This window comes from Ptychodera flava, chromosome 22, assembly GCF_041260155.1.
Source record: "Ptychodera flava strain L36383 chromosome 22, AS_Pfla_20210202, whole genome shotgun sequence".
Lineage (NCBI taxonomy): Eukaryota > Metazoa > Hemichordata > Enteropneusta > Ptychoderidae > Ptychodera > Ptychodera flava.
In genome coordinates, this window is record NC_091949.1 from 15598554 (window position 1) to 15742732 (window position 144179).

Genomic DNA, 144179 nt, shown 5'->3' on the forward strand with positions numbered 1-144179 from the left:
AATTTCATTCACAGATTGCAGTTTCTTATGTATCAAATTATTGGACGAAATCATTCGATATTTATTTAAATTTACATCGAGGTTACTCACAATCACACACATTTCTTGTTGCTCCACAACGATCTTTACAGTTTTCATTCATTAAATTTATAATAGCAGGGCACGCTATCAGCACATAAAGGGAAGTGTATGCAATATATCTATTGAAGATAGATGTTTGGATCTTTGGAACAATGAGCCACCATGAAGAAGTGCTGTTTTCCATATGCAAAGATTGAACATTTTTTTCTTCATTGGCAAGGTTCACAAGCTTTATTTAGAATATAATTCAACACTTTTTCAGTTTCAAGTCACATGAGCGGCAGAAAGGCTGAGTTTTTTAATGATTTTCCCAAACCTTTTCAGACAATTTTTCACAAGCAATGAAGAACCTACCAAGTAACGGTCACATCCCTGAACATACGAAATTACTAAGTAATTCAGTTGGTGATAAAATTGTTTTAATTTTTTTCTTTCATTTTGTAGAAGTGACACATTTTTTACTGCGACATTACTGACAACTTATTATAAGGTGCCATAAGATCACCAGTTTCCACCATTGACCAGGGCACACTCTTCAACAAAGCTTTGTAACTCTGAATGCAGCAACTGTGTTTTCCATTTTGTACAAAAAAATAGTGTCATTTCATCCAAGAAGGTTGTCTAAGCCAGTGTTTCTAAAGTCTTCATTTGATTTTCCACTCGCACTCGTGTTGAAATTGGTTACAATCCATGCACTGTGACCAATACAACATTGAGGAAGACCATGTGTTTTAAAACTGTACAGGGTCTACAAACATACTATATGTTGTCCAAAATAGATGGGGTTCAGACGTACATGAACTTATCAACAACATGAATGCATATATCAGAGATATTAGTAATGCTAGCATACAAAATTCCAAGATTGATTCTATGTTTTGGGGTTTATACATGAGCGAATGTCTGAAAATAAAATACAACAATATTACTATCTACGAGTAGAATGTTGATGCATAGAACATGACACACACTAGAATATGCTGAGATTGACAAAAAACTGTAATCAAAACAGGAATGAAGACAAACACATCATTCAACAGTATCAGTTGGCTGTAATGGATTAGGTCGCAAAACAATGCTGATGTACATGAATTTGTCATGTATAGGCTTTGAATATGAGAGAAATATTACATTTCAGATGATCATAGCATAAATTGTAAAAAGCTGGGTTGACGGGACATTTACTTTGTTCAGCAGTTTATAAGTAATCTCTGTGGTTTTTGACGAAATTAACCTTGGTGTGAATATATGAGCAGAAGTAGATGATCAGGGATTTAATACTGAAAAACATATACAGGATTTGTATTTCTGAAAAGTACACAGTTCAATCTTACTGTGTATCAAACACAAACAAAAAGTTCCTGAGATACGAGTGATTTTTAAGATTACACTGTGAAACAACACTGAAAATACTGTTACTTGCCTAACTTTCTGTTATTGTAAGAAAGGTTGGGAGGACTGCAATCAGGGTGTCTTTGATGCAAATCAATGAGTAGAAAAGGCATTTTCCGTATTTCAGCCTTTATGAAAGCATCATCAATCATGATTGAGCAATTTCTTGGAGGCAAATTTCAGATGATAATCGTGATTGGATAGTTCGAAATCAGTATGTGAACTTGACAATGACTTGACAATACATGGAAACCAATTTGTAATGGTACACTTATACTTGAATGACAACAAGATTTCTATGTGCATAAAATTTGGTGTAAAGCTTATACTTTGTACAAAAATCCCTTCATTGATATGTTTTGATCAGCAGCTCTCATCCACTAGACTACATTGATGTGATAGCCCTACAGTATTTGGCTAGATCTGATATTTTCACACATAACTTGCAATTAATTTAACTCCATCGGCAAAAGAAACTTGGAGAATTTGTACTACACATACTGTTAGCCATGAGAAATTGGCCGTTGGTGGCGCTATTTCAAATGAGTACCTGTAGCCACACCTGCATACCCTTGATAGTTTCAGGCAAGGAGACACTGGTGAAGGAAATACGTTAAGTGTACCCATCTCATTTTGCAAACTTTTTACTTTTTTTTGCTTCGTAATTTGTTTTAACATAGAAAACAAGACTGAGTCATTATTCACTTTTACGGGCAAGAATTTTAGGATAAGAGGCTTTAAAAATCCTCTCTCTAAAAACAGCATCATTTCTGAGAAAGGTTTACAGGACTTTAGAAACTGAAATACAATAAACGATAACATATGAGAAAATTTTAATGCTTGGTTGAGGAAAATGAAAGCTAGACATGATTATGACATATTCATACCACTATATTAATAATTTTAAATTACATCTAATTTGCCAACATTTTTCCGCAATTAATCTACTCTGAACGAAGGACAATGCAGACAATTGACAATAATTGACAATTATTTTACTAATATTTACAAATCTGAACTGAATGGAAGACTGAAAATGTTACGTCCCTGTGTTGAAACTACTCAGAAGGAATTTGTGAAAAAAACAGCTATAAAAACCCTGCAATTTGGCAGATCTGGCCTCTTCCAAATGCTACATCAGGGTTGATGGAACATTCCATTGCAGGGAAGTGAGGAAAACAGTTAAAATGGTGGCTCAACTGTGCTAATCTAGGCAAATTCACTAGGTCAAAAACCAGTAACAAAATTAAGACAAAATGCTGAATATACACATTCACATGATTAATATTTGGCAATGAAAAGGACGAAGAGAATTGCAGTGAATCTAATTTTTGTTTTGAGATGGTATTTAGCAAGCCACTCACGTTTATTTTAAGGTAGTACGCGCCTAAAAAATTGAAAGATATAAGCTTTTGCTAAAACTTTCCTCAAGGCAACTTTAAATCACCTTCTTTCAAAATCAAGAGTAAAAATCTGGGGTCACCATGCAACTTTGGAAACAAATCAAATTGAACATACCGAAATTTGAAATTCAACATGGCTGCCATCTCTGTGCAATCTCTACGGAGTAAAATTAAAAATTTGGATTTTCACAAAAATAATCAGGTAGAAAGTTTAGTTACTACTCCATGAGCTTCATACTGGGCCCCTACAAGTGGTAGAAAATTCGTAAATTTTGAGAGTCCAAATTTCTGTCCCTGAGGCACATCTTTCAAGTTGATGTCAGTATCATGTGTATATTATGTACTTTCAATAAGCCCTGTCAATAGTGTTATGGAGGAACTGACATTGAATTTATTGTTTCGCAATATAAATGTATATCAGGGCTGTATTTGCCAAATAAGGAGTTCTTGAAATAATGGACTTCCATTTGTACGTATTAATTTTGTTGACACTTAAAAACAAATACAAATTTTGCTGTCATTCAAATAGTAGCAGTTTCAGCAACTTTTTTATCAAATGGTAGTTCAATTTCCCATTTTCTGAGAAATAAAATTACTCACATGACATTTTTCCATCTGTTGATTTCAAAAAATAAACATTTTCATCTATGAAAGTGTACTGATGTGCATTCTTTGACTAAACAAGTCATTGTCAATGACACAGTCCCTATTTGGTTACTGAATTTGGAAACCGTTGATGGAAATGATGGTCATATTGGATTGTATCATAAAACAAATCAACGTACATATGTATGACACTGGCAGTTATCCTTATACCAAGTTTGAAAGAAATCGCTTCAGGCATCTCTTAGAAATTTGCGTGAATGGACGGACACAGACACGCACACACGCATGGATACGACAAATTATATAAGTCAACTGGACTTTGTCCATTGGGACTAGTAAAACAACTGGTCATGACTTATTATCAATGGAGAATATTCATGGCCCAGATGCATGCATTATCTTCATTTTCAAAATAAACGGCAAGCACCAGTGTGCGTATAGGGTACGATTAAATAAAAATTACTGGCTAGGCAGTGTTCTTGGCTTGTTTAAAAATAGCTAGCAGCAGCAGTTGCTGCATCAATATAGTCCTGTTCATGTTCTACGTGGTAGAGTATGTCAGCCAGGGTGTGTTCCACCATTGCCTGAGCTGCAGTGTTCTGTATAGGTTGATAGTCAACAGAGACCTCTTTAGGGGGATACTTGAACTCTGGGCCAAAGTTTACTGATACCTGTCAAATATAAGGAAACAGTATCAGTTGGCTGTATTGGATCAGGTTGCAAAACAAATTTGATATATTATGCATACATTTTAAAGTAGGCATTCAAACCTTTCCCTTATATCTCACTTTTTAAACCTGCCTCTTTTTTGTCAGTCTCCTTGTCTGTCATTTTCTGTATGTCGTAATGCTGTCTGTCTGCCTACCCGTCTGTGTGATGGACGTGTATGGATGTCTCTGTCTCTCTCCCCTCAAGTTACACTACTTTGAGCTCACACACTTGATCATGGTTTAGCCGAAATCTACATACCGTTGCATTTTTGTACAGTGATATGGAAGGATAGTAGGTTCCCTCAAAGACGTTTTCATATGCCACTCCCTGGCAGACGCCATTCTTGAAAAACATTACCTGAAAATAAAGATTGCCCTGTCATTGAACACAGAACACATAAATTACTTCATGTCATAAAGATTGGATATACACTGAATGTACGTACATTCAATGTATGGTAAAGTGAGGGTAAGAAGTCGTCTTGCCAAAAGCTCCTGGTAATGTTAATATACACTTACTACAGCAGTGAGTTAACAGTGAATATTGATCATATAAAAGTTGATACCACCTCAGTATTGCTATCCCACTAAAGTAGATATAATTAATTTGATTCAGCATGGATTATATTCTGTCTAACCATTCTGAGTCAAGCACTCGATGAAATTGGTTGATTCCAATGGCTTAAATGATATGAAATCCTCCAGGATATGATTTGGAGTAATAAAATCTACTCAGTGGTCGAAGGTTGTGATCCATGCATCCTTGCAAAATCCACTCATCCTGAATGCTACATTCAGGATGTCATTATCCTTAAAAGCAATACAACACTATAGAAGTGGATCCAAATTCAGCTATAAAAGGGTGAAGCACTCACCTTACTCTTGTCTGTTTGCTGTAAACCCTTTTCTGTTTCTTGAACAAAATCCTTAACTTCAAAGTAAAGATGACTTTTAAATTTAATTAAAGCCTGCAAAAGATAAATTGTGTGAGTTGTATATGAGGCAAAAAGCATTCATGCTCACTTTATTTCACTTTATTTGTATGATGCTTGAAACATAAACAACTTTTCCCAGCAAATTTTTAAATGTGTAAGTCACTTCTAAATTCCAACTGCAAATTTATGCGTGTTACTTAATAGCATTATTGAAACCAAGTTGATGATTACAAATTTGTGTGGTATTACTGTAGTGTCCACAATGACATTTCATGCCAAAAGCACAACATAATCAGAAACTACTTATGCAAAGTGTATTGTGAGCATTGTTTGAGTGGATAAACCCAGAGAGATTAACTCAATGTCAATGGCGATTATTGATTTATCTTGGATCAAGGACTACAGAGATAATGACGTGAAATGTTGTAATTTCTAAAAACTGTGACCATATAATTAACAAGTCATTGTCAATGACATAGTCCCCACTTGTAATAGGAGTATTAGTCTTGATGGGGCAGGGAAATGTGGTCATTAAGAAGTATCACTGGAGTGTATATGTTGAGATCTATGGGCACATTGGTCTATGTCGTTGTTCCCAATTTGAAACACATGAGGCATGTCTAAGTTATGGTTCTAAATCGGGAAAAAAGATCAGACCTCTAGCTGTATCGGCCAGCCAAGAAATACATATGCGCATAATAATGAGGTACAAGATGTGACATCTTAAGGAGGGTATAGAAGTTGTGGTTACTGAGTTATGCATATATATGTATAATCAAGGTCAAATGGTCATAAGATCATGTGACACTTTGAAAAAAATTGTATTGCTAATTAATCCCTATATGCCAAAAATCAGACCTCTAGCTCTATTCCCTTGCCCAGAATTAGATGTGTGCATAATTAATGAGGTAAAGCGTGTGTTGTCATAACGTCTCCAAACTACTAAATGTAAAGGACATAGCATTTGTGGTTACGTATTTATCTACATAAACGTATACTTCAGGTCAAAGGTCATAGAGGTCACATGACATTTGGTCAAAAATTTCTATCCTATAGTTATCCCTATATACAAAAAATAGTGACAACATCACTGTTCGCTCCCATATAGTTATCAAAACAAGTTAACAATTGTATGAAACATGGACATACATGTACAGACAGACTGACATACACAGACTGGCACAGAGTGATGACATTGACCTCAAGTGTGCCTTGGCCATGGAGAGTGATAAAGATATAACAAACAGCTGAATGTAATGATAAAATAGTTAAGTATAGCAGTCCGGGTTATGTCCATAGAGAGGATATTACGATTGACCAATCAGCGAACCTGCCGCCGCCAACGTCATGAATATTAACCTTGCAAACCTTGGCTCGTACTTGCAACGAGTTTGGAACTTTTCGGCTTGATTTCGCCCTTTATTTTTAGCACTGGGTAGTTTTTAGATGTAGACATTACGCACAATGTTCAGTGCGGCCGAGATGGTGACCGACACAAGTGGTTAGTACATTGAAAATTACTTATTTGGATGGATTTCCTGGCCGGGTACGGCTCCTAGAAATCAGCATTTGACCCTTGTAAATCTACAGTAAGTTATTTGTCGCCAAATATCGCCTATTTTTGGTCAAATTTCAATTTAACCTTGCCATCTGCAGTATGGAGAATTTTCCAAGCTTTGCAAAGATGGGTCACCTTTTTTAGTCGGTCATCGGAGCACGATGGAGCACGATTTTTTCGATCACCATGCGTTGCCCGGTACGATTGACCCTTCGCTCAGAAAAACGCGCGCCGGATCAATCGCCGAGAAGTTAACCAAAAGCTGGAAAAGAGAACGAAAAATGTCCAATAACTCTTTGTCGAATATGGTCAAGGGTTAAGAAACTCAGAAAACTATTCCTGAAGAAATCTTATAATTTTTAACACGGTAGAACGTCGCCAATCGACTGGAGCTAAGATACTTCCGGGTAGCCAACAGTCTCACTCGATCGGTGGATCTGTCAGGTCATATCGCGATCTGAACGAAGTGAACCAACGTAACCTTTGACCCTTGTAAATATACAGTACGTGATTGGTTCTTGCCTTAATTTCATTACATATACGGTACGCCATTGGCTCTTCCCTACTATCCTCTATATGGACATAACCCGGACTGTATAGGCCTATACAGGCACTGAGAGTGAATATGTTACAGCAATTTGATTAGTTTCTTTTCCTTTTCTACTTCTGTGATAATCTTTAAGACAATCAATCTGCAAGGCAGTTTATGTATTGACAAATATGTTATCTTTTACAAGCACACAGTAAACTGTTCTTGATTTTTCATTTACAATATTTGACATGGACTGTAATACATAACATGCAACCAATGTTTACACTTTGCCCATGCACCAGATACATGGAGAAATTTCAACATCAAATCTACTCAGAAAACCCTATACAGGGAAAAGTAAACATTGTTTTCTTGCAGAACAGCTGGTGCATCCACATCTGGAACAACTTACAAACTTAACCAAGTACACAAGGATGATGACACAAGAGATAAAGTTAAACTGTGGTGAACTTGACTATTCCTTTCAAATCCTTACCTAACGTGACATCTATAAAAATACACTGCATGGTTAATTACGCACACAAATACATCGGGGTGGACCATTTGATAAGGGATGGTGTCTGGAAGATCGATGAGGTACATTATCTTTTTTATCCGATCCATTGTACATTCTTTTTTTCCCCCACTCTCCCACCTTTTCTTTTTGTCAAACCTTCTCTGGCTGATTTTTTTATTGGCATTTGTTTGGAATTGTGTCAAAATCTGCCAGGATTTTTTTACTGCATTTCAACACCAAATACAGTTTACCATATCAAATGCTTACTAAATCACCACATTATATACTCTTAGTTCCAGTAGGTATAAAATTACCCCAAAAAATCTTAAAATACAAAATGAAAGATATCCAAGTAAAACTGACAGTTTCGCAAAGTTGCCCCAAAAATTCAAAATTCCGGATTTCAACTTAATTTCAATATATCTTATTAACAAAACCCTAACAACCGGTTTACTAAATATCAAAGCAATCAGACTGGTAAATTTTGAGAAACAAATTTTTTGACCAAAAATGAGAAAAATTGCCCCCCAAAATACAAAATTGCAGATTTCATCCTAATTTTAATATATCTCATTAACATAAAGCCTAGGAACCTGTACACAAGATATCAAAGCTACCAGATCACAAGTTTTAGGAGAAAAATTTTTGACCAAAAAAAGCAAAAATTGCCCCCAAAATAAAAAAAAAATTGCCAGTTTCAACATACCTTCAATACATTATATTGGGATTAATCTTAGATACCTGTATACCAAATATCAAAGCTATCAAATGAGTAGTTTTTGGATAAAATTTTTTTATCAAAAATTGGGAAAATTGCCCCAAAATTACAAATATGACAATATCGATACAATTTGCACAAGCATGACTGAAGTCATTCTGAGGAACATGAATATGAAGTTTCATAGCAATCAGACGAGCGATTTCAGAGAACAAGATTTTTTGACTAAAAACTGAAAAATACGCTAAAAATACAAACATGCAAATTTCATCCCAATTTTTGCACACATACTTTAGAATACCTAAAGAAATCTGCATACCAAGTTTCAACCAAATCTGACCACTGCTTACTGAGTTTTAGCCATTTGCAGGATTTTTCCTTTTCCCCCCCCATTTGCATATTTTTGGCACTGACATGTTCATTTGAACAAATTCACATCTCCACCCCTAGGTGCACCTGTACACCAAATACTAAGACAGTAGGTGCTACGGTTTAGGAGTTTTTGATGTGGACGGACATACATACATACATACATACATACATACATACATACATACAGACGACATTTTTCCACCTTATATGAATACCTCCCATTTGCATATATACATATGCATATTATATGGGAGCTAAAAATCAGACCTCTAGCTCTATGGGTTTGCTAAGAATTAGATATACGCATAATTAATGAGGTAAAGTATGAAGCATCATAAGGTCTCCCATCATACCATATATGAAGGGTGTACCACTTGTGGTTACTGAGTTATGGACAAATATGTATATTTGAGGTCAAAGGTCACCGAGGTCATGTGACATTTTGTAAAAAAAATTGTATTGCTAAGTTATCCCTATATACCAAAAATCAGACCTCTAGCTCTATTGGCTCGCTCAAAATTAGATATGCGCATAATTAATGAGGTACAATATGTGGCGTCATAAGCTGTCCCATCATACCATATATGAAGGGTGTAGCACTTGTGGTTACTGAGTTATGGACAAATATGTATATTTGAGGTCAAAGGTCACCGAGGTCACGTGACATTTTGTCAAAAAAATTGTATTGCTAAGTTATCCCATAGACTCTCGAGAAAAACGGGACAGGCAACTGCTGAGGTTTCTTTGTGCCATCTATCTTGGAATACATTAAAGTTTATTTGCCAAGCGGTCCCCGACAACAATACTTCGTACTTAACACTGAATCTCATTAACGATCAAACTGACGTTCTGAATATGTACACTTTGCTCTTGCATGGCACGTTCCGAGTAATGACACAGAGAATTTTGAGGGTTTTTGATACTAGTCATGGTGAATGTTCTGGTAACGATGAAGATCACATTTTGGATTCAAGCCGAAGCCAACGGGAAAAAACCAGACCCAAAAAACAGTGAACATTTAGCCATAGACGCTACAGAAAACTCTTGCTAGATATCGACAATATAAGTTTACATTCCCTACCATAAAAATATCCGATAACAACAAACATTTACAAGTTAGACAGGTTTACACTTCCCTAGTCCTGCGAAACGAAAATCTGACCTTTATTTCATCTGTCAGGCAACATTTGACGAAAATCAGGGAACACAAAAAATGACTACTCCATGGGAGCTCAAATACATGACCTCTAACATTTTGGCACTGTTTTAGCCTAAAGAAACAGCAAAGTTCGGATAAGCTACACATGTTTACATTCGCAAAGTACTAGAAAATACATTTGTAACACTGACTTTCGCTGTCAGGAGAAACTTCGCGATAAATCGGGACTATCCATCGGTTGATGGAGTCAGAAGCGGTAAGGTAGACATGCATTTACACAAAGCTGAACGCTGTCCTCGTAAATTTGGCCGTTCACAGTTTTCAAACAACAACATTTCAGTAGTTAACATACATACTTTACCGAATCATGGAGCACTCCTCGCACAGAAAATATTCCGACGGTTAAAAAACTGCAAAAACGAGGGAAAATTCGGAGATACACGGACAATTGCGGAATGTAAACAACTCTGTGATGTCAACTGCTGTCAAGTCTGGAACTGCAGCGGTATGTGTTTCGGATTTCTATTCGAAACTTTGTCACTTTACAGCAACATACTGACTCCCTGCAGACTTCTAGTTGCATCGAATCTCGCTATCAATATGTAAAAAGTACTTTAAAACCCTTTTGACGAATTCTTCTCAAAATAGTTGTAACACTTTTATTTCTAAAAATGGACTTGCGGGTAATCCGAAATAACTTGTAATCCGAAAACATTATTACCGTATACCCGCATGCACGTGTCTATGAACAGGATGTTGTGCAGTCGATCGGGTCCAGCTTCATTCCGTCCCCGACCCATTAACACCTCTTAATTATTCCAAGATAGATCGCAAGCTGCTAATCCCATAGACCCTTTGTTCTCTATCGCAGTTGCCTGTCCCGTTTTTCTCGAGGGTCTATGGTTATCCCTATATACCAATAATCAGACCTCTAGCTCTATTGGCTCACTAAAAATTAGATATGTGCATAATTAATGAGGTACAATATGTGGCGTCATAAAGTGTCCCATCATACCATACATGAAGGGTGTAGCACTTGTGTTTACTGAGTTATGGACAAATATGTATATTTTAGGTCAAAGGTCACCAAGGTCACATGACATTTTGTCAAAAAAATTGTAGTGCTAAGTTATCCCTATATACCAAAAATCAGACCTCTAGCTCTATTGGTCCGCTCAAAATTAGATATGCACATAATTAATGAGGTACAATATATGGCGTCATAAAGTGTCCCATCATACCATACATGAAGGGTGTAGCACTTGTGTTTACTGAGTTTGAAGTCAAAGGTCACCGAGGTCATGTGACATTTTGTCAAAAAAAATGTAGTGCTAAGTTATCCCTATATACCAAAAATCAGACCCCTAGCTCTATTGGCTTGCTCAAAATTAGATAAGTGCATAATTAATGAGGTACAATATGTGGCGTCATAAGCTGTCCCATCATACCATACATGAAGGGTGTAGCACTTGTGGTTACTGAGTTATGGACAAATATGTATATTTGAGGTCAAAGGTCACTGAGGTCACGTGACATTTCAAAAAAAAATAATATTGCTAAGTCATCCCTATATACCAAAAATCAGACCCCTAGCTCTATTGGCTCGCTCAAAATTAGATATGCACATAATTAATGAGGTACAATATGTGGTGTCATAAGCTGTCCCATCATACCATATATGAAGGGTGTAGCACTTGTGGTTACTGAGTTATGGACAAATATATATATTTGAGGTCAAAGGTCACCAAGGTCACGTGACATTTTGTCAAAATATCTGAGATATCTGCGTGAACGGATGGACTCACGGATGGACTCACGGACGGACATGACCCAATCTATAAGCCCCCTGGACTTCATCCGTGGGGACTAAAAACTGTGTCACTGCATCCTTTTTGCAATATGAATACGATGAGAAACTAAATTTTTATTTTTCTTGGCCTTATACATGGGAGTCTATGGACTGCCTTATACATGGGAGTCTATGGACTGCCTTATACATGGGAGTCTATGGAGACTGCCTTATACATGGGAGTCTATGGACTTCCTTATACATGGGAGTCTATGGACTGCCTTAAACATGGGAGTCTATGGACTGCCTTATACATGGGAGTCTATGGACTGCCTTATACATGGGAGTCTATGGAGGTGAAAACTAAAAAGTCCTCTAACACGGCCAAATTTGATCGCATTGTGAAACAAATCGACGTGCATCTGTGTGGGGTAGGGTACTATCCTTGTGCAAAGTTTGAAAGAAATTGACCTGAGCATGTCTGAGATATCTGCGTGAACGGACGGACGCACGGATGCACAGACGCACAGACGGACGCACGCACGGACGCACACACGCACGGACATGACCAAACCTATAAGTCCCCCCGGACGGTGTCCGTGGGGACTAATTACATGGCTGATATATCATATAATTAAATAAAAACATGAGTATTTTATTATTTCCTTTGAACAATTACCCAATCATTTCATGGTATTTTTCTGTCTACTTCTACAAATATGTATAACACTGTGCAATTTGACCATTTTGTGAAAAACATAATATTGCAAATCAGTCCGAGAAATGACCATTTGATTTTTGGAGATAATGGTAAGAATCAAAACTTGCATATTTTTTGCATTCAAAGATTTGAAAACATTTTTTAGAATTTCTCATGGCAAACATATTTTGACAGAATGTCATTGGAGTACTATTCCAAACAGCAGCATGTCGTCAAAATGTGTTTTCGCAATTTTTGCCAAGATTTTTCTCTCATTCTTGACCAGCCATATCCCATGGTCTAATGGTCAATCCCTAATTGAAGGCACAGCATTTTGACGGTGTAACTATACCTTATCTTTGCAGGTAGCTGGAAGCAATTTCACAGGGTCCAGTGTGTCTGGAAGGACGATTAAGAATCCCAACGTATCACCCAGGCCGTAGTCATCACTGAAGTGGCAACCCCTGCTCTGATGAAACTTGGTGCCTTTCATACTTCGCCAGGAGTAACCAAATTTATCATAGCCTAGGGGAGCTTGCAAGTTTCCTAGCGATCAAAAGATGGATGGAATGGATACAATCAACGATGATGTAGTCACAGAGCAGTATCAGAAGAAATATTTTTTGCTTTTCAAACTACATCAGCCTACCCTTCAAATAATCACAAGAGTTTTGTGTATAGCTCTCTGTACAACCAAGTTTAGAAATACCAGATACCCACACATCCAGGATGCTTATTCAAGCCAGTTGTTTGGTCAAACAGACTTACTTCAAAGAATTTCCTATGCATACTAGAACTTGATAGGATATCTCACCAAGACTCTGAGCCCATCCTATCCTTGTTGCACTTTCTGCTGGCATTTCTTCAATGGTGGCCTCCCAGTACCATGCTCCTCTTGATACGCCGTGTGTCGCCCTCACCATGCAATAACCCTTGTCGCCCGTCACAGCCAGACGATCCTCAGATATCTTCAACTGGGGAGCTGTACATGAACATTAAGAAACCATTTGTCACATTTAACAACAATTCTGGTATTCAAACACTTTATACTTTTACTGCTACTACTATCACTTGCAATCCATGTACAGAATCAAACATAGATATGATATTTTTGATGCACATGTTCACATGATGATGCGAACTTGATGACTGTAAGTAAAGGATGTTTGCTAAATATGTTAAATTGTTGATTCAGGCAAAAATGTTTTTGGCAACGACATTGATCTATTGACTTCTCGACTGTAGCTAGATGTGATATTTTTTGTAGCCAACACTTTTCTTTTTTCTTTAAAAGGATTCCACCCCAGACATGAATCAAGAACAACGACAGCATTAGCCACAGGGGCCTATTTCTAACTCTATAAAACTTATTAGGAAAGTGAAGATCTGAAAGCTTGTGACTCTATCTGACCTCACTCTATGAATAAACAGTACATTACAACTGCTGTGCTGATACCAGTAAATGGTATTCTTCAAAGATGAAAATGTTTGGAAACTGAAGTGTTTCCTAAAACAACTGGAAATTGATAAACCAACTACTGTTGGCGCACATAAATGACTTTGTGGTGACGTATTAACAGTATCACAGAGAATTTCTGTCACAGAGGTTAGAACTTGGGTGACTATTTCAATCTTGTTTTTCATTAGAGATTCACCATTATCACAGAAGCTAAAAGGATGTTACCAAATTTGACAGTGAAAGGGTGTAGCCCTCAGAAATGTTGTCTTGATGGTGGCAGAAAGGACATTTCCCATCCATAAGTTGCAGCTGGAGTTAGGGTTGGTGTTTGGTGGGTGCAGGCTCTGGTAGGAATTGTTGTAGAACCATTATAACTGATGATAGCATTTGCTTACCTCTATCATGCAGGGCCAGGAGGACTTCTGATGAGAGAGCTGTTCTGTAGAGGTGTGCAGGGATTGGTTTACCAGCCCACTGATCCAGATCAAAGGCAGCGGCAGGTGCATGTGGATCAGTCTCTGTCAGGATATACCGGTACCCATCCTTGTTGAACGGATGTTCCAATGGATATCCATGTGATGGCAGCCTCTGAGATGAGCTGATATCACTGTAGAATAATTATAAAGTATGTGAAGTTATTTGGAATGCATTCTGTCATAACTCAGCTGTGAAAATCAGCGTTTTTGGTAATTTGTTATATTTCTGATGTATTTTTCCCTTTGGTAAAAATATCCCAAGACCAAGAACATACTTATATTGGTATGTAAGACAGATTTTCAGTGTTCTAAATGTATTTTTTGATTATTGTGGTGTAGTGATTGTGTGTAACTTTGTAGCATATTCACAGAAATAGGTCATTTTGGAACACATAGCACTCTTTCTAGCCTTGGCTTTAACATGTTGCACGGTAAACATGTTAATGAACAAGGAAGTTTCCATTCTGTACCTATATAGGCCATATACAAATTGAAATTCAGGTTGTTGGCTCAAATGAACATTTTTTGGTACATAATGGGTACTCTTCTTGTGGAGTGCTTAGCTTGATGAAATACAAGTACAAGAAAGGTCTGACTGGATTGTCTAACGATAAAAGCTCTGTTATTAACGACCATGTGAAAATTGAAAGATTTAATACCCTCTAGTCTTCTTGGAGACGGTGCCTGAAGCACTACTGTCAAGGGCCTTCCTCTTGGCACCTCTGCTCTTGCTGAAAGATGGTGGCAAAGTACCTGTGCAGTAAACAAAGCAACAAGTTACAACTAGAGTGATATTGAATAATTGGTGATATATATTTCACATCTACAGGAATATATAATAAACACATTGTCTTTCATTGTCTGTAGATTTACAACCAAGCACAATTTCAAATGATATATCCGATATTGAAGATAGCCTTAATGGTACTGCTACCAGAATCTGGATGGCGAAAGCGCAGTAGATCTGGGTGCTGTTGAATATATTAGGAACACAGACAAAAGTTTTGGAATCGTGCACAACATCAAGTCTCCCTTCCTGAGCAAACCTGAAATGATACTCATCTCACAATTACAACTTAACACTGAAGCTGTGTTCATATTACCATATTCACAAGTGTATCTTAAACTTGAGTTCCTTATTGGTAACTTACCATTGCTTGACACTGATGAGGGTAATTTCTGACCATTCTCCACACCCTTGTAAATGTTGGACAGCTTGACATTGGGTTCATAGTGAGGGACTATGTTTACCAGGTTCTGAAAGGTAAATTGTAAGAGGCCTTCACTGAGATTAAGCAACACTCAAAGGTAATGAATCAACTATTGTATTTGCTGGGCTCTGGAATCATGTGTCAAGAAGAATATATCAAGAAGTCATCAAAACTTACTTTTACTACTCCCGCATACGTGTGTTTACATTTTACAAACAAATTAGAAACATTTTACTAAACTGGTCTGTTGGATCAGTGAGATGGCTCATTGTGGGTGGTCTGTAAACTTGGACCCAGTAAACCTATTTATCTCTTTGAGATAGTGAGCTAATGAAAACGTTCAACAGAAATGTAATCATTTTCATGACAGAAAGTTATGTTTGTTCATGAAACTAGCAAAACTAGTGCATCTTTTCAACTTTTTAGGCATCTCTGGTATGAAATTTCTGTGTAACCTACTACTTTATTTTGGCTTTTGTAAGCTTGCGTTTTACTCGTAGAAATCGGTCACATTGAAAATGCAGTCGACCGCCTGAGACTTCATGTCTCATTTGAGTGAAGTTTTATTTAAGGCACTGATAATTTGACGGTCTTCCTATCCCACCTAGAGAAATGTACCGGTATTGTTAAAAATACCGCAATTATACGGTGTCGCTCAAATTTGATCAGAATTGGTACATACCAGTACGCCCCAAAGATCAACAATGTATGTTGTTTCTATCTGTTCAGTGCAGGAAAATTCTACGTTGATGTTATGACAATGATTTCTGCACAGTACAACCAGAAAAACAACAAGAAATATTTAAACCAGAAAAACAAGAATGACAAAAGTCATTAAGGTCTGAAACTTTAGGTACTGGAGGTCAACTTTAGCAACATGCATAGCAGAAAGGCAGCTTGCCCCCCTTAGTTTGACCATAGACAGTCTTCCTCCCCTCTACTGACGGTCTTCCTCCCCTCTATTGACGGTCTTCCTCCCCTCTACTGTCTATGGTTTGAGCAGGTCTGTTACGGTAATATGTAACAGTTCATAAACAATGACAGGAAATGACTCAAGTCAGTGGAGTAAGCCTGTGTCAAGCCTGTTTCAGAATTTCGCTTTTTCTTACCTCATTTCCACATTTTTGACACTGATGTGTTCATTTGAACAAATTCACATCTCAAACCCTACATCTACCTATACACCAAATACTGAGACGGTAGCTTTGGCGGTATGGGAGCCTTTGTGTGTGACGGACATACATCCGCACATACCCACAAATATACAGACACAGACGCCACTTAGACTCATCATATAAGCTCTTTTTGGTATTTATATATAAAACCAAATATGAGCTAAAAATATTGAAACCCTTGGAGGAACACTTCATTCTGAGTAGGCAATAATTTTGAATCTTTGACCAGCAAATTTGATAATATCCAACTGTAATACGACTTCACAAAATCTGAACAAACAATTTAGTCATTCTCCCTCAAACTTTCACTTACAAACTGTACTGTATTTTGATAGTCTTGAAATCCTTGCATCATACTACTTTACTAGCATCTCTTACAATGTCCAAAAATAAGACAAAGGCGGCCGTTAATCAGATTTGTCTGAAAGTACATACACTACACTTCACTTTCATTGGAAAAGAAAAGATAATTAGCAATGCATTATCTTCATGTCACCTAAAGCAAACTTAATCCCTGGGATTTAAAAATACAAATACAAGTATATATAAAATTTGATTAAACATCTTCATTTTCAATATTGCAAATACAGTGTTTCTAGAAGCTAAATTGCCCAGACGCTTTTACCACAAACCGGTATGTGTGTGTGTGTGGTTCCCAAGTACTTTCACCAGGTTCCTATTGGTAATATTGATGCAATCATATTAAACAGAAACGTCAACAGGATTCAAAGACCATATATGTTCCTAATTCAAAGACCATATATATTCCTAATTAAAAGATGGTAACACCGAAATACAAGCATTACCTGATCCACTAAACCAAACAGAGGATAGTCACTTTCATCGTTAACATCAACCGGTCTCTCCTTGCATACAAAAATATCACTATCCTTGGTCTGAAAGAAGAAAACGTCAGATCATAAACTTATTTAATAAATAATAAACATATTCATAGTGCTAGCCATTTTTGTTTGTATTTGCCTGTATTACTGTTATGAACTTACAAGACATAAATATATTACACAGATATAACAGATGCACTGAGCACTATTCTGCTCACGCCTGCAGTACCATTCACAATCACAACTTCAGTCGTTTAGCAAAGTCCACCTTGTTAAATACTCGAAAACCAAATTACACCACTTTTATGGATACTGTTTGTTCACATCCAATCGAATAACAGAATTACAAAAGCAGCAATGCCGAAGCAAAGAAAAGTTTGGCACTGATTTGGTAACAATTGAACGATGTTATCACTTTGCTCCAAAAGTAGAACTTGACAAAGGGAACTTTTTCCGAACAAAACAACACTTTCAAAGTTACCACAACTTTCTGGATATACACTTTCAAAGTTACCACAACTTTCTGGATATTACCGTTATTTTCTTTGTAAGCTTCAAAACCTGTTTCAAAACAGTGGGATATTTTACAATTATCTTACCATAGTTCTGACCATTGTAATGTGCCATGTTTGCCTGACTCTTCTGGGCATTGTGGTTAAAATTTCCCAGTTTTTCTCTAGGAATGGAATGATTTCTTTGTCTTTGGAGAACAGTATCTTTGGAGGGTTGTCGTTCCTGTGCTGAACCATCAGATTTGCAATGGCTGTTTGACACATCTGACTAAAACCTACGTGAAGGATGGAAAAATTCAGTAGGACAGACAAACTATGCATTGTGCTACCCATGCTTTGAAGGTTTTATTCAAAGCTGTACGAACTGTGACTTTTGATGCAGTGCTGAAATACATTGTACGAAACATGCTAACACAGCTTGTGTGTGATCATGTGTGTGAATATGAATGTTATCATTGAAATTTAAAATTCATAATATCAACGATAGCATTGTATATTGTACATAATGCAATCAATTGATAAGGCAAATACTGTATTTTAAAATTCAGGGAGAGAATAAGAAAATGCAAAATGCATGTTGAGTGGCTTGGTGTGTAGAGTGATCATACGCAACAATACATAAGAGTAGTTGGTCAGTGTTTTAGTTACACTTTGGAAGCAGAAGAAAATGATTTTGAACCCTTGAAAAAGCATAATTGTCAAAAATTATTTACTTAGAAAGGGGTAAATCTTGTAGAAGGTCTCAGGCTCTCTTGTCAAATCTACTGTTTTTCATGTTAACATTGCTGGTTATTATAAATGGCAGAACAAAACATGATAAATATATGATGAAATTGTAACTAAACAATCCATAGAACCATGTGAACACATGCACACTTGTCTAATTTTTGGAAGGTTGCATGTGTGTTTGCTACACATAACAAATTCTAGACCAACGGCAGAGACTGAATAACTTTGGTATAAAGAAACACATTTCACACATGCATATATTTTTACAAATTTTGTATCAGGTGAAAATGAAATGTAACACCATGACTTGCAATAAACATACAACTACTTTTGACTTTATGAGTTATAGCATAACTTTAAGATGTAACACTTTTGACTATTGGAGTACATGCCCTTGTCAACAATCACAATGACTGTCCCATGTGTAACCTGATTCAAACTCTGAAAGCATCTTTATGTTGTGGCAGACTATGACCGCACACTGCAATGTGGCCTGCTCAAAATAACATGATATGCTATGGCCCCTGTGACCCTCTACCAGGCTTGCATGCTAAACCGTTCACAGCAAAGCATCAACACACATTCTCACGGCCCATGTTTATGCAACAATGTTTTTTGTTTGTAACACTGGCTCTTTAAAATCTCACTTATCTCTGAATGGCCAGATCTTTCATGCACTCTGTAAACAACCTCACAGAATATTTAGTAACATGATATCATATAATTTTCAACGATTGAGTGCTTCATGCCTTATCATTACACACTATATCAAGGAAACGTACACATTCACAAAGTAAACAACTTATATTTTGCTTGCAGAAGCTCAAGGAAATAATGAATACTTCCAACAGTTGCCTGTTTGTCTCATGATCCTGCAATTTCTTCTAATTGACAAAGACAGAACAGTGAACTACATTGTACAAATATACACTCTCAGTTTTCAGCCAGAAATGTGCAGTGACTTGAACACATTTACCTTCAATGAAAATGAATAAAACTTACTGGCTTGCTTCTTGGAAAAGATTTCCGCTCTACTGACACTACAAAATCTACAGTAGAAGACGTAGTTGGTCATGAATGGTACACACTTTCTGTAGGGGAAAGCAAGATAACATAAACATGAAATGTATGTTGACAATGGTACAAAGAAGAAAAAGCAACAATTTCTAGGTCTAACAGGCAGTGTGAACCTTTTTTTTCTGGAGGGATTAAAATTTATATCAACAAGTCATCGTTGATGACACAGTCCCCGCTTGTCCATTTTGTTATAATCTTTGGTGTCTACATGTAGGTAGCTGTGGTCTAGGTTAGCTGTGGAATGACATTGATGCAACGGGTGCATCAGGCCTGTGACTTGCATAATAAAGTAATCTGCCTCCAGTGTCATGGTGGCACATACTATACACATGGTTTGGTGGAATTTTCGAAATGGTATGGGATCGAGTATGTTGTTGTAATCAGCCATTTCGGATCATATAATGAAACAAATTAATGTGCACAAGAATGCAGCCATAGTATTTTATCTTCGTATCACGTTTGAACAAAATCAGTCCATCGAGAGACAGTGACCTATGTTTTTGTTTCAAAGACATAAAAAAAGCACCAAAATTGAAATCAAATGGCTGTCTATTGACCATATGGATCATAGCACAAAATTAGTAGACATGCATATGTATGCCATAGTACCGTACTTTATCTTTGTACCAAGTCTCAACAACATTGGTTAAGGAATATTTGCATATGACTAAGCCTCAAAGACATGAAAAAATCCAAAAATGACCATCTGGCAGCGATATTGGAAAAAAATAACAAGCTGGCAGCCATATTGGAACATGTCACGAAGTAAATTGACATGTATATGTATGCCATAGTGCTTGATCTTTGTGCCAAGTTTGGACAAAATGGGTGTAATGACCTTTGAATTTCGCTTCAAGACATGCGAAATTCCAACAAAATGGCAGTTCTGCAGCCATATTGGATCCTATCGCAAGCTTAATTGATACATGCATATGTATGCCATAGTGCTTTGCCTTTGTGCCAAGTTTGAACAGAATCGGTTCTAGGATGTTTGAGTTATGGTTCAAAGACATGAACAAATTGCAAAAAAATTGCCGCCTGTCGGCCATATAGGATCATATCGCAAAATAATTTTAAATGCATATGTAGGCCATAGTGTTATGCCTTTGTGCCAAGTTTGAGCAGAATATGCTCAAGGATGTCTGAGTATGGTCAAAAGACATGAAAAATTGCAACAAAATGGCCGCCTCGCGCCCATATTGGATCGTATCACAAAATAAATCAACGTGCATCTGTAGGTAATAGTGCTATGCCTTTGTGCCAAGTTTGAACAAAATTGGTTTAGCAGTGTCTGAGAAACTGTTGATGACGGACACATGGACGGGACCAAATCTATAAGTCCCACCGGACTTCATCCGCGGGGACTAAAAAGATGGAATTCCAACAAAAGTAGGCTAAATTAAGATGAACTTGTTAGTCAAGCTATCTTTCACATGCTGTATTTGATTTGATAGTAGCTTGTTCAATGGCAAGCAATGGTCTGAGTATGATTTTCACTTTCAAAAAATCAATTCTTTTTTTCTGCTACCGCTACGGTAGTTTTGAAGTTGAACTTCTAATATTTTGGAAATATATAAAATCTCAACAAGGAAAAAAAGAAGTAAGTTCTCTATCATTTCATCTCATAATACAAAAGGGAAACTGGATCATCCTGTTGAAAGTTTTCAGATCTGGGCATGTATGGACTACAGTGTCCTCTGTGCTGAAGACATGTGCCAATGATGCAAGAAAGGTAGCTTTAGGGGAGGGTTACATATGTAAGGTTGACTACTTGTCTTTGAACAGTTTATGTGTTACATATATACATGTAGAAATAGACATTTGAGATCATGACTCACCATTTATAATACACCCTTTGCGCCAATCGCGAGGGGGCATGGAATTATGGGAAAATACAAACCGGAGGTGTGGTAAAACATACGACGGATGTTGTAGACTTTCACTGCGCTATGTACTACGTATACCAGTGTACATGTAGCATAGCCAGCATGTCAAAATCTACGGAATACGAGTAAAAACATCAAAATTTTAAAGAATTCATACTATGTTGACTTATTTCATTGCTGTATTTTATTTTTAAAATATTTGAAAAAATTAAACTTTCGCGAAATTTTTTTTCCGCTGTGCTACTACAGGTCCCTTTGGTACAGCAGTGTTCTCCCTGAATAAGGTAACAGGGGCGTGGCGCCCTCTTGTAAATTCCGAGCGCCCCCTTGCCAGAAATGAAAAAGATTTATTTTTTTGAAAAATAAAACAATAAAATGTACGGGGAAAAAAAGTTGACAGTGATTTACAAGCAAAATGCAAGCTTGAGCGTCGATCCTGCAGGCTGCAAACGTAATTCTCATCGATCTTGCAAATCTCGCGAGTTTGTGATGTCATCCGAGATCATAAGCCCATGTGCAACTCATTCATTGATGCACCGTCCCTCCTCCCTCGTGGGTGGAGGGACGGTGATTGATGGCAGCCATATTTGCATGGCACAGGCCGTAACGTTAGCCACGGTCAGTCCCTCCATAGGGGCCGTGCATTAGGTAACCGACTTAGCTGTATAAACATGCCTAGGAACTTGAGGGTAACCAAGGACAGCAGAGTACTCTGAAGTTTTTATAGGAGGTTAGAATTTCGCTTGTGTATTCCTTCCAAAAGCAAAACGACCTATTGTTAGACTCGGTCGGACGTGTACGTGTATCAGGCTGAGAACACATAAGCGTAAGTGTTATGGTGATAATTTTGACATCGATGAATAAATGTATGTCTGTCGCTATGTTTTCGTTTTCAAAAAATATAATCTTCATTGAAATCAGTGAACTGGAATAAAAGTTATGGAACACTGTCTTAGATTTCTTTTCCTTTGAGATTTATATGAAAAAAATCTGAAAAAATACTCCCCAAATGCCACCAAATAACACTATTTAATCTCTGTTTTTCAAAAGCTCCAATGGCAGGAGGGGGGACACGCCCCTCCTGACCTCCCCCCGCGACCACTGACGCGGTCCCTTGTGGTGCTTCGCACCACGTCTTCGCCCTCTTTTAACAAAATCCTGGGGAGAACACTGTACAGGATGTACATGGTCAACGTACCAGCGCTATTGTCAGCAGGGCCGAATGACACAGTACACATCACCCGCTCTCGCATGTCTCGTATCGGATGTCTACAACTCGCTTGCTTCGCAGGCCGAAAATCGCCGATATCTACAGTTATAAAATATTACTGTCCTAACTATGCACACGAACACTTACCAGAGCTAGTCCCATGCACCACTAGGTGTTTTCTTGTTGTGGCATAAATGCGCACTTCATATTTCACATTTTTAGCTCGAAAATCACACCTTTCCGTGTTAAAGTATAGGAGTTGTCGTAAGTTTTACTGCACTTCCGGTTAGCATTTTCCCATCATTCCATGCCCCCTCGCGACAGGTGCAAAGGGTGTATTGATCTCACTCACAGCATGCCATCTAAAACTGCAGTGATGTGTTCCGTTGGTTTTCTGAACATTACATTGAGAATATACCTACCCTAGGTCACACTCCAGCTTGCTTTCAGGAAACCATTTAAAACAATGGGCACACTGAACTTCAATGCCATCTAGAGTATGTTCATAGCTCCTGCGAAATCAGAAACAGTGGTGAAATCATGTAATCCATTACAATTATTTGATTTTGCAGAATTCCATTTTCAATTACAACGTAGAAAGGTCTGGCAAATAATAGGTGAGCTGGGGTAAGGGGTCTGGGACAACTGTTTCGTATGAACTGGTTACCACATTCCCCACAACTAATAAAAACACAGGGAATAATTTCTGTGACAATGTATAACTTGCATACACATTTGTTATGAGTTTATATTCTTTTGTACGGTCATTGGCATATGGATAGATTACTTGATAAATGGAGGGGTGGCCTATCAATCAAAATCCTCTATGGAACTCTGGGTTAGCTTGCCTTTCTACTGACTGGACAAACTGGTGAGTGAAAAATGGACTACCCACATAGTCTGAAGGACCACTGGGATCTAACCTCTGTAACAATTTTGATGACTACCAAATTTTAAATGGAGTTCCCAAACCTGCCAATTCATGTTTGGTAAAGTGAAACTGTGAGCATTAAAGCGGTGGTTGGGCATATTTGCAGTGCTGTTCTGTGGCACTGCATGTAAGAAAGAGTGAGTTTGATCAATTTCAAAGAAAACGCTGGAGCAACAAGATGCTATTGGGTTGACGTGAAATTACACTTTTTTGACAATTTGATCTAAAAACCTTCCAATCTCATTTTGCGTTTAAACTTTTGACATGGAGATTTCTCATTATCCTAATGAAGAAATCTGACGGTAGTGGTCTCCCATGATCTTTCTAATACAGTACGAACTGGTAGAGCCTAATGTACATAATGGTACAAGTAACTGTTATGTAGATGTATTGCCAAAGTTTTCCTGAATTAAAGACTGATGTCATAAAAAATGGAAGATGCCGGGTAGATGAATTGCCCACCTTGATAAGGAATCAAGTTACCATAAAATCTTAGTACCAAAACAATGCATATTTTTATAATTTGCATAAATAAATACAAATCCAAACCCGGATCTTGCACTAGGAGTAACGTTGGTTGCATACCCATAATTTGCATCTTGGGTATTGAGTAACTTCTTCTGCAGTTCCTCTAGGTTATTTGTAGGTGCTACATTCTCAGATGCACATGGCAATGATGATGACGTAGCTGGAACTGATGGTGCTTCTTGTTCTGTTGTTACTGTTGAGGTTTCCGTTGTTGATGAAGAAACAGCCGTAGTTTCTGTAGTTGTCACATCTTGGGCTGTTTCGGTGGTGACAGTCTCTGTCGTCTCTGCTGTGCTTGATGTAACCGTCTCAGACGTGGACACGTTGGCAGCACTTGAAACACTGTCAGTCACTGCATCGGCAGTGGCAGCTACTGCAGCCGTAGTTGTGGTGATAGCTGTTTCTGACGTTGTTGTTGAAGTGGTTGTTGCTGTTACCTCAGTACTGCTCCCTGCTGGTTCATTTGATGGTGCCGGTTGATCCACTTCCATTTTTTCCACTTTTTCACCATCTTCCTGTTTTGTACTTTCCAATTGTATGTCACTTGAACTAGTACAAAAAGAACTCAATCACATTAACGACTGTTGTGTGAAGATAAGAATGGACAGTGAAATTGATCTAAATGTTATCACACTTGTGTAATTGGTTTGTGAAGTTGTTTCAAAACTTGCCTTAGAAGTTGCACTGACTTGTTATAATTGCGGTGAAAATCAGAGAGCTTTTATGGACCCCTAATAAACACACACCATGGGAGTACACTTTGCGGTGCACTTCACATATGCAGAATCATATTACATTCCTTACCGCCACCCTGAGTGTCACAGCCAAGTCAGTGTCTAGTTGTCATTAGACTCTTGTTGTCTTCGCACTGTACGAAGTTCTTTGTGCAAAAGAAATCATGATCCACGGGAAAAGAGGTGTACATACGCCAGAAGCAGTATGTGAGAAAGTTCTCGAAATGTACGTGGATGGAAAGTCATTTCGACAGATATCAGCGGTGACCGGCATTGGCAAGTCATCAGCGTAAGACATGCTGTGTAAGTCATCCTCAGAAATGAAGACGGGCACTATCCGTGTTTGGGAATAGTACGAGAACTCGACTTTGAATATATACTCGGCCATGGCCACTACTGAAATACAAGTGTGTGTACACTTGTTGTAGGAAACATTTATCCCACACATAGACACTATTAAATCAGTTCCTACGGCCGACAGGTTTTATTGCTTTACTTCAGCAATTACAGCTGAAGCCTGCTGTGAAACAACACTATCATCCGTCTGTTCTTTGCCTCAAGTTAATTACAAGTACTGATACTGCAGCAAGTGTTGGAACAACTTTACAAACCAATTACACAAGTGTGATAACATTTGGATCAATTTCACTGTTCATTCTTATCTTCACACGACCATAACGACAGCACAGACTTTATTTTTTCATTTGATACATATATTGGAGATGGAAGCAAGCCTTCGTCCATGATATATCCCTTTTCCTGCCAGATAGTATCACTACCCCATCTGCCAAATCAGTAAAAAGCCATGTATTTTAGCAGCTTTTACTTCTCCGCAACTTTCCCTCGCGATTCTGCGTGCTGGGGACACCTTTCTCCGCCACCCGAAATCGCCAGGGAAAGTGTGGGCTACGAAACTGCAGCAACCTGTTGTGGTTGAAGTTGTGGAAGCGAGAGTCATTTACAAGTTGTGTAGTACAGCAAAGGTATTGCATGAGGGGTGCCTCAATTATTCAGACGAGATGAATACTGTAAACGTGTCTATAATAGGAACGACACTTAAACGGCTGACACTCGCTGAACCTGTTTTTATGGAAGAGTTTACAACTACACGTGTAAGTTCGCTGCAACTTGCACGTTTTGTGTACACTGTCACTGTACAGCGCCGTCAATCTGATGATGCTGAAGTTATTTTCGTATTCGTTTTCGTATTCGTTTTCGTATTCGTATTCGTATTCGTATTGGAGTCACTGACAAAATTTTTATTTTTAGTCCAAATTTCGTACGTATTATATAAAAGTTCTGTCTTTACAGAACTTAAAGTGCTTTTTATATGACAATATATCAATACTTCAATATTTGAGGATGTAAGTTGAAAAAGATCCAATCTTTTTAGGCCCTAGATTGAAAGATATCGTTGCTATAATTAGAGGAGAGATTTTAAAAACAAACGGCCAGTACACAGGCACTCCTTAGCTGGGTAGTCTGTTGAATAGATCGATTTTCGGTTCGATCTGTCGATCCCGTAGTCGATATGCGCGCCATTGTAACCAAAATACTCACTAGGTTACAGTGGCGGGCATACTGACCACGGGATCGATAGATCGAGCCGAAAATCGATCTATTTAGCAGACTACCAAGCTATTAGCGCCTGTGGGCCAGTAGTAGTCTTTGGAGGAAAGATTTTTTAAACAAACATCATTTTCGTATTCGTATTCGTATTCGTTTTCGTATTAACTTTATCACAACAACCAACTTAAACATTCTGTTGACATCATTAGTATCGATAATGGAAATTTAGCTGACCCGCCCAATTTGACGAGTTGTAAACTTAAAAGGTAATTTTCTTGTGTTAAGGTGGAATGCGGGTAACAGTGACGTTAATCAGGATTTTTCTGAAACTTTCAGGAGATGTCTAGGATGAGATGAAATGTTAAAAAATGAGAAAAAAAGATGGGGTCCCCATGCAAATTTTGGAGATATGGCGCCCTTTATGTTGTCCCGCGAAAACATTTAGCTGAAATTGGTTAAAATGTTGTATTATTCGATTATCTAGTGTTATTAAATAATAAAACTGAAATATAGTAAAAACAATTTAACAGATTTTATACAACACATGTCCCCGTATTGTATTGTATTAGTTTTGTGATCTGCTTTTGAAAATATCAGAAAATATAGCAACGTTTCCATGAATAGTGCTTTTATAAAAAGAGCAAAGTTTGGCCAAATTTTGATATTTTCATTACAAATGTCATGATCTGAAATCTATGTTTTCTTAAAACTCTCGTAAATTAAGCCCAACAATATATGGATTGCGAATCAAACGAAAAAAATGGGGGTCACCGCACAATTTTTTAAGATATGGGCATTTTTAATACAAAAAATGCTACACTGAAGCGCCCTCTAGCGACAGATCCCTGTTTAATTTGATATTCAAAACTTGTTTTAATAGGTATGAAATAAAGTTTAGTTCACTCAAATACTGCAAATAATCCCACATTTGTCACACTTAAAACGGGCCTGTTACACAAAGTTTGCTATCTTGGTGTGAACTCTTTTGACAAACCAAATTTGAAAGTCGCACCTCAAAGTAATTATATGCTATATCGCGACAAAAAGACCACTTCCGGAAAGAACGCTTGCAGAAAGAACGTTCGTACGCGTGCGCAGATACGATGCGCAGTACGAATATTCGCGTTACCCGCAAGCTACGTTAAACTGATATCTCTGAGAAAGTGATCGTCATAACGACAGTGAACGCTCAACGTTATCGCATGCCCCTAAGTCGATGACATGCTATATTTAGACTGCTGTCGCAAAGAAAATATCATCTCATATGATGTGGGAAAGCGTCATAAAAGAAAACGAGATGACTTAAATGGTATCAGAGGCCTATGTCCCGATCGGTACATTTGTTTCCCTAATAAAGATTAAATTAATGTGTGAGCTGTTGTCAGAGTCCTTATTTCAGTACGGCCCATCTCTTTTTCTTTCCTTGCGTTTGCGTCAACTGTCATTGCCAGAACATGTTGATCAACTTGCGTTATGATAAGATACACCAGAATGCATGGAAATTAATTGTATCGCGAAATATCGAGAAATACCTGTATTCTATGATAAATAGACTTCAGCTAGTCTAGTAGCTGTCGCAACTGGCTCGATCGGTTTCCGTCATTTGTTACTGTGCGATCCAGTTTTAGTGTTACGCAGTTTGCCCCGCTCTACAACTCCGTTCTGCAGGTCACTCCGAAAACTTTCAGCAGTACTATTTTGGGGGACAAATTAAGCCGCTAGCCGTAGATAGCTACTTTTTTCAACAACAACTCTGAATAGAAATGCAGCAACTATCAACTTTCGATAGATATTTTGTAGGCAAGAGAACAAAACTCAAACGTATATGCGCATTTAATCCTAGCTGTGATATCGCAGCGGTACTTGTGGCGTGTATCGAACTCGCTCGGGTCATTGAGGTCATCGCCACAGTCCCATCCATGGTCTGTTCTCTACTACCTCCATGGTTCTACATAATTGCAGTCGCTACTCGGCAGATTTGCCATGATATTTCAACAAAGTTGCTTGCTATTTAGATCTAGCTGAAAACAAAAACCTTTATGAAACAGGATAATCCAGTCCAAGCTTGATGAAATCGATGCTTTGATCTGCTTTCCAAAGGACGATTTCCGGAAATGGTCTAGCCGGTCACATGCCACTAACGCAAATATTCATTACGCACGGGAACGCATGAACATGTTGCAGTTACTGGTTGCTTGTTTTCCCTTGTCAGCTATATTTTGATGACATTTTATGCTGGGATTATGATTGGTTCATTTGAAATGATGTGACAGCACTAAAACTGCTTCTGATACTTGATTGGATTGTAGTAAAATTTATCATTGAATTCATGGGATATTTTGACAGATCATTCAAGATAACATCAGCAGACACATTGGCAGCGCTGTGCAGAGGAGAGAACGCGCTCAAACCTTTGAGTGAATCCGCTCAACGGCTATGCTTATTCAATGCGTATTTTGGGGTCGTGGCCTTTCAGGACAATGCTCCGTGAACACTGAGCGAATATATGTTGTATTTGATCACGTATACGGTATGGAGAAATGTCTTGAAAAAAATTCAGTCGCAATCTCATAAAATTTGGTCGCCTATGCTACTGAAAATGGTCGCTACTTTGAGCCCTGATTGAATGTAATACATGAATTATCGGTCGGTCCGGTTTTATGTATAATATTGCTCACATCTTTACTCTGAAAGATAAACTACCTATTGTCATTGATTTACTTTCTCCCCTGTAGCAGCACGTACAACTTAGTCGTAACTTGCAATTTTGTAATTTTTGCCTTACCGCACTCCCTGAGTTTTGTAAAGTATTGTATTATATTGTTATTTTAATTTATTTCAGGTCTACGTAGAGCCATATCAAAATCAAGTAAAATACTTGAAATACAAATTGTAAAGGGATATGATCATTCTAAAGTGAGTCCAAAAGGATGACCGGATATAACAATTTTCACATTTTTTTATTCAGATGGTTGTCCTAGACAAGTCCCCCGTTCATCATAGCTTTCAACAGTCACCCGTTTTGCAGCGCCTCACAAAAATCTGCCCTCCCCGCAAAACAATGGTACAGTCCAGGGCAGCTCCTTTGCATCCGCTCTCACGAGTCCCATCACTTGGCACTGACCACCTGATTTCGGGGTGCATCCAGCTGCCCGGTCATAAGATATTGGCAAGCGAAGATGCTGCCTTACCAGATCCCAACCGATTTTAAGTATTTTTTTTTTTCAAATAAAATGAAGTGAACAAAATTCTTTAAAATCTACAAATGCAAATTTATGTAAATTTAACCAAATTTGGCAGATGAAATTACGAATCAAATTATCACAATATTTAAACCTCAGTAAATATCGTATATTGCACGTTTCATACCTGAAACCTGGACTACAAATAACAATTTCTGTCAGTGACTCCAATACGAATACGAATACGAATACGAAAACGAATACGAAAACGAATACGAAAATAACTTCAGCATCGTGTCAATCTGTTCGTTGCAAGCGTGCACTTCACAGCACACTTGACATCAATGTTTGTAAACAATAAGCCGTGCCAACGCATTTTGTAAAATAAGGGTACATAGTCAGGAAATTTCAATGTATGGCTAACCTGAAATACAATCCTTCATGCACAGTTCGAAATGTTATTTGAATAACCAATATTAATCTTTTGGTGATCATTCAAACCTACCTCGCTTTGTCTTCCGCCATTTCAGAAGAATTATCGCGAGAGTTTACTGGTCTCGCGTGTATGGCTTTTTCTCAAGACGTCAGCTGTAAGCACAAAATATGAGTTTTGAATGAGGTTGTTTTTTATTTATATTTATTTATTTTTTGTAAAAAAATAAAAAATGCAAGTTCTTGAAGTCAGAAGACGATGATGTCCTGCATAAAGACCATTTTATTTTTCATAAAGTGCAAAAACATCGCCATTTCCTGTGTGATCTCATCTTAACAAAGCATTGTGGGACATTTCCGCCATTTTACTCTTGTACAGCACTTTACTTGTGATTCATTCTCATATTTTATACAGCAGAGGCGCGTCCCGTCAACAGAACAGACTTGTAATGAGGAAATTTTGAAACTTTCTTTTCGAGTATTATTTTAGGTGCCGAAAGTGGTTAATCGTTTTAGTTATGAAGAAGTTTTTTTCATCAGGGTCGAGTTTCGTCGGCCGTGTTTTCACGGTGGGCCGACACCAAGTCACAGTGGACGACACGATTGCTGAAGGTAATTATAACGATCAATTCCTAGTTCAACAAATTTGGTAGTTCACATTAACTACCGTAACATTCATTTTTCACACAAAATTTCTGGCGGATCACCAACCATTTAACCAAAATTGTGTGGCGATTGATCGGACGAAAACGCCTGACTAACCGATCAACGAGGGTTTTAATATTGTCATTTCAACAACTTTTACATTATAAGGCCGTATAAGCGTGTTTATGTATACTCGCAACTGATAAGTGGAGGGACAGACGAACTCTACCGTAATATTGAGTGACAAATATCAAAATCTCCGTTTTGAGGGGCATTGAACTCTTTGTTAATCAGCATTTAAAAAGTGGGAGGGGGTCTGAATCAGACTCTTCGCCGATAGATGTAACTATCATCTCCGGGTATCATCGAAACATTTGCATGCTAAATTAGTTAGCTTCTACTTAAAACACCTCAAGTTTTGATACCCTGCTGACATATTCACCTGTTATTGTCGACTTTTCACTAGGACTGTGTATCCTGCTTTGCAGTCATGCGCATTCAATTATCATGGCATGAAAAGAATTTAACAGCCTTCTTAATGATCTTTCACAATTAGTGCCAGACGTCATTTGTTTTCACTCAGAGAAAGGACTTGTGTCTGTTGAAGGGATGGTGGGTTAAGACAGTCATATTGAAAAGGGGAGGGTATTCGCCGTCACAACTTGTTTACTGTTCTTTGCAGTGTGTTTTGTTGTTCACAAATGGACTGAAAACTCATTCTGTATCAACGGGGTTGGCAACCTGACAGGTTTTCAAGGACTTGTGTAGCGTTCATGTGCGCCATAGAAATTAGGTTCAAATGATAAACACATGTTGAGTTCTGACTTCAAATGGCAATTACACTGGCACACAAAAGACCCCATCCACCATGTGACACCATCCGTACGAGAGCAAAATATACATTTTACTAATTTTTAGGGTTCTGGTGAATGTTTCTAACTTTCTTGATAATATTGTATCAGTCAATTTTAATAGTCTGCATCCTGTACAGATAAATGATTGTCTTTTCTGATGATTCAGCAGAGACAGCATTTCTCTGATATTAATGTGACTTGGACTAAAACTACACATCATCATGTTCAACATGGAAACTTTGTGCAGAAAATTTGAGGAAAGCCAGGAATATGAAATCCTTCATACATGTTTAGATCATGGATGTGTACTATATTTTCAGTTACATTTAACACCTATTTCATACAATGGCAGGTCTAGACTTGTGGCCTTTCTCGTCTGAAGACAAAAGTTAGTTTTGATTTGTGGAGTAGATTTATTCTTCACTTGGTCCAGTAAAGCCCTCCAGGTGGGTCTACTACCAGTATTAGTATTCAGAAACTTGTTACCTGGAGGTACTGAAAGAGTTTATACGTCATGGGGACCATTGTATTAGTTTAAATTATGCTGTTTTAATTTAATGGTTATTTCCTTGACACATAATAGAGGATAGGATGTCACAATAATTATATGGCTTTAAAAAGTATGGTTTATGAAAGTGTGATAGAAACCTCGTTTTCCCTGGTGTTAACATCAAAAGATCTGCATATCCTGAAGGTCATTGAATTGTGATGACACAGCATTGGTATGCTTCTAATAGTACTACGCTACATTTTTGCATCAGTGACATTATAGCCAAAGTATTGGACCTCTTTGTAACCTGGCTTTGTATATATACATGTATATAATACATACATAAAGTGAGCAGAAATGAATAAAAACTCAGTGAACCTTAGGGGCTGTTGGCATATGAAAACATTAGTGACCTTGAAGTGCATGAATGATGAGTATGCAAATACTGTACCTTTTCAGCACTATACTGTGATCAGCACATGTTCTCAATAGTGTGCTTTCCTCAAGTGGCTAAACTCTTCAAGAGTTACTTCAAGCTCATGAACCTGTTGTTACTGAGGACTCGGATTTGAAATGTGGGAAGGATCTTTAAAATTTTTCAAGGACAATATTAATGACATAGTTCTCACATCCTACATGTACATAATAGAATGATATGATGCCATCATTTTTACTGATAACAGATTTGTTGTTCACGGTCAATATTTTTAGGATACAAAGTCTTCAAATCAAAATCAGTTCTGTTCTAATGGCTTGGGATTGTTTTAAGTTACCCTACACTAAATTACATACCAGACACACGATAGCAGTTTTATGTACTATGAAGTTTTCTAAACCTTGTTTATAAAGGTCTCCACTTTAAACTATATACAGTTGAGCAAAAGATCTTTCCCTCCACTATCTATGTTTATGCCAATGTAAAAATTAATTTTTATCATCTTCCAACATTTCATTCAACTAGCTCTCGGTAACTAGTTTCCAAACACTGTAAAAGCCACTGCATACAATAAGTGTTCTGTGTATTTAATATAAGTCACACATTGAATTTTTAACAGTAGGTTAATTTTAGAAATTATTCATTGACCTAAAGTAAATTCCAAATACAGAAGCAGAACATCTGGCAGGGCATTCTTGCTTTGAAAGTGAATTTTTTTCAATTATAATGCCCCTACAGCAGTAATATGTTAGCGAAAGCAATTTGTTGATCATATTCGTGCTAATTTCGAACTGTGTTCATTGTGTATTCTGCTTCTCTATAACTTAACAGCATTTAGCTCAGTGTATTTTATTTTGCTTTTGCAACCATATTGAAACTCACAATATTGTAATACGAGTTGCCCTGTAGCACTCGGTATTGCTTCGTAAAGTAGTCCATATCCATCATCTTAACCAGAAATAGGCTTTGCTATAATAGTACTGTTGGGAATACATTTTAAGAAGTGATACCATATTTTTAATGTCACAGATAAAAGCTTGGTAACTTTATTTTACATACTTTGATAAGATACCGTAGCAGTGGCTTGGTAATAATTAAAACTAAATTGGAACTGGCGTCTGACCATTTCTGTGTGTTTGTATGAGTATTTTGAATTACTAAATATTTTATAAACAATTAACATGGAAGCAAGTAATCTAAATGTGTGTCAACATCACTAATAGAACTATCGCAACCATTTTAGGGAAAATTAACATGACTACCGGTACTCCCACTGAAGGTGATGATTCAGGTTCCCAGCGCAGACAGAGGTATCAGTTTCACACCATTTGTGAAGGCGGATATCCTTGAGTTTGTAAGTGTAAGTCACAAGACTGCTCAACAGAATATAATCTCTAATTAAATTTGACAAACTGAACAAAAAAAATTTAGCCTTTTACAGGACAAATAGGGAATGCTTATGGTGAATGATGATGCCGAGGATTACCCAGCTGCGGTATGCACCTAGCAACAGTAATACCACAACTGTAATGTTACAGAATTGTATCATCTTGAGGTTAGGGTCATTTAAAGGGGCGTGGTTATTCATGTCAGGGAAGTGCACACACTGTACATTTGCCTTTCAAACCACCATATTTGTTGAAGGTATCTGTTCTTGGTGACTGAATGATACTATTTACTTCCTTAGTGATAAATTTGCGTACTGTCAACGAGTTTCATAAGTACCTAGTACATCCAAATTTCAGAATCTCGTGAACCTGACAACATTGCTTACATGTACCATGATTCAAATTAAAGTGTACCTATCCTAATGAGAAATGAACTTTGTACCAGATTAGCTAGAAATACTCAAATGGTTGACATAAAAGTGTATGATTCATCCAAAAAGGATATCAGTTCACAAGATAAATAAAAATCAATATCTACTGTCGACTACCGCAATATCATTTTTGAAAACATGTGCAGGCAGTAGTATTCAGTGTGTCAAAATCCGTGAATTACTCATTCATGTGACCCTTACTTTTAAGTTCCTCACTCTTAGTCCAACTGTAGTTTCATGTTCATAGGTAGGATAGTGTCATTGATAATGAAGGGAGTGACCTGGTTTATTACTAACAATAGTTTTTTGTAACAATTGTGGTTGGTTGACAGAGATGGTGAAGATCACTATGTAGACTGTTGTATTTTTCCGGGTTTTTTGGGGACCAAAATTATGCAAAAATAGTCTTAAACTTAAAATGACAAGAGATGAATGGCCATGATTGTGGAAACCATTCTGAATTTCATATCAGTATTCAGTTTGAATTATTTTGTTCTGTAGAATAAAAATTATTGCTTTATTTTGATCAATTATTGAGATCTTTGTAGACTTTAAAAAGTGAAAATGTGAGTGGCAGCTTGTGCTGTTGTGGTGTTCAATTTCACCGACCAAAGCATTTTTATTTTATGAAAGTTTTATAATGTACAATGTAGTAAAGATAATGATTTATACAGTCATGTGAGACATTTGTTCACTACTGCCTTCTGTAGCAATACTTAGCCTAGCCTTGCTACATGTAAAACTGATTAACGATTGTGAAGTGTTTTTAATTATGCAGCTGAACTGATTCAACCTATTCATGTGACAAGTATTACTGAAATTTCAAGCTGTCGCATCTTCAGTACCTAATCAACCAAGAATTTTACACAGGAAGGTTGTAGGAAACGTCAAGGCCATAATCATCCTTTTCTCATGACCTTTGACATAATAGCTGTCATGTGTGGTAGTTGAAAGTTCATTGACCTCATTTGGTGTACATGACTTTGCTTATCTTGAGAGGTGTTACAAATGCAGGACTTCTCAAGTTCAAAAGCTTTTGTCAGTTTGATTCATTATTACTGTATTACCCAAGATGATAGCCAGAGTTTTGAAGTATTAAATCTCTAAAAAATTTGAATTTTGTATGTTTAATCAACAGTGGTAATTTTTCTCATTTTACCAAAAGATAATGACTGTTATAGTTTATGTCAAAGATTAAAATGTAGCCATAGTTTTCAGGCTCCCCAGACAGGAAATATTATAGTTTGTCAAGTTCAAACCCTGTGGACCCAAATTTGAAAACAACAGCAAAATTCTTGTCTCTCAATGTCATGGCCATAAAATATCAATCACCATCAGAAAAAATAGCGTAGCTATGACAGACCTGTTCACCTGAAAATGTCTTAATTTCACTTCAATCAGTCATCCTTGGGTAACAGGTTATGTCTTGAAAAAAGATATATGTAGTTATTCTGTCATTAATAGTGTTAACTGCTGACTGGAACAAGATTGTCAATTGTCATGCAGCAGTGACCTTTTGACAGATTGTCCCATGAATATTTAAGTTACAAAGATGTCATGTAAGGCATGGTCAAACATGAAACATCACATGCCATGCTGATAGCAAAACAAAGTTGACAGAAATGATGAATAGCAAGCCAGCAAAATATAATTCACCTGACAAATATCACATATGCAGGTTGTAAATGATATGAAAATCCTGCTCTGCTGTTATCCAACCTGCACCATGGTAAAAATAACAACATTGTAATTATATGTCATTGTTTTGAAGCACTGGATACAAGAATGGCACTTTTTGGTTGTTTGTGGCATTTTCCCAGGCTTCCGTTTTCTATATTCCCTGATTATTTTATTTCTGTCTATTACTGTTTGTCAATTATCTTTACTAGATTTAACGGCCTTCCTTTCACAAAATTTGTATGTTTGGCATTTCCAGCATATGTATCTTCTCCAGCTTATCATGATTGTGGTTATGATAATGGTATTCATGATTTTTATTATGATGATGATAATGACCATGATAATGATTCCGAAGAAAGATGATTATCATCATTGTCATGTTGTGGCCATCATCATCATCATCATCATCTTTAGTATCACTGTTTATCATGTGGCAAATTTTAATTCTATTGCTCTTTCTTAGAACTTAATTTCAAAGATTGTATCATAAAACAGTACGTGTTTGTTCAATAGTAGTATAAACTCATATACATCTTCTTGTCCTGCCATAGTGCTTTCACAGACAAATTTTTCCATTAAATGTGTAATGCAGAGGAGATTTTCTGCAGAATGTTATACCTTTTGATATGTAAATCAATGAAAAACTGCTGATCAGGAAAGTGGAATTTGTTGAGTACATTCAACAAACAGTCTTCTGTACCTCGTGTGCAAGCCTACCGCATGTATTGTACAGTTCACATTATGAACAGATACCCAGATTTGGCCTCATATAGCAAAAGAAATGGCAGTAGCTTGATAATCCTAGATGTATGTAGACTTTGAAATCAATTCCCAAATAGTCTGATGTTTAGAATGTCCTTTGTTGAAAGTAAATTGCCACAAGCATCTCATTTTGCTTAATGAGTGATGGCTCTTATTTTGCCAGTGAACCTTGTGTATACAATGTCTTTAGGTTCATTTCACCGCAAATCAGTTACATCGGGGAAGAATTGCCCAAGGCTTATTTGCTATTTGCCAAAGATTATGCAATACTTTTGATTAATCTTTGGGTAACTCAAAGTGTACACATAGTAGATATGCATTTAACCACGTGAAGTCAATCAGCCACGTTTCACCTGAGTTAATTCGGGAAAAGAATTTTCAGGAAAAATTCTATCAGTAAATATGTATTTTCTCATTTCTAAAATGTAGTATGCATGGTTATTACATATACAGAAATTGCAATTGTAAAATTTTCATAGGTAAATGTGTATATGTTTGGAGTGGAATTTTCATAGGTTATTTTTATGTTTGCATTGCTGGATGTTTATAATTGTATGGTTACTTAAATAGCAATTTTAGGTTGTTGCAATATCGATCATTATTGATATTTATCCTCTATGTTTGTGCGTATACCCTTCGCCATGTATTTCTAACCTGCAGCAATCTCCATCAGTCATACATGTAGGTTGTAATGCTACTCAGCTGTTCTATATGTACATACGTACATGTAGCTTGTAACAAATGCATAAAAGATAGCAACCAAATAAAGCTATTATTTCAAGCATGTAATTGATAACTATGAATGAAATAATAAATTTAACAGTCACCCTCAGTTTGATCCTTTTATCCCATTACCCTGAACAGAGGTCAAACTTTGCTACAGAAAATGATTGGGTTCTACCAGAACTTTGTGATAAAAAAGCTGGATTTCATGTATCATAATCTAATTGTCTTTATAAGATTATGAACATGGCAAGACAGTTACTCACAATAAATGGTATTTGTTACAATTGGGTCCATATCGTATGTCAAATACTAGTACATGCAACTTCAGCAAATGTGCTCTGTTTGTGATGAGCAGATGCTGCATGACAAGTAGGATGGACATTCAAGCAAGATAGATTGTAGTCATCTGTTTACCTCCAACCCACTTCTTATCCATCTGCTGTGCTGAGGTGAAGCAATTTGTGATCGTGAAAGGTTCATCAGTTCCATTCAAGATCAAGGATTTTACATCGATCAAGGAGCCAAGGTGGCAGGTGTTAGCAATAAATGCCAGGATTAATTTTGCTCAATTTAACAGGCTACCATTTGCAGTGGGTGTGTGGTGTGTCCTGTTGCCCTGCAGTGTTGATGAGAAATTGTGTGGATTTTAAGTGGAAGTGAGACAGAGTGTAGCTTGTCCATGGAAACTCACATTACACAGCTGTTGCATTTTGCTGTGAAGTTTATGACATTTTTCACAGGATTAGAAACATGAAGCAAAAGTAGCATAAGCAATCATCGGTAGGAAGTAAAAACACAGATAATGTAGTAGAAAGTTACAGGTGTATGTTCTTTACTGTGATCATGAATTTCATCATGCTTTTATTTTTTGTAATGATATTGCTTGGATATGCATCTTGTTAATCTTTTCTTAGTTGGCTTCATCTTCCTATTTAAGGATATCAGGAGTCAAGTTCAGTTAAACCTGTAAGGCCAATTAAAAAAATGTGTGTGTCCGGTAATCCAACATAGCCTACAATGACCCTTAGCTTTTTGGTTGCATTTTCAAAATCATGGGTGACATTTGTAAATTTTTCAGCTTTTCTTATGGGCTTCACCTCATAAAAAGTGAAAAGGTGAAAAAAGTTACTGACTAGCCTGTTCTATTTCCTGACGGCATGTTAATGGTAGAACACAGCTTTTATAAATTACATGACCCAGATGAACTTATGAACACTTGAAGGCCCCTAAAACATATATAGACGTGATTTTTGGTGACTTTTCTTGCCAAAGAAATACAAGGACTCACTGTGAGCATGGTGAATTTTAGTGAGTTGACCCTCATAATAGAGAAAGTGAATGTGTGATTGTATTGTTCTGGTGTCTTGATTTATGTGCTGATTTTGAATACCCTGACCTGTAAAGGGTTAAGCATGTTAGAACTTTATAACTCTGTTATTGTGTGACTTACACAATGCAGAAACTGAATAAGCTGGACATAATTTGTTCCACGGTCCTGTATGGTTCAAGAAATCATCAGTCACTTGCAGGATAACCCTTTTCCACCATATACTGAACATTTCATTTATAAAATCTATGAGTATTTATTCACATGTTATAACTTAGTGTACCCTATAGTATACACTAGATGACTTCCAAGTATGAAGAAAGACATGCTAAATATGTTTGAAGTTCTGCACCAGTCTCAATCCTTTCTAGCAAAGTCTTGGTACACAATTTTCAAGGTCACAAGTCAGAAAAAGTAGAGCAAGATAATTATCTTTGATGACTTCAGAATGTACTTTATAAGATCACACTTCTTATTCTCTCAATTAAACTTGCCAATTCTTGGCACTATATTACGTGCTACTCAATGTATGACATATATGTACAGATTTAATAAGTCTTTCAAATACTAGTTTCAAGGCTTTATGAGGGTGACTTGCACTTTTCATGATCCTCGGCATGAAAGGGTGATGTATTATCCCTTTCAAGCCTGATTTTACATACCATAATGGAAGGCGTTTTGCCTTAAAGGGTTCATACTTGATTCAATGACTGATTTACTATCAGTAGTTCTAGATTGTATCTCATATCAATTGATGGAAAAAATCAAAATGGTTTAACTACAAATTAACAATGATAAGAGTTATGTATACAAGAGCAAGCATACAGTCATAAGAGTGCCTTGTAGGCTGACTCGCAGCGTGTTTGCAAGGTTATATCTGATTGGTCGATTGTCACTATTCACAGCAACTTAGGGAGTTTATTTGTATTATTTCATTATAACGGTAAGATTCTGCCAACCAATTGGATAACAGCTTCGAAATCGCTGCGAGTCGGCCATAAAAGTGCCTTGTATGCTGTAACTCACCTGATGAATGTAATCAAGAAATGAATAACTTGTAAATTTCTACAGTGACTGCAGATTTACTTGTTCATTACAACGATCAAATAATACCACAGTAACATGATTCTTGATGTTTCTTTGAGCTTGTTCATCATATGCAATCCACAATAAGTCCTGGTAAAAACTTGCTTCAGCAGTAAATCTTCTTTAATCTCTTGAATGTGAAGAAAAGCATGTTCTGTGGTGTTCAGTTTTGCAATTCTAACACATTGAAAATTTGCACACGACTCTTTGAGTATAGCAATTGTGGAAACTTTGTCCCAAATGTACATGTGTACAGTATTCAATGTGCTAGTACTTACGCCTAGTAAATTTTATTGACATCACCAATCCAAACCCACAAGGATGTCTGGACTTTGTAAGCCAAAGCTTGTGTAATAATGTATGTTCTCAAAGGGAAAAGCTAATATTAACAACATGAATTTCTAATTCCTATATGTACTTGCGGCTTTACGTGTACATGAAGTTAGTGACTTCTGATACGACTGTCACATAAATATTATTGAGTATGATGTACCTTGTAGACATAAAAATTATTAAGAATCAAGAATAGAAAAAGGCGTATATCAATCATTTTAAGTTTCTTAAGTTTTAAAATTTTTATTTCACTGATAGTACATATAAATAAATTCCAATGCATGGAAGTACATGTATGGTGTAGGAGACAAATAATTTTTTTATTTTGACTAAATGTCTCTGATATGATAGTGTTTTCCAGCAGTATCATACTGATAACAAGCATCTTTTCAGTATATCTCTGTAATAACTTTTGTAAGGGCCCCGGGCATATTATTTTTATACATCTACCATTGAGAACAATAGTATTTTGCATGCACTAGAAGCACTGTAGGGAAGTCTGTTCTGTAATGTTGGCCATATTCAGGTACTCCAAACACAGTGTCTGTTTGCTGTAGTACGTGTGTTCTCTTTTGTAAATTGTACAGTTTCAAGGGACCCCTTTGATAATTTGACAAGGAGCTGTTAGAAGCTCATCCTACATTGTGCAGCATACTGGCAATGGATTTCAGATGAAAAATTGTATAACATTGCATGAAAATAGTCACTACTATACTCACCCCATTTGCCATCCTAGTCAGCAATGTAAGACAAATGATATTGACATTATGAGAATACCACAAAGTGTGCATGAGGACACAAGTGCAGCACAGTGTGTTGCCAGACGTGAGTGTCCAAGTACATACTTCACAGAATTTTCATAACAACTTCATATTATTGTAAATGTATGTTCAGGTACATGCACATTTTCATTTGTCGTAAAAAGTCTGATGGACTATTCAGCATGTATAGGTATACTGAGATATATTGTTGAGGAAATACTATCAACCTCAAAGTGATATTCATTCATTGGAGTAACTCTTTTGAAGTAATCAAATATTCCTTTTAAATTTTCTTCTAGGTGGATTTGCAATTGTGTTTCTGGTCAGAGGAAGCTCAGGGAAGAAGTATGCGCTGAAGAGAATGTACGTCAATGAAGAACATGATTTACAAATTTGTCAACGGGAAATTAAAATAATGGTAAGAGAAGGACAGTGCTGTCATTCTGATTGATGTAAAGCCTATTGTGGATTATTGCATTGAATTGAGTGCATGGATTTTTATTAAATCTCAGCTTAATGTGAGCTGCATGTTGTTCAGTGGGGTTGTTCACAGAGAGCAGCAAGATTGCAAGATGTTGCCATAACTGTTTTTGAGGTCATCCTTTTGTGCATCCCACTGGCCACAAATGGACATATTGTGTTCATCACAATTGCTGTTATTAAGATAGAAAAGTCACATTTGTCCCCATTGTTCATCACAAAACGTATTTATGCTGGTCATGCTCATTACAAACACTACAAATTATCTGTTAAGTGTACAAAATGTACAAAGAGCAAAATGAAAAATGGATAAAAGCTGCCAAAATTTTGAAAAATAAAAATGTGTCCATGTGTTTCTCATTGTCTTGATACGTGACTGTTCCCAAACAGCCTTGAAAAGATATCTATTGGAAGGGTTTTATATTTTCATGAAATCTGTTACCATCTGTACCTATCTGTGTTTCCTTGACCTGTCAGGTGAATGACATTCCAGACACATGTCCTTTCCTTGTATCCTCATAAGTATCCTGTTTACATCATCAATATCATGTTGCAAATGCATGTTTCACCTTCCGCTGTGTACCATGATAACCTTCTAAATGAAATTATTCCAACATTTTGTGCAGGAGATGTACAAAATCCTTCCATGTTGTAAGCGGCAGTGGTTATCTGTCGAAAATAAAATTTTAGATCTTGTGGATTTGCCGGAATACGTAAATTTTCACAACACGTACCGTGTACATCTGTACCATCATGTTCGTGCAATGTTATGTAATGCATCTGAATTTTTATTTTACAAAAGGTGACAAAAGTACATTGTGCAACCATACCTGTAACAAATTCACTGGGTAGATAATTACCCTTTATCGGACACATTATACCTTGTAGATGTATACTGTTAGTTACTCATCTTTGGCAGTCATTGCACTTTGTCCTTGAATGCATGCATACTATTGAAAGCTGTCATCACTTCCATATTTGTGATATGCATATTATTTTCAATCAATAATGTAAGGTATGAAATAATTCTGAAATTTCATATCATGAAATATTTCATGCCATGAATAAATAACTCACATCTGCTTTTCAGAGTTATTATATGTTGTCATTACATGTAGTACTTTCTATTATAATTATTATAACAACAATAATAATAATATTTATTACTTGCTTGTAAATCAAAGGATTGACATCACATTTCGAAGCAATAAAAGTGTTACAATATTAATGACATATTAATCATTTGATGACAAAACATGTTTGCTATATCAGAAATTACATCATCAAATAATTTGTGTGTAACATCTGAATGTAGACACTAGATGAAAGCAGAAATCTAGTCTATGATGACTGGTCATGCTTTTGTCTGCAGAATAACACACCACTTGACTTCTTACATGAAACAAACCTAACCGAAATAAAGTCTGAAGGCAGCAACTTTCTCCTTTTCAACAATCTATGAATGTTGCCGAAGGAACAGATTTGCTATGTGGTATAGAAGAATATACCTCAGTAGATTCCATCAACTGCTAATGGACTTGGTGTATTTCGTTGGATGCACATTAAGTTGGCAATAGCATAACTGCTGAAAAGTGGTTGTGTATGGAGAATGTTTCACTTTAATGATTCACTGTTTCTGCTTACAAGCAAATCTAATTGACTTCTCCATCCAGCCTGATGCCCATTTTCCTGCATTGTCCATCCAAAATGTTTGCCATCCAGCTTAACCCTTTGAGTGCCAAAGTCAATTTTTGTTACCTTTAGAAAATATACTCCAGTCAATTTTTTTTCAGAGTTTTGTCAAAATTTTGATAACAAACTATAGCCAATGAAATACAATGTCCATTTGGTCCAAAATTATCAAAAAAATTACAGAAAAATTCATAAAAATTGGTAAAAATGTTGCTGTAAAATTTTGGTGGAAACAATTACAGCACTCAAAGGGTTAAAAAGCCATAACCTTTATGTACAAGGAGTATGAGACTATGACCTGATCATGTGTTAAATAATTGATCTATTCTTTCTTTCCAGTCCTCCCTTACTGGACACAAGAACATTATTCCATATGTTGATTCCAGTATTACAAGATCCAGTAGTGATGTCTATGAAGTTTTCATATTAATGGAATTCTGCAGAGGTTAGTTTGCATTCATGTTACAACATCTCTCCTTTAATTTCTAGCTTATCAGTCTGTAATTTTAACTCCTGAATGATTGCATTGTGGTTGTCCAGTCTGCATAGAATTACAATGAGTAAGATAGAAAAGTAGATACTATAGGAGAAATTATGGAAAATGTCACAGCGAAAATCTTTAGAATATGCCATGCCAGATAAGTGCTGATAATCTTGTAAGCTACTGACAGCATTAATGATAATGATCAGGAGTTGTCAGTCACAATTACGTGATCTAATGCAATATTGAATTTGCTTAATTTGACTGACAGGCAGTGCATTTCTGGTTTTATTGCCACTCCAATAAAGATGATAGCTCTGTACACGGACTTTCAATATTTTGTATGTTGCTTTTCTCTGACAATGCAATCCAGTTTTCAGCTTTAGAGTTATTTCAACCCTTCTATTTGATGCATACAGTCCTACAGTGTCCTTGGTAGATATACAGTCATACAGATGAATTATTTCCAGCAGAATTGTTGATTATCTGTGCCTGAACAGGAAAAAATATTACAGATTTGTATTGCTTGACTCCTGCTGTTTCATAATATATAACCCATGAGAATACTATTACAAGAAGAGTAATTATTGTACGTTAGAGTTACATATTGAGATACATGAAAATAATATCTCGCCTGCAGAAAGAAAAAAATGTTTATGGTCGCTAATGTTAATTTGATTTGAGAGGGTGCATTAGCAGTATAAATCATACCATTATTCATCAGAAAACAAATTATATGCTTTTTTAAAAGCATGGTGATACACATGCATTAATGTATGTAGCTTTGACCAAGGATAATTAGATGGGTTTGATGAAATGATATTGTATGAACTCTAAAGTTAGCATATACGTGAAATCATAGGCTTTACCTAGATTGAATTAGGTGACATTTCCCCCAGGAGTTTCAACTAATCTCTTCCAGATTTCTTGAGACAAACCTCTGCTTGAAGATAAACATTAAGATGATATGAGTACTTGAAACTTTTGGAGACTAAGGGTCTCCAACTTGGCTCTTAGTCTGCTTGAGGGGACTTCAAACTCTCACAGATACAGATCAAGAAAAATATCAGAGCTTATTTTATATCGAAGAACCAAATTTCATAAAAATTCTCAATATATGAATTCAAAATGGCGCCCATCCTATGTAAACTCAATTGATAAAACAAAACATTTTTAATTTCAGGAAAAATCAAAGTGACGATCACCCAACTTATCTCTGGCTTTCACAGTGACTCCATGCAGTGTCTGAATACAGCATGAAAATTTAATGATTCAGAGGATCTTCAGGTCCTTGAAAAATTTGTCCAGAGGCTCACTCTGCCTTGCAATTGCAATATTTGTTCTACACTTATCCTTACCTTTTTTGAAATGCTTCACCATTAACCTGTTCATCCCAATTCCCTGTAAACAGGTCCACTATCACCATTGATAACAATAGGTTTGGGCCAAACCATGGTGGTGAAAGGGTGAATACATAACAATGTATCATAAAAGGTAAAAACCAATGCCACTGAAATTTTACAAGAATGCACTCAGTGTATGATCTTCTGAAAAACAAAGGTCAAAACTCTAAATATAAGCTTTTCAAATGGATTAAGGACATGGATTTTGGACAGGTCTTTCGTTGATATATATTGACAATATATTAAAAAGTGTCAATGTTTTGAAGGTTGGGGATAAATAGCCCATACACATTTTCAGCTATAGTGTTCATTATGTAATATACCACATGTACAGTGGTGTCCATAGATTTCGTCAAGTCCATCAAAAATAGTCAGTGCAGCTATGGTTGTTAATCAATATATCTTTTGTGTCACTTAGCAACAAAGAAAAAGGTCAAACTAATTCTCCTCCTGAACCTTCATGTAGCAAGTGATATTATATCATGTGTTATACCGGTATCAATGTCCATGGCATTTGATGGTTTTTGTAGTCATCACAATAATGTTTGAATCATTATAAAGAACATACAATAAAAGTTTACATGTAAGGTCATTTTGGTACTGTTTGGACATGAACAAACCTTGAAAGCAATTTTCTGTTTCCCCGCACATGTTGAAATTCTCCACAAAACAAACTCAGGAGCTATGCATATCATGCTTGTACTTGCATGACCTCCTCAATTTTAAAACATCAATAATGATAACATGTTATTGCTGTCCTGATAATAATTTTGCACAGCACTGTCCTCATAAAGCTCTGTCGGACACTTATGGGAAAGATTTTAGTCTGTCGGGAGGAACTTAACATATTGCATTCCCTACCATGTGAGAGGATGAAAGAATTATTGCATTTCTGTAACCACCACCATTAAATGTACGATCTATCCAGAAAAGGCCCTTGAATATATTAGCTGAATTCCTCACTATTTAATTCTGTGCTCAGAATTACAGGCATTGATAGACATTTGATGTACATGTGTCAAAATAAATGTGAATGCCTTTTATCAATTTACATGCACCTCTAGGCAATTTATTGGAAAAACAACCTTTACTGATAGCACTAAATTAACTTAGTGTTGATGTTTGCTTTTTTCTATCTCATGATAATAAATAAGCTCTTTAATTGGTTGCAGTATACTGATGAAGTCTGTGCAAGTAAAATGTAAAACTGAACATTGATTCTATAATCTAGTCTGAATTACCGATAAATTACCACCGTAGCACTACAGAATTAGTTGCTGTTTTGACAAATTTTCGAAGACGTGACTCTCAGTGCATTCAGATCATAAGATGTCTCTGTTCTTTATTTCAGTGAGTGTTATTCAGTTGATGAATGAGAGATTGAGTGTGGGATTTACCGAGGGAGAAGTGTTGCGTATATTTTGCGACGTCTGCGAAGCTGTGTCCAGACTTCATCATTGTCAGACGCCGATTATCCATAGAGACTTAAAGGTGAGTTGAATAATGATATTATCAGCCACACTAATGCTGAGATACTGGCAATTTACTCTTCTCATGCACATTATTTTCTCATTATGTGGAGATGTGTTGGTAATGATGATTTTCCTATTCTGCTGATGTAAAGTTTCCATCTTTTCCAACTAACTATTAATATAGAGATACTGAGAAGGATAAGCTTAACAAATTTAAAAAATTCAAACATATTTTTGGCATTATACTGCGTCTAAAAAATAGTATTATTTGCTTTTTCTTAAGTCTTACATGAAAAATTTTTCATGAAAAATTCATGTAAAATTTTATTATGCTGCATTTTTACACAACTGCTTAAAAAGTTTAGGGCTCTCATGGGCCGGTTTAAATAGGTCAGGTCATGTTCATTCTGATAAGGTTATGAAAAATCTAGAAAAATCTCATCGACAAAAAATACCTTTCCCACAGTACCTTTTATCATCATCAATATTCAGTGTCACTCTTGAAATTTTTGCATGAACAACATCGTACAGCCAGGTCTGACAAGACCTTCCTGAGTCAGCACAATAATCTTTGGAGCTGTCTGTAGTGATGCAAATATTGACAGTGTGCAAGGAAGGTGTCTTTGTGCTCTGCTGGGCAGACCTAATTTGTCATCATTAGTCCTTGTAGGTTAGCCTGGATTATTCTCATTTCATTGTGTCTGCCTCTGTCATCTGGATTTTTTCCAAGTCAAATAGTCAATTAATCTATCCTTCGTTGTATGGATTGCCTCTGTGAAACTGTGCCTCTCATGTCCATATGACCTTCCATAGTATTTCAAGGTTGTAGATTACTTTGTGTAACATAGGTTAAACTTTGCTAAAACTAAACTTTACCGGCATAATATGTTGTAAGGCTTTTAAATATGTTAAAAAGAAGCATGCACGTACTGGTGTGTGAGATGGGAGCATTTATGTAATTACAGTCATGAAGGAACAATAGGTGTAATGTATGATGATATTTTCCTGTCTTTTCTTAATCTCTTCCCAAAAGATGTTGGAACACAAAATATCAGCAATACAAACACAACACATTGTATATAGTACGCAATGTTATTATTGACAGATGATTCTATTTTGACCAGCATTGGAATTACATACAAACAGCCCATAGCAACAAAACAATTTTGACATGATATCTGGAGTAGACCAAGAAAGTGTATGCAAACAGTGCAATATTACTGAATAGTACATCAAAAGTTTTGGTTAAATGATCTTTTAATGAGGAAAGAAATTTTGATGCTACTCAAAAGAATTACTTTGGCTGAGTCATGTGGAGGTTTTGCATCAAAAGGGGCCGTCACAAACAATTTTCCACCTCTTTTCTTTCACTTTCAGGTCGAGAATATCCTTCTACATACAGAGACCAGCAGTTACATGCTATGCGATTTTGGAAGTGCAACACCAAAAGTACTTAACCCAACCATGCAAGGAGCTGCAAAGTGCAAGGAAGAAATTGAAAAGTAAGACCGTGTTTCTTGTCAAAATGCGTGAATGATGCAGTACTGTGTGTGGAATAATTAGCTTATCGTTAAAACGTTTTCCAATAACATGCTGTTAGCATGTTCTCTATTACTATTGCATTGCAAGAGGTTTTGTAATCTAAAGAAGTGATGTTCTCATTTTCTTTTCTCAGTATGAATTGTCAGAATTCACTTGATCACAGAATGGTTCAAATTCAATCATGTCATTTTCTGCTTGACCAGTTTTCACCATTCTTTCTTCAACATCGTGGCCTCCGTAGTATTAAGTTAAAACTCAATTTTGCCTTAAGCTTCCCAAAGGAGAAACGTAATACAGCATGTATGTGACATGGTAAAACTCAAGCTGCTTTTCTTTATAGTATCAAACTGTGGCATAGCTGAGCCCCAGTATTCCTATCTCTTGTTCTACTGTTCAATATTGCAGTGGAATAGCCTAGCCCCTTGCATGTCATTTTGTGGCAATGTAAACCCCAAAACACTTTTGTTCTGTAGAACTACAAATTACAGGTTAGATTCCAGATGGTTAACCTTTATCCAGCCAGGCCTATTACTTCCCTGTGGGCTGCAGACTCACTGAGTCTGTAAAATACAGTGTTGGTATTTCACAGGGAATGGAGTAATCTTGTTGTTGTTGTTGTTGTTGTTGTTGTTGTTGTTATTGTTGTTGTTGTTGATGGTGATGATGATGACGATAATAAAAAATATTAAAAAACAATGTGTCATTCCTTGCTGTTGTTTGTCGATGTTGTAGATAATTGTAAAAGAAAACTGTAATCGTGACCAAAAAACGACGTAGGTCGCCCAACGTCACTCCCGTCCTATTATACAACCAAGGGTGGAATCGAGATGCCCCTGATCAAGGCTCATGCTCAGCCACCTTCAAGGCCAGAAAAAACACCCCATTCACGAGCGATCGATTGAAATGTGCTATCATAGGCACTGAAATTTATCTCACTGACCTAATTTGGGCTTCACTTGAACTACCGACCTGCAAACGAGTGAAAAAACGGCGATTTCCAAGTTGTACCCGGTCAAAATCGATCACATTTGAACGTCCCGGTCGATGGTGATGGGTCGGTCATCACTGGGCATTTAAATTGACCAATTGGGGGCCCTGTAAAGGCTGCTTCGGCCAGCCGATTGTTTATGTTTCAATGCTCCCTGCTCGTACGCGTACGTGTAACGTTCAAAAGTACGCGAAAAAGAAGAAAAACCTTCATAGTCATGCAGATAAACGGATACTTACCAACTCTTTGTCAGGAAATCTGCCATTTACGTCAGGATATACTGTCGATAGTTAGAGCGTACACTCCGGGTATTTGAATTTTCCCCGTTACAAGGATACAAGCGTAGTCAACATCCGGGCTCGTACTTGAGCGAGTGTACATTGTCGTTGTGAATGAGTATTCCAGGTGATAGTTTACAGTAAATGACGGGTTGATTTGTCATTGGTATCCATATAAGTATTATTCTACAAGAATGGAAATTGAATGAAGTTGAGACGGCGAAGTTTAAACTGTAGTGAAATTTTGCGTTGGGACAAGCCTCCTCATGTATTAGAAATGAGAGCTGGCCGAAGCAGCCTTTACAGGGCCCCCAATTGGTCAATTTAAATGCCCAGTGATGACCGACCCATCACCATCGACCGGGAAGTTCAAATATGATCGATTTTGACCGGGTACGACTTGGAAATCGCCGTTTTTTCCACTCGTTTGCAGGTCGGTAGTTCAAGTGAAGCCCAAATTAGGTCAGTGAGATAAATTTCAGTGCCTATGATAGCACATTTCAATCGATCGCTCGTGAATGGGTGTTTTTTCTGGGCCTTGAAGGTGGCTGATGAGCCTTGATCAGGGGCATCTCGATTCCACCCACCTTGGTTGTATAATAGGACGGGAGTGACGTTGGGCGACCTACGTCGTTTTTTGGTCACGATTACAGTTTTCTTTTACAATTATCTACAACATCGACAAACAACAGCAAGGAATGACACATTGTTTTTTAATATTTTTTATTATCGTCATCATCATCATCATCACCATCAACAACAACAACAATAACAACAACAACAACAACAACAAGATTACTCCATTCCCTGTGGGTATTTAGCCAAAGCTTGCATTTCTTCTCTTTATTTCATGTTCAGTCAATAAAAATGTTTACCGTATCTATATTGTCAAGGTTTCAGATGTATGTCTTTGTTAAAATGTAGCATATATGACATGTTATGCATCACTGGTTTTAACTAAAATGACCAGATGGTGAAATATGAACTTGGCCGGATATGGATTACATGTAATGGAACGCCATTGATCTTGCTCTTTGAAACACACTAGACCAGAATAGTCCCAAGCAAAAATGCAATTCACCTTCAGAACCAGGTCACTTTGACTTCTGCTGTGGTGTGCTGTGCAAGGCTTGGGCCTCATGAAAGCTGTGGAGTTTGTGCAGGATCATGTTCAAGGTTAAGAGCAGACTTCATCTCATGATCCTAGAGTTTCAATATCTGTTGTATAATACACATTTTCCAGGGACTGAAAATTTGCAGAATAAGTGAATATTTGAAGGGTTCCATTATAGATATCTGATGGCTATTTCGCATGAGATAGTAATCATTGAAATTGAAGATATCCACGATGGGAACCCTTATATTAAAGTATGAATATTTTAAATGTCCAATTTAGGTGAGTGATGTAGGGATATTGTGTTACAAGACTGCATGGCACAACAGATGATTTTGGGATAGTGTACCGGTATACAGGCCTGTGTGTTGATTTCAGAAAATGAAAACAAAATCACAAAAGCTTTATAAACATAACAATTGGATCCCAATGTAATTCTTACATTATGACCCACATATCTCACTTTTAATATCAATCTTTCTGTCACTAATTTGTATGCTTGTACTCATCTATTAATTAATGATAGTACGCATTTCAAAAATGAAATTTCCAGTTCTTTTCATCTGACAATTCTCAAACACCGTAAAAAAATTCTTAATAGAAGATGAATCTTCATTTAGGAATTTGATGGTGTTACTCATCTTCTTTGGGTCTTTGAACAGATTTCTGTATACCATCTATAGATACTTTCAATTCAAAACAGCAGCTAATTTCTGTTTAATACGTGCAGGAGTGGAAGTGAGATAATTTGTTGATTTTGACAAAAATAGTACATTGATACATGTAGGAAACCTGTTTCTTAGCTTATACGGATTCCATAGTGCTTTACCTGTAAATAATACCCCAAAAGATGACAAGATTTTGAAGTCTTTCAATTTACTTCAAATTATTTCCCCAAGGACATTTTACTATGAAGAATACTCCTCTTCATCCAATCAGAATCTAAATTGAATAAAATGTACCAGAATTGTTTATACAATAAAACCTGTCAAAACCAAATCATGCAGGGACTGAGAAAATTGTTCGGTTTGGAGAGGTGTTTGGTTTATAGAGGTCCTTCCAACATAGAATTCTATCGGAATGGGACTGGGAAAGGGGTTCATTTTAGACAGGTTTCCAGTTTAGACAGGGTTTGGTTTAGACAGGCTTCACTGTACCAAGTATTCCCTGGCTGGTTCTGAAAACATCAGTGTTTTTCAAATTCCAATTCCTCTTTGCATGTAAAACCATGTCACATTATTTATTTAGATTTCTTTATAATCCTTTGTCCTGGCATGCTCAGATTCATAATTCATCAAGATAGATATATTTCTTCAAGTCATGTTCAAAGAACATTATGGCAATATTGAAGGCTGATAAACAAAATTTCATTGATCGTTGAAATCAAATTCAGCATAGTCCTGTTGGCATAGTGTCAGTGGGAAAATTCCATTAGCATGAAATGTACCAGTTATCATACACTATACCAGTAGGGTGCCGACACTGATGTGATTCAAAAACTTGTCATTATTTCATATATAATTATAAAATAATGGTTGCCTTGAAATTGTATTTATGATGCATTTTAACAATTATCTGCAGCTATCTTCCTTCCTCACCTCACAAGTCGCAGAATTTATAATTAAAGCCGTCCCACCCTGAATGAAACTCCATTTCAAACTATCCCTTCAAAGTTCTATTTAGTTTCATGTACAGTTCTTCTAATGCTAATTAGAACTTCAAGTAGTAATGCGGCTTTTAAGATACCGAAACCAAAACTATTTTGTCGTATAAAAACGACTTGGTAATAACCACTTGTGAGTCTTCTGTAATAGACACGTATGACATGAGGTTAGTAATTTTCAACTTGGCTAGCCAAGGAATATGAGGTATATCATATTTGTACAGTGATCAACAGTGACAATTATAATGATGATGAATTGCTTTAACCCATTTTTTACCACACACAGTGGTGATGGAGAATACAAGTATGATCTAGGTCAAAGTTCAAATATGATAAATAATTACAACAGGCGCTACTGTCAAGTGAATGTCAGTTAAAGACAATTTGTCAGATACATTCACAACAGATGCCATCGAATATGCCCTTGTGATTTGCAAATATGTGTCATAGTTGACAGCGCAGATTATATCGATCGTTTCACCATTGCTTCAGCGCAGTCTTTCTGAGTTCTGGCAACTGCTTCATGTGTAGGTGAAACAATTCAAGGTACAAGGCAGCACTTCCATCCATCTGCAGATTTCAATGAGAGAATATCTATCCATGACATGAAAAGAGGTTGACATCTTGTCCACCGTCCTGGTAGACATGCTGTCAAATGCATAGAAAAAGGGTTGAGTTGTATTCCTAAGTGCTTTCCAACATCCAAAGTAATGGCTGGGTTGGCTGTTCTCAATAAGGTTAATATTATTGCTGTCTGGAAAATGGGCATTATGCAAAATCAATATTGCACCTGCTTGCCTTCACTTACCTAAGTCAATTCAGTGCAAGTAGCCATATATGGCTAGGTAATAGAATATCATTTTTGTGAGAGAGAGAGAGAGGATATCTTGCTCTATCAGTCTGGAGTTCACCGTACCCTGAAAAAAAGAAAGTGAATTGATGTACAGCTTGAAATTATTTGATTCACAGAACAGCCTATTGAAATGCCAACTAATTGTACAGAACAAAAAATGAATGTTGAAGATTGAGAAAAAATTGTGAATATAGATTTAGTTCCAGTGTGATTCCTTCAAATTGATTTGTTAAATTTTCCAACTGAAGGCATGATCTACATGTTTTCATTTTGAATTTAACATAATGCTATATTTAGTTTGCACAACATGACAATTAAGTCAGGTATAAGTTTATAGGAAAGATACTAATAATTCCACCATAGACTATATTCAGTTCAAACCTACCCAGCTGTTCTTGAAATGTCACCATTCTTTGTTCTGTAGATCTTATAAGTCAAACCTACCTGTATGCCAATTGGTAGGTCTACAGCAAATTGATGAGGAGGTTTTATTGTTTTGTCGTACAGTGTTTCATCCAGGAAGGCATCAACAAGGGGGATTTTCCCCCTTACCAGAAAATTTAGGGGGGATTTCACCAGTTCACGTGTTCTACTTGTATCTCTAAGGTGTGACTGGCACCATTTCACGGGGAGCTGGTCCCCCATTGACAAATTACTAGGGGGTGCCAACATGTCAACAGAGGGGAATCCCCCCTTCCCCCTGTCTAGATGAAACACTGGTTGTATATATGTACTATACCAGAAAAGACTTGAAATATAATTACAAAGATAGCACATTCTCATATGTACACTGTACCACAGAGGTAAGAGGTTAATGTAATACTACTCACATGTACCAAGGAGAGATATATTTACTATTAACAGATAGTTGTATAACAGCAAAGAAGTATGTGAGAAGTGTACACATATAGACTCTGATAGCTATCTTGACCATTAGCACAGATAACCTGAAGACCTATTTTTGGTATGAATGTCAATAGACTAACATGCATATCTATGCGGTATCTTCATTTTACCAGATAAAATGACCATGTAAATATCCCTTGAAGAGTTAATGGTTGAAAGTCAGATGCCTTGATGGTACTGCTGCTTTTCAAAGGGTGTGCCCCTGTATTAGAAAACCATTACTCTTCTGGAGAGAAAGTCAGAGCTTTACAATAAATGTATCTTTGTAAATACCCTGCTCATTAGTATTACAAGCATTTTCTTTGAAAAGGTGGGAAATCATTGATCAGAACACTGAACAGCAATGAAATTGGTGTTGGTCAACAGTTGTATTTCATATACAGTACAGCACAAATTCTACATGTCAGCCTACAGTGCGGGATACTTTCTTATTACATGTAATAAAATGAAGAATTTATGTGCTGCATGACTACTGAAAAGTCTATGAAATTCACTTTAACATTTGCACATACAGAAATGTGAGTATCATTATCAAGTGCATAACTGAGTATGCACTTGGTAATGATATTGCTGTAATTCCTTCAACCCTCATCCATCACCATTGATTCCTATGATAAAGCTGCAGCCATGTACATCAAATGGAATAGTACTCCATTCACCTTTACCATGATGGTGACTGGTGATTATTTAGCAGTGACAGTATTCCAGATGGAAGTAATTGATCTGAAAGGCTAGCATGTGTTTGCATAGAAAAAAAACGTACAGCTTGTAGTGAAATTGTAAATTTCAATATATATCAGAAAAGTGTGGCAGCCATCAAACCAACCAGTCAAATTCAACTGTTTATCAACTGGTACAAAAATTATGCAATAATACAAAAGTAATCAATTTCAAAAATGCCTTGAACTTAAAAATGAACTCTCCTATGCAAAACACAAGGTTAAAATTATGCCTGAATCCAATGGACATATGGGTTCTAACCACATTAGCCATGGAATTCAAGGCAAGATCAAACCATATCAGTGACAATTTTGAAGGATTAATCAGGAATTATGAGGGTATTACATTACAATCTGAATGATAATAGAAGCAATCAAGCTATCAACTCATGAAAAGTGGAACAGCTGAATTAGGTCACAATTATACTGATAAGAAGTCTTTTATGGTTTAAATTGCAAAGAGGTCAAGTGTATAGATGGGCATCTGTCAAGGTCAAATGTGGTTTGCTGTCTCTCATGCTGTAGCTCTCTGTACAAAAGGACACATCTGAACCATAGTGTATCAAGTGTCTATTGAATTTTAGCAGGTTTCACATGTGTATCTACGTCTGAATCAACATAATTTGTAACCAATAAAAGCAACAAGCATTTCCCCATATGATGCTAGTTTTCCCAACTTAATTCAGTACATGTTACTACAGTATTACAAATCTAGTAATCTGTATTCCAGTGCTTTGCCACTGTCACAGCTATCATAGATTAAATTGCATCATTTGAGCTTGCTGTGATCCACGGCCCTACCACTGCCTCTGTGTGGTGGGTTAGGAATGGGACCCAGTCTCTTTAAGGTGGTTGTAAAGGCTAGAGCGTCAGTTATAAATTTCAACAAAACTACATGTATTAAATATAACAGTAGTCAACATTCTCTGTGGAATAAAAAAAACTAGACATTTGGGCACAAAGGCATTGCAGAGTTATAGCCTATTAAAACTTCTGAAAAACTGACCAAATAAGAAGAAGTTGGGGAGTCCTTAGTGTATTAACTATGGTAGAGGTCCCCTAGCTTTTAATAAAATGTTTGAAAAGGGAAAGTCATTATTTGCTGTTTTTCAGGAAAGTTTGACAAGGCGGTGCTGGCATTCAGAGTGAGTGACTGCTATTGTAAATGCATTTTTAGATTTTTTGAGTGTCAAAGAGGTGTCAAAAGTGAGATTAACCAAAAAAACTGCTCTATGACTTCAAAAGAGGGGTGCAAATATGGCTTGTTTTTCAACATTTTTGACAGAATAACAGTTTTCCTACATAATTGTATACCAATTTAATCCAACTTTGAAATGAGATATTGACATGGAATTTTTACAGCCTATTAACAAGGTTACAGATAAGATTTGTACGGCACAATTTTCCTGTATTTGAAGTACTTTTTGAAAAATCACATTTTGAAATTTGAAATAATTTTTAATAATTTTTTGATATATAAACCCATGTAAAATCATAAAAACAAATTTTATTTACAAATCCTGCCGTACAAATCTTACAATAAATAGTGTCAACATATTTATAACTAATTTGGTAATATTAATACTATCCAATTATTATTAAATTCAAATATGTAAAAAAAATATGAAAAATTAAATTTTAATATTTACTGGTGTCATATTTCAAAATCATGGCTGCAAATATACAATTTTTATATTCTTTGGAGAAAATATTAACTAAGGGAGTTATCCTGAAAATTTGAACTAAATATCTTGATTCTAACACTTGAAACTTGACATTAACTCTGAGAAAAGAATTGGTGCAAAAATAGCCTTTCCAACCACTTTAATACACAACCAATCAAGGAAGTACCAGTGGTAGAGCTACCATTGGCAGCAACAATCAAACAAGAGTTTTTAGTACATATGTGAATGGACTGTACCCTTGTATTGTTGTAAGCGTCAGATTCAAAAACATTGATCCTCTATGTAGTGGGTATTGATTTTCATCAGTCATCGTTTCATATCCAAACAGATGTTCATCATAGAATTGGGCTGACTTGCAGGGGGATACTGACATTTGGTTAAGTTTTGAAAGCTGTGCAAATCAAAATGTTTTGTGAAGTTTAGCTTCACTGAGAATTCATACAATGTAGCAGATTCAAATTTAGGTTGTTGAAGATAGTGGCTTTCAGTTAGAGAGCTTCTCCATAAGTACACCTATTTCTCTATGAAATTCAAAGCCAGTGGACCCACTTCTTGTTCTATATTTAGCCTAGGAAGCTTCAGATCCCCTCCAGCACACCACTTTGTAATTTGTGCAGTCAATCTGTGGCGTGTTTGAACAGATGTGCACCTTTTGGATGCCGTCATGGATGCATGTACATCAGTACAGATACTTGATATTTCAGAAGGAGTAAAATCTATATTGGTCCCACAGAAAGGCCACAAAGGAAAGATGAGATGATATAAATATAAGTTGCAGGAGACTTAATAATTTAGCAGTAGATCTTTGCCATTGGAAAAATCAGCACTTTTTCCAGAGAAAGGATAATCTTGTGTTTTATCATGTTTATGGCTTAAGCCCCAAAACGCCCATCTCACTGTCAGTTTGTACCAATAGATAATAGCCTAATAGAACCATGACAAAGTCTCATCATAGAAAGTTGGATAATTGTGTCCCTGGTACAGAAAGCTCGCAACATACTTGCAGTTCTCCATGTGATTGGCCGAAAAAATATCATGTGACAGTGTTATAGACCCGAGCCAGTCGGTAATGTGGTGGTATTTCTCTTTGCAGGTACACAACATTATCATACAGGGCACCAGAAATGATAGATGTGTACAGCGGGAAACAAATAACCACTAAATCTGATATATGGGTAAGTAGGTAATTACAGCTTCTTTATTAGGGTCATGAATGCCAGGAATATATTCCTGCAGGGGTCAGGTGCTCGTTTACCTGACAAAGTGATGGTAATAAATGTGTTTACTCTACTTCATTTGACTCTAGAAATGATTAATTACATTGTAAAAAAAAGTTAGCAAGTAAATATCAGTAAAATTGTCCATCCCTCACAGTATACCGGGGTAGAATCACTTTGAAATTTCACAGGTTCAATATATTTGACCGTGTAAGAGCCCAGGATGGTAGATGAGAAATGTGTAAATTTAACTTTTGAAACTCTTCAACACTGATATAGCCGGTTGCTTTTATAACCTCAGCTTAGAACGATAGGGCATAGTAATTTGCAGGTTCACAAACAGCCATAATTTTTGTTGGATACATCTAAATTATCTACTTGGTCAGTTTACTTAATCAAAGCTCCCAAGATATAAGATCGTAACATGCATAATTTTAATATTATTGTCTGGTCTGTACCTAAACTTTCAAAGCTTTTTCTTTTAAAGAAGGTGCCGTAATTCTAGCATATTTTTCGGGAAATGGATGTGCCTCAAAACAGAAAGTTTCAAACTTTTGCTCAAAGTTTCATCAAGGAACTTTGAACCACTTTCTCCCATGATGAAGAATAAAAATCAGGGGTCAGTCACCATGCAAAGTTGGAAATTAGGAAAACAAAATATGTAAAATTTATTTGCATTTGAAGTTCAAAATGGCTGCTATCTTCATATAAACTATATGCGGAAAATCATGTGTTTTAGTTTTCAAAAAATAATGAAAACGTCATACTCAAGGCTTTGAAATGAGTCCACACAAGCAGTGACCAGCAAAGTATTGAAAAAATTTGAAGGTCCGAATATCTATCCACAAGGCATGTACTTTTGTATGTGAGTGTATGTTGAAGTAGTTAAAACTCAGCCTTGTATGCAGTCAAAAATTGCTACCCTTGACAGTTACATCCAGCACATGGAAATTCTATGAAAACTTACATATTTAATCACCATTCTCTTGTGACCAGTGTCTTTGATGAAATCCTTTAACATTTAGTACCCACGTTTGAGATGAAATGATTAATAATTAGTCATTTTGTTTTTATACCTCAGGCATTAGGATGCATGCTTTATAAGCTATGCTTTTTTACTTTACCATTTGGGGAGAGTGCATTAGCCATCCAAAGTGGCAACTTTACCATACCTGATGATTCCAAGTATTCAAAAGAGATGCATCAACTTATACGTAAGTACAATCTAACCCTCTCATCCCTATTTCCCAGTGTGGAGATCCAACTCCGCCATAGCAAACAATTGGAGTGAGCCGAACCATGATGGTGAAAGGGCCGAGTGATTGTCTGCCCAGCACAAAATTGTACTAAATTTGCATAAACAGTTTTGTGTAGTTACAAGGTGTTTCTGTGTTGTATGTTGAAAAAGGTTGGTCCAAAAAGTTTCCAGAAATGAGGTTCTCCAAAACTATGACTAGTAACAAAGTAAAATAGAAATATTGATACTTTCATAGTTTCTTTGAAAATATACGTCAGTCCCTATATTCTTCCAGATGAGTATTGTCAGTTGATTGCGTGATGTTGTACACAGTGAATCTGACTTGCCATTCTTGTATAGCTGTTTCCAATCAATATGCTTGCTTGTGCAATGTGAATCTCTTTTGTTCGACCATAGTACTTTGCACTTTCAGAGAGAAATGACTTTGTTATGATACCGTCATCTTGATGACCCCAGACAGTTGTGAAGCCATCTGTTATTGATTTCAGCTGTCACTCATAAGGCTTTGCCAGGTTGCTGTGTCAATTCTAACAAATATTTTCTAATTCAAGTAGCATTCTGTTTTCAAGTAGGCTGAGCGGAAATTCAATCAGTTGATTTCCGTCAAAACCTTGGTGGAAATATCAATCACTGAATATTTTTGAAAGTGAAAGATGCTAACAATATAATTGAACTGTCAAAGGGGGAAAAAAAACAACACTGTTGACGAGATAGAAAACATTGTAGATATTACCGTTTACACACTAATCCTATCAGACCAGAGTCTCTGAAATGCGTCATTTCAGCTCACACTGCAGGCAATATTCTAAAAGTACAGATGTGTACTTGTTTAAGTAGGTTTATGCTCATCCGGGATGACATTTCCATTGTTCTGTTTAACACTCACAGAGTTCTCTTAGCGTCTCATCGCCATAAAACTCTGCAGAATATTTAAACAGACAATACAATTTTCATGCAGCCATATGTATGCACCTAGTAAGATTTCAGAGTGCTTTTTTTGCATTGACTGAATCATTTTTGAAATAATTTCTCCACTGAAAAAGGAATTTATTTTTCACGGATGTGCTGTAAGGTTTCTTATCTCCTCATGTACCTTTGATCAGCCACTCAATTGACTGTCATTTACGAAGAAGCTCAATCCAAACATTTTTACTTTCATGTTTTTGCATAACAAGAATTGTTACACCCAATAAATTGAAAAGTTGCACCTTATCATGTATTATATAAAATAACAATGATGTGTCTCATGGATATCCCAAATAGAGTAAATGTGCAAACGAAACTCAAATCCCTGGAAACTTGTTTGTGCCATGGTTTTAAATACTTTATGATCTTATCTTTTAGTATTTTTAGCTCCCGCCTTCCTGATATTTTGATATTGATACCCACGAATTTGAGTATTAATCTTCCACAAGTTCTGACACACACTTCCCCCCATTGACCCTATCGTGGCATTGTTTGCTGTGATTCCATGGCTTTGTAAGATTTGTGACTGGTCCACCCCTATAACTGTGGTGTCATTGCCCTCATCCATGGATAGGTCAAGAGAACATGGTCTTCATGGCAGATATCCTGTCTGCTTCAACCTTTTGAGCGGCAAAGTCAATTTTTGTTGACTTTATAAAATATTCCCTGGTCAATTTGTTTCAGATGTTTGTCATAATTTTGATAAAAAACTGTATCCAATGAAATGTGATGTCCACTTGGTCCAAAACTATCAACAGAATTACAGAAAAATTCATAAAAATCAATAAATGTTACGCTGAAATTTTCGGTTAGAAAAATTACAGCTTTCAAAGGGTTAACCGTTAAGCACAATAATTTCTAGTCACAAAAGATCAGGTTCTACTCTGCTATCATAATCAAGCAAACTTCTTGGCCTCAATATTTGCCCCATGGACTCCTCTCACTCCATGAAGTGTTTATTCTGTCAAATGTTAATAGTACATGTATAACTTTAACTAAAAGTATTCCATTTTCACTATTTGTTGAGCTACGAAGGAAAAATGTGCTGAAAAGATTAAATTTGGCTGTCAAGGTGCTCTTTTCATGAAAACATGAAATTTAAGAATGTTGAAATTGAAATTACCAGTCAAACAAAGAAAAATATCATGATTTAGCCCCAGCCCCATGTTTGTGGAAGCTTCCTCTGTCGTACCTATCCCAGTTGTCAGACTTGGTACAGTTTGGCTGATACATGTATACCGGGAGTTTGTGGAGATAGGTTTGAACAATGAAATACATAATTTGATAATGTGTATTTTAAATAAGATGATAAATATTGATGATATTAGGCCAGTGCATATTTTCCATTGATAATGATTCATTATAGGTTGATTTGCATATTCTGAAAAAAGTTATCAAGACAGTTTGCTCAAATGAACATATCAGGAAATTGAACATTATCATGATAAATTTTGTAAGTTCCTCACACAGACCCAAAGTGTGTAGGATAGGATGGACCCTTGGTGAAAGTAAAAATACATGTGAAAGCCTGGTTGTTTTCACTGCTAGTGAAAGGCTTGCAGAATGACCTGTCATGTTGCTAGGTTACAATCTGTAGTCTTTTTTCCGTGCAAGCAACTGTAGGCATGGCTTAACCAGGGACAGAAAACTGTTCAAACCAAAATATCACAAAAAATTTGTGTTTGTGAGTGTGTAAATCCAGTCTAATCATCACAAATCAAGACAAGGCAAAAGTCAACTCAAAATTGAATTGACCTTTACAAAGATCAGCTTAACAAAACTTAAACTTTTCTATTGAGAAAGAAGACACCCAAACTGATACGAAGAATTACAATTAAGACTTGTAGGATTTCTTTTCTTGAAGATGTATCCCAAGGAACATTGCTCTGTAGACACAGAGAGTGTGTGAACAGACAAAGTTTGCAGTCTAAATCAACAGTTTGCATCGCACATCTCCTAAAGCTAAACGCAAAATTAGGAAATCACGCAGTCTTGAGACAATTGCATCAGCCAACAAATTTAATTTGAAGCCTACAAAAACTTTAAAAGGAGCTTTCTGTGCAAGCATGCTGTATTATGGCACTAAAATTTACCAACACTGTGTGGTGGTAAGTACTAAACAATTTTGATCTTTTGTTTTTTTTTCCTTCACTGAACAGGGTTTATGCTGGAGGTTGACCCAGACGTCCGACCTGACATATATCAGGTTGCATACATTGCTTTTAAAATAGTCAGGAAAGAATGTCCTATACCCAATCTACATGTGAGTATCAACCTTGACTGCATCTTTTTGTGCAGTTTGTCATTTTTGTATGCTTATTGGTTTTAACCCTTATATCAGTCCCCCTATTTCAAGTTTATGGGTCCAACAAACCCATGGAAAATGATTGGCTCGTACCATGGTCTGGTTGTGAGAGGGTTAAACTGATGAAACTACACCAGTCTGGTCATAGAGGCTGACGTGACAATAGTCTTTTGCTGCGAATTCAAAATGCAAGCAGACGAAGTAGCTGTAGAATTTCATAGCTGCTTGATTTTTGTTGTGTGTGCAAAGTTACGTGACTGCTCTGTGCATAAGTGAGTATGCTGTAAAACGTGATATTGATGAGACCTTGAATGCTATTCTGAATATTGTATACATGTACAGTTTGTTCAAGGGCAAGTTTCTTTAAATATTTATGATTGTGGACAGCAAGACATTAGTGAAACATGAGTCGCTGAGTATCAAATCAATTTTCTCACCTTAGTTGAATGCATGGAAATACATAATGTAAGCTATAGTGGACAAGATGATTGATGTCTTATGCATGCAACCGAGTTTCTTTTTTCTTTTCAATATGGCTTTTATTATTACTGTTTGATAATTTATTTTGTCAGCTATTTTCTCTTTTCAGTGTAACTTGTTGATGCTTTCTTGTCGTGATGTCTGAGTATTCACAGTTCATCCAATTTCCTTTCTTTAGAATTCGCCCGTGCCAGACAAGGTGCCCGAAGCGATGACAGAAAGTGAATTCAGGCACCATCAACAGAAGCAACGTGAGAAAGCCAGGTAATTTCATTCCTAACTGATTAAAATCCACACCTCTCGATCACGGCTCAGAATGCAAAAGGAAACATGTGACTTGTTCACATTTGGTTTCCAGACAGAAATCCATTCAATATCTATGAGAGCTTTCATATGGTAACTTGTATTTTGCTTCTTTGGATTAAATGTAATGTGCCAGTGAGGAAAAAACGACCATTAGCAGTTACAACTACTACTGGCAATATTATTATGGTTCATGTATGTATCTCCACAGGAAAAAGAATTGCGACATACGTATGGAAGTCAAGAGATGGGGGGGGTTGGGGGGGGGGGGGGGGGGGGGGGGGGGGGGGGGGGGGGGGGGGGGGGGGGGGGGGGGGGGGGGGGGGGGGGGGGGGGGGGGGGGGGGGGGGGGGGGGGTTATGTCAGTTTCTCCTCCAAGGTTTTTTCAGGAGTAAAGGGAACATGTATATCGACTTTTCTTAATTCGGTGATATTTTCTTTTGATGAAGTAGCAGAGCTAAATATTTGTGTTGTGTTGGTTTATTTTTGACCACTTCTTGTCAAGATGCAATGGTTCATCCCAAATTTGTACCAGTACTTCCGTTTACCAGAGAATGATGCGTTGCCTGAGTAGCTATCTTTACCGAAACTGATAAACATGCCTAGTACTTGTACAGCAATATGTTGTCCATGCTTCAATGCAGGTTTCCTGGCAACCGTTACCATGTGCATTATACTCATCAGTTCCATTTTGTGAGCTGTGCAGGGCTGCAGGGTGTAGAACAAAAAGACAGTATACACTGTGATAGCGGAGTCTAAAATACTGAGGAAAAAGAAAAGATTACAGCTTGTTATTGGCAAGTTGAAATCTGGTTGTTTCAGCATGCTTCAAGGCATGGAACAAAAGACTGTACACACTGTGATTTTGGAATATGAAAACGTAGGAAAAAACCCAAAAATACAGCTTGTTATTTGCAGGTTGAAATTTGGTTGTTTCAGCATGCTTCAAGGTGTAGAGCAAATCATTATGTACATGTACACTCAGCCTCTGAGGTTTGAAATACTCAGAATCCCCTCTGTTCCATAGTACAGGTTCTTGCCTTTTTTATGCATAGTAATCCTAGCTGTAATGGAAAGAGCATAACTTTCCATAAACATACAGGAAAGCAGTAGTGCCTGATTTGTTGTTAAATTATTGAGTGCGATATTTTCAAAAATACAAGTAATACTATAGTTTAAAGTGTAAGCAAACACTGCTGACCAGTAATTTTTCACAAATTATTTCATTTCTGTAGTCGTACAATGATATGCAATTCAGTATGATGCTCGAACATGTGCATTTGCAATATATCTCAGACAATATCACTGCTGTCTTAGGCCTTACTTCTTACTGTATTCTAAAGATTAAAAATATACACATGAAGATATTTGTCAGAAATACAATGATGGACTACAATGAATGATTCTGTAAATTCTTGGTCCGATTTGAACTCACATGTATTCACCTAGCGTAGACGTCAGCTGTCAAAACTGCTTGCTGGCTAAATCCTCACCATTAAAAACAGTGGTTTAACAACTGAGCTAAGTTGTTTCGATTTTTCTGGCCACTATCTCTCAATCCGCTGTAGAGATCATAAAGCATTTGCACATACATACTTTGGTATTGTACATAGAACACAAACTTAATCAAAGCAATGAATATATTGCTAAACATCGCAAAGAATAAATCTCAATCAAAATGTGGACATCATTTGTGCTATGTAGCTGCATGAACATTGCACGTGTAAGGATTAATTAAGCAATAAAGCACACCCAGCAACGGTATACCACGAGATTTTGACCAGTTCACGACATATATGCACGAGCGATAGCGAGTGCATATGTGAAGTGAACTGGTCAAAATGGAGTGGTAAAACGTCGCTGAGTGTGATTTATTGCTAATGTATCAAAACAGTATATTGAAATTCTGGCATGTAACGTCAAAAAACGGATGTTTGCTCAAGCTGAGAGCTCCGCGTATGCCAGCCGTGGTATATCGCCAATATACCACGGTTCTTTTCACATCTCGACCAATCAGATCGCTGTATTTGTGCTATCAATATACTGGTATGATATAATTATGAACATACTTGCACATTTTGTAGGATCAAATCGCCTCAGAAATCTTTGCGCATTTATCTGAAATCACAAACTCGAACACCAGAATGTTACATACACAGCATGATAAAATAACACAAACAGGACACCAAATATACAACCATCATTTTAACCCTGTTATACTGGTATTTCTGAACTTGACAAGTTTTAAGCATTGTGGATAAATGTTAACAGGATCTTTACCATTTTTACTCGTACAATCACTTTTCCTTCCTCCAAATGTAATCATACAGCACATTCAGAGTCAGTTTCCTGTCATAAAAAAATCTGTTCTGTCTGTCACAGAGCGGCCATCACAGCCGTTGATACCAGCACCTCAGTCACCCCAAGACAGAGGCCTAAAGTGGGTCAAACAAATATGCCTCCTAAAAGTGTACTTCAGCCTCCTGCAAACACAACAGTCACCCCAAGGGACAGGGGTAAGCCAGGTACAACACCGGCAAAGACACCTACTGCAGGTAAGTGGAGTGAAAGAATTGTTGTTCTCCAGTGAGATGTAACTGTTGGATCAAGAGCCCCTTTGGCTTGAGTTCTCAACATTATTTCATGAGTTTTTACTTGAGCTTTGGTTCAATAGCTGCTGCTTTTAAAATGAATGTGATTCAAATCCCCATGGACAGGGCAAGGTATAAAGGAAACAGTTGTTCGTAGAGCAGATATGACAAGTGTTACTAAAACAAAATTCTCAGTGTTTCTATGAGTTATGTGAACATACAGCAGTCTTACACACAAGAAATGGGAAAGGTGCATCGGCTATGTGGCAATCTTCAACTTATGTAGTCAATGTTCAGAAATATATCAGCTGCCAGTGCAGTGGTCTTACTGTTATAAATAAAGAAATGCAAATGAAAAGTTTGGGTACTCTTGTTACATTACTGTTGTCCATTCTTGTAAAACGACTAGGGAACTCTACAGGTAGTACACGATATTGGTGTAACAAAAATTGAGAATGGTCAGAGGGATATCTACGCAGAGCACATCAATAATTTGTCCTAGTAGTATTATGCAAATTACCGTAAAAACCCGATCAATTCGACCAGAAAAAAATAATTACGATTTCAAAATCGTCGATTTATTAGGAAATTAAAACTGCCGAAATAATTTAGTGGTCGAATTAATTGGAACGACGAGGATGAAATTTACGCGAGACATGTTTGCCATGTTGAGACTGCTTCAAAGCATGGACTGTGGAATTTTTTGAGGTCGACAAATTAGGTAACAAAAAACCTCAAACACACCTGGGTGTCACATCAAAATCAAAGTGGCCGCGATTACAGACGGAGCGATCTGTGACACTGCCACCGGCCGCTCGACGCGTAAGTTGACATCGTGTGCCAGCCCTTGGAAATATATAGTAACTCCCTGACAGGCAGATGAGATAGTCTAATGGCGTTTGATGCATTGAAAGTTTGTAAAAATAATAAAAATGACATCACCGATCATAAGAAACGTGGTGTTGAAGATAATAGTTTTTAAGAGAAGACTATGATGACCATATTTCTGTAAGTATTGTCTAACTTTGGAAAACCAACATCTGAAGATTTACTTCAACAACACTTTTATATTTATTCTACTCTTATTATAAGATTAGTCGAATTTCTGGAAAGTAGGTGTACATTTTCGATGTCTGTGTATCGTCTATACCGAAGTCATATCCGAAACAGTATAATCAAATCGCGACAGCGTAAACCTCTCTCTCTCCCTCTCCGGTATTTCGATATTTTATATTGTCGACATTTATATATAAGTCTGAAGTTTCAGGTCACTGCTCAATGCAAGTAGTTGATGTCAATTTTCCGTATCGGGCATGGTCTCTATCGTCTCTCAAATCGTTAGTTTTTTCCTGTTATATTCGATATCAGACTCAAAACACAACGTGAACAATGCTGATAATATATTGCATATTTCGTATCGAAAACCAGTAAAGTTCGTAACTGGTGACATGTCACGGCCTGGAGAAAGTGTATCACCATCGATCGAATGTCCGTGACGCTTTTGCTGCCAAATTGACATAAGACATATTGCACAGGGAACTTCGCGGTATGGCAATTATATGAATTTTGCCGTGAAGCAAAATCTGTGACTTTAAACTGGCCGTACAACTAACAGTAAACATGGCGGAGCAATGATACCGACTTCAGAGACTTCGATTTTTTTTTCATTGCGACCGCTGGTGAGAGCGAGTCGTCCCGTGGAATTTTTTCCCACTGGCTATTTGGCTTTGAATTTTCAATTGCCCTCATGTGCTAAAAACAAGACGGGCGTTCGCTGTGAATCAATAAGCCTTTTGAATATGAAAAAATCGGACATCTGAACCTCAACTCGCAGCTTGAAAGTTGTTCTCCGAATCAGGACAGGGACATCGGTGAGGCCGGATTTCACGTAGCTATGAAACCGACGGCTCGTTCGTTGTAAGAAAGCATGCGATGTACGTCACATGCTCTCTTGGGCCTTGGAATTTCGCCGTATCGCCTCTACAGACTACACCGTCTATTACCTAACCATGCTAACAAACACACGATAGTTCAGTAACATATTAATCTACCGATCATCGACCGTCGAACACTTCAAAAACAATGGTTGTGGTCACGGATTCAAGGACGTTCACATGAAGACACGATCAATAAGTGGCGCGCAGAAATATTTTTACTGGTTTTGAGAACTTCTAAAATAACTTGTAATCTGTATATCTTCGCACATCGAACCGATATTGTATACCTATCACCGTCGAAGTTTATGTCTTTCACTGTCGAGTTCTTTTTATCCAAAACACATATCCAGAAGAGTCCCACAGAGCAGTCAAATGAAAGGATAATTGCTTCAAACAAATGAAATTGCACGAAAGAATGAAAATCAATAGCACATCCTGGACGTGATTTAAAACAATAGCGCTTGTGAATAGGACTATTCTATTTGAGTAACGGGGATGGAAAGCACAGAACTGTAAAGTACTGGAAAAACGTGCCATTTTTCTCGCAATTTTAGCAGCTGTAACGACCCTTTATTCTTTACTAATACCTTTCCATAATTGAATTAAACTAGGTTTAGGGCTTATACACAAAGTGTTCACTGATGTACAGAACTTTAAAAAAGTACTCTGCTGGGAACGAGCAGGGGTTTACACGCTAATGGGCGCAGTAAAACAATGGGCACGTCCATAGGTTCAAGGACGTTCACGGCGTAAAATTGCTTAGACTTGTTTTAATATCTGGTCATCGGTGTACTGCTACCTGTGAATCGAAACGACAAGTGTAGGCCTATAGCTTTGAAATTTTATGGGAGAGAGACACCACGACTGACACCGGCAGTAGCACAACAAACTATTCCGAATTGTGCGTCCGTGTTTAATACAGACATCTCTCGTAGGTGATTCTGGTTTCTCAATCGAATCAAAAGTCCAACATTTACAACATTGACATAAAATATGTCTGAAAACTTTTGTTTTATTCAACCAACTGATTCATCTCCTTTGATATCCCCTAAGCTACATGTAAACAGTCCGGAAAGACTGATATCGATGTCTCCCGGGCCCCCATGCAGTACGGCCGTACGTGTCCAAATATTTCAGTGTTATACATTTTCTTGTCCTTCTCTTTCTTTCTGAGCCAGTGTCATTATTGTGAACACGGCTAATAAATAAATAATAATATTTCTTCACCGTTTTGCAAAATATCTCGTCAACCGGGCGCATGGGCAACGTCTTTGTACGTTGGTCAAAACTAATGACACTGTAGGTCAGGATATAACATCGGTCAAAGTAAGATTGAATAAGGAAGACGAAAATGCTTTCATCGATTGACAAAAATGAGAAGGAACGAGTCAGTAAATATCGAACCATAAAGGGGAGATCGAGACTGCCATCCCCCATGATTAATCAACTGGGAACAAATATATATTTCGATCGACAGACTTACACAGTACAACCAGAGACAGCACTTTATTCAGCTTTAAAATAAGTCACCGCCTTTCCTATAATAACACCCCGTTTGCGTTTCGATCTACTCTGCTCTGTCCCCAATCGGTATGGCCGTCCGGGTTTCGCCTGCCGTCGGCGTACTGACTGATACATGGTTATTTCTTCAGGGATCTTTTCATCGTTTGGCATAAAATAGAGCATCTCTTTTGGTGCACAAGGCAAATCAACGTTTAGAAGGAAAGTCACAGGAGGTTAGGATATTATATAGGTGAAATTAGAATGGAATATTGAAGATGAGAAGACTTCTCGGTCGACAAAAATTGCCAGAAACCGAGAATTGAGATTGTCTATGATTTATTAATTGGGTACAAAAATATTCGACTGAGTCATTAAAACAGCCAGAAAGAGCAATTTCTTCAGCTTGAAAAAATAAGTCGTCGTCTTACTCTTTCCTTGATATGGAAGACCTGTCCCCATTTGCGTTTGAAAATATTACTCTGTTCCCCGGGCTCTGTTCCCAGTCGGTAAGAACGCACGGCGCGGCGGTGGCGGCCGTACTTACTGACATGTAACATCGATTTTTCCTCAGCAATTTTTTCAGCGTTCGCAAAAGATTTCGCAAACTCGTCCTTTTAGTGCACGGGGCACATCTGTCTATGTGTTTTAGGAACAAGCAACATGTGGTTTAGAACATAATATCTGTCCAATTTATAGGAAGGGATATTGATTCACACACAGAAAGAGTCTGTAAATTTCAATCGACACGGGATGGTAAGAATTCGGAAAAGACAATGAGAAAGGGAGAAAGTAGGTAATTTATTCTTACTTTCTTCGATATTAAGGTGAGAAAATAGTGACAAAACCAGAGACTAGAGGGTTGGTACTTCACACACGCTGAAACTTCACGCAGATTTCGGAAGAGGGCGACTGAGATCCAGCTCACTATAAATCACTGAGGTTTCATACTCAGCGAAAATAATCATGTGACCCAATGAAAACCAATCTGAAAGCCGTTTACAAAGCCTTTGTTGTTCTCATTTCTGCCTTTTTGTCTGACCCGTGGTTCATCGTATTCGTAACGGTGGTTTTCGATGTCTTGAAATATCGTTCATTCACCAACTGAAGGAAGTTTTTGAAGGGTATGTAATTCGGTCGAATTAATAAAGATCGAGAAAGTCCAAATTTTAGTCGGTGGTCGATTTGAAAGGGCCCAAATAAAATTATGTTTTGTGAAAAAAATAGGGTGGTCGAATTAATAGGGTGGTCGAATTGATCGGGTTTTTACGGTATATAGTTAAAGTATTTCCACTGTTTAGCTCCTGCAGCCACACAAGCGCAGTTGCAGCAGCAAGCACTCTTACAACAACAACAACAGCAGCAAGCTTTGTATCAGCAGCAGCAACACCAACAACAGCAGCAGCAACAGCAACAGGCACTGTACCATCAGCAGCAACAGCAGCAACAATATTTACAGCAACAGTACCAACAGCAACAATACCTTCGGCAGCAACAATATCTACAACAGCAGCAGTACCTGCAGCAACAGCAGCAGCAGCAGTATATGCAACAGATGCAGTACCAACAGCAACAACAGCAACAGCAACAACAGCAACAGCCACCGGATCAATTTAAAACTCCAATGACAAATGTGCAGTATGCCCAGCTACAGCAACAACAACTACAACAACAACAGCAGCAGCAGCAGCAGCAGATGCTGGCCCTTCAACAACAACAGCAGGCTAGACAGCAGGTGAACCCACCTACTGACACCCTGGTGTCCGTCTCACCCCCTACATCACCCCAGCTACAGAACCGAAGAAATCAGAGTGACGTCAACAACCAGCTATACGTCGCCAACCGTGCAAGGCACGACCCCCAACTGCTAGCTCTGGGTCAAGGGTCATCCAATTCCTCACCAGTGCAGTCCCCGTTGACTAGCCCTCAACTTCCTGTGTCAGATATGTCCCAGTGGAATCCCTTTGGTGACAAGGATGATTTTAGCAGAATGTCAGAAGATAAGTTTGTGGATATGGAGTTTGATGCTCTGAGAAAACCACCCACTGCTAGTAAGTTCTCTCTCTCTCTCTCTCTCTCTCTCTCTCTCTCTCTCTCTCTCTCTCTCTCTCTCTCTCTCTCTCTCTGAATAGTATCAAAGCACTATCCTATCAGCACTAATCTTTGGTTTGTGGAAAAAATGACACTGAGTAATTTGCACTGATGGCATTCTAAAGTGAAGTGAAAACAAAACAGGAATAAAACAAATTAATGAAAGCTAGCAAGTGTAAACATCAGGAGACATGAAGACAAAATATGAAAGACTGTACACAAAATGACAAAAGCTACATTTGGCAGCCACACAGAGTTAAAAGTGAGAAAACAGTAATTCTCCCCTTTGAAATAGAAATGTTTACTTCCTCAAGCCACTTTTAATCAGAGACCAATTCCAGTGGGTTAGTTTTTCCCTCCATCCACTGTATGGAACATGGGCAAGCTTTTTATAGTTGAAGAATGTTAATTACAGCTGTAGCTGCTTTTAGAAAATTGAGTTTTGTATTTTGCCTGGTAGCAGTCTGTAAGCTGGCAACAACTGTCTATGAGTATGATACCATTCATCCTAAAGAAGAGTTTTGCAAACAAGTGTGGGTTTAGTCACGAAATGAAAAATTAAAAATTATAATTCTATGAAAAAATTGCTTACTGATGAAATGTGTGAGATACAGTTATCTTAATTGCAAAATATTTGCTGAAATTTTCTTATTTTGTCCAAACTTTATGGTTGTCAGTATGTTTACTTCCCAATTCCCTGTAAAGAGGTCCATGCTTACTGGCGATAACAGAAAGTTTGGGTAAAACCATGGTGATGAAAGAGTCAGTATATTGAGTTTGAAAAATTTACCATGATTGCAAAAAGAATGCACAGAAATCTTCCCACTGATCCCAAGTTTATGATTGATGTTTTGAATTTGTTATTTCTTATTGTCTTTCAAGGTGCAAGTGGTGGAAGCAGCAATAGTAGCCGATCTAACACACCTCATACACAAACTGATATGTTTGGTGCTGTGCCATTTGCTTCAGAGGGTAAGAACGTTGTTCCATTTCAGTTTAATGATCTGAATTCCTACCACCGCAGGAATAAATTTTCCAAAGCTGTCAGTTCAAGGATGTCCTGTGTTTGAAGTAGTGACTTGGATGAAACAGAATTTATATTTGCATGTTTTTATTTGAATAGAAAATATCTGTACAATGGCTGTCACCTGAGGAGGGATTGCTACTCTGTGAAGTGCTTTTTGGAAAAAATACAGTCTTTGTAATCTTGCCATTCTTCCAGTACAACATCTTTTTAGAAGTCGTTGTGAAGCAAAAAGGGAGGTTTTGCTCACTGTTAGCAGTTTCATATTGTCACGTATGATTTAAAATTAGAAACCAATTGACAATTAAAGTTTGAATACAAATGCATTCAATTTTAGCTGAATTTGATTCTGTTTTTGAGCATTGCCACAGAAGTTTCACACATGATCTGAAAAACAAAAGCTAGAATCCGTCACAGCCGTATTCTAAGACAATCCCTCTTAGTTGAACCTACCCTCAAAATGCGGTGTGGCTTGACACAAAAGGAAAAAAAGGTCAAATACAGTAAGCTGAAAGATATCTTGCCAAAGATTTACAAATGAATAATTTTTATGGTACAAATTCTAATGTATACTTCTTTCCTGTGACAATGTTACATGTAAACTCAAACAGTAACTGTCAACTCATTTGTTGTCATACATGCATGTAGAGTAATAATTCATCTATATATTGTGAGTCAGTCCTCTGTTCCCATGTTAATATTTGTGTAATACTTCAGTTATACCACATATTCTACTGTCTATGATTATACATCACAAAAACATGATTTGTTCACTGTAACTGTGAATGCTTTCTCTTCAGACTTCTGTAATACATTCAACTCACCCTTCATTATAAGAACTAAATGCTCAATGCTTTCGATTCAGATTTTCAAGAGAATCAAATGTATCAAGAGATTGACTGTTCACTTTTATAAACAACAAAAAAGCAACCTTCCCAAAAAAGTGTTTTCTTGTGTTGTTCTCAAGATAAAAAAAATTTTGCATCTATGATTTGTATATGCCTGTCAGTAAACAAACTGTCACGTACATTTGTTCTTGCAATTAACTTCAAGATATTTGACATAAAATGACCAATGACAAGACGCTTATACAATGTGAATCAAAATTTTCCTACAAGTTTGATAGCATGTTGTCATCAAATTCATTAAGATGGATATCAATCACAAAACAATTCAAAAATATAAATTCTGCCAATGTAAATTTTGCACCATGTATAAACATAGATTTGTACTACTTTGAGTCAAATATGTGCATAATTTGCCGTTCATCCATTGAGCATTGTTATTGTGTGTACTTTGTATACATAGGTAAGCGTAGTCGTCATGGTAGCGGTGCAGGTAGTGATGTTGTTGCTAAGTCACAGCCTCATCAAATGAGACCTCGCAGTCTCAGTACTGGTGAGATTTAACACTCTCACTCACTTTATCTTCATCTTTCAAATAAAACAGAGATCATGTCCTTTCAGCCTAGCAAGCTTGACTTCAATGCTGACATAAAATATCCTCACAGTGAAAAACTAGATTTTCATATCTTTTGCATAGATAATGTATTCAAGGGGAATCTTTAAGTGTAAGTATACTCAAGTGTATCCTTAAAAAACGCCTGTAGAATGAGCAGGATTTGAAAGGAAAAAAGAAGCGGTGACATTTTAAATTTACTTGTACATAATTGTTCATTGCATCTTGAGGTAGTATGTGCCATAAAACTGTAAGACATAATCGGCCCAAACTTCCCTCAAGGAAACCTTAAACAGTTCTCTTTCAAAACCAAGAATACATATAAAAACATGGGGGTCACCAAACAAATTATGGTGCCAGAGAAACAAATTACATAAATTTACCAACATTTGAAATTAAAAATGGCTGGAATCCTGTGTTAACTCGGTTAGGAAAAAACTTCAATTTTCGCAAATGTTTTTGAAGATTGACCCACATACATGCACGCAGTAGACTGGTAAAATAGTGCAAAAATTAAAAGTCTGAATATCTCTCCAAGACAGCCTGCAGTAATTGTACCTCATACAGCGTTACTGCAATTGTCTGAAAACTATCTGATTTATTTGTAGTACAAATTTGCTCTTGCACAGAATGATATTGCTGGATAGTACTGGTACCATTCAAAATGTTTGAACTTTCTCTCCCACTTGTCCAAGGAAAGAGTTAGTTGAAAGAAAACAGTAGGGGAATTTCTTTTTCGACTAAAATGTTGTGAGAAAGAATTTTGAAAGAAAGCCGGTGTATGAAGTCAAGCTTTAGCTGAAAATGTTGCATGACTAAACATTTACTGTACATTCACAATCATGCATGCTTTATTGCATGTCTACAATCACACATAGAATAGAAATATTTTCCTGTACTTTACTCTGGAATGGTAAGTAGGAAATAAGTAGCTGCCAGTCTGGAACTTTGTAGCCCTAAACTCTGCATGTAGAAAGGTATCTCATCAGGAAATTTCAATGAGAAGTGCTGTTATTGATCCCTTCTTTCAAACAAAAACAAAAACATGGTTCAGTTGTCAAAAGAATTTGGTAAGTTGTGGTTTAGTTTCACAAGTGCTTCATACATGCAAAGCCTGCAGGATAAACATTTTCTCAACAAAGGAGGTTTTTTTTCACCAGGACATGTACACTGGAGAATGTTACCCTCTTTCTACAGATGTTCTGATTGAGTGTCCAGCAGTATGCTTGAGCATTCATGAATTGGACTGTGGAAATCTTGCATATGCTATCCAAATCCATATCAAATCACCTAAACCTCAGTGAAAATACTGCATGTGTTCACCTCAGAAAACACTATTGAAGTGAACACAAAAGTATTCCTCTATGCATGTGTGCCATAGATTAGCCCACATTATGACCTCAATCATTATTTGGACACTTTTTTGTTATTATACATGCAACTTCTAATTGTCACATTAGTTGGTTACTTCATTGAATAATGGCATAGTGATATAGAAAGGGAGGTTAAGTCCACCATATAACTCATTGAAAATGTCCAGTAAGGTAGGGAAAAAAGTCAATGTTTGTCAGTGAGTTGTGATATTTAGTGACTAGCCAAACTTTTTCCATTGATCAGGTTCTAAGCCAGAGTCTGCAACGACGCCAGGTAGTGGTACAGCGCCACCAGGTAGTTCAACGGCGGATTTGTTTGGAGCAGCTCCATTCACAGATAACCAGAAGGATGTCCACCAGCAAGGTGACGGTTTCCCTACCATGATGGATAACAATATGCGACAAGATGACGCATCGTTTGATCCGCGTTCAGAGACCAAACAACCATCCGCATTTACAAGGGTCAGTTTTGCTGGAAACAGAGGTGCCATCGGTGCTAAGCCTGGTGACAAGGACCCTGAGTACACTGAAGCGGGACAGTTCGCATATCTGGGTTTCGATGATGAAATCCTTGATGCAAAAAGGCGTGTGCGATACATGGTCAGTGATAACCAACATCAGTATGCAAGAGACGATGGAGAGGAGTCAGACTTCAGTGACGATGGACACAGCAGTGAGTCTGATATCGACAAGGAGTTCAATCTCCTGCAGGATGAAGATAACGAGGAACTGTTATCATCAAGTGTTCCAAACGATGGCTTCATTGAAAGCGGCGACCACATCAGGAAATCCACCAGCAGTGATGATGATCCATTCCAAAAAGCACCATTCCAGCTGAAGAAACCTCAACACAGTGTGGCAGTCAGCCAGAATTCAAGTGCCAGTTGTACCCTGACGCCTCCTATGTCCCCGCCTCCAAATAAGGACAACAGCACCACAGACGTGTTTGGCTCCGTGCCATTCAGTGGCAAGCAGAAAAGGCAACAGAGAAGCTCTAGTTCGGACAGTTCCACAGACGTCTTTGCGCAGGCACCTTTCCCAGGGAAAAGCACATCAAAGGGAGCAAAGACTACGAAGACAGACGCGAGAGCGGCGCATTTACCACAGGCCCAGGCGCAAGCCATGGCTGTAGCAAACCCCACTCCTCCCATTTCACCGACCGAAGTGGACATGTTCGGCGCACCAAAAATGAAGGCCGAAGCTTCTAACAGTGGAAGCCAACCAGATCTGTTCGGTGCCGTACCTTTCAGCGAGATGGTGGACCAACCCAAGATGGAGACGTCAAGGTCGAGTCGTAAAGATACAGGTTCGTCTAACCTCACGCTACAAAAGGTATTGCTGCAAAATACTCTTTCTCTTCAGTGATGTTATGTGCTGGTTTGTAACAGTGAGTAGTAATTTTGTGATTATTTTTTGTAAATGTATCAATTAATCTGATGTGGCTCACGTCTGGAAATCAACCCCAGAGTGCACCTGTGCTGTCGTAGTAAGAAAATATTAAATTAGTATGTGTCCTGTGATGTGTGGTATCCTTTATAAATTGAATCAAACAATATCCAATGTTCGCAATTATGTTAAATGTAATGAAAGAAATCACTGAATGATTTTTGGACAAGATATGGGACTGAGATGCACATACCAGTTAGATTTGCAAATTGCATCTCAGGCAGGGGTACTAGATTTTCTGTCATTTTGCAAGTACACATGCTCTGTTTGTGAGTTCCAGAGCTGAGCCACTTGTGTGGGAAGTGTGTATTCCTGTATAGCAGATGTGTTCACTCATTTCAGCATTGCTGCAGAAGATGACTAACATGATTGCAATCACAGACATTTCACAAGACTACATGAATGTATTTCATCCTAATCGTCATGATTCATTCTTGCACCATGTAACACTAGTGTGTACCGCTTCTATTGCTTGTCATGCAAACCAGCATTCCTTGCTGTTAATCCAAGGCTAGTTGCTTCCACGTAATGATCTGTACACAAAACTGAAACCACTAACTTAATGCAGCACTTTTACTAGCTTACACATCAGGATAAACTGTATAGCATACTACCCACTGTATAATAATATTACCAACAAATCAAGTACATGAAGTTTTATCCATGAACTTTCCTGTACTTGAACAATGTCTATTTCTCAGACATACCGTAAATGTAAATCATATTTTAGCCTTTCAATTGTCATCAAAAGAACACTCTTGGAACACTGTTAATATTGGACATTCCTAGGTAAATACATTGATATAAAGGGTCTAAGGTTACTTTGAATGTTAAACTTTTACAAGGTACAGTAGTTACCAATTATAGTCTGTCTCTCTCTTTGAAAACCTAATAATGTTACAATTAGGTCGTTGAAATCCATTCAGTACATTCTCTGTTGCTTTTATAGGGTCCGTACGCTCCCAGAAAGTCCTTGAATTTTTAAGTCTCTTGGAAAGTCCTGGGAAAGTCTTTGAAAATGAAATTGAGTTCCGGAATGTTCTGAAAATTGATAATGTACCGAAAAATTTCAAAAACGATGAGATATCAGTCTTGATATTGTAAAAATGACGTGGAAAATTATACATAAAAATGATATATTGTCAAAATGATATCTAGAAAATAGCATTTTGGACCTTGAAAAGTTTTTGAAACTTGTCAAAAAAGTCCCTCAAATTTCAATTTTATGGGACTGTGAATGTGTGGACCCTGTTTATGCTCCCAAAACATGCATGTCTGCAGCTGGTTTTCCTATTTTCACTGAGGCCATCTCATATAGTAGTTTGTAAATCTTTTTAAAATTCTCACTAAGGTGCTGTGTACTTTCATAAAATAATCATTATCCATTAAAACATACAATGAGAATAAAAATATCTACATTTTCAAGAAAACTCATCTTGAAATTTCTGTTTGCAGAGAACATATGAAGCAATATATTTGGTAACACCTATCAAAGTGAACTATTGGTAATTTCAAGTACTGTGATACCCAATGCTAACTGCTCTTTCTGATTTCAGCCATCAAAATAATTAATTTTCTCCAATTTAATAGTTTGTTGGTGACAACAACACCAGCATGGCAGAGATTTGCATTGTGTTACTTTATGGAATGTTTTCCCATGAATGTAATTAATTATCAGAAAACTTAATCCCAGTGGCTGTATTAACTTTTTGAGTGCCAAAGTCATTTTCTGTTGCCGTTACAAATTATTAGGCATACAACTTTTATTCAGATGTACTGTAAACAATTTTCTCCCAGATTTTTCCTTAAATAATGATCAAACGCTGTAGCAAATAAAAAGTTATGCTTGTTTGGTCCAATATTATACAAACAGTTACAAAAATCCGTAAAAGTTGGTTATGTTGCACTGAAATTCTTTTGGGAAAAAATTACAGTAGTCAAAGGGTTAAGCTTGCAACAATGTAAGTACTGGACATAAGAATGCCAATTTAACATTGACTCATACACAACTAAAATTTTCTTACAAGTTTATCTCTCTGAACAACCCAAGTGACATAACTGAATTGAAGAAAAAGAGCTATACTTTGGCTGTGTGTTTATAGATTTTACCTACATTCATCTCTATCCCCCTGTAACTTGCATGCCACTATACTGTATAGTGTATGCATCACTTCCAAATCCAATCTTTGGTGGCTTTGCTTGTCAACCAAGGTATACTAAATGTTGCATGTGGATTGACAATGGAAAATTGAGATTAGATTTGTCCTGCATGCTTGCATGGACAGATAACATTGCATGTATTAACTGATATGTTAACCCACAGGCTAATGGTAAGACTGGATACAAATTCTAATTAATTAAGATCCCATCGATCAACTAATTAAAATGAAGATAAATATGACATTTTGCATGTTTTCTTGTTCAATATTATCATAATACATAGCAAAAATTAGTTACCAATCAAATTTTCTCATCCAACAAAAATACTTGGGTGAACAAAGAGCGGGCTAAAATAATTTCTAAGATCTTTGAGAATATCGTTAGAAATCTGAGTAAAATTTTCAATGGTCATTTGTGTAAGAAACTTACACATACACAGTGGGTATTGAAATGCATGGCTGTCATATTTCATGTGTCCAGAATAATGATAGGAGATAACTGTTTCAAATAACACTCTAACAATTCCAATCAAACGTAATCGACATCACGCAACAACAATTAACAATTTGGCATTTGGCAGTCAGGGAGACAAAGGTCTCCTATAGTTCACGCATGGAAAAAGATATTTACCCATGATGGCAAAGAAAATATCACAGCAAAGTACCCCATGTCATGTGTACTGCTGTCATAGTGCCATTTGTATGGTGATCATATATCTGTATATCACAGTTGCTGCCCGCTGGTTCGTATCAATGTGCTGTGCTTGAACCTAGTCATTATCATCGCTACCATGATGGATGTGGTTGCTTTGTTGGTGTGAATTAAAAGAACCATAAGTTCACTCTGTATTTTTTTGTTTGTAGGAGATCTTGGTACCCCTAGAAGGCCACATGTTGTAAGCACTGCCAGTGGTATTAGGCACACTCACCGCTCAACACCAACAAGACACAGAAAACGTAGTGGTAGCAACAGTTCACGAGGAAGCCGTGCAAGCAACGCCAGTTCAGAATCCAGCGGTTCAAAATCAAGTCCCGGCCAACACCGATCTCGAAATTTCGATGAATTTGGTTGTGAAATCTTTGACCCGCAAGGCCCCAAGAAGGGAAAATCCCAGTATAAAGAAAGTGCAATAAACCTATCTTTTCAAGACGTTTCCGAAACAGACAATACTACCCTCTCAAGGATGGGACAGTTTCATGGGGACCAGGTGACAATGTTTGAAAACAAAGGATTCTCAGAAACCGATGTCTTCGGTTTTACCCCGTTTATGCCTGCAGAAAGTCAACACACGCATCAGGCCTTCAGTGGAGAAGGTCCGGACAGCGAGGTGGTAGCTAACCCTCATACACACAACAGTGCTTTGAAACGGAAGAATGCCATTAAAATAAAAACATCAAAAACACCTCATGGCAGGACATCCCATGAAACCAGAAGACATAGGATACTTCCACCAACTCCTACAACTAAACCCTTCAATATGGCCGACAGGGGTCCCGTACCAAGGAAACATTAATATTTTGGAAATTCTCTTCATGACCAAGATTTGAGTTTTTTCTGTGTGTTTGTTTTATGTTTATGTCTTTGTTTGATTCTGTTCCAAAAACAAATGAATCACTAATTGGGGGTGTGTAGTACAGTTGCCTGAATACTGTTAAAATAAAATGCTTTTCCGAAAATAAGTTTGAAGTTTCGTGCAAAATTTCATCAGTCCAACGTTACCCTTCAAGCTTATTGCTCATACCATCGCGCATCAGTTCCACACTAACACATACACAGAATGTGACCAGCTCATTTGCATCTGAAGAAATATAAGGCAAGGCAAAAGAAGTAGCAGAAAAATTATGTCAATGTAATATTCCCAATTTGATTTTGACAGCAAGGTTGTAAATCCATTGGAACATCACACACTCTGGCAAAACTCCTTGTATTTTTTGTGAGATGTTGAGAATGCATGCCATCTGTAGCTTGCATTGATCAACACTCTTGGATCCAAAGCAGGCTGGGGCTGTTCTGGTGTATTTTAACCCTCATACTGTGAAAGTTTTGGTACATTCATATTATGTACATGGCAATGTTAACCACTGCAAGGGGAACTTGGATCACTGTGCCTCATAACACATGCAAGCCTTTCAACCCCCATTTGTGAGTACAGAGGTCCAACTTGACTGTACAAAACAATGTGACTCTGCTAAACCATGGCAGCGAAAGGGTTGAACATTTAGCCGTATAAACCTAAATAATTATTTATGTTACCCAACTCATTTCTGTTTTCCTCTAAAGTCTCCTTAACAGTTTTTGCATATTGTTCCTAAAGTCTATTTCATCATCTGCTGTATTTTATTTTGAAATGCTTGGCAGTTGGAACATAGATATTAAAGAGAGAGGTTTGGGGAACACAGAGCTGTTGCAAAGTTCCAGAGCTGTTGGATTACCATTTACAACGTTCTCCTTCCATTCAGAAGCATGTATTTTATTTTTACTGTTCACCTAGGTGGTCTGCAGATCATCTTGAAATCTCATTGACTAGAAACATCGCGACCTACATAGATTTTACAGCATGTTTGTTGATTGGAAACAAGAGATTTGTTTACTCCCCACCATTAACTGTGCTCTCCACCAATAAGGTGCGTATGCTATTTTGAAACCATGATGATTACTGGCGGTGGCAGCCTTACTTCACAAATGTTTTTTCGGTCAGTCCATAGATGTTGCAAAAATTTCCACAGAAACATAACTGCTATGTTTATTTTCCAGTGACAATGAAAATACAATAGATACGATCATCATATATGTAAAAAAATGTTTCATTTAATAATTTCTTCTTTGCACAATTTGTCCAAGTATACATAATTCACACAAAAATTACCCAGACTTCTGTAATACTGGAAAATTGTCTTACTTGCTCAGTCGGTTTGATCAGGTGGACCAAGCATTTCTATTGATTACTTTCTGCATATGAAATAATGATGAGATTAAATAGAATTATAGCAATAAATATCCAATATAATGTGTATATCATTTGCCTGGCCTGGTCAGCATTGAGATGCAAGAGCTGAGAATATCTGAAGTCTGGAGTGTCTGCTCTTTGTACTTCATATCTGTAAATTTGAGCTCACATTGACATTTAAATCAACCAACCTTATGTGTGGTTTGTTAAGTTTGTACGTAAGTTGGCAAATTTGCAAATCTGTCAGTGTTTCTTACGGCAGCTAATACATCGTTTGAGTGGCCTTTAGAAGGGAAACGTACCCATGGCCTATGACAACCATGCAACTGGCTGCCTGATTGTGTTAGCGTAGGGAATTCATAAAGCATGGATGTACATTAGAGACCGTGAGACTTGATTAGTGAATGTGATTGGCTGTACAGAGGTCACATGATTTAAAAACATGTCACATGACCAAGCAGAGAGGTGTAATGTGATTTTGATGGTTATAAATAATTACCATTTTGACCGTAGCAATTATGCACGTTTGTAAATACATGCAAAAGTTAGTCAAAGTGGCTGTATGTCCTTTTCCAATTGTTCCTTTATTCCTTAAAAACATTTGTTTCAGGAAAGCTGCATCTTGTGGTTATATAGAAACAAAGTAAGCTTTTTGGTAGGCTTTGAAATAAAGTGCTTTTTAAAACTTAAAAGTAGCAATAAATTGTTTACATCTGTGTTGTAATCTTTGTAAAAGTGAAACTGTTGCTTCAGATCATGTGTTTTATTGTGTCGTGTAACAATATATGTTACAATATATGTTACTTCCAGTTCTGAGTTTACTGAATGCCGCCCGTCAGTGAAAGGTTTTCCCGTAGAACCGTAAACATAAATAGATTCAGGAACTGTCCTGCTTTCTGTTTTGTTTTGCATTATTTTTTTCCCTCCTCTCTACTTCTAGAAATTGTTAAAATTTGTCAGAATATGAAACTGTAAGAGAAGGCATTAGCTGGATGACTTCTGTTCAGTCAGAAAAAATAAGTAAATGAACCAAATGAAACATGTATTGTATAGATATGCACTTCAGTTTATTAAATTCTATTAATTATATTCAAGTTTGGTGTTGGTGTATTTTGTTGTATTAGACTGACAACTGCGTCCCAAGCTACAAATACAGACTGGTTATTTGCAGATCACTGAACAAAAAATTGGTTGTGATTTCAGGGGACAAGCAACAGGGACTTTCAATGTCAATATCATGTATCAAAACATCGGCAGAAGGCAAATGTACTGCAATGTTCCATGAATCTTGAATATGAGAAGTCTGAAGTGTAATTCCTGTATGAAGAGGAAAAGGAAGTTACTTTCTCAATGGTGAATCACAGTTCCTATCTCAGTGCCATTCTTTCTCTATGCTGAATCACAGTTCCTTTCCCAATACAAAATCAGGATTCCTTAGCCAACACTGGACAGTGAATCACAGTTCCTGTCTCACTGCCATATCATAGTTCCTCTCTCTCTCTAGGCAAATCTGGGTTCCTTTCCCAATGCAAAATCAGGATTCCTTCCCCTATACCAAATTACGGTTCCTTTTCCCAACACCGAATCAGGATCCTTTCCCTACACCAATCAAATCAGGTATCTTTTTCCTATGCCAAATCAGAGTTTCTTTCCCTACGCCAAATCAGGGTTCCCTGCTCAACACCAAATCAGAGTTACTTTCTATATGCCAAATCAGGGTTTCTTTCCCTACACCAAATCAGGGTTCCTTTCCCTACACCAAATCAGGGTTTCTTTCCCTACATCAAATCAGGGTTTCTTTCCCTACACCAAATCAGGGTTTCTTTCCCTACGCCAAATCAGGGTTCCTTTCCCTACACCAAATCAGGGTTTCTTTCCCTACGCCAAATCAGGGTTCCTTTCCTACACCAAATCAGGTTACTGTCTATATGCCAAATCTGGGTTCTTTTCCCTACACCAAATAAGGGTTTCATTCCCTACACCAAATCAAGGTTTCTTTCCCTACACCAAATCAGAGTTTCTTTCCCTACACCAAATCAGGGTTCTTTCCCTACACCAAATCAAGGTTTCTTCCCTACACCAAATCAGAGTTTCTTTCCCCACACCAAATCAGGGTTACTTTCCCTACACCAAATCAGGGTTTCTTTCCATACACCAAATCAGAGTTTCTTTCCCTACACCAAATCAGAGTTTCTTTCCCCACACCAAATCAGAGTTTCTTTCTATATGCCAAATCAGGGTTTCTTTCCCTACACCAATCAGAGTTACTTTCTATATGCCAAATCAGGGTTTCTTTCCCTACACCAAATCAGGGTTTCTTTCCCTACACCAAATCAGGGTTTCTTTCCCTACACCAAATCAGGGTTCCTTTCCCTACACCAAATCAGGGTTTCTTTCCCTACACCAAATCAGGGTTTCTTTTCCGACGCCAAATCAGTGTTCCTTTCCCTACTCCAAATCAGGGTTCCTTTCCTACACCAAATCAGAATTTCTTTCCCTACACCAAATCAGGGTTTCTTTCCCTACATCAAATAGAGTTTCTTTCCCTACACCAAATCAGGGTTCTTTTCCGACGCCAAATCAGGGTTCCCTGCTCAACACCAAATCAGAGTTACTTTCTATATGCCAAATCAGGGTTTCTTTCCCTACACCAAATCAGGGTTCCTTTCCCTACACCAAATCAGGGTTTCTTTCCCTACACCAAATCAGGGTTTCTTTCCCTACACCAAATCAGGGTTTCTTTCCTACGCCAAATCAGGGTTCCTTTCCCTACACCAAATCAGGGTTCCTTTCCCTACACCAAATCAGGGTTTCTTTCCCTACGCCAAATCAGGGTTCCCTGCTCAACACCAAATCAGGGTTCCTTTCCCTACACCAAATCAGGGTTCCTTACCCAACACCAAATCAGGGTAATTCCCTGCATGCATCAGTTTTTCAGCTGCTATTTGTTGAATTTCAGCTGTCAAAGTTTGATAGCATCTTTGTCACTGACCCAGAAATGTATGCAGAGACAGAGTATTATGCATATTTCACACTTTGTAATCTGTTACTGTTCCGTTTTCTTTTCTGCAGAAATGACAGTAGAAAATGTCAGATATTCTGATTATATGGTGTACTACTGTCACTATATCAATAAATCGTATGATCTAAACAAGTCACTGATATACAGTGTGCTATGTAAGCGCTCCTTGCTAAAGTATTGTAAATAATTTCAATGCACTTTGGCACAAAAAGCTCAATTGTGTTTGACATTAAACCCCCTCTCACAGAAAATTGCAAATGCAAAGATTTGATGAGGAAACGACGATCAGAATTCCCTCTTAGGACAACTGCTTGTAAATAGGATATGCAGCAGCCTACAAATTGCTTAAACATTTCTGAACAAAATCTGAATGTTTATCACATATTGTACATATATATGGCTTCCATAGCCTAACTGTTATACATAATTAGTGCTTGTTTGCAAGCAAGATTCCAAATGGAGCCATGGAAGCAATGAGTTTTGTTTGCCATGCATCCACAAGCCTTCACAATATGGTTGAGCATTCTGGGAACAGAGCAGATTCAACATGAAGGGATTTAGTCTCGGTTTACCCAGACTGCAGTGGGGCTCTCTTCCGGTGTGGGCGGCCGGAAGAAGAGCCCCACTGCAGTCTGGGTAAACCGAGACTAGCAGGGATTTGGCATTTCTTCATAAAGGCTGATTAATTACCCTGTGTCCATACACTCTGACCCATTCAATGGACGGGCAGTTCATTCAAAAGAAATTGTGGTAGTGACTATAGCTAGTGAAGTTGTACTGGTCAAGCTTGTTTCAACTCTAGGTGTGGCGCCCTCATCAGGCAAATTGCTAAATTAAATCCTTTTGTTTTGTTAAAATTTAAACTTCATTTCAGAGTCATGTCGGAAACAACAAATCAAATCTCTCATTTTCATCTCGGGCCCTCTGAATGGATATACCGGTGTATATATATGGCCTGTTATTCATCCCTTTGCATGTCGCAATATGCTTGTTAGAATTGTTTTGCTATACATTTGCAGCCAGAAATTCAAACCTTTTATCCTCATCCTGATCTATACCTCTCACGTTCAGTGTACATGTAGACCGGAATATGGATGAAAGATGTATAAACATGGTAGACAAATCTCTATGGCTCTAGACATGCTCCCAGTCTGAGGGCATATGAATAGCAAGACAGAGTAAACTGTAGGAATAAACTTCCGGAGACTCTCTCGCTAGTTGTCGGCTATTGCGTAGATCGAGGGATGAACACCTTGGCCCACAGTAATTTCTGCTGAGAAAATGGTTCTACTCCGGAATAAAAAGGACGCGATGCGTTCTACAGACTCCGTACGCCCAAATAATTACTCGATGCCGGTACAAACAAGCCCACATGTGTACTAACGCGTATGGAAATGCGCGTACATCTATGCGCGTTTGCGCACATGGCTTTGTTTGTACCGTGGTCGATTCAAATCCGGGTTTGGCCTATTGCCAAGCAATTGGCGGCAGGTCTACTATGGCTCTTAAAAATATACCAAATCAGAAAAATGTTTTTCCCGAAATCATACAGCACTCAACAATACTAGGTTCACAGTTTGCCCAAGACTGCAAATATTTGATGAGCCCTAAAGCTGTGTAAAGTGTATTTTAATTACACCATCACAAGACAGACGAAGTACACACTTTTTGTTTCATTGTTTTTCCTTTTTATTAATGGCAGTGGCATTTTATATTTCATTCACAGAATTATCATTTTATAGCATATTTTATTCATTATGGACTTGAACAGATCTGGCGATAAAAAATTGATGATTTCTGCATTGCCGTTGCATAATTGAGACTACTAGAATAATACACTGCTCTAATCTAGATCTAACAAGTAAGGTTGTAGCAGCTTGGATGGCCTGAAGGTCCTTATAAATTGATGTATTTGTCAGACGGATGCAAAACTGCTGACATGTCAATTCAAATTCATTTACTTTACATAAACAAACCAGATATTATTCACTAATAGCTTTTCACTGTCTTGACTTTCACACCATACCATTTGATTCAGACTTGACTGTTTCAGGGTTCGAAATTTATTTTTTTGTTTGGTGGTCATGTTTGACCACCAGATTCAAATTTTGGTGGTCAATTGCAAAATTTGGTGGTCAAAAAAATTGATCATATCAGAGTGTAAATCTTGTGGAGGTATGGGTCCATGGGGGTGAATAGTGGGCTGTACATGCTGTTTTGAAACCATTTCACCATGCTGCTACACATGTTAAGTTGGTTTACATGTATGTTGGATGCTCAGTAAATCCACTGGAAAATTTTCAGTCATTTACAGATCAACTTGACTGCTGCATGAGTGACTGACTGACTGGTTATATGCAAAGGACTTGAGTTACAGATTTTAAGTTTTGACAGAATTACTGTGTAATAAAGAATGACAATTACTGCTGATAACATGACAATTGTTGCATTTTTTTGGATTATTATGAAGTTTTGTAAGAGTTTTGTACATTGATCTGTGTCACTTTAATGACTAGACGAAATTTGCTAGGAGATGTTATTCAACGTTTGCAGACTTTATCACAATAATCATAGCAGTAAACAGTAAAACAAAGAGAGACATTGTCTATCCAAAGGAACACTCAGTTGAGTACTGGAGTGGGGTTGAAGGACTGACATTGAACCACAGTGGAGGGACTGTGATTGAACAGACAAGACATGTACCAGTGTTTCATCTAGGATGCTACACCAGGGGGGGACTGGCCCCCCTCTGCAGGAATTTTTGAGGGGGATTTTAAAATTTTGGGGGGATTTAACTAAAACATATAATCACGGCTTTACATGTAAGTTTTAATGTTGCAATGATGTCACTTGTAATGCCCATACTACAAGCCATAAATCACTTGCTTACACAATCCAAGATGCTGGCTGCAAAACCCATCCTATAATAAGATGTTTTCAAAAGTCAACAAATTTGAGTATCTCTGTTGTGAATGTATGTAGAGCTTAGAAGAGTGGCGGTTGGCTCATTAATATTAATAAGCATTAATATTCCTGGAAAAAATTGTAGCGTAATTTGTATGCTACAATATTCTGCATGTTTGTTAGCAGCTGGTCATTTCCACTGTACATGAACCTCAAGGGATTTTTTCATTTTTAAATGATTATGAACTGTGTGCACTTACACAAAGCACGAAAAATCTTAGTGGTTATAAAGGAATGTTTTCCTATCTTTGAAAAAATAACATATATTTGTTTGTCACGTTTTTACTGTGCTTATATCATCCCTAACCACCGTAGAGTTTGGATCAAGATTGCCCTATACAAACCAGTTAGCTGTATTTTCTAGTGACCTAGCTGGTCTTGTAGTCTTGTGCGCAGACTCAGTAGAGTTAAAACGAACAACTTAGGAGGTCTGTCTGCCTTGTTCTAAATGCATGAAGTGGAGTTTCTCGATGTCAGATTCGCTCCAATTGCTTTTTGTCAGTCATTTTAAAGTACGAAAATAACAAACAGAAAGGTTGGTTGTCACCAACAGTTAACTTTAGGGTTTATTTGCCCGAAAAGTAAGTCAATGTATGTTCACTGAATTCAAAAACCGTCCCCATTGACACTACAGCTTGCTTGTGACTCTTATTGCATGCAATCCCATCACAGTGCCAATGCCATTCACTGAACTGAAAACGTTTCTGTAACAGTAAAGTCCAATTTCCGAGTCAATTTTTGCTACCAGAATTATTTTCATAGTGTTAGAGACATTCATACTATGCACAAAAACTTCAGTTTGTCTCCTGTTCTCTATCGTACTGAGGTAATGAGACAAGGGCAATGAACTTTTGTGAACGTAACTCTCAATGGGCTGACAGGCTTTCATATGCAAAATCAGTATACGGAAAGTACAAAAAGTATCAAAATCGAACTAAAATTAGTTCCTTTCATGTAAATGTTCTTGCTACACTATACAATGCCTGTTGCCAAAGTATTAACAGGTGCTGATAATGGGTCAAAAGTATCGAAGTGTGACACCCATGATATTTGATATGCCATTCCAGCCAGCTCAGTGCAGTGCGCGATGGGTCGCCCTGCTACGTCAATGGCGGCGCGCAGCACACAAAGAGGGGGAATCGCGCAATCGCGCAGCCTAGATGAAACACGGATGTACTACTTAAACTGCTAAAATATCTATCTCTGGGACAATATTTTGTGTCTGGCTACTTGTAGCAATAAAAGCTGTGTTAGGGATGTAATATTAAAGCTCTGCAGTGTAGCGTGACTGCCGAAAACTGGGTGATCGAGATGGACCACCCAAATAGAATCTGGTGGTCGGAATGAGATAATTGTTGATGTTTTTGACGCATGACCACCGGGTATTTCGAACCCTGACTGTTTTTCGTTTCCGCAGTTTGAGATGTACGCTGTTCCTGTCATAAACCTCCACAACTACCATGAATGCCAGTGATTTCTGGCATCACAATGACTGACTATATACCACAAGTTGACAGAAAATTCCAGAAAGATCCTATAAATGTTCAGTATCTTTGGCACACACCATAACATTGGCAGTCAAGGGATTAAATGGCCACTCCAATCAAAATCATTACATGCTGTTGTTCAGTGCATAAGAAAGTAGTCAATAGGTGTTTATCTGTGTAGGCTATTACATCCCTAACAGATACAAACCTCTACTTTGGTGAAATACAATTGCCCTGTAGCACTGCAGTTGGTTAACCGTTTGAGAGCTGTAATCTTCTAACACCAAAATTTTGGTGAAAAATTTCACCAATTTTTATGAATTTTTCTGTAATTTTTTGATGATTTTGGACCAAATGGACATCACATTTTATTGGCAACAGTTTTTTTTCTCAAAATGTTGGCAAAAATCTGAGAAAAATTGACTGGGTTTTATTTTATAAAGGGGACAAAAATAGACTTTGGCACTCAAAGGCTTTAAAACCAGAAAGACATGGTTACCAGAATGCCTTCAGGTGGCATGCTGTACTCATGATATCATCACAGCCTAAAACAAATGTCTGATGCTGACCACTGAGGGCGTATCTGTAATATTTAAGTCAAATGGAAGACCTGTTTTCTTAATATGCACCATCTATTGAAATACACTTCATAAAAGCATTGCATCTATAGCTGGGATATTAATGCATATAATCAGTTAATCCTCCAAACCACCTATCAACATCAATGCCTCATTCATAGGCTTTTAATTCCTAGTCCAAGGATCCATACATCAGTTTTGTATCCAAAGCTACTGGTTGCTTTGGGTATAAAAAACAGATAAATCTTGTCTCATCTAACATTTAAAACGCTAACTCTAAATTATCTCCTGTATTTCACGTTCATCTGTTCTTAAATCTCCTTCCTGTCGAACAGCTAATCTAACTCATACATATTCATGTGTGCTAAAATACTTTCATCTTGCCTAATCTCATCACCATGGTTTCTGAGATGCTACGGCAATATTTGCAAAGGGCCTGGACTACTGGCATCATCTCAAATCTAATCTGATCCTACACTAAATTTAATCTTATTTACACCTGAACTGACAGTGTGATCTCATCTCTCGGCTGATTATTTCATCTTTTGGAAACTCGGTCTCCATTGCATATGAAACAAATGATGTCTTCAATAATCCTGCTTGAATTTTTATCTTTGAAAATAGTAAACTAATGTTAACAAGATGCAAAGAAAGTATGGTACAAGTAACGTAGGGAAAAGAAGGTAAAAAGTTTGTTGACCCTACATTTCAAATGCAAAACAAATTTCTGTTGTGATCAGGATTTAACCTGGAGTATGTAATTAAGATTGGATAATTTCTCCAAAGTCATACCAGAAAAGAATGCAAATAAAAATTCTTTACATACAACATTAAACACTAAGAATGTGTAAATTTGATACATAAAATCACATGGCAAAATTTTTTGTTACCAAAAAAGTCTTCAAAATATACAGCCTCATAGCATGGCATGAAGCCATGCTTTGTAACTTAGAAAAGTAGCTTACACAACTCTTTGAAAAGAACAACAGATTATTTCAAAGGAACAAAAGTACACTAGGTAAAACTTCACCGGTCTGGTCATTGTTTTATTATACAAGAGGCCTCGGTGATAAGTTTTCTGAGAAAATTATGATCCAAACTACTATAAAAATTGTGCGATAAAAGATCTACATTGCAAATTCATGTTCAATGCTAAAATGATCAACAAAATTGTGATTCAAAAACATGGTTGGCTAAAAAATGTCAGTAAAAAGACCTTTGCACCATTTAATTTACTTTAAATGAATCTAGTAGTTTTTTCTCAATTTATATTATATTATTTCCATCCTTCTTCCCTTCTTCCTGGCACCCCTATTTTCTTCAATTTGAAATAGCCCGTCCATAGGAAAACACTGGCACGTTTCATTATAAAATGCAGACTGGGGTAAAACTTCTCTTGACTGAAACTACTGATTCTGACTTCGCCAGAGGGGGCGATATTGCACGGATTATGAAGTTGTGTAGACCTGACGCATCTCATCAATAAACGCTATAAGGTACGGATTGCCGCCCATCTCTTGGATCTGTGTGCGTATTCTGTGGGAAAAAAGAATAAATAGAGGAAATGAAACAGTGACAGAACAAAAAGGGAAAGTTTTGATGGATAAAGTGCGATCATTCCAGGTTGAGTATATTAAAAGGTTTATCCATTATACATGGAAGAGCAACTACCTCCCTCTTGTTTAACTCTTTCACCACAATGGTTTGGCCCAAACCCGTTGTTAACAAATGTGACAGTGGATCTTGTTTACAGGCCATCGGGGTGAACAAGTTGACCCATGAACCCTGACCTCTGGGGCCCTTTCGATTTGCACGATCATGATATCTGTGAGCATCATTATTGAAATCTAGGTTTTCAGTTGACATGGCGCCCTCAGTGTTGAGGCATTTCTACACAGCTGTAGCAAACGTAGCCAGCCTAATATGTAGAGATTCCTAGCTAGGTTACTCAACTCCTATTGTTACAGTTTTAATATTGGTACATGTTTTCATTAAATATACATTATTGTACCTTATTACACTATCCGATACTCGATAGCGCTGGTTGAACGAGTAAACAAATTAATATTTCATTTTAAACCAAGATATGTTATGCATAATATAGTAAAACAGATTAAACTAACATTTCACGACTTACTTTGCTTGACAAGATTGCTGTACAGATCAAATTTTATTCTCTGAACTTTTACAATTACTGCAGTCTCAGCTTTCAGCAGTAACCCTTGCATTATACGCCACCCTATAATCATGTTAATCACGCCCTGAAGCATGATTGTTTTGATTGTTAATTATGATTGTTCTTCAGCGCATTTGAATGTACGATCATGATCCCGATTGGGTCATGATCGTGCAACGCGAACGCGCCTGTGGTAACCTAGGATGATCTGATGAAATTTTCATCCAAGCTGAGTGAAAAGAATTAATGAAATCCATGATTCACACATCAGAACAATGCATTTTACTGTTCTTGAAATGAATCTGTACAATCTTTTGCGCAATTTTCATACACAGAGTTTTCTTCAAAGTTGTTGTAGAGTATCATTAAAAGCACAACATGTTTAAGAAATTCTTCACTAAGAATATGCATATCGCCCTCAATTGTTGACCTTTTGGTCCTTTTATGCCATTGCTCAATACACAGGTAAAACCACCCTACAGCATAAGGGATCGTAGAATAGGTAATGTAATGTTCAACCCTGGCCCTTTGATGTTCCTATGCACAGGTCTACCTAGGCTATTGAATACAATGGCGATTTAACAAAGTCTGGTGGTGATATGGTGTAATTGAGAAAGGAATGGCTTGTGAGTCATTGTGGCAGACAATAGAAATTGAAGTTACACCTCTGGCAAAAAAAATTCAATTCACACAGGAAAGCTTTACGTGATGCCTTCTATGATGGCTGGTCAAAATGGAGGTGTCACATACAAGCGTTCTTATAATGCGGGTACTGGGTGCATTTGATAATGGAGGCAAATAATTACATCCTGTATTGGTTTTATTTGTAATGAAACCCAGTCACACCAGACCGAACAACACTTTTGTTTTCCTAGCAAAGACATGTAATATCCGCTGATTCACAGAAAGTTGCCATGGGACTGCCCAGGCAGCATTGCCATAAATATTATCCCTATCTGCAAGATGATGGTCTGAAACCATGGTGACAGATCACTTGTACTGTTGAGCCGTAATTAAGTGAGACTTCATAAAATCTGAACAGCAGAAATTGAAATATTAAGACTTGGCAGATACAGCCACCTGCTGCCAATTTATTTCAGAAGGAATGAACATTTTGACAAACACATATCGTCACTACGTGAAATGATATGATTGATGATTAAAACATCACTGGATACTGTACATGCACTGTGGGCAAATGTCACAGACTTTCATTTGACAGAAAATTTGAAATCATTTGCTTATATAAAAATTTCTGAATGGGTTGCATATTCATCTTCAGTGTATAGAAGGTATAAAAGATGGCATCTATCGCAGTATTGTGGAACTAGGCACCATTTCTTTTTTGCTTGAACAGTCATTAGACAATTGTCTTTCATAGGTTTCTACATGCAACTTTGTACACAAAATGGTCAACCCCATACTTTTCAAATCACTCCAAACAGACAACTGTAAGTCTGTGATGAATATCCACTGGTTAAATTCACCCAGATGCAGATGTCTGCAGATATCAAAACAATGACACACATGTGTCTTTAACCCTTTCACCACTATGGTTTGGCCCAAACCCATTGTTTATCAATGCTGACTGTGGTTCTGCTTACACGGGATGGGGGTGAACAGGTTAAAAAGCTGACATCACATGTTTCACAGCATGTAGAGTATTCTTGCCATCACTCACTGCTGGTGTTGAAGAGTTGGACAGATGTGTGACTCCACTAACCTCTTTTTGACATAAAAATTTAATAGATATCATTGTTTAGATGACATTTGGAAAATAAAATATTTGGGTCACAGAGGGCAGACTTCATCCTGCAGTCAATGTAATGCTTCTGTACTGAACCGCTATTATACATAAGTAACCTAACATAAAAGTCACACAGTTGGCACAAGTTTTAACGGAAATCTATGCTTTTGATTACAAAAGATTTTTTGGAGCCCAGTAAAAAGCAGAATCATGTCCAAAAATCTAAATTATGAAGTTTAACCCTCCCATGGTTAGTTTTATCTTATTTGATCATGGGATCCATTTGCCTCTAGAGTAATCTTGTCAGGAATTTTACCCTTTTACAATCAAGGATACAGAGATCTTTCTCTGACTCAGAACACAAACCTTGACATTCCTTTACTCACAATAGAAAACTTGTGTGGCTGTCAGACAAAAAAAGTTAAAAAATTTGGAAAAAGTTGTTTCTGTAAATAAAAGTGGTAAAACAAAATTAAAAGGAAAGAACTCAAATTATTAAGTATAGGAATTCTTAAACAACTTACTGCTGTTCTAAATCTTGAAGGACTTTCTTTGTGTACTCGAATGATCCAACCTGGATATGAAAAGCAACAAAAGATACAATGAAGGGACCATGTTGACCTTTACTGTGCTTCTTAAAAGGTCATTGACCCCAGATGGGAGGTCACACTCAAAATTGGCTTTGCACACAAAGCTTTATTGATGGGTGGTCATAGTTTCCTAAGTACTGCTTTCTAATTCACTTTGGTTACCAGGCAACATCTCTGACTTTTACACAGAATATGCAGTTCCACGCTTTAAGTGTAAGCAAGAGTCATCTCACCGATGTGTATTGTCAATCCCTACGACTTTGTGTGACCATTTTCAGCAAATTTCATCCTCAGTTTCGTGATGAGATACATGAATACCTTCCATGATCACAAAGCTAGCTATAATACTTAGTTTCTGAATGCATTGATATTGTTTCTGATATTGCCTATAAAATGCATTTCTTTGAATACAAGAAAAACACAGCCGGCATCAAAAGTGTACATAAACTGAGCAATAACTTGCCTTTGAGAGTGCCTACAAATGTGTCCATCAGCTGCCCTGTCGACTTTCTTAACACTTAAAAGCAACGATTGTCCAGTTCTTTTGTTATGGACAGTACCCAAGTAAATTTAACGAATACTGAATTTACATCAGTGTATATAAACACTCACCTTTTCAAGAAAATCAATGCAGTATTTTTTTATGTCGTTGTCCGTCGTACGCTGTTTAAGAATACTCATTACTTGAGTGTTGTCAGGTTGAGTCTTAATTCCGTGGATAATTGGAAAAGAAAATTTGCCCTCTGTCAAATCCTCGGCAAAACTTTTGTTTTCAGTGTATTCCCTAGATTTCAAATTTGCATAATCATCACGGATTTGGAAATATAATCCTAGCGATTCCCATAGCGGTCTCATATCACTGTAAGGAACAATACAATATAAATAAATAAATTGATAAATACGTACAGACATAAATAAATACATACGGTAAATAAAAAAATTTGATGATGTGTATTACAAAATCTGTTTTCTTGAATTCGCTTAGATACAATGACAGATGGATAGATACAATGGCAGATGTCTAACACATGTACTTTGCTGCATTTCAAGTTCAAAGTAAGGTTCATTTTGCATGGCAAAATTTTGCCTGTGAGGTTTTGCTGTAAATAAGAAACGTATGACAGATACATTATTTTACTGGTATGACTGCGCCTGTGGCTTGAAGAAAGTTTTCTTCACGATCTCCGGTTGGTGCTGGAGTTATTTGACCGATCATTCTTGTTCTTCTGTAATGGCACAGCCTTATTACATTTGCTATTTTATAATTACACTCACCTTTTATTTTCACTAAAGAGTTGCATCAGTCTAATTGCCAAACCAAATAACCCACCAGTCTCTGGAAAATGAGATTCACAGAAACTAGAGTAAGAAAATTGATGAAGTGTCCTACTTACAGCTGTCATCTTACTTTGACAGGATATTTTCCTTTTCACTTGTATGAAAGTCACTGACCTTTAAAGATATATCAAAGATACCGGTCAATGACAATTTGCAAAGGCATAGATACTCTTCAGCATCATACATATATTACAGAGTTTACTTCATTCTGCTTGTGTCTGCTTCGATAAAACTGTTTTTTTTATTTTCATTTATTGCAAAACATTTTGCGTATCTTGTACAGAGCAATGTATAATTTGGTGAGGTGATTCAGCTATCTACGTAGAGCTTTCATAAATTTACTTTGCAAGGCTGCAGGAAGTCAGTGGCAGAGGGTTGACGGCAAAGTAAGAACCCTCTGAAGTGGATAGTGATTGGAATCTTTCAGATGAATTTCACTGATGCAGAGTACAGTTTTTGTATGAGGATAGAAAAGTACAAACAGTAGTGTATTGTAAACTACATCACTGCCACTATCCTGATGTAGCCTGTTGAAAATTCTGTTCAGAACGTTCAATGACCTTATATAAGGTAGAACGCGCCTCGGGGACAGACATTCAGACTCTCAAACTTTTACAATTCTTTTCTGATCTACCACTTGTGGGGGTTCATTTTAAAGCTCTTGGTGTAAGGAAACTTTTCACTGGCTTAATGTTCAGAAATGTAAAAATGTTATTTTTCTCCATAGAGTTAACACAGGGATGGAAGCCATTTTGAATTGTAAATATCTGTAAATCTTGGGTTATTTGTTTCTCTAGTACCAAAATTTGCATGGTGACCCCTGATTTTTATTCTTGATTTTGAAAGAGAATGGTTGAAAGATTCCTTAAGGAAAGTTTGAGCAAAAGTTTAAATCTTTCACTTTCGTGGCGCATACTACCTTAAACTGTACAAGTTGCACAAAATTTTTGAATATGTTATCTCAGAAAGGTATTTTATACTGGACAAATCAAAATACTGGTATGTAATTGGTTTTTTTTTAAATGAGAATAAAGAATTACAACAAAGTTTCAATGTAGAAGTGGAAAATACACAGAAAGCGTATGAACTTTGAACTCTTGACCTCTATCAAATTTTAGCTTGATTTGATTGATGTGCCCGACAAGGGGTCAGCACAATGAGGTCAACTGTATGAAACACAATGTACATTTATGACATACAAGAGCTACACTGAGGTCAAGAACTTCCTTATAACATTTCAATTATTTCACGAAGGCTGATCAGATGAAAACTTTGTCAGATGCAAGCAGTTTATTATTACAATTATTCCGTGTACACTGGCTGCCTTTATAATTTTAATGACACTTGAGGTCACAGGTCAAAGATGAATGACTCTTCCTATGGATCAGATGATAGCAAATTTCTTGCTTGTCAGCTCTACTAACATTCCTGATGTCCTTATTATATCACTGTGTATTTTAAATTTATTATGGTTTACTTTGTGGGTAAAAAGAGATTAGAGTTCAAGATCGTGACAAAAGGGATGAAGTGATGTAGAAGTTACCAAGGAAACTAGTAAACAATTAAAATCCCAGGGAAATTACGTTTTGGAATATAGATGCATTCATTCTGTTTGGTATCCATTGCTAGTATACATGTCAAATAACTCCACTGAGAAAGAGCAGGGTTCTACCAATATGTGGTGATAGCAGATTACTTGGAATACATATAGGCACTCAGATATATGATTTTTGCTATATACTGAGTAGAGATGGACCATGACCAAAGATACACTTACTTTTTGTGACCATGTCTTTGTATTCTTCTTCTGTCGGACACACGTACGCATCTCTCCACCAAATATCCATGCCCTGACCCTGGTGCAGTAGTAGTAATTGTTCTGAAAATAAACAAACGATACCATATCCTCCATCAGAAAAAAAGAAAGATCAATATGGCTCCATGAGCACAAATTCAATAAACACCTTATCTTCATTAGGCATTAAACTTTGGTGGCACGAATTGAACAATTATTTATTCATACAATTATTTATTCATTTATATATTTAACATTTGGCAAGTCTTCAACATAAATCACTTCTGGTTTCACATGATTGTATGTGTATTACGTATGTTGATAAAAATGATGCGAAATCTAAAATACTGACATATTTATGAGATTTGAAATTTTAAAACACTTTTCTTCTTTTGTACATGTGTATATTGCAAAGATGATATGATGTATCCTAGAACGACATTAAAATGGAAAAAAACCCAGAAAACCAAGATATGATTATATGTGTATATTTCTTGCTACATTTATGCAAGACTACTTTGACTACAGCATACCTGTATAGACTTTGGTGACTTCTGGATTATTCAAAGTTGTAAGTTTTTGAAGGGCAAGGAAATAGACATAATTGGCACAGTTGATGGTGTGGGCAACGCCGTAAATGTTGTGGGCGACTGGAATACCGCGTCGTAACTTGGAATTGTCTTCTATGTCGTCTACTCTGTAATCAAAGAGAAAATGTAAAGATGACGATTGTTTTTTAAGTGTGTGCGGACATTTTCGATGTAAACTGCAACAAACTGCCAAACTTCCGTATTGAAAATGTTCATGATTTTTCTGAGCAAAACCAAACACAGTTCCAGTGAGTACATTTTAATCCTTTGAGTGCTGTAATTCTTCCAACCACAGACAAGGAGAAATTTTTCTCCTTGTCTGAGTTCCGACCAAATTTTAGTGCCACATTTTACCAATTTTTCTGTTATTTTTTTTATCATTTTGTACCAATGGACATCACTTTTCATTGGCTACAGTTTTTTATAAAAATTTTGGCAAAAATCTGAAAAAAATTGACTGGGATATATTTCATAAGGGCAAAAAAATTTTATATAGAAAATGAATGACACTGGAAAATCCTTGCAACGTTAACACGTCACCCAGCAAACAATGCTGTGTACATGTACCATATACTCAACACAGGTAGATCACTGCCTGACACAATAAACCCATTGATTAGGTAAAATGTATACTGTACCGCAAGAATCATATCAACTTGAGAATTTGTCAGCCATGCTGACATATTTGAAGTTATACCAACAGTTGACAAAAACCATGGTTATACATAATGTAACTTCATGGACAAGCTACGTATAATGTACACATGCCATACAGACCGTGTAGAACCCAACTTCAATACAATATGCCAATTGTTTCCTATCCAGAGATGATTGTCGGGTCAATACATGTCGAGGAGCTCTGCATTTCAGTCGGTTGCACAGTTGTATACCCTGGCGTACATGTAAGGTGCTCTGCAGGGTTCCTGTTCTGGTAACTGAACCCTTGAATTTATAAGATATTTACATCCTGTATGCTAAATTAATAAATCCTGTTTGTTTTGAGTTCTTTTCAACGAGTATAGAGTTTTGTGTCATCAAACGAAAATATGAAATTTTATCGCATATCAGGAAAATTATTTTTTTAAAAAGATAGTGTCTTGGAGATCTGCAGCATACAGGCATGACTGCTGAGGGGATCATGGAATTCTCAGGAGTTAATCAGTTTGTGAAATCAACTATGATGAAATGTAAAGGAGAAGTAAGCCGAGCCACCATGAGATGGTGTCAATTTCATTAGACAGGATTTTCATTAAAGTGAATACGTCTCGTCAGTAATTTCACACCATGTCTGATTCTGACGTGATATCAACATTTTTTTTACAACCTTTAATCTTTTTCTGTCTTCCTTCATGGCAAGAGTAGCATAATGTTGATGAAAATAACATGATGTTTGATTTGGGTTCTGGAAGATGAGTCTTTCAGATGAGGTTGAGTGACCATACACAAATAAGATGATACTGTATAGCCATGCATGAACATCTGTACAGACTTTGCTATCTGGTGTTGGTGAGTGTTTGCATTGGAATGTAGGGTCTGTGTTTTGACTTGATGCAGACTATTTAAAATTTCAAGTAATGCAAATGTTTGATTATCCGCTGAAGTCTAGAACTTTTCCTTTCATTTCCAGGCCCTGTTAAGATTCAGGAATGTATTCCACATGAAAGAGAAGGAATGCACTATATTGGGAAGCGTTGTCATTGCAGAGGGATGTGCAATTTTTTTCTCACCTTGATTTTTTTTTTTGTCATAAAGCTCAAACAGCTGCAACTGTTGAAGTATTTTCCCTTAATTTTGGTTATGTTCATAAATACAGTCTTGTTCTACTCCTGAAATCATGTTGAAATGTAAAGTGTTTTAGGTGGAAAGCGCTTCGGGGATATATATTCGGACTCTCAAACTTTTACAATTCTTTACTGATAAACCACTTGTGGGGTTCATTTTAAAGCTCTTGTCTTGATGTAAGAAAAATTTCTATTTATTTTATTTTTCTCCATAGAGTTAACACAGAATGGTGGCCATTTTGAATTCCAAATATTGGTAAATCTTGGGTTACATGTATTTGCTTCTCAAGTACTGTAGCAAAATTTGCATGGTGACACCTGGTTTTTATTCTTGATTTTGACATAGAAAGGTTGAAAGAGTCCTTTCGGAAAGTTTACGCAAAGAGTTTAAGTCTTTCAATTCCTAGGTGCATACTACCTTAACATGTCTCCACAGCCTGCATGTGTGTCATGTCTGACATTATTGTTGACAACCAAATATTATTCCGGACTAGAATTTGTTTGTCAACAGTAATGTAGAATATTGCAAACCATGCATTTGTGTCTGCAATTTTAATACTTTGTATTTTTAAACACACTGTGGGAGAAGAAAAAATGTACTTCTTGTCTGCAAAAAAAATAATAGAAAAATCACCAAAAGTTACAGCTATTGTCCTTGACTTGGTACAAGTGATGAATAAAACTATTTTTGAATGTGATGTCTCTATGCCTACATGTATCTGACCTCTGTTTGCTTCATTTATATATCAATAGATAACTATATTTGTGTTGATTCTTGAGTTACAATGAATATTCCCTTTTATTTTCTCAGTGCAGTCATGAGTAAATCCACTCTATTAAATATATTTCACATTATTGAAAGATGCCAAATCATCAAAAACTGTCGTAAGTTGATCATTATCCTGACACATATATTTTACCACATCACATCACAGCTATTTATAATTTTCCAAAAGCACTTACAATTAATTGCAATAGTAACTTGAGATTCACTTCTTGGACATCAAACAGCATTGAATGCTCATCACCCAAGAATAGACAGTTTCATCGACGTTTGGCATGTTGTTATCGGAATATTTCTATCCAAATCCAGCTTTCAAAATTTCGTCTCAGCCAGTTATTTCATGAAACTCGCTATAGATGTGACTTATTTTAGTTTTAAAGAGTCTAAAAGTTTGCTAATATTTCAAACTTTGCACTCTTATAACTGAAGACAATCAATTTTACAATTCATGCAAAAGGGAAAATTCTTTTAACAGATGAGCAATCAGATGAGATAATTATTAGTTGAGTACCATGACCACTAGAACCCTGTTTTACATAATTCCTTAGAAATAGGATACGCTTGCATCTGTTTTTTTCTCGCCGTGATTTTATTCCATTAATATTACGGTATTTTGGTCAGCTTCTGCTTGCTATCAAAAGATTACAAAGAAATATTGAGGTTGTAAGATGCTAGCTCATTTGAATCTGAATCCCTATCATGTTTTAAATTTATTTAATTATGTGCTCTGAACAGAATAGTCAGTCATCTGTAAAACTACAAAGTTCTTGTTTCCTGAAGGATGGCTTACAGTGTCTATGCAAGTTACATTCACAGTCCTTTAAAGTTCAACGACCTGTGTACAAGAACTTTTTCAGTAACTTTCGATGACTTTTTATGGTCCTGAATACCATTTTCTAGATATCATTTTGATAATATATCATCTTCAGATATAGCATTTATGATGTCACGATTGATTATCTTGTTGTTTTTGAAAATGACAGGTTGATTATCAATTTTCAAGGACTTTCATCGACTCAATTTCATTTTCAGGGGGTTTTCCAGAATTTCCCAGGAGGCTTAATAAATAATTAAAGGACTTTCAGGAGCATAGGGACGCTGGGCTCCTGTTAAATTTAAGGAAGGTGGGACGCATTGGAAAAAGGAATAAATCTAATATTTTGTTGCTGTTGTGATAATGTACATCACTGTACAGTGGGGTGGGTGAAAGAAATGCTGTATAGTGGGGAGGGTGAAAGAAATGCTGTGCTGTGGGGAGGGGAAAGACATGTTGTGCAGTGAAGAGGGTAAAGAAATGCTAGTAAAAGGGACATTATAAGTAGACATGGTTCAAGTCGGTGATATTGTAAAATAAAGTCATTTTAGCAAACTTTTACGCACTTGTGTTCCTTTTAAGTGAAATGCTTTGACCTGGATGAGTGCAATACAATCTTATGTCTTCACCAAGCTGTATGAAAGCATGGCATCTAATCATGAATAAGGTATAAAACACGATAGATAAGTTTCATCATCCTGCGCACTGATTGACTCAAAGAGAAATACAACTGTGATACAACTTTACCAGACACAACTCCAGTACCACTGAAACTAAAACTTGGTCAAGTTCAGTGAACAAGTTAAACCTTCATTTGCTTGAGAGCTACTGCAAGAAAAGTTGCAAAAATTATAATCCTTATGTCAGCTATTGAAGGCATCCTGGAAGTACTATACCATAGTTTGACCCCTGACCTCAGGTAAAACTTTGACCGACTGTTCTGCAGCTACATGTACCTCAAACTCTGCTTTCATGATTGTATACCGTGGAAACACTTCCATCACATCACCAAGGTTTAGAACAGACAATGCATTTACATCATCTGACTATTGCATCTCCAATGAGGATAAGAAGAAGAGCAGAAACTCATGATTCAGTGTTTTGGTTAAAAAATCAATTACTTTTCACAAATTATGGAAAACTCCACAATAATGCCAATAATGTTACTTCATTAAGGGTGGTACCTACATGTAGGTAAATTTTACGTGAGTTACTCAGGGGATGCCGGCGCTTCCACATCATTTACCGATCTTCTTAAACCTAAAAGCCCCACTGGCTGTATGTTTTAATATTATCTCTATGATTTGACGTTCAAACTAAAACAAGTTTGTGAGAATGTACTAATTTAGGTGTGTGTATACACTCATTATTGACTACCAGCCGGGACTGTGTGTGCAATTTTGAGCAAGATAAAGATTACACTGCGATTAAATGTTTGCCCAAACATTAAAATCACAGCCCCCATGTAAAAAAGTAAAAATCATGGATACTGTGCATATCTGCACTGAAATCTTCACATAAACTGCACAGAGTAGTCTGATGTAATGCATAGAGGTGCATGTTTTCAACTGTGGCATTGTATGTTCTGTTTCCTTTGTAGTTTACAAAATTTTTGAAAATGGCTGGACATCAAATGACTGTTAAAATTTTAATTTATTTATCAAATGTTTCACAAAGGGATGGTCTTCTAATGCAGTAAAAGCCCATACCCTTAAGGGGGAAGAATTCAGAGAAAACCAGGAGAGAATAGGAAGATATTTTGGTGTCAACAAATTTCAAGAGTTACAGCTAGTGGGGCTTCAACAAAAGCACTGTACTTGTTTATTTTTCATTTTCATGCATAGCATGAAATGATTTAGATTTTCTATCTGACTAATAAAAGGCTTTCTGTAGGAGTGAACATGTAATATGCTGACAGGAGAAGGCCTACGACATTGATATCTCTGAAATTTTTAATATCTATATGACATCCGTTCCTCAAATCCCACTAAAATGTTGATCCGGAGAATCGCCTGACCATCATGTCCGATGCCCTCAGCAGGTCACACGCCACATGCACATTAAAATACAACGAGCATCAAGTTTATATGTGTGATATTTATAAAGTATGTATTAAGTAGATAAGATGTGGACGGGGTGATCATCTCATTGTTGGCATATCGCGTAAAATGATATTTCTTCATCTCAAGGCTATGAATACCAATGCAGACTCCAGACATACTTGCTTGGCAATATCAGCTATTTCTATATTAGAGATGTATGCATACACAGGAAACATTAACTTTGACTATTGATTAAATTAAAAATCGGCACAGAATACATTTCTCACAGATTAGATATACAAACTACAACAATTATCACATTTTATGAAAATGTTGTTTCTGAATTTTCATATTTTATGCATAAATTTGCAATTAAAAAGCAAAAACATTGACTCACTCTGGCATCAGATGGTAGTTGGTTTAGCGATGGAAATTGGAGTTAAAAATTAAAATTAGAAGCAAAGTTTCAACCAAGGAAACATTTTGAGGTATCCGTTTAAAATGAGCACAAATGTACAATAACGTCACTGATTAATAAATTGCAAATCTATTTAAGCAACCACGCAACTATCATTTGTATTAAAGTTTAAGTAGCAAGTTTTAGGGTATCTCTGCTCGTAATGATTATTATCAACAAAAGGCAATTTATCATTCAATATTTGTGCATTTGTGCATTTAATTCAAGTAAATTTGAAAGTGAATTATGCTATAAATATGCTTTTTTTATTTGAGTGGAAAGAAATGTTCATATAATATAAAACATATGTTTCTTGGGGTTTGTAAGTCATTGTGAAACAAAATGTCTTGCTTAAGCTAATAACTATATGGACACCCAAATTATTGTTATGGTTTGTAAAATATGGAGTGTTCTGACTGTAATCAACCAGGCAACACAACTTCTGGTCAGTAATGGACGAAAGCAAACTTTTGTGCAAGGCAAAGCCGAGTACATTATGGAGTGAAAAGTTTGCTTGAGTCCATTATTGTCCGGGAGGGGGGTACATTATTGCTATTATTTTGTAGTTTCGGTAATGCCAGGGAATTTGTAGATGTAGAAAGCATCTGGGGCCACAATGCTGGATAATCAGATACTAATACATTATCAGTAATAATCTGAGGGTATGACATTACAAAATTCACTGGTGTTGACAAAACTATAATATGATATACGGTAGTATATATCGTCAAAATGCTTTCATATAAAATCTGAAAAATTAAGGGTTTGTAAACTTTTTTTTGGTAGCTTCAGTTTGGCTCTTAAATTTTTGCCAAAATATTGGTTGTGCTGTGTTTTTCTGCACTGATATTACATCTGTACTGCAGAATACCGCGATTTTTATGCTACCGACCACACAAATCTGCTGGCCATGGCTAACTTTTGTTTGGTAGCCCTGCGTAAAGCACACGACCAATTACATAGAATGCCACAAAATGCCACAAAAATAGAATGTTAGCCTCCATTGCCAAAGTTCAGAATCCGCTGAAACACAGCAGTACATGTACTACATGTATCCTAACTGAGGAAGTACAAAATAAATAATTCACTACTTTAGTTTCCCTACATTACGTTTCCCTACATGCTGTTTTGATCGTGTGGGTGGCGTTGTTCAAAGACATCCTGCAAGGTCAATGATGTCATCATTGTCAGCGTTCTCTATCACATCATGGATGTAAGTTACATCCATGGTCAAATGTACAGCAAGGCGGTTGTATACGAACCCATGTGCCATTTCCAGCAAGGCGGTTGTATACGAACCCATGTGCCATTTCAACCCAAATGGGTAATATTTAGCTTCTATATGTCACTAGAGTGGCAGAAATCTTGCTATAACAACATTCAACAATGAATGTGAAAAAACAAGTAATTTCAATAGTGAAAATTGTTAAAAATTTGCATTACTAGGGCTTTAAATTGTTTATTCATTTCACTTTTTTATTCACTAGAAAAGCATTCATGTATAGTAAGTAATGGGTATACTGTATCAGTCAACTCTGACTGAACTCTCTCATATACCGCTATGTATGTATACTTGTAAATTTCTACACACTCAGCCGAGTCAGCAAATTTTCAGGATGCCTACATACACTGCAATTGCATTTCTTTGGTGTTCTGTGACATACACGATAACTGTGAAACGTTGACAAATGCTCAAAGTGTGATCAGGAGAATGTATGTGATCCACATTTATGAGACTCTACGAATGCAACATCCACAGTTCTTCACATTCATGTCAAAATTTCACACCTCTATCATAATTCTTTATGGCCTCCTTAGACATTCCACTCTTTATTCCTTTACCAGACTACCTTCTATAATATGGGAGTGAATGTGTACTATGTGTAGTTGTATGCACATAAATAAATAAATAAATAAATAAATAAATAAATAAAATAAATAAATATATATATATATATATATATATATATATATATATATATATATATATATATATATATATATATATATATATATATATATGTGTGTGTGTGTGTGTGTGTGTGTGTGTGTGTGTAAATAAATAAAATTCAGAATATATTTTCACACATATTTCTTCATTGTCATATAAGTGAATTCATATATATATAAATATATATTAAATTATATATATATGTGTATATATATATATATATATATATATATATATATATATACACATGTAAATAAAAATTCAAAATATATTTTCACACACACTTATATATTTCTTCATTGTCATATAATTCATATATATAATATATATATACATATATATATGTAAATAAAAATTCAAATATATTTTTACACACACTTATATATTTATTCATTGTCATATAATTCATATATATATATATATATATATATATATATATATATATATATATATATATATATATATATATATATATATATATATATATATGTGTGTGTGTGTTTATTTATGTTACAAAAGAAAAGTTTTTTATAAACTTACAGTAAACTTGCATTGTGTAACATCTGGACAACTTCACCAACAATGTGCAGTTTTTCTTCAGGAATATTCAACCAATTATTGAAAGCCTAAAAAAAATGCAAACTTAATTCGTCAAAAACAGATAACAGATGATGACACTCTGGTAAAAAGTGTGGTCAGTGACTCTTTGATATCCAAAAGCAGAGTTTTAGTGGTCATTTCATACTCCTTGAGGTTGTTTCAACATATTTCAGCTTCATTATTGCTTTCGAAGTTGAATATTAAACTGTACATCCTGTGAGGCTGTGCGATTCGATGTGATTTTGCAAAGTACACCAACACCAACAATAGCTATGTACATACACAACAGTTACAAATGACAAAAAATATTTTGATGCCTTGAGTTTTAAAATGAGATAATCATGCAATATCTTTTAACATTTCGTACTGTAGCAAATTTTATTATTTATTGCACAGTTAGACCTTTCAACTTAGAAATGGGGGTGGCAGGTTGACAAATGGGTGAGCTGTAATGCAGGAGCTACAGTTGTCTGTTCTTACCTAATTTATGGCAAGTGTTATGTAGGTCATTTACCCCACACTCATCATGACCTGAGTTCAATTAGTCTAGAACATTCTCAAGGCCACTGCCCTTGATGACCTCACAACCTTGAATTCAATTAGTCATGTTTGGAATGTTCTGGAAAGTTGATTAGTTGTGTAAGGGAGATAATTTTAGAACAGTAATTAGCATGTCAATAAAAGTTCTAGATTGTTCTTATATGCCTTTATAAAAGGGACGTGCTCAGCTTCCAGTCAGACTTTTGGGATCGTGTCTCTTGTGTGTTACTAAACTCCAGCAGTAGTCATTCTCAAGACTTTTCAAGACCTTCACTGTCAACGCTGGATTTATACTGTGGACTTTATGCAGCTTCAAGCCTGCAAGCCAAAGGACTGTTCATTCATCCGACTGACTGTTACAACTCTGAGACTGGAGCTTTGCCGTCCCAGCTGAGATAAGTAGTCTGTACACTTTTAAAGCTTGTATTTTATCCCTGACTTAGCAATTAGTTTTATTTTTGTAATAAATTTTGTTTAAACGTAAACTGCTGAGTTCACCCTTTTGTTCGTTTTCTCTGCACGTAACAAAATTGGGGGCTCGTCCGGGAGACGAACATTTTGAGCCGTTTGACAACATTTTGCCAGCCTTTTCAAAACTACTGTATACTGTGAACTCAGCGAAATTCAATCATGGCGGAATTCAAGCCAGACGAATTTATGGATGACCTTGATCAGGACACATTTAATTCCCTCAGAAAAGACAACCTCATAGCACTGGCAAATTTCCTTAAAGTAGATGTCAAAAGATCTATGCGCAAGCGAGAAATTCAGTTCAAGATTGCAAAACATTTAGTTAATTCTGGCCATTTTGAAGAGTCTGCCTTAAAAGATTATGAGCCTGAGTCTTCCTTCGAACTCAAAAAATTAGAATTAGAAATACAGGCAGATTTGGAGCTTAAGAAATTGGAATTAGAAAAGGAAAAATTGCAAATGGAAGAAAGGGAAAGGCAGGAAAAATTACAAATGAAAGACAAAGAATTACAAATGGAAGAAAGACAGAGAGAAAGGAGAGAGAATTGGAAGAACATCGACTACAGTTAGAAATGAGACGTTTAGAGCTTGGACAGTCAGGAAAATTCTTCCCTTCAGACAAGTTTGACATCACTAAGCATTTCAGGTTAGTTCCCCCTTTCCAAGAAAAGGATGTTGATAAATATTTCCTCCATTTTGAGAAAATTGCTCAGAGTCTGAATTGGCCTAAGGAGTCCTGGTCTATGCTTTTGCAGAGTGCTTTGGTGGGTAAAGCCAGAGAAATTTACATTCAGTGTCAGTAGAGCAGGCTTCAGATTATGATTCTGTGAAGGAATTAATTCTCAAGGCTATGAATTGGTGCCTGAAGCTTACCGTCAGAAATTTAGGGATTGTGAGAAGGTGAAGGATCAAACTTATGTTGAATTTGCTCGAACAAAAGAACGACTGTTTGATCGTTGGTGTTCTTCTGAAAAGGTCAGTCAGAATTATGACAAATTACGACAACTTGTTTTGATTGAGGAATTTAAAAGGTGCATCCGGAGTGACATCAAGACGTTTATCAATGAACAAAAGGCAGATACATTAGAGGTTGCTGCACGTTTGGCCGATGATTATTCATTGACCCACAAATCTTCATTTCTCAGCAAACCATCCCAGTCCTTTTCATACAGAAACAATGCAGGTAAATTTAACTCGTCCTTTTCATCCAAGAATTTTCAAAGGACAGTAGAAAATCAAATGACAACAGTTCACAGAGTTCAAGTAACACTCCCACATCATCAGATCCCAAGTCTCAATCTCCTTCTGACAAACAGTTCGGTACACTTTCTTGTAATTATTGTAAGAAAGACGGCCATTTAATGTCAGAGTGTTTCAAATTGAAAAGAAAACGTGAAGGTCAAAGTGGTCAAAGTGGATCTAAGCCAACCGGCTTTATTTCTTCATCAACTCGATTAGAGTCTAATAATGTGTGCAACACATTTTCTGAGGTTAAACCCCTCTTATCCCCAATTAATGAGGTCAAGGTCAATTCTTCTCAAGATAGCATTATGGGTATTTTCGAACCATTTATTCACGATGGTTTTGTATCATTTTCTAATGCTTTGTCTACCGCTACCCCTGTCAAAATTTTAAGAGATACCTGGGCGTCCCAGTCTCTTGTATTGGCAGATACCCTGCCTTTTCAGAAAAGTCATTTTCACGTTCTAAAGTTCTTATTAAGGAAGTAGATTGTAATGACTACCTTCCTGTTCCTCTCCATAATGTCTATTTGTCTTCGGACTTTGTTTCTGGACCTGTGACTTTAGGTATTAGGCCTTTTTTGCCTTTCGAAGGGATTCACCTTCTTCTTGGAAACGACCTTGCTGGGGACAAGGTCATTACTAATCCACTTGTGACTGATAATCCTAGTTTAGATCAGGATCCAGAGCCAATTGAACAAGAGATACCCGATTTATTTCCTTCATGTGCCATTACTCGAGCCATGTCAAAGAAAACTTCCGAGAATCAAAATACTCTCAAAATAATGTCACAGATGTTGACTTAAATGACACCTTTCTCAGTCAGGTGTTTGACACGGATCATTCCGTTATCCCTCGTGGATTTGAAACTTCCAGTAAAACTTCTGCTGACCAAAGTCAGACATTTTCTAGATCAAATCTCATTGCAGAACAACACAAAGACCCAGATATTTTGTCTTTGTTTGACAGGGTAGATGATGAAGGTAAAACTTCAGATAGCTCTGTTTCCTATTATACAAAATCTGGTATTCTCATGCGTAAATGGAGACCTCCAGATGTCTTGGTTGATGACGATTGGGCTATAAAACATCAAATTGTCGTTCCAAAGCCCTATCGTGCTGAAATATTGCGCCTAGCCCATGAAACCCCCTGGGCTGGTCATTTGGGAGTAAGGAAAACTTATCACAAAATTCTCAGTCACTTTTATTGGCCTAATCTCAGGCAGGATGTAACACATTTCTGTAAAACTTGTCACACATGTCAGATGGTAGGAAAGCCGAATCAGACCATTCCAAAGGCCCCTTTACAGCCAATTCCTGCATTTCAAGAACCATTTAGTAGGATCTAATAGACTGTGTTGGGCCCTTACCAAAAACAAGATCAGGAAATGAGTACATGCTGACAATAATGTGTACATCAACTCGGTTCCCAGAAGCCATACCACTGAGAAATATAAAGACAAAGACTATAGTGAGAGCTTTAGTCAAATTTTTCACTTTATTCGGCCTCCCTAAATGTGTCCAGTCCGATCAAGGCTCCAACTTTATGTCTGGAATTTTTCAACAAGTAATGGATCAGCTAGGCATTAAACAGTATAGGTCATCCGCCTATCATCCAGAAAGTCAGGGTGCTCTTGAGCGATTTCATCAAACTTTGAAAAACATGATTAGGACCTACTGTTTTGACACAGAGAAGCAGTGGGATGAAGGAATTCATTTTCTGCTCTTTGCTGTTAGAGAGTCAATTCAAGAGTCTCTTGGTTTTAGCCCATTTGAGCTTGTATTTGGACATACAGTCCGTGGCCCACTTAAGCTCGTTAAAGAGAAATTCCTATCAGACGATGATGATTGTCTGAATATTTTGCAATATGTGTCAGATTTTCGTACAAAACTCTCTAAAGCATGTGAATTAGCCAGAGAAAATCTTGAGTCATCTCAGCAGTCAATGAAACCAAATATGATAAAAGCACCTCAAAACGGAAGTTTGAACCAGGTCAAAAAGTTCTTGTTCTACTTCCAATTCCTGGCAAACCACTCCATGCTCGTTACTTTGGGCCATACCTAATTGATAAGAAATTGAGTGATTTAAATTACATCATAATAACACCTGACAGGCGAAAACAAAAACAGCTATGTCACATAAATATGCTTAAGCCATATTGGATAGGGATAATCCTACTATAACTCAGCCTGTCAGTGCAGTCAGTTCAAACCATTATGAAGATAGTGATACTGAAACTGACTTGAGTGAAAATACTCTAAACTCAAAGCTGGGCTCGGTCAAGCTTCAGAACTCAGGAATCCTGGAGAAGCTGGAGTCTACAAAGTTGGCACACCTCCAGCCAGAACACAACAACAGCTGAAAGAACCAATCCATGAACATTTGTTCCAAGATGTTCCAACGAGGACAAACATCATCTACCACAACGAAGATGTCTGCGACAGTAATCCAGTGGAACAACATCCAGACGGACTGAATCCTGCGAAAGCGGAATATCTCCAGGAGGAAGCCAAGTATTTGCCGAACAATGACTTTATCGAACTCAATAAAAATAACTGGACTTTGCCATGCATACTTTATGCCAAATTCAGTGCCATTTCAAGTTTTCCAATACCAAATTGCAAGAGGATAGTCATGGTATAGATCATCCTGTTTGCTATTTTTCACGCAAATTTAAAAAATCCCAGAGAAACTACTCTACAATTGAAAAAGAGTGTTTATCTTTGATATTAGCTTTACAGCATTTTGAAGTTTATGTTACTTCTTCAAATCAGCCAATAGTGGTTTATATTGATCACAACCCTCTTGTTTTTCTGCAGAAATTTAAAGGCAAAAATCAGAGATTGCTAAGATGGAGTTTAATGTTACAGGAGTTTAATCTTGACATTAGACATATCAAAGGCAGAGACAATTTAATTGCAGACTGTCTCTCTCGTATTTAGAGTTTATTGTTGTTCACTTTCAAGAAATTTTATTGTTGTTCACTTTCAAGAAACTTTACTTTAGAGTAAAACAAAATTTGAGTACTTAAATCCTTTTCAAGATTACATTTGTAAAAGAAAGATTTTCTTTGAAAAATTTTCTTTTTGAAGAGGGGGTGTGTTATGTAGGTCATTTCCCCCACACTCATCATGACCTGAGTTCAATTAGTCTAGAACATTCTCAAGGCCACTGCCCTTGATGACCTCACAACCTTGAATTCAATTAGTCATGTTTGGAATGTTCTGGAAAGTTGATTAGTTGTGTAAGGGAGATAATTTTAGAACAGTAATTAGCATGTCAATAAAAGTTCTAGATTGTTCTTATATGCCTTTATAAAAGGGACGTGCTCAGCTTCCAGTCAGACTTTTGGGATCGTGTCTCTTGTGTGTTACTAAACTCCAGCAGTAGTCATTCTCAAGACTTTTCAAGACCTTCACTGTCAACGCTGGATTTATACTGTGGACTTTATGCAGCTTCAAGCCTGCAAGCCAAAGGACTGTTCATTCACCCGACTGACTGTTGCAACTCTGAGACTGGAGCTTTGCCGTCCCAGCTGAGATAAGTAGTCTGTACACTTTTAAAGCTTGTATTTTATCCCTGACTTAGCAATTAGTTTTATTTTTGTAATAAATTTTGTTTAAACGTAAACTGCTGAGTTCACCCTTTTGTTCGTTTTCTCTGCACGTAATACAAGTGAGTGACTCTAAGCGCTATTTGGGATACAAAGAAAGAAGTTATATTGTTCAAAGGTTATGGAGTTGATGAAAACTACCAGAACAAAGCAGCTGTTACTTCAACAGAGATGGGGCATTGACCAAAGATTTTGTTCAGACTGGACAAATTAAATACGACTGCTATATTTTGTAACTTGGGAAACCCAATTATTTGAGGGTAGCCTCATAACCCCCCTTTCACTAGAGAGGGAAAAAATGTGTGGGAGTAAATGCAAGGAGTACGGTAACTCTGGGTGACGGATGTTCAAATCCATTTCTTCAATCTTTCCTGAGTTTCATAAATAAACATGTAGTTGGTTTGTTTCACTCAAAGGGGGAACATTTACATTTTATCACCCCTATTTGCAAATGTAACAACCCAATCTTGATTTTGTAGTGGAACATTTTTATCTTAAAAAAAAATTTAAATTAGTGTAATTTGTAATTTCCTCCTTTGAAGATATGTTCAGATTTTTTTTTTAAATTTATTTTCAAACAAATATTTCATGGAACTACAATGTACTTTTGAAAACATGACAAAACTTAATATCAATCTAAAGCTGATTAAAATCCCTCTGGGGAAGCAAGTTTTACTATACACAATACAACGACACTGCATTGCATACATTGAAGAAATGCACTTTAGAATTCAGTGGCCGACCTTGTGTATTTCTAAACACACAATTATATACATGTACTGCAAAAGAAACTAACACCGTATAATCTAATCATTGGAAAAGTTTATCAATATTTCTTAAACCAATTCTTGAACTTTCTCATCAAGTTTTCAAAAATTCTGTCTTATGTTCCTTCAATATAAAAAAATTTTACTTCAAATTTATCAGAACTACAGAAAATATGAATGAAAACAGCTTAGAGATCATTAAAAGAGTCAACAGTATTGACTCACTCAAATAAGTGGATGAGTGGCTTGAGATTTAAAATGTTCAAAAAATCACGATGAACTTGATTTTTCTTTAAATTTGCCTGAGAAATCTTAAAAAACGGAAGAGAAAATTGAAATAAAAGTTTACCTTGGTAAGCTTCATTCGAACTTGTTTTCCGGGAACTTGGAGGATATAATGATAGGGCTCCATTAAAATCTGAAACGATGTGATAAGATATTTATAAACACTGCTGCAGAGCATCCTGTAACATGTGTAATATATGACGGGAAACTCTGTACACACATCTTTACGCTACATGATGTATGCGCACTGTGAAGTGAGACAAAATTTGAAAAAAAGATTGCAGCGAAAACATTCCCACCTTCTGAAGTTTGTCGTAGTCTGAAAAGAAAGGAATGAAGTAGTTTTGTTTTAGTTTGTTGAACGGCAGTGAAGTTGGCCGCTGTGGTTTCTTTTCCCCCATAGCGGTGCGCTAGTAGCAATTACCAGAGTGTCAAAAGTTGACGACCACCGGGGATACCAGACATGAAGTGTGTATCATTACACGGCTCCAGTTATGGGATACTGCACAGTGACCCCTAGACCAATGAGGTGAGCTGGGGAGGGCTGACCGCATACCAAGACAATGACATCATAGCTATTATTAACCAATCAGGGGATTGGTTACAGAGTGTATACATGGTGTCACACTGCATGCATTGTTGTCTGGTCTGTTTTCAATGCAGTGCATTGTTCCAGTTCCGGTCAAACACAGAAAATAATGTGCTATACTGTCATTCGGAAAAACACATATGAGACAGAGTAACAGACTTTTCCTTAATTTCCATATTTTGTAGTGTTCTAAACCCTTTTCAGGAAAAATCCTTGACTTCTAAACATTTTGTCATTTGAATGAGTATTTGCATATTTTATATCAATTCATGCAAGCTTTGCTACACAATATTGCTATTTCACGTTTCAAGCAATAAAGTGAATTACATATCTAATTGCAGTGAACAATAAATTTGTAAGTACATGATATGATAATAAAATAAAAATCTAAATTGGGTGAAAAATAAAATTTTCACAGAAAAGTGATGAACAATACAGGTATGTGTTAGATCGCTGTGTACAGGTATTCTATCCTCTGCCAGACCACATATCTTACATGATTTTGAACTTGTGTACAGTGAACTTTTTGTGTTAAAATTTGATGAATACACTGGTTGCAGACCTCAATACCTTTCACCTTATCTTGTAAGGTTGAATTGGCATCACATATGATTTCCAAGTGAAACAGAAAAATTGTGGTACATACATGTACACATGCAATTAGCCCTACGAGTATGGCGAGAGTGTCCGGCTTTGGCTACGCCGCCTCCCGCCGCGTAGCCAAAGCTGGACACTCTCGCCATACTCGTAGGGCTAACATGCAATATCAAAGCCATCATACTGTAACTGCATGCTTTTGGGTTTTTTAGACTGAAAGAGTGGAATGAATTCAATCATTTCAGTGATAGCCTGATTTTGATTTATTTCAATAAAGAAAATGTGAGACACCGGCAATGTTACCAATAAAGGGCACAAGTTTGTTAATGAGTTCATTAGAGACCCCATCAGAAATTCACTTGCATATCACAGATTTACCAACAGAAGGCGCCCTTTGTAATGATACTGATTTCATTGTCAACTTTTTCTAGTTTTGAAATTGGCAATATCACTGCAGACGCAACTTAATTTCCTGTTTCTAGAAACATTGCAGTATAATGATACTCCTGTACACATATCAGACGAAATAAAAAATAAAGCTATCGGGTTTTTTGATCATTAAACTACATTGTATTTCCTGTACTCTTTTCACTCCTGTACAGCTCTGGTGTCATGTAATGTTAAATTTTCATGTTTTTTTCTTATCAGTTATAAGTGATTAAAGTCATGTAAAAACACTTGAAGGAATAAAGTTTCATTATGTAGCAAGAATGATTGAAACTCTTTGATGTGTATGATCATTTCACTAAAACATTTGAGTGACCAATTCACATTCAATATTTGCAAAATTCTCTCAAATGGGAATCAATGAAGTTGAGTTGTGAGCTATCACGCAGCTTGAATTTCTCAAACTTTAATGGACACCAATTATGAATAATTCTCCTTTTCCTGGGACGTTTGAGGTTTGACATTGAAAAATAAATAAATAAATAGTGTACAGATCATAAAACAGATGTTTGTGGGCCCTTGAACATCTGATGTGCACTCCAGTGATGTACGTCAATTGACAATCACTGGACACACAATTGACACTCACTACAAGATGGATATGTAATACCTAGTTACAAGATGTCAAACCCAATCACCATTCAATGTTGGCACATGTATACAGGTACATTTTGTACTTCACAAGTTACATATAGTCTCTCTTCAAGTGTTTCATTTCTGACAGCTTTATTGCAGAAAATAAATAAAAGTACTTGCATAAATTTCGAGAATACTGCATGTTATTACGACCGCACACCACATGTCATAACCTGAGATGCCAAGGGATGCACATACACTGTTCTGTTCAATGACATTAATGAGTGGCTGTTTCTTAATTTTTACTAACTTTGTCTTTTGAGTCCTGAGGATATTAAATCACTCATTTTAACCCTTTCACCACCATGGTTCGTCCCAAACCCATTGTAATCAATAATGAGTGCGGACCTGTTTAGTGGGAATTGGGGGTGAACAGGTTAAACAAAGTAAAACACTCTGAAGAAAGCTAGAGTTTTAAAAAAAAAATGCTGTTAACCGACCAAATCTTCTTCATGCAAAACAGAAGTATTTCTGTTTATACATGTAGTAGGGGCTATGGTTTTAGCAAGATTTGAGCTTTCATGGTTTAGTTTATGAGCTTCTTCAGTTTGAGCTGGTTGCAGGAATTTAAGGTGCTGGATTATTTTAGAGCCCCTCACTGGGATTACATTTTTTTTTTATCTTCAAAACAATACAACCATGTACAAAATGTAAATAACATGATTCAGGGTGCAAGAAAAGTTCTTGGATTTATGAGGAATAGCCATTGTATTAACAGTGAACATGGTTTAAAATTGTTGTACTTTACCATGGTAAGGTCTAAACTTGAGTATGCACAATATAGTTTGAGGCTTTCAGGGAATACACCTAAATTTGTCAAGCATCGAAAGAAAAAAACAAACATTGTCAAATCGGAGATATTTTCAATGAACTGATAGAAAGAGTATATTAAGCCTGCATTTAATCTACACATTCTATTCCTTCAAAAATATCGTTCAATTACTTTAAACCAGGCTGAAAATGGTAATGTATTATATATTATGACAACAAAGTTTTCAGGTTATGAATATTAAAATTATGACCTGTTTCTACCCTGATAATTTGTCAACATGTCATATATGACTATGAGATAATTCTTGGATTACAGGTTGAAAAGATGATGACATTGAAATGAAAATTTAGGGGAAAAATTTGACATAAATGAAGTACTGATATTGTAAGATTGTACATCTACCAATAGCGGTATGTTAGAAAGATCACACCAAGACAGAAAGATTTTAACCATTAAATAAAACAATCCCAGAACAAAATACAACAACATAAAGAGGAATAAATAAAATAAGATAAAATGAATGAAGTAAAGTTATATCATCATCAAAGTTTGATATTAAGTCACAAAAGCAACCACAAAGTCTCTTATCAAACAGCTGATGACTTTATTTAGTGTTCTGAACAAAGCTACAGTACTGCTGCTTGTGTAAGCTAGTTATTTGTATACAAAGTACTTAGCCTTGCGTACTGTGCTGTGTGTTCCTGGCGTTATACGGCCCTCCACCACAGCTCTGCAGACTCTCATAGGAAAATCTGGCAGATGCGGTCAAAATTCAGGGACCGCGTCTGCCGGATTTTCTTATGACAAAAAACTACCTTTTCTAACTATTTTCGGCCGAAATCAACTCGATTCTGCTCTATGCCTGCCCGAATAACTCAGTCGCTCACAGAGTGCAAAAAAATTTGCTCTTGTGACGTCCCAAACCGTTAATTTACCCGTAATATACAGTCTAGGGTCCAGTGACCGGCCACTAGACCCTTGACTGTTGGTAAACTAACGGTTTGGGACGTCACGAGAGTTATTCAGGTAGGCATAGAGTGGAATCAAGTTGATTTTGGCCGAACATAGTTAGAAAAGGTTTTTTTTCGTGCATGGTCCAAATCGGGACAGTGTCAGCCGGATTTACCTATGAGAGTCAGCAGGGCTGTGGTAGGTGGCTGTACCGCCTGGAACACATAGCACAGTACGCAGGGCTAACAAAGTGCTGTGTTTAGTGTAAATAGTATTTCATTTATTGAATCAACCATGGACGTAAAAAATTTACCTCCTTCATTAAACCATAAAGTCTGAAACCATGTCACAAACAATGGACATTTCCACCGTTCATATTGAGATGGATTAAGCTGCGCCGATTAGTATTACAGGCTACAGCCGATAACATACAACCCTGCCACGCAGAGCTAACATGACTAGACACACTGCTTACAATTTTCAATAGCGTAAATAGTCAGAAGCCAAAACATTACTTTTCAATCTACATGGGGTCATGATGGGGTGTACCTTGCGGCTAAAATAATATCAGCAAATCACTATTTCTTCTCAAATTTAATTTTAGCATCGAAATTTTGACATCAATCGATTTTCGATGGCGTAAAACCATGGTCCCTCTTTATGTTCTACGATATATGAATACCATTTTCATTTGTACATACATCATTCATTATGATGTATCTATTTTTTACATCCATGTTAATAGCGAGCGCAGCAATATATGTACTACAAATACAGTAACAATATCAAATTTAAAAAAAATGCAACCTACCCTTTCAGGGGACTCTTTCTCTGCCCTTTTAGAATCCATATTTCCGAGGTATTTCGACTGAAGTGTTTGACGAAGTTCAAGGAGTCTACATATACGCAACTGATGAGTCACTGAGGCCGTGGAAGTTAACACGACACAAGGCTGAGTCAGCGATGGTCTAACACGCTTTTTGATGTCGTTTGCACGATCACGCAAATTAAGCTTGGTGTAGGTAAGTTTGGAAAATGTTTCGATGAAGTTCTGTGAGAGTCAATCATGAAAGAATCACAAAAGAAAGGCAGATATGTTCCTCGACGCAGATATTGCACTAACCGGAAATGGTTCATTGGCAGCTGCCATTTTGATTGTTTGGTTGTTCGTTTGTTTTCTATTTGGGAGAGTTCACTATTTTAGAGGGGAGTGAAAGCAGGATTTCCTTTGTGTCAGCCCGGTATGTATAAATTTGCATATTTTCCCCTCATCCTTGCAGTTTTAATACACTGAAGGCTTAAACATTTCTGTCTGTTTTATCGCTTCTAGTGCTACTATCAGTGTTGATGCAACACTAACGATGTGCACAAATTTTAAGAAATCAGAATTTTCCCATCTCTGGTCTGTAGGCCTACATTTAATTTTGCGAATGTTCCTCGAGGTTGTCTTATTTGCCGTAACTAAATTCGTTTTGGTTATCTTATCCAAATTCTAACAAACAAAGGTTAAATAATTAATTACCACACTCAACAACAGAGTCCAGTTTGTTATTTCGTTCATAGTTTCCTGTTATATAGATCCACGGCGTCACAAAGACCTTTTCCAAGTCTAGGGTCGATGGACGCCACAAGTTTGTCTTGTTGCTTGGCATGCATGGTAAAAAATAAAAAGTAATTCGCGCCTAAAAATGAAAGACTTAAAGTTCACGAAGTTTCCTCAAACAAACTTTCAATCATCCTCTTTCAAAATCAAAAATACACATCTGAGGTCACCTTGTAAATTTCAAATTACCCAACATTTTAGCTTACCGATATTTAAAATTCAAAAATGCAACCATCTCCTTGTTAAATCTATGCGAAAAGTAAAAGATTCCAGATTTTCACAAAACTAAGCCAGTGAAAACATTATTTACTCCATAGGCTTCAAACTGAGCTCTCACAAATTGAATAAGCCTTTAGACATATCAATCCATCAATTCTTTTTTCAACAAAAATGAAGAAAAAATCATATATATGGAAGGCGTATTCTACCACAACAGTTCATTGTCCATCTATATCCTGTGTTGAAACATATAGAGGAGAAGAACCTTTTCGGTTTCTTTAGTTTGTGGTCAAAAATTTATTTTGGGCACCTGGTGCTTCATGGTGCTAATCGGGGAGAAAGGGGTCAGAAAAAATATTTCGAAGAACCTCCGAAAAGTCAAGAACAAGGGCATGATAATTTTTAACTTTTATGAATTTAGGATTCACTACACAGTTCATCAATTCTTTTTTCTACAAAAATGAAAAAAAAATCATATGTATGGAAGGAGATCCTGGGCTGAAGACAAGACGGACTTATATATCTCCAAAAACAACGTGGTTTTCAGCAGTTTTATACCCATTCTCCTATGAACACAAACAATGGGGATTGGGAAACATGACAAATAACGGCAGGATGTCAAATTACGAACACTTTTATTAAATAACTTTTAATATATAGCAATGTCATAAACTTAAATCAATATTCTGTTAACTCGATAAAATGACTATTAAGGAATTGTTGAATAAATATACTTGTCTTCATTGGAAAAAAATAATACCGTAATATAGGTGTTTCCCTGGGATAGATCAGATCCCTTATGTTTTCATTTTTGCCCGTGAGGGCGTAATTCTCTAGCGACTCTCAACTCTTTCTCAAGTTCTTCAAGTTTACATTTGAGTTCTTGTTTCTCTTTCTCTGAGTCGGCAAGTGTTTTCTCTAAACGCCTTTTGTTTTTCCTCAGAGAGAAAGCCTCCATGTCGACTTTCTTGTATTTAGCAAGTTTTTCTTCCAGTTTTTTTCTCTTCTCTTCCAGAATCTCCACTTTGAGTTCGAACTCAAATTTCTCCTTCTCGATGGTGTCTGCATTATTTTCGGTGAACTTCAATTCACTTTTAACGTCACTCAGTTCCCTTGACATCTCCTCCTTGAGTGCTTCCAGCTGACTGATAGCTATAAGTTGCTGCTCACTTGCCCTTTCCAAGGAAATGATCTTTTCGTGAAGCTTGTGCCTGTCCACACTCAGAGAATTCAACTGATCGATGTGCTGACGGTTGCGATTTTCCGATTGCTCCAATTGTTCATTCAGTTCGTTGTTTTCTTGGACGATTTCTTGTACTCGTGTCGTCATTTCCCAGAACATCATCCTCAGTTCGTTCATTTCACTGCGACCGTAAACACTCTGCTTCTTCGATTGTGTTCGTTTCTTTCGAAACAAACAGCGAGTCGCTTTCTTTTTCAAGCATGTGTTTTCGGTCAAAATTTCCTCGAAACGGAAGGCAACGTCGTTCAAAGCTTTGTCGAACATGTCCACATCCCAATCGTTGAATCTGAAAATTTAAAGCCGAAATGGAATAAACACTGAGGCAAATGGATGGTCAGAAAACTTAAACGTAGTATGTGTGCATGACTTCTCGCGTTTTCAGTGATGTAGATATTGATTCAGAACTAGATGTTGAACTTAAATTTCCGCTGTTGCATCATACCTTGTCCGTGCAAAGTTGGAAACACTAAAAATATATATTTTCTTACCCGTTTGGGAAGCTTTCGATTTCATGTCCCCATTCCGGGCAGTTCCGCTCTCTGACATTCGATGTAGCATTACCCATTGTTACAGTGAGTTACGCTTGCAGTAATTGGCGAAATGACACGAGTAAAGAACAACGCATGCGAGGATCGGCACAAGACGTACTTATGGCGAATACTTGTTCCATAAACAACAGCGAAACGCTTGTTGTCTGGCAACAGGCTGTGTTCCATTTTCAGAATAGGTCACGTGACTAATACTTCGACCCAATCACGAATCAAGCTCAATGCGCTCTCTTCATCGGAGTGATTTCTATATGATTACCAAGGAAGCAGAAACGTTGACCGTCCTTGAATTTCAGTTTTAAATTTCATTGCAACTATGTGAGGAGCGTTTTTTAGGAAAATACCCAAAAGACAAAAGAAATCATACCAACATATGTTGTATAACGAGACAAGCTGTTGATATTTACCTCACGTTTTGAGGGTTTCCCTTTTTCTTGCTTTTCACTCCACTGTATCTCTGTTCTCCATACAAGTTTTGCCACTGACAGTTTTTACAATTTTGTCGTAAAGAGCGATCGTCAAAGCCGGTCAATCTTCCAGCAAGTAAAGATTCTGCTCCGTACATTCCCAATAAGGGCATAAACTGATAAATCAACCATACAGAGATTCACATAATTTTTGCTATTCGATGTTACTGGACAACTTATGTCAGCCCAGGTAACATGTGTAACCATGTTTAGGTCCACACCTATGTACACAAGAGCTTGCAACTCCGTCCACTTTCATGACAGAACTTACTCAAGGATAACACGAACTGAAGAGAGTAATTACAAAAGAAATGTTTGCCAATGCTTGTCACTGCAGCGTCTCAACACAACGATCCCTGCTCATCGAAACACTTGGACACAAATGTCCGTGCATGGTTACGTATCTGTGAGGAGTACGCGTATGTTTCCACATAAAGAATTAACCAGAGTGTATCTGGCAAGGTGTTTCATATACCGTTGGTTTGCTACAGATCTTTAAGTATTTTGGAGAATTACTCTCCAATAGTTTCATCAGTGAAATATGTGCACACGTACACATAGGATAGGATAAATATGTCGGATGAGATGAATTACAACATTGAAACTCATGGAGAAAATAACACATGTGGTTATGACTACAAGGTAAAGAATACTCATATAGAACCAAAACTGGCATTCTCTCATAATATTTTCGGAAACAAGTTTACAGTCATCATAACCTTATATAAGCCTTTCAATAACATTGATGAATAATTTATCAGTTTCAGTAACGTGATAGTCTAAATTCTATTAGAGCTGCTGTGGTTTTTTGTACGTCTTCTTAATGAAATTATGATCACCTTAAATGGCAAAATTTGATTATGCTCTGATGTTGAAATATTTCAATTTATTGGAGAATTTTGGCTTGAAGGCCTATCATGGACAAATGACGGCATTCATGCAGTTACACCATAAGTGTATTTCAAACATTTAGAATTGTGAACAGTAGAATAGATGATCTTTGAGGTTAATGACAATTTCATAATTCGTTTCGTTCAGGACGTGGTTGACTTTTTAAACATAATCACTCCCAGGGCTTTCATCATACCATACATTTCACAATCATATTTATGACGAATACGATTGGAATTAATTTGGGAGAATAAGATCTTTTTAATTATTCAACTTTATCAAAAGTGGTAGGAGCTCTGTAGCTGAAAGCATCAGTTACAAATTACCCATGAAAACAAGTATAGGCATACTGCAAAATAAGACTACCGAAAACCAGATGAGCTAATATTTGCAGATTAAACCAACTTTAATTACTACACTATCCAATTGTCCCAAATTAGTTCATATCGTGTTGACGTTATAAGGTCTCTCGTTTTAAGCCTTTCCAAACTCCGGAATCGTGCACTCATAGAAACATTGGAAACAAATTTAAAATTCCAAACTAACGAGAAAAAAATAGAGAGATAGCTAACAAAGAAATCGTGATTTTACCGCATGAAACTGTCATTATAGGTTGATTGTTCAGTATTTGTTTTCTACTTCTAAGCATCTCAAATTTTTGCTGATTGTTTCCAGCATGACCGGCGTCAATTCCGTAGTGAATCCGACCGAGTGGAGCTACCATTCGTACGATTGTTAATGTGGCAGACGAATCATGCAGTTTGCTGTCCATCGACGTGATCTCTGTATACCGGTGGTATTAAAATCCACCTGGAGAGCTCATGTTTTTTTATGTGAATAAATTTGCTTTTTTGGGGGGAGATTTTGCCATGACGTAACTTGTAACGGAGAGGGGAAATGATGACGGTACCGATATCAACATACAGATTAACTGCAACGCATCTGCAAAATAAGTATGGTCACTTGACTATGTCATTCGTTCCATCCTAATTTGTTGAATACATGTACCGTTTATTTCGGAAACGTGGTTTTGCCAAATAAATAGGCCTAGTGTGCATTTATTATTTCAATGTTTAGCCTAATATATTTAACTATTGCAAGAATACCTAAGTGAAGGCTAGGATGCATGGATGTTGAGGGCTGGCTCAGTTGCTAGGCGATTTGAGACTGTACGTGGTGACAAGACGTAATAATTGAAGTGTCATAGAGTTGAGGATTTGCTTCTCCGGACGCGTCTCTGGCAAGCCAACGTTAACGGTCATAGGCGGCGTCCTCAGGAGAGGCAAGTTGAGGATCTGTACAATTAGAGAGCTTGCATATGCATGTGTCAACGGATACGTCATCACTTTCTGCCCACTCCTGTCATGTTCTAATGATATCACGTGTTCTCTTGTCAATAATCAATAATCAACAATCCGGCAGAAACAAACTCAATACTGTGCAGACTCAAAGTTAACGCGTTCGATCACTGTGTTTTATTGTGGTCGCCCAACAACACTAGTGTTGTATTTGGGCGACCGTTTGTGTTGGAGCCCACAATATAACAACTAGGAGGAAAACCTGACCTGGGCTTCCAAATTTCAAATAGGTTTGTATGAAATAGACGAGACACAAGAAACAGACATGTGCAGACGCTGGACAGCGTCTACCCGGTCCTACAGCTTCTGTTCCTGTAATTATATATTGTGACTCCAAGCTGAAACTGATGTTATCTTAGGTAAATTATTTCCAGCATCCAGGATACGTGCATTACTCTGTAAAATTGTACGGTGTGTGCAGTCTTACTGAAATTGATTTTAAGCCCTGAAGAATATCCTGGCAGATCTGCACACCAGAAGTTAAAACAACATGATCATCTATATCCAAGATAATTTTTCATAGGAAAATGGAGAACATTTGAAATTATTCTCTAAAACTAGAAATGTGACAGACTGTAAATAAAACTAATGTGTATAGTAGTGTTTCTATCCTTAAAACACACAATATCTATGCACCTACATTATGAAATATATATGCAATCACAGTTTTTTGTTGTTTACATTTTGGTTCATTTGAATATATCTGATACAATGCTTTAAACAAGTTCATAATTTTGTCTAATGAAATACCCCCACACAAAACTCTATGATCACAGGTGCCTGGTTTACAATTATTTTTATTGAGATGGAAAGGTTGATAGACATACAGTACTAATTGAATAACGACTACAGGAACAGCTTATATTGCCATGATAATATGGAAATTGAGCTATAAAATCATTGACACTGCAATCCCTCATGATGGGATAGTGTAATTTTGAAAGGCATCAGGGACTCAGTTACAGAGCAGCTGATTTGATAAATACTGTGAAAAGTGCTCAAAAATATTTTAATTTGAACATACAGACTTCTAGCTGTTATCTTTTTACAATGACTGGACATAAATACAAACACACAAACAAACAAACAAGAAGTACATTAACTCTTGTCCTGTCAAGAGCTTGTCACTTTACAATCTGCCCAGTCAGCCATAACATACTTTCACCTACTTGGCATTGTATGTCATAGCTGGCTGTAGCACTGAAAGTCGGTAAAAATCCATGTTTACAGAAACTATATTTTACTAATAAGGGTCTTCAAATTTTCGCATCTTTGTTGAAATGAAATATGTGAGACGTGTTAGGCCTCACTGGCTGAGACAAACTTGACCTTGTGATGAAATATGAATGTAGCCAAATAATTGTATGTACTGTATATAGATTAAGATAAACCATAATTACTTGTAGAAATACCTACCACTGCTGTGTATATTAATATTGGAACCGAAATATCTGCGATATATCAGCTCAAATTGTTTATAAAAGAACATAAAAAAACAAATATGAAGAACATGTTTTGACAAGACATGTAAAGAATACAGTATTACAAAGACAAAAACACTGTACTTGTAAACCATCTTTCATTTAGGAGACAGAAACTTTTCTTTTGTATGTGTTCTCATGTGAACTGTGTGAGGATAACTCTGTACAAAACTCTTACCACACACTTCACAGACATATGGCCTTTCCTTTGTGTGTATCCTCATGTGAACTTTAAGTGGTGCACCTTGTACAAACCCCTTACCGCATATTTTACAGACATATGGTTTTTCATTTGTGTGTGTCCTGTTGTGAATTACCAGAGATGAGTAGTTTTTATAACTCTTCTCACAAAGTTTGCAAACATATGGCCTTGCATTTGTGTGCTTCCGGATGTGAGCTATGAGTTGTGCTGCTTGTGCAAAGTCCTTGCCACACACTTCACAGACATGTGGCCGTTCATTGGTGTGCGTCCTGATGTGAAAGTGAAGTTGCCCATTCAAAACGAAACTCTTGCCGCAATATTCACAGAGAAAGGGCTTCTCATTTCTATGGATTTTGATGTGAACTTTGAGATTTTCGCTCCTCGTAAAGCTCTTGCCACATTCCTCACACAGACATTGTTTTTCATTTGTATGTATCTTTGTATGTTTCTTCATGTGATATGTGAAAGAGTGACGGTATTTCCAAGCCTTGCCACACTCTTTGCAAACATACGGTCTTTCACCTGTATGTTTCCTCATGTGGACTTTGAGCGACGATTTTGTCTGTACGCCTTGACCACAAATGTTGCAAAAGAATGGCTGATCTGTGGTGTGTGTTTCCTTGGTGTGTGTTTTACTGTGTACTTTGAGAGACCAATTTGCTGTGAACCTTTTGTTGCACAACTTGCAGGAAAATGGCTTTTCTTTTGTATGTGTGCTGATGTGACTACTTAGATGTGATTTCTGTTTAAAACCCTTGTCACAGACTTTGCAGACATATGGCCTTTCATTTGTGTGTGTCCTGATGTGAATAGTTCGATTAAACAAAGAAATACTCTTGCCACAAAATTCACAGAGGAAGTGCTTCTCTTTAGGTGCCTTGATGTGAACTTTGGGATTCTCTTTCACACTCATTGTCAAACTGCCCACTTTGCAGAAAAGTTGTTTTTGATTTGTCTGAACCTCAGTGTCAATGTTGAAATTTCTTCACTTCATAATCTCAGTGCATGATTTCTGGATAGAGTATCTTCCCTTTGTGTTCCTCTTCATGAGATTTGTCAAATCTGTATTATCCACCATATGCTTTAAACCATGCACTTACAAAACAGGACCTTATTTTGATTTCTGATGTTTTAGTGGCGTTAAGTTTCTGTATTCCTTGGAAAACTTTCCCAAAATTCCTTTGAAGATTCTGAAATGAAGGAAAATTATAGGAGTTTTTTAATTGCATAATCAACCCATTGGCTGAAATAGCTGTTGCATGTAACTTGCATGACAGGGCTGTGTATTACCTTCCACCAAAGCCCTGCTAATTGTAGTAGACAAACACTGGCCTGCACCATAGATTTGTGGCACCAAGTTTCTCTGCTGAAAACAGCTGATTTTGAATCCAAAGCTTGCGTCGATCCTCCTTTTTGAGCACACCCAACCCGTCTAGGTACTCGGTGTGCTCAGCTGCAATATAAACTTGCGCAAAGCCCATGTTCCCCTTAACCCTTTCACCACCATGGTTTGTCCCAAATCCATTGTTTTCTATGGTAAAGTTGGACCTGTATACAGGGAACTGGGGTGAAAGGGTATACTGTCACCTGTTCCAATTTGCCACAGTTACCATGCAGTGTTCTCCCTGAATAAGGTAACAGGGGCGTGGCGCCCTCTTGTAAATTCCGAGCGCCCCTTGCCAGAAATGAAAAAGATTTATTTTTTTGAAAAATAAAACAATAAAATGTACGGGGAAAAAAAAGTTGACAGTTATTTACAAGTAAAATGCAAGCTTGAGCGTCGATCCTGCAGGTTGCAAATGTAATTCTCATCGATCTTGCAAATCTCGCGAGTTTGTGATGTCATCCGAGATCATAAGCCCATGTGCAACTCATTCATTGATGCACCGTCCCTCCTCCCTCGTGGGGTGAGGGACGGTGATTGATGGCAGCCATATTTGCATGGCACAGGCCGTAACGTTAGCCACGGTCAGTCCCTCCATAGGGGCCGTGCATTAGGTAACCGACTTAGCTGTATAAACATGCCTAGGAACTTGAGGGTAACCAAGGACAGCAGAGTACTCTGAAGTTTTTATAGGAGGTTAGAATTTCGCTTGTGTATTCCTTCCCAAAGCAAAACGACCTATTGTTAGACTCGGTCGGACGTGTACGTGTATCAGGCTGAGAACACATAAGCGTAAGTGTTATGGTGATAATTTTGACATCGATGAATAAATGTATGTCTGTCGCTATGTTTTCGTTTTCAAAAATATAATCTTCATTGAAATCAGTGAACTGGAATAAAAGTTATGGAACACTGTCTCAGATTTCTTTTCCTTTGAGCTTTTTTATATGAAAAAAATCTGAAAAAATACTCCCCAAGTGCCACCAAATAACACTATTTTAATCTCTGTTTTTCAAAAGCTCCAATGGCAGGAGGGGGACACCCCCCTCCTGACCTCCCCCGCGACCGCTTACGTGGTCGCTTGTGGTGCCACGTCTTCGCCCTCTTTAACAAAAACCTGGAAGAACACTGCCATGGAAAGAGAAAATCTAACCAATCACAGATTTTAAGCGGGTGGCCGCTTTTTAAAAAACAGTGCCTGAACATGGGCATTTTGAATACCAATGAACGCCCCTTTGACTATATATGGGCATATGTAGATTACAGGTGATTGTATACCTTTAAGCAAGGGAATCCTCTGTGCGCACAATTGTAAATCTCATTCTTACCAATATGTATTTGTGTGAAAGTCCAACTTACCCTGCAAATAAAAGAACATTGCAATATTGCACTTTGAAAATCAACATAAAAACTCATTTCAAAGCACAACTCAGCTATCTACTTTTGACGCGGATCATTTTCTACTCTCCAAAAGTTTCTCTCCATGTGTATGATTACATCATGTATATTTCTTTGGTAAGGCTCATTAAATAATGAATGACAAAGTCTAGAACAGAGTAATATTAGTTTGTTATGCTTCTCACTAATTCTTCTTTTGTTCCTTTCTATGTCCTAGTACCTCCTTCACTGAATTATTTTATCCAAAAGTAAATACTTGGACAATTTAGACATATTTACATGGCGAAAGTTTCAGTTGTGTGCTGAATTGTATCTTTGTGTCTCAGTAGTTTCAATACCAATGCCAGGAAAGTGTCTGCGAACATGGGTCTCCCCCTTAAAGATGTGCAAAAATTATGGCAGTGTAAGGCTATGTATTTATTAGTTAAAAAGATATGGATAGCATTAAGTTCACAATAATAATGCGAAAAGTCCAAGAAGTTTTTTACATATTTCTTAATTTTCTCTTGTTGGGCGCCTCTCCCCTTTCGCTACTCTATGTTCGATATAGCGATGTCCTTTTCTTGCGAAAGGCTGGTTTTCCCACGAGTGCCCATGGTTACATGAGAAAGAATGAGATTCACAATGGTGGCGCACACGTCGACACGAATGCCTCCCTCGCATAGAGGGTGAAAAGTGGGCTTTGCGAAAGTTTACAAGCGCAGCTCAGCACATCGAGTACCTAGACGAAGTATGTGTGGTTGAAAACGGAGGTCGACCCAAGTTTTAGAATCAAAATCAGCAACTTACGGCAGAGAAACTAGGCGCAACAAATCTGTGGCGCGAGCCAGCTGTTTTTAGCTACTATAGACTAAGTCTATAGAAGCTATGTGGATGTATGTATGTATGTACGTCCGTTTGTGAGGCATCTTCAATTTTTGAATTTTTGGTCAATTTTTGCCATTTTTGGTCAAAATATTTGTTTCTCAAAAGTTACTCATCTGATAGCTTTGATATTTGGTATACAGGTTCCTAGGCTTTATCTTAATGTAATATATTGAAAGTATGATGAAATCTTCAATTTTGTATTTTTGCAGCTAATTTTGCCATTTTTGGTCAGGCCATCCTGAAATGAGCTATCAAAGATATCCACCTTCTTCATCAATACATGTGTCACAAAAAGTTATTCTCTACATAGCACAGCAGAGCTATGTCGACTGTTGGGTTGCTTGTTTTTTCAAAACCGCTGGTCAGACACCTTTAATATTTGGCTAATAGGTCCCAAGGATGACCTTAGTGAGATAATTTCATACAGTCAGGAAATACTTAAGTTTGTATCCATGTCTATAGTAGCTTCGAAGCTTCAGGGACTTTGGCCCAATTTTTTTGTCTATGTCATTGACAGGGTTGTGGCGAGAGGCGAGGCCTGTCGCCGTTAACACACAGCTCCGTCACGAAAAACTAGCATTTTGACAACCAGACTTTTCTAGTTTTGCATCCCGACCTAAATGCCCTGTCAAAACCCCGAGGACTGTGCCCCCAGCCAGAGTACACTGCAGACAGCATGGATTTAGATACCTTATACAAACAAAGACACATTCAACCTTACTGTAATCATAGGGGAAAGAAATCAGTCCCCTGGGGTGGGGAGGGAGTTTTTTGTGCAACGGTTTACCTTATTTTATTTTATTAATTTTGACTGTGATATTTCAAATAAAGTTCAAGTCCAAACCGTCTGACTGCTTTTTTAATTACTACAAGTAATTTTATTAATTTTGACTGTGGTATTTCAAATACAGATTTCGACTCCGCACTGTCTGACTGCTTTATATATTACCGACAAGTCCTTATCTCCTCTCCAACTTGTGTATACGCCACTGTAATTGCTCCGAAATCATTGCCAACTTGCTAATCCGCTGTCGGTATCAGCGGATTAAGTGATTGAGTCAACACCACATACGTGTGGTGTGGGACGGCTGTGGTGTTGACTTAATAAGCTAATCCGCTGATACGCTCAGTCATTAACAAGTTGGCAATGCTTGCGCAGCAATTAGAGTGGTATGTGCACTGGTTGAAGAGGAGATAAGGAATTGGAAACACAGTCGGACAGTTTGGAGTCGAAAGCTTTATTTGAAATATCACAGTCAAAATTAATAAAATCAAATATTAAAGGTAAACCGTTGCACACAGAAAACCTCCTCCCCACCCCAGGGGACTTTCATCTGCCCCCTGTGCTGTAATCATCGAGATTACATCACACTGATGTATGAGATTCGCAGTTTGGAAGGCACAATCATTACATACTTTGATTCAATCATGTTTCAAATCGGATCCGGACACCACATGCGAATAATATTAATAAAGAGGATTTTAACGCATTCTTTGTACTTTATATCCCGGGCTTCGTTCGCCGCGTGGTCAACCCTATCTGTATTTTCATACCTGGCACTGGCAGTGCGTTTGCGTCAGAAGTCATTTATTTCCTGGTGTTTCGTACAATGTTGACGTATACGACGGTCACCATACTTCACTGGCGTCCTTAGGAAAGTTGAATCAGTCCAAATGCACGAATTCACACTTCCAAGCAGCGGACATATTTACATTGCATTATGGGAAATATTACAGAGGTCATGGGGTCATTCGTGCCAAAACATTCGAATCGTCACATGTGTACGTACACAAACAATAGCAATCAAAACCGCGTTGACTGGGCAGACTTGCTTTGCCCATCGCTTGCTTTTTACTGTAGCTCATATTCCTGCCAAAAGTTGATCTTGTAGCACTGTGGGGTGTATTTATTATTTTATTTATTTATTTTATTTATCATTTATTTATTTATATAACTATTCCGTTCTAGTGCTGTGACTGATGTGGTCGGCGACGTTCGTAAAGCCATATTATGACGTTGTTTCATTATTGACAATGGGTAGAGCGGCAGACCTAACTTCTATCGCTTGTAAACTGGCGTTCAAGTGTTAAACGGTGAAACCATTGGCCGAAATATTGAAAGCTATGTGTCAGTATTGGGCTATAATAAAATATTATTCTGGCGCCGTGATCGTTACTGTAACTTGGCCAAATCTACTTTGTTATAGCCGTCCCAAATCCAGTGTTTCACTGCATGTTCACTGAAAGGGGCACTTTGTGACTCACCCATCAAGGGGACAGTCGCTGTTGATGTTGATTTTGCCTTCCTAGGAAGTACTAGTGCTTCCCGATATCATTACGATCGTCATTCAGTTGTATGTATATTATTATTAATTCTTTATTTCGGACAATGAGCATGTCCATATATATAAATGGTTACAGGATTGGCAAAAAAGAATGATACAAAAAAGGTTACATCAAGAAATATTCATTTATGGGTTAGACCATGAAGACATATTTCTGAACACAGATTAGAAGACTGAATTTATCCATCTTTTCCTCAAGTCAGAAGTGAAGTACACAACATCATACACCTTACGTATAATTAGGTTCTCACTCATAGAAACCCTTTTCATCAAACTATTGATTTGCTTTCTAAGCAAAGCATCAAAAGTGTCAATCCTATTATATACAAACATAGTACTAGCACTGCTGCGTCTGTCATATCGTAGAAGTATGCGACCAGCATTGTTGTAAGCAACTTTCAATTGTTTCAGGGCACAGGCGCTTGGCACATTGCTGGATAATATCGTATTTAATATGTAGAGTTGATTTATATTTAGTAAAAAAATCACCGTACGTGAGATATCAGTGTAGACCTATAGGCCTACATGTTGACAGGCATTACACCGAGTGGCTATGGCTGCCTGCTCGGGCCAGGCGAACGCACTGCATAATCATCAATGTGTAGAATGTCTACATGACTTGATTATTTAATAAAGAATAACGGTACGTGATATTACTGTACATGTCGGCTAGCTTAACCGAGCGGCTGTAGCTGCAGGGCTTTGGCCCGTTGTCCACTGCTGCACAGACATAAACTCAAGGCGTGAAAGCTTTTCACCACCCGATTTCATAAATCAGCGAAATTCAGGATCTCTGAGCGTTTTCGGTGATAAAAACTGGTCATCGGTCAGGTGGTTGCATAAACAATCGATCGACTGGCCCTTTTGCCTAAAATCATACCTTACCCAATGCTACTGGCGAGAATCGTCCTAAAGTCGGCTGGGCACACCAACCCAGCGCCGGCCATTTTGAATGAGTTGCATGCAATGTATGCGCCTGTGCATACAACCCTTGGCAGATGACGTACGTATTGTCTTTCAATAGGCCAAACCCGGAATTCGAATCGACCACGGTACAAACAAAGCCATGTGCGCAAACGCGCACAGACGTACGTGTATTTCCATACGCGTTCAGTACACATGTGGGTTTGTTTGTACCGGCATCACGTGATTATTTGGGCGTACTGAGTATGTAGAACGGCGTACGCATCGCGTCCTTTTTATTCCGGAGTAGAACCATTGCCCTTCTCTCATTGGACGCGTACGTTGCAGGAAGCTTATTCAAATGGCCGGCGCTGGGTTTGGTGTGCCCAGCCGATTTCAGGACGATTTCTTGCCAGTAGCATAGGGTAAGGTATGATTTTAGGCAAAAGGGCCAGTCGATCGATTGTTTTATGCAACCACCTGACCGGTGACCAGTTTTTATCACCGAAAACGCTCAGAGATCCTGAATTTCGCTGATTTATGAAATCGGGCGGTGAAAAGCTTTCACGCCTTGAGTTTATGTCTGTGCAGCAGTGGACAACGGGCCCAAGCCGGGCCAAAGCCCTGCAGCTACAGCCGCTCGGTTAAGCTAGCCGACATGTACAGTAATATCACGTACCGTTATTCTTTTTGAATAATCAAGTCATGTAGACATTCTGCACATTGATGATTATGCAGTGCGTTCGCCTGGCCGAGCCAGGCAGCCATAGCCACTCGGTATGCCAGTCGACATGTAGGTCTATAGGCCTACACTAATATCTCATGTACGGTGATTCTTTTACTGAATAATCAAGTCGTATATAGACATTCTACATATTAAATACGATTATTATCCCAGCAATGTGCCAAACGCCTGTGTTTCAGGGCGCTTTTATTATAGCTGACCCATAAGTTACCACCATACAATTGATAGCAATATGCTTTAAATAGTTTACATTTAACACTCTGAGAACACATAGAAAATTTTCTCAAAAGCATGTTAGCAGAGATATAAAAAGATCTCCTCTGACGCTCGATATCAGAATTGTCACTGAAGGTATTTGCCAACATATAGCCGAGGTGTTTTTTCTTTTCAACAAATCGCAGTTTAACTCCATTGAGATAAACAGCCGGAATATGTTCAATCATACATCGCTTGAGAATTATACACATACATACAGTTTTCTCTGTATTGAAAACAATATCATGAATATTGCCATAATTGCTACATATATTTAAAAGTATCTGAGTTCCTTTCACTGACGGGCTTATCAGACATATATCATCTGCATACATCAGATGGTTAACAAAAATACCACCGATGTTGCAACCAACCTTAGAATTAATCAATCTATGGCTAAGATGATCCATATACACATTGAACAATTTTGGGGACAATACACCACCTTGCTTCACACCGTTTTTAACAGTAAAATGTGTTGAAATACAGGAGCCCCATCGAACAGAGATTTCCTGCGTTCTGTACCAGGTTAAAAGGTATCTCACATAGCAAATAGGAACATTGCGGTTGATCAGCTTCTTGAATAATGACCAGTGATTCACACGATCGAAAGCTTTAGAAGCATCCATGAAAGTAACGATAACATTGCTACCATGACTTCTAGCTAATGACCTCTTTCAGGACAAACATACACATATCAGTAGAATGACAAGTTTTAAAACCAAATTGGTAAGGTGAAGATCCAAGAAACGACTCAATCTTATTCAAAATAACTAATTCAAAAACTTTCGAGGTAATAGTAGACAGAGCAATCGGGCGATAGTTGTTCTTATCGCTTACATTCTTGTTCTTATCCTTAACAATGGGCACTAACAAAACTTCAGATAATCTAGGAGGACATACATTATGAATAAGCATTGAAGTGAGACACATGCTCAAAAGTACAATTAACTTATTACTAGCATATAAAAAATGCTCAGATGAGAGAGAATCTGGACCAGCAGATTTCCCTTGTTGTAACTTGTCAATGGCTTTACGAACATCACTAGGTGATACAAAACTCATTTGATCAAGGTTGCAATCGTCAACCTTATTCAACACGAATTCTTTGTCTCTAACCGAGTGCACCACATTTAAGAGATCACTAAAATGGTTCCGCCACATTTCAGAGATATTGACATCGCCACTGCAGCCATCTACAGTGTTGGGTCTAGGCGGAGTCTTTGCATTAATTCTGTTGATGGACTGCCAAAATGCATTACAATTACCAGTAAACAAACTATTCGCAGCCGCATCAGCTTTGATTTGCTCCTCATTTACGTCTGCAACTTCTTAAAGCATATTTAAATCTCGCATGCGTACGACGCTTGAATTCAAAAGGGGCCCATTCCTCGGTTTTCCACTTTCACACCATAGTTTAAATGCATCCCGAGCAACAGAATGGATGTCTTTGAGGTAATCATTCCACCCTGTCACAGTATGATCAACATTATCACGAATACATGGTGAAATCTGAAGACCTGCTGAATACAAGCTATCAATAATATCATCATAAAACTGAGAAATACACCGAGCATGATTTGTGTTGTGGCAATGAACATCCTTACAACAAAGACTATCAGTTGGAATGTGAATCTCAGCAAGAAGCATGTCAGAGATATTACGATATTCATTACATTGATTACAGTTCACCTCAGACCAATTTACAGATTTCCCAGAGTACTGCTTATTGTTTTCATTAAGATTTTCACATTGCAGCAATGTACCAGTATTGAGAACTATGCTGAGTGGGAAATGATCAGAAGATATTACATCATATAAAACAGACATCGAATTAATACACTGGTGAGTAGAGAATGACGAAATACAGTGGTCAAGCCATGAAGTGGCACCATGTACGTCACTGACATAAGTAAATGGATTATCTCTCAGTAAAAGCTTATCAGAGATAAGATAGTCGTACTCATCACAGAAACTTTGCAGAGTTGTACCAAATAGTGAATCCGTATCGGCATTCCAATCACCGATCATCATACAACTATAACAATCACTAGATTGAACAATGGCGTGAGCCTTAGCTAATCGCTCTATAAATTCGTCATGATTTTCACTATTACATGTCGGCATATACACATTAATAATAAGCATTTGACAATTGGCTATGTTGAGCTCAATGCCTAAAATTCTGCTATCATTAAAGGAACGGACTTTAACAGCATGACTTATCGATTTGCGCCATAAAAACGCAAGACCGCCATACGGTCTACCTATTAATAAGCTCTCACTAGTATCAACAGCAAGTAGTAAAGTAATAGTGTACAATTGGGATAATCTTGTTTTTACTACAATCTTGTTTTTTTTAACTACAGGGAACCCCCTCTTACGCACATGCGCGTAAAGAGGGAGTTCCCTGAGTAAGGTCACTCAGCGCTAGCTATGACTGCGCCTAACATCAATATATACTATACTAAAAAGAAAAAATAATTCCCAGAACTACTCGTTTGCTCCAATATGCGGTAACCGTGGAGCCGGAACGGGCTTTGTCATTGATATGGCTACCTATCGGTGCGAACTTGTTCACCCGATAGATAAAATTTTAGTAATTTCCTCTGAACTTAAAATGTGACGGAAGACCATTACTTCAAATAAAATGAGACGTTTCAGATGAATAACACTGATATCTAAAGTGTTCACTCTTTTATCTCTACGTACAAATGTAGTTCCTAAGTCGTTCTCTACTCTATTCCCACCAACAAAACATTCAATACTCATTTCATTGCGATCTTTATCGATACTTACCGGTATAATAATATCACAAGTTGTTCTGTTATCTGTTTTCATAGCGTAATATCCAACCAAATCATCAAACTCGTCTCCCGTAGCTAACTTTACACATCTAATGAGAACTGTACCATGCTCAATTATTTTCATATTATCAGTCATCTGTTGATTTACTGTCTGTAAAGTTAATTCAGCTGCCTCATCACCGACACTTTTCAGACCCAGTTTCTTTAAAGTTGTGTCCCAAAATAATCTTACTGGAACCCCGCTAGCATTGTATGAGCAATAATTCTCCCCCTCGTTTATCCACCTTCTTAGTGTATTATCTGAAGACATTATTGTATTAAGAGGACTAATTTTAAGGTGAATCGGTATACCAAGAAGTGCAATGTATGGATTCGTAGGAGTAAGCCAACTACGAAAATCTAACAACTTGTACTTGTTAACATTGCTATCGAAATAAATAACATTTGGAGTTCCTGGCAGTTCAGTAACTCCACCACTAATTTCACTATCCAATATATCTAAGATGTTACGCGGTACATTATAAGGCATGAATTTCTGACTATCCCCATCCCACGTCAGAGCAAAAGGAGTTGGATCATTCGAAGCCTTTGTAGCGTCTATTATGGACTCATCAATGTCTTTCAGTTCAGAAAATTCTACAGCATGCTCGTGGGTTTGCACCGCGGCAGAGGCTAAGACAAAAAGTTTCTCGCGGTCCTTATAACGAAGGACGTAATCCTTATTATGATTACCTGCTATCTTAGTATTATTGTTAACTTTAACATCACTCAGATCTTCGAGCTCGAGATTTTGTACGTGAATTGCACCTAGACCGAAGTTACTTGGACCAGACATACTCCGTAGGGACCTATATACAATGAAAAATTAAATAATACCTTGTAATATACAACTAACAATCATGGCTTCAGCTATAGGAATGACAGTTCTTGGTGCTGTATTAAATGCAACGGCATTCACAGGAGGAAATATTATCGGACAAAAGCTTAGCGGGAATGGTGACGCTCTTATTGAAGAAAAGGTTCGACATGATAAAGCATTAGAAAAATTTGAACATGATCGCAACGTCTGGTCAGAAAAAAGATTACTACAGGCTGACTGGGAAAGAGAAAATCGGGCAAAGGACGCGCATGCTGCGGCAGAGTTAAGAGATACAGATGCAGAAATCCTGGAAGAAGCAGAAGCGGTGCAAAGCAACTCTACGTCAGGCCCCTTTCGGAACGGTTCCGAAGGGCCAGTTCAATTCTCAGATTATTATCAGCCAAGTCAAGAACAAAAGAAATATGAAATGATTTATATTGCTGGAGGATTGTCGGTGGGATGGTTTATGTTACACCGGTAGGGCTACAGCAATTCAATACAAAAGCTAGTTGGCCAGTTATTGAAATTGATCATGTTTCCATCCTGATCTGTTATCCAAATACGCATTGAACTCATATGGTCTGAACCTTTTCTCAATGGCATGGAAAGTGCTCCGTTTTTAAAATCATAGGTGACCTTTTCACTTATTTCTTTTGTATCCTTGACGGGAAGTATTTGTAAACAGTCCGATAATTTTCCCTGTATGTATTCACCAGAGCCAAATGAAACATAATTTCCAGTAACATCAACGACATCTGAATGAACTATGTATTTAGTAACTGTTAAGAAATCTGCTCGACCTGAACTCATAGTACTTTTTATAACTGGGTTGTCCTCTGGCTTATCTGAAAAGCCAACGACGTTGGCGAAGCTACCTGTGGCATTGAAATAGACTTTAATATCTTTAGCCAAAGTTAGAAGAACGTGGTTTGTCGGCAGATGTTTTTCAAAATTAATTTTTTGCTTCAACCCGATTGCTTTGTTTAACGTATCAATATTGTAGTTACCCGGACGTATTGATTTTGTTGTCTTATTTTTTGGGTCGTTTCCTTCTTGATATTTTAGTACATTATTCGCCCTCGTTATGTTATGCCATGAATTATATAGTCCGCACTCTAGCAGTCGTATCTTCGTAAACTGTGCCATGTCAATGCTAGGGTTAAAATTAACAGTAACCGGTTCGCCTGTTTTGCTTACAATCCAAATGATCATCGTTGTGCGTTGTATGTATATATTACTAAGTATAAGTGTTCGATGAATATTATTATTACAAAGTATAAGGTTCAGCAGGAATAATATTTTTTTGTTCAAGAAGATCTTTTGTCGCAACCGCGGCAGCAGTCGCACCGCCTAATTTTGCCAATCGAATTAAATTTGGTCGACTTGGATCGCCCACCTCTATTTTCAGAAATTTGCTGGAGATCATTAGATATCCCATCGCAAGTCCTGCGATTACAATACCATCGTACATTGTGTTTACAACTGTTTTAGTATCCATGATTGCTGACTAGTATATAAAATAGAAAAATAAAAAAAATACGGAGTTAATCCATCTCATGCAATGTAGAGGAGCTGGGTTCCCCTACGGAACGGTTCTGGAGGGAGCCGTTCCGGACTCTTTTTGAAGCGGCTCATCTTTCCGGGGGGGGGGGACAATTATGCCGAGCACGCCCCCAATATAGTCCTAATGCAGTCAATGAAACTCCCACAATTCCTAAAACAAGATAACATTTATTATACCAGCTATCACACTGTTGTGGTGGTACCCTATCGGAACCGTTCCGAGAGGGGTCCAGAAAGGGGCTCGCTACCGCATCGCTATCCATTGCTTGGCGTTTCTTCTCCTTGTTTTGCCTGTTCCATTCCGCTAATCGCCTGCCCGCAGCAACTCTCCCTGGATGCTTCGTCGGTAACGTAATTTTCTCTATGTTGCGCTGTGTCGGAGGTGTCGGGGCTTGCGGTGTCGGTGTTGGTGGAGCCCCTGACGGAGTCGTTTGCTGAGTCGGTGCTTGCGAAGTTGAATCCATTTATTTCAGGTATTATATTAAACCCGATTTTTTAAAAATTTAAATGTTTACCCGTAATTAAACCGGTGGAAATTAGAGCAATCACGGGCCCCCATGTGTAGGCTATCCGTCCTGATAATCGTTTTATTTCACTGTTTAGAATAAAATCCTTTTTAAGATCAGTGGCATAGTTATCTCGATCATCGATTGGAACTACCTGACTTATTGCGCGGGCTCCTAGATCTATGAAACTTTGAGTGATGGTATCACTTATAAGAGAACTGTATTTCGCTTCATAGACTTTAAAGGCTCGTGTTATGTATTCATCGTTCCACCTTTCCACTTCTCTAACTGTAAACTCCTTACCAAAAAATAACTTACTTTGACCACTTGCGATGACACAGAGTATTTTTTCACGTTTAGTCTCTATTATGGATCGAGCGTCCGAAGGTAGTTCCGAAGCCCCTTCGGAACGTGTATTTGCCGCTGCCGATGACTTTATTAAATTCTCCATTGTTTGCAGTATGTTATCTATTCTTAGTAAAAAATAAAAAATTCGTTTAAACCTGAATCCGAAATAAAGTATTAACATAGTCTGGAATGTTAGTACCCCTAACGGAATGATTCCGGGAAAATTCTCCTCCATTTAAATCTATATGTATAAACACGAATCATGAGTACAGACCTATTCCCAGTTGCTTTTCAATTGAATAAGACGAGCGTACCGACAGTACAGCATGCTGATATTCCTTCCAAACCGAATGGGGGAATAAAACCTATTCTCATGGACTTAGAAATATATGTAACGCCGACAGATAAATTTACTTTTCATCCTCGGGATGTGTTCAAAGATAACGTAATCACTCATCGAACAGCTAAAGAAAGTAATGTCTGGCTGGGCAGCCCGCACATGAAATACTGGGACCAGCAATTAAATTTCGCCGTATGGTGCAGCACTACTGGTTGTGGTATATCATTCGCCCATCTCGTCGATAAGAAATTTCCACCACAAATACGATCATTCTGCCGTTTCCATGTATATTTTACAATACGTCGTATTCTTCATGAAATGGGCGTTGCACTTCCAGACGATACCCCCACCTTCAAAGCCGGCGACAATCCATACAATCTCGTCCAATATGAACTTCTATGTACAGAATTTGGAAGTCCAACGAAGTCCGACTTTCGATATCGAAAAGGTCAAAACTCAGGTCTTGGCTATGGTTATGAATATTACACTAATCGTGGCCCCGTTCGACAGCCAAAAGCAATATACAATGGTCATGACTTTTTCCTCTCCTCCGACGGAGGCGTTTTCTATACACATACAATTTTTGGAAAGAAAAAACATGTACTGTCCGACAAAGACCGACCACACTATTATTTCTTCCGAAATGATGGATCGGAGGGACAATATAATAGTTTCATTCCTCTGAAGGGAGACTCGGGACTAACAAAGGCCGGTCTCGCTCGCCTCAATGAAAGCCTTGAAGCCTACGTATATTGCATACTCGGCGCACAAGCAAATATTCGCAGTACCATAGTAGGTGATACTGGCAGTGCAGTGCAAGTAAGAAAAGAATTCGGCGTTCTCCTCGAAGATGAAATTCGCAATACCGACAAAGTAATCAGTTATCGGCGATATCAAGACACAATAATGAATACTGGTGTCAAACTTGATATGGCAGTCTCGCCCAATTTACTTCTCTTACCGTCTGAGATGGTCATTCTTTCGGGCCCGGCAATCTCAGGTTATAATAATGAATTGCAATACGCAACTGAATCTATGGTCTTCGGAGTGAACGGTGATATAAACACGGAAGTTCGAGAAAGTGCTATACATGAGATGGAAGGGTGGGAGGATCCTGTGAAGTGGCAGGACGAGCCCGGAGGGCCGACTCACAATGATACGAGTCGGGGGCCTCCCCTATCGGAACGAGCAGCATCCGTGACCGGCGCAGACCCTATTCACGAATACGGCAAAATTGGTTTGTTATCTTTAGCAATATTCATTACTATTGTAGGTGGAATATTCTAACTCGAGCCAGTACCTTAAAAGAACTAGAAGAGAGATTCATAATCAGTTCATTCATGTACAGTATATAGATCCGATGTATGCAACTGTACCATTCAACATGATTGTAACTGGACCGACAAATTCTGGCAAAACGGAATATGTAATGAATCTCCTCACCGGTCCGTACCTAGGAAAATTTGAATATATAGTTTTCATTTGTCCGACATTCATGAACAATGAAACATATAATAAAAGATTCATTTTCACGGATGACAACGTATTCGTGTTTCCGGTCGGACTCGATGCTGTGGATGATACACTAGCCTTCGTGCATAAGGAATGGGCCGGCACGAACACTTTAATAATCCTCGACGACTGCGCCTCGTCCAAAGATATGAAGAAGCGCAGTGATGTTTTAGTCAAACTTGGTTTCAGCGCAAGGCACGACGGATTATCTGTCTGGGTCTGACTCAACAATATACTAGTATTAGTAAACCATTTAGGGAAAACATACAGATGTTAGTACTATTTTACACACCGAGCAAGACAGACAACAAAACTATTATTAAAGAATATGGAATGGAGGTGTCAGAACGGGAGGCCACGGACCTGGTCAGACAATTGAAAAGTATACCATTCAGTAAACTAGTATTTCATTTACGGCATCCGTACGACATTCAATTTTTCGTTTAATATAGCTAATCATGGAAGGCTCTACCGATAGGAACACCGAAGGCGACACTACCGAAGGCACTCTTAGAGAATTATATTACAACCCGAAAACTGGATTTGGAGGTGTACAAAAATTATATGATGCAGCACGCTCCAGCGGACTCCACGTCACTAAGAAAGAGGTACAGGACTGGTTAAAAACTCAGCTAACTTATAATCTACATAAACCGGTACCTCGTACTCGTGGCGGGAGGCGCGTTTTCGTAACATCGGTGGACGAGTTTTGGCAGGCTGATCTCGTGGAATTCCCTTCATCGTTCGCAAAAGAGAATAGTAACATTCGATACATGCTAACAGTAATCGATGTACTCAGTAAATACACATGGGCCAGGCCGATACAGTCAAAAACGGCTGATGATACGTTACAGGCGCTACAAGACGTGATTAAGAAATCCGGGAGAAGGCCCGACAAACTTCAGACAGATGAGGGGCGGGAATTTACTAACCGAAAAATGCAGGGGTGGTTGGAGGAGGTGGGAATTCACTGGTTTCACACCTACAGTGACAAAAAAGCTAGCGTCGTTGAACGTTTTAATCGGACCCTTAAGACGATGATGTGGAAATACTTTACATATAAACAGACACGTTCCTGGCTCCCCATTCTACCAGAACTTCTTGAGAATTACAACAACACCGTTCATGGAAGTATCAAAATGAAACCCGTCGACGTAACGGAGGACAACGATTGGCAGGCATTTTATACACTTTACCCTGAGTTGGCAGCCATGGGAGTTAACCTGAATACAAGCCGGGAGAAAGGGTCCGAATTACAAAATACAAGACCACTTTCAAGAAAGGATATTTACAAAATTGGACAGAGGAGATTTTCGTAGTTTCAAAAGTGGTGTACGCAGCTGGACTAGGAACACCACCAGTTTACAAAATAAAAGATCTGAATGGAGAGGAAATACTCGGCACTTTCTATTCTGATGAACTTCAGAGTGCCCTTTCGGAACGTGCCGACGAGCTGTACAGAGTAGAACGAATTTTGAAGACGAAAAAAATTAGAGGAAAGAAATATTATCTGATAAAATGGAAAGGTTATCCAGAAAGTTTCAATAGTTGGGAGCCAGAGGAAAATGTTATTAGAACTTCGTAAGTTCCTGTGCTGGTACTTGTCAAGTACTACGTTAGTACTACGTAAGTACTAACGTAAGTATTTACGAAAGTTATTCAGTAAGTACCATGGAAAAAGTCTTAATTTCTTGAAAGCCGAAAGTGTCAGTTTACCACCCGCTTCCAACCACCTGGCCAAGTATTTATCATGTACTGTCGTAAGTAATGTTCACTTACTGCATCTTGTTTGGCCGTATGTGGATGAGGTGGTACAGGGGAGGGGGAGGATCCGGATCCGGAGCCACATATTAAGTTTGCAAGATCTTCAAAGCGACTTCTCATGTTGCCATAGTCCGTTCTTTCGAGTCCCCCTTGTTCAGCTTTATCTATTATAAGTTCTGGCTGAAGTATAATGTACACAACTGACATGAGCCATAGACAAGTAACTTCAAAGTCCCTTTCGGAACCGTAGGGCTTCATCATATCAAGTGCCCGTAAGTCAAAAGAAGCATTATAAGCGTGCACAGATTCACAAGCATTAAGAAGTTTGTGTAGGTTCTTGAGTGTGACTCGAGGTTGTTCTAGTTGTTCTTGTCCAGGTGGATAGTAAGCTTTTTCAAGTTCCTCCTCCTCGAAACCGTCTATTAAAAATCCCTGGCCACCGCCGCTCCATGCAATTCCAAAGTCAAAAGCTTGTGGGAAATCTACTGGCCCGACTGTCTCGGTATCAATTGTTGGATTAAGTATATTCTTGAGAAGGACAGGCGTAAGAGATTGATGAATTACCAAACATGGAAGCCTGTAGTCATTACAAATTTCTAAGAAAGTCTGTTTGAACTTGTTATGAATCTCTTCTAGTTCTTTTAAGGCGGTTATTTCATATTGTCTGGCTCGAGTCAACACATTCCGCCTGCAATAATCCCAAGGCATATCTTTGAATATGATAATGAAACTATGTAAATGGTCAAATGCTCTAGAAACAATCTTTTTTCTTCCGCTACCATGGAAACGCCTCGGATTCTAGAAAAAGTTAGATGTTGAATTATGGAAGAGTCACAAATAATGTAGCGTTCCGAAGGGGAGCCCCTCCCAGCGGGGCCCCTCCCAGCCTGACATTGTAAACTAAGAGTATGTTCTATAAACTGATTCTGAAAATCGGCAATCGAAACGACACGCCCATTATAAAAGTCGGCAATGTTGCTGGAAAAACTAGTGTCAAATTCTGGTACGTGAGTCACCTCCGGCCCCTCCGCCAAATTTACTGCATCGTAACTCTTACCACTTCCAGTTGGTCCATTTATGAATATGTATGACATTTTGGGGATACTATATCATAGAAAAAAAATTTTAATTTTTTTTTTTTATTAAGATATATACGATAAGACAATGACAATCCTTTCTATTTCAGATGCAATAAAAATACTTGAAACCGGAGAAGACAATATTCGAATCAGTGACGGCAAACTCATATTTGGTGAATCTTTGGTAGATC

The 144179-nt window shown here is 37.3% G+C and overlaps 3 protein-coding genes and 1 long non-coding RNA gene across 10 annotated transcripts; 1 reads left to right on the forward strand and 3 right to left on the reverse strand.

Moving 5' to 3' along the window:
* Positions 1–478: 478 nt before the first annotated feature.
* LOC139122789 (set1/Ash2 histone methyltransferase complex subunit ASH2-like) lies at positions 479–30594 on the reverse strand. Its single transcript, XM_070688515.1, has 14 exons — positions 30499–30594; positions 24566–25057; positions 23472–23561; positions 19879–19967; positions 18235–18422; positions 17600–17689; positions 15559–15664; positions 15067–15160; positions 14327–14538; positions 13287–13454; positions 12825–13018; positions 5068–5160; positions 4452–4550; positions 479–4153 (listed from the first exon to the last, which is right to left on the reverse strand). Exons 1-14 carry the CDS (start codon positions 30516–30518, stop codon positions 3971–3973), a joined length of 2118 nt encoding a protein of 705 aa, XP_070544616.1. The 5' UTR covers positions 30519–30594; the 3' UTR covers positions 479–3970.
* Positions 30595–30778: 184 nt separating this feature from the next.
* Positions 30779–82770, forward strand: LOC139122788 (AP2-associated protein kinase 1-like). Of its 6 annotated transcripts, none has more exons than XM_070688512.1 (15): positions 30779–31037; positions 41644–41762; positions 43856–43961; positions 46752–46891; positions 48250–48374; positions 57714–57795; positions 58919–59051; positions 62221–62324; positions 63025–63110; positions 65532–65704; positions 70479–71228; positions 72151–72240; positions 73601–73690; positions 75368–76510; positions 79593–82770. In XM_070688512.1, the coding sequence occupies exons 1-14, from the start codon at positions 30944–30946 to the stop codon at positions 76486–76488; spliced, it is 3213 nt and encodes a 1070-aa protein (XP_070544613.1). In that variant the 5' UTR covers positions 30779–30943; the 3' UTR covers positions 76489–76510; positions 79593–82770. The 6 variants fall into 6 exon arrangements, with proteins under 6 accessions (XP_070544613.1, XP_070544612.1, XP_070544610.1 ...); XM_070688511.1 differs by having other exon boundaries at positions 75368–76455; XM_070688509.1 differs by having other exon boundaries at positions 75368–76429.
* A 7094-nt stretch (positions 82771–89864) lies between these two features.
* LOC139122792 (geranylgeranyl pyrophosphate synthase-like) lies at positions 89865–118474 on the reverse strand. 2 transcript variants are annotated; one of them, XM_070688519.1, is made up of 9 exons: positions 118113–118474; positions 113374–113442; positions 106333–106418; positions 97907–98070; positions 97356–97457; positions 95516–95576; positions 94853–95099; positions 94175–94224; positions 89865–91263 (listed from the first exon to the last, which is right to left on the reverse strand). In XM_070688519.1, the coding sequence occupies exons 1-9, from the start codon at positions 118149–118151 to the stop codon at positions 91176–91178; spliced, it is 906 nt and encodes a 301-aa protein (XP_070544620.1). In that variant the 5' UTR covers positions 118152–118474; the 3' UTR covers positions 89865–91175. The 2 variants fall into 2 exon arrangements, with proteins under 2 accessions (XP_070544620.1, XP_070544619.1); XM_070688518.1 differs by lacking the exon at positions 118113–118474 and adding an exon at positions 113609–113871.
* A 5935-nt stretch (positions 118475–124409) lies between these two features.
* LOC139122794 (uncharacterized) lies at positions 124410–130692 on the reverse strand. The gene is made up of 2 exons (XR_011549535.1): positions 130517–130692; positions 124410–126503 (listed from the first exon to the last, which is right to left on the reverse strand). It is a non-coding gene; the product is annotated as an uncharacterized lncRNA (long non-coding RNA).
* Between the last annotated feature and the right edge of the window lie 13487 nt (positions 130693–144179).

Excerpts from the sequence above, each read along its gene's own strand:
- LOC139122792 (XM_070688518.1), bottom strand. The coding sequence starts at position 113,710 with ATGGGGGAAAAGAAACCACAGCGGCCAACTTCACTGCCGTTCAACAAA. Across the intron at positions 95,100-95,515 it reads CTCTTTAGTGAAAATAAAAG|TGATATGAGACCGCTATGGG; the intron begins GTGAGTGTAATT and ends TGTTCCTTACAG. Across the intron at positions 94,225-94,852 it reads GCATTGATTTTCTTGAAAAG|GTTGGATCATTCGAGTACAC; the intron begins GTGAGTGTTTAT and ends TTTCATATCCAG.
- LOC139122788 (XM_070688509.1), top strand. The coding sequence starts at position 30,944 with ATGAAGAAGTTTTTTTCATCAGGGTCGAGTTTCGTCGGCCGTGTTTTC. Across the intron at positions 63,111-65,531 it reads AAGCAACGTGAGAAAGCCAG|AGCGGCCATCACAGCCGTTG; the intron begins GTAATTTCATTC and ends TGTCTGTCACAG. Across the intron at positions 65,705-70,478 it reads GGCAAAGACACCTACTGCAG|CTCCTGCAGCCACACAAGCG; the intron begins GTAAGTGGAGTG and ends TCCACTGTTTAG.
- LOC139122789 (XM_070688515.1), bottom strand. The coding sequence starts at position 30,518 with ATGGCGGAAGACAAAGCGAG. Across the intron at positions 23,562-24,565 it reads ACCCAAGATGCAAATTATGG|GAGCTATGAACATACTCTAG; the intron begins GTATGCAACCAA and ends CTGATTTCGCAG. Across the intron at positions 13,455-14,326 it reads CCTGGCCCTGCATGATAGAG|CTCCCCAGTTGAAGATATCT; the intron begins GTAAGCAAATGC and ends GTTCATGTACAG.